Source organism: Cavia porcellus, unplaced genomic scaffold (assembly GCF_034190915.1).
Source record: "Cavia porcellus strain 051 isolate PalLab524CR breed Dunkin Hartley unplaced genomic scaffold, mCavPor4.1 scaffold_19, whole genome shotgun sequence".
In the NCBI taxonomy this organism is placed as follows: Eukaryota; Metazoa; Chordata; class Mammalia; order Rodentia; family Caviidae; genus Cavia; species Cavia porcellus.
Genome location: NW_026947502.1, coordinates 18,057,796 through 18,201,974, shown reverse-complemented (window position 1 = coordinate 18,201,974; position 144,179 = coordinate 18,057,796). Strand labels below are relative to the sequence as shown.

Below are 144,179 nucleotides of genomic sequence, written 5' to 3'. Positions count from 1 at the left end.
ATTTCTCAATCTATAATGAAATAACCAGTCTATGCAATGGCCTGTGACTTAGTTTGCTGGCACTACTATAGCAAAGTACTTCAAACTTAAACAACAAAAATTGACTCTCTCAGTTCTGGAGCAGAAAGGCTACAACCAAGGTGCCTGCATGGTTATGCTCGCACTGAGGCTCCACACGGAATCCTTCCTCGCCTCTTTCTCCGTTCTGGTGGTGGCTCCATCCATCCTTGGGGTACACTGGCTTTCAACTACATCATTCCAAAATCTGCTCCTGTCACCACACGGTTCTCTCCCTTTGTGTCTGCTTTCAAGCGACATTTTCTTACTATAAAGACACCAGTCATACTGGATTCACATCCATCCTAATGACCTCATCTGAACTTGACAACATCTGCAAAGACCTTATTTCCAAAAAAAAGTGAATTCTCATAGAACAGCATTTAGAATTGCAACCTTTTGTGGGGAGGGCAGGATCTATAGCAATCATCAATAGATAATGAAAAGATAAAAGAAAATGTTAGTGGGAAAGGGTTAGCTTATCACCACCTGAATCCTCATGGATATTAGAATCACTAGGAGCTAACAGCAGTGCTCACTTCAGTAGCACGTATGTGAAAATGAAAAGTAAACAACATTATGTAGCATGCAAAGCAGTGAAACGTAAGCTGCCTGGCACCAAGGTAACAAGTTCTTCAAAAACTGATGACTGAACTGACATGAAACCAATGTGTCCCTCACTCTGCCTTCCCCACACACAGAATGCTGGATATAGACAGACACATGCGCTTGAACCACCAGGAGCACAAGCCCGCTCCAGAATGTGGGACTCTGTGGGACCACTACCTGGTGTCTTCAGCAAAAGATGGAGGAGGGAAGGGAAAAGCAAATGTTGCAGAAGGGGAAAAAAAGGAAGCAAAAGAAAATTAAAATTTAACCAAAAATAAGCAGACCAAATTTTGAAATCAAGTCAGCAAAGAGAATACGGTTTGGATTAAACAATTTATAATCAAGCAATTGCAAAATGCATTGGCACTAAGGGTATTTTCTTAATTACATATTCTTACTTTGAAAGAATGTCCCTCTTTGAGATTCTGAAGTACTTAGTGATTTGCAGACAGAATACGTGTCTTTTCGCCCATTCCGATTGACTATTGTTTTCTTTAAAATCCTGTAATGTCTCCAGTGCTTTGGTTTTATTCTTTACTGTTTAGCTCAATTTTATTATAACTTCCAATTCTTCTTAAAATAGCAAGAGGGCAGTGTGGTAACCATTGTTGATCACCTTATATTTTGTTTTTGCATTATCTATTATGTCCATCCTTTTGATTTGACTGACTCTGTTCTGATATGTCGCATTTGGTTTTACTCTCTTCAAAAAAAATAATAAGAACTGTGGGAGTAATAAAATCCAAAATGTGTAATTGTCATTCTACAAAAAAAAAAAAGTGCTCTAAAGGTTATAACTGCATATATGTTTAAGTGTATAAGATAGATAACCATATTACTGAGTGTTTTTTTTGGATCATTGAACAAAACTGTTTGCACTCTCACTGTTTGAAAGTCCACTTTATGTGCTTCAATTTTGTAACTTGAACAACTATTTCTAAGATGAGAATATGTAATCTATTAACTAGTGATTTCTTACTGTTTATTTTTTAAATTTTATATTACTTGTACCCTTTTTCTGTTTTTTTTTTTCTTTTTCCTCCGTAAAAAAAAAAAAAAAAAAAAAAAAAAAGAATACGTGTCTTTTACTTTTAAAAACGTCACACAATTAGCGTTCTTTGTTGAATGAATGAACGAAGAAATGCCTGCACGTAGGCTGCTCTGGGCCCCACCTATAGGTTGGATCACTCCACACTGGCTGTCAGAAGACCATACCCAAGAGAGACTTAAGATTTCCTTTTACAAAAGTCAAGATTTAAGAAATAGCGTCAATTCCTGAAGCTGTTTCATACTCACATATGAAACCGGAGCGACAAGGCTCAGGGCAGTCATTTCCCGAGTACCCACTACGTGGCAGGCCCCTGTAGTGGCACAACGGGACCATGGTCTCAGAGGATCCTTAAATCACTCAGTGAGACCATTTTCAAAGTGGATAGACTGTGCCTAGGAGAGATGAAATGACCTGCCCAGGGTCACAAAGATGGAACAAGCAGAGTCATTAATTGAACAGAAATCTGCCTTGTTTCCCCAAAAGACAGAACAGAAACACAAATTGGAAGGGGGCCTGCTTACGCAAAGGCATACTTTGCTAACATAGGAATAAAAACATAACATAAAGTGTCAGAATGCTTTCAGTAAAATTCGGCTGTTAAAACACACATATTATATCTTATTATCTCCTCCTCCAAACTCTCAGTATCCCTAGCAAAGAGATCCTAAAAGAAAAGGCGTAAATCCCAAGAACAAAGAACAGAAAAGAAAAGGAAAAGGAAGCCATAGACTCTGAAAAACCAATTAAGTGGTAACTGCTCCAGCAAACCTGGGAAACCGTAATGCTAAGCTGGTAGGAAGGGGATCCAGGAAGCCAAGAATTTAGCTATTTTAGGGAAAGTCATGCAAGAATAGGACCAAAAACCCAGAAAATCAATAGAGCCTGTTTTGTAATCAGAGTGGCAGTGTCTGCTCTCCACTCTGAACTCAAGGTTAGTGGAGGAGAGTCCCAGGCAAGATTCTCTGGCAAAAACACGGAAACTGAGAGGAAGTTTACAAACAGTCCAGCTTCTCCCTCCAGCTCAGTTGGAATGTTGACATCCTCAATTACGTTTTCTTGGCAGAAAATGGCAAAAGATCCTTGAGGGAATCTGACCAGCCCAAGGAAGAATCTTAGAATACTGATACCTGGGGTAACCTAATGAGATAGCTGGTGAAGCTTCTCTGTAGGGACAATTACAGCTGACAATTCCTGCTCTCGCTCTGTTTCGTGTGTGTGTGTGTGTGTGTGTGTGTGTGTATGTGTGTGTGTGTGTGTGCACGCGTGCACGTGTATGTGCATGCACATGCACGTATGAGCTCCATTCTTAAAAGTCAACAAACTTGTAAGATTCCAACTACATAACATTCTGGGAAAGTCAAAACCATGAAGACAGTAAAAAAGATCAATGGTCACAAGGGGTTAGGAGGAAGACAGTAGTGAACTGAATAGAGAGGATTTTTCAGTCAGCGAAACCATTCTTTATGCTGTGTTAGTGGATACAAGTCATTATATGTTTGTCAAAACTCATAGAATGTACAATGCCAAGAGTGAAGCTTATGTATACCAAGGATCTAAGTGATAATAATCTATACTATGTACATTTATCAATTGTAGCAAATGCACCACTCTCTCAGTAGAAAAGGCTGCCCATGTGTGAAGATTCTATTGTGTACCAATAGCACGTCTTTTATCCATTCATCTGTTGATGGATATATAGGCCACTTCTAAGATTTAACTACCATGTTATAAATTGTGTTGTTATAAACATAGATATGTGTGCATCGCTGTCATATGATGTCTTTAATTCTTTTGGGAAGATACCTAAGAAAGGAGAATACCTGGACCAAATAGAATTTCTAGTTTTAGCCCTTAGAAGAATCATCATATAGATTCCTATATTTGTTGTATTTAGTGTACATTCCTACTGATAAAACATACATACAAGCACACAAAGACTCTCCAATGTTTGCTATTGTTTGATTTCTTGATGACAGCCATTATTTCTGGAGTAAGATAGAATGTCAGTGTTGTTTTAACTTACATTTCTCTAATAGCCAGAGATGTTGAAATTTTTTTCTGTATGGCTTACTTTTCTTCCTGCTGTTGTTGTTTGTTGTTTTCCACAATGTATATCCATGAGTTTTCCTTCTTTAAAAATTTTGACTCTTGATAAAAGAATAAATTTTTTATCTCCTAGACATGCCAGTTTCATCTGTACCCAAAACCGACTAGACATAATGTTCCATTTTAGATATGAGAGTTCTATAATTGAGCCAGTAGACTTGATTTTACTGACAGTCACACCATTTATTTACAAACTGCATAGGTGCTCCCATAAGGGGTTTGAAAAGCTTGATAAAGTGAGGCAGGTTACAAAAATCAATAATATGGATGCATATACTATGTATGTGTTATATATATATATATGGATTTGCTGGTATTTTCTCAAAGAACACAAGACAGCATAAATCCTTGACAAAAATTGTTACTTTATATACACTAAATCAGGAGTTCAGAAACATGTTTAGTTTGGTAGAAGATTAACAGAAAGTCAAGGGAAGTTTGGTTGTTAATAAACATATCTTCTGCTTCCCCTACTCAAGGAAGCATTTGGGAAGCTTCGAACTCAGCGTCCCCAGAGGAAACCCCACAGGCTTGTACCGGACCCCATACATACAGCCCCTGCTCAGGAGCCCTGTATCCCATGTTAGTCTGGAGGATCAGGTCTCAGGCTCCATCCATCCGTCAGAACTCCTGAAAGGTCTCATTTCAATTAATCATTTCCTTTCCTATCAGCTTAAAAGGCAGACCCTAGAATGTTTTTCACACATGGGACAACCTCTCTGAGAAAGATCCTACAAAATACTCTTCATAATTTATCCGGTCACTTTTTTTTTTAAACTCACAAGAATGGAACCATGCCCCTCTAAGGAAACAGATGTACAACGCTCAGAGAAACCCAGGTTTGAACTCACACTACCTAGCTTCCCTGTACCTAAAGACAGAGGTAAGAAGACATTTTTATGCAGTGTGCAAACATTCAAAATATGATAGTTGTCACTTTATTTTGATCTTAGGTTTGTCTGAGGAATGTTTATGTAAGAGTCAAAATAACTTCCGCTGATTATGAAAAAAAAGTGCAGCGCAATGAAAATATGCAAAAACCATATGGGTCTACACAAGCTAATCCAAGACATGACTGTCACTCTCTTTAAGCTTGCGTAGGTTTGAATTACAGAAAAATGATGAGAAAATTCTTTGTGGTGCTTAGAAACGTAATGGATCATGGAGATTTTTAGCCTCAGCACTAACAAAAGAACTTGGATTGGAAAGCAAAATGCTTCACTGCTCTCTTAAATGACCCAAAAGTCACTCTAAAATTTACTTCTGAAAAAATGTTGGTCTTTTATTGACCTCATGGGAGCTGGATTTCGAGTTAATTAGCAGCTCCTCTAGGAACAGACATCTGAAGGCCCAGTGAGGTATCATAACTACCTTTTGGATGGGTTTCTCTTCATCTGTTGTCTCACAGAGCAGATACTATTGGGATCTGTCACTTGCTCTTGAGATACAAAGGTCCAGCTTTTGCCCACAATACGTGCACAGTGAGCCAATGTCCCCTGAAGGGCAGACTTTTGTTGGCCTCTTTTTTTTTATTTGTTTGACCCCAAAAATACCCAATAAAAAAATTCCTCTCAATTTGAAAAGAGAAACCAGACCCCTAACACTGCCCATAACCATATAAATGCATCCTTGAAATAAAGAAAACAGAAAAACCTCAAAACCAAATAGGCACCATGACAAAGGCAAGACCACTGCAAATAAAATTATTTGCTTTAGAAAATAGTTCAGGAGTTCTCCATTCAATTTAAAAATTATTATGCAGCCAAAGATAGACACCTGCTACATGGAAGATAAGAGAGGAACCAGGAGGACCACTTGTGCCTGATCATGAAGTGTTGTATGTAGAGGACAAAGTCCTCGCGTCCTTGAAGTACCATGCATGACCTTATCCTACTTGCTTTTTTTTATTTTTATTTTTTTGTTTTTTAGCTGGAGATTTAGCTCAGAATTACAAGCACCTGCCTGGCAAGTGCAAGGTCATGAGTTTGATCCCCGATTCCAAAAAAAAAAAAAAAAAAAAATATATATATATATATATATATATATATATATATGATTTTTGTATTTTAAAGAGAATAAAACAGAATAAAGTCAATCAAAATAAAACAGTGTAAGTGACACAGGATTTCAAAACAAGATAATAGGAAATCAACAATGGCTACGCTACCATAATGCCTCTTGTTGTCTTCCAAATAGCTGCCCATTAGCTAATTTCTTGACTGGACAATTACAGAGTTTATAATATAACCACTGTGCCTTCAGCTAAGACCAGTAAGTGTTGGGGCTGGGGATTTATCTCAGAGGTATAAGCCAGGTTGTGAGTTCAATCCCCGGTACCAAAAAAAAACAATTAAAAAAGACCAGTAAGTCTAGACTGATTTAGGTAGTTCTTATCTGTATTTGTTATTACATATTCATTTTTCCTTGAATACTGCCCATGGGCTTTGTTAGAGTAAAGCCCATGGAAGACAGAATTTATGAGTCAGGCACCATAATTTCTTTAATATAGTTTGAATAAATAAATTACCTAATGAGATACAGGGCATTGAGACTGTTGCATGTGCTTTCAGCAGGCCTCTAAGCATGAAATGAAAACTTAAATGGTCTGGAGCGGGTAAATGGAGCATCTTCTCTAATCAGATCATTAACCCTTGCTTGTTAGGCAAGAGTTAGAACCATCCATTTGGTAGAAAGTAAAGAAGTTTTGTTGGAAATCATCAAAGGGTGTGCAGCCTATAATTTATGACTACTTATATAAACCATAATGTCAATATAATAGGAAATGATAAAACTACTTTTTAAAATCCTATTAGAAAATATACTTTGGGGGGGCTGGGGATTTAGCTCAGCGGCATAAGCACCTGCCTTGTAAGCAGGCAGTCGTGAGTTCGATCCCCAGTACCGATAAAAAGGAAAAAGGAAAAAAAAAAAAAAAAGAAAATACACTTTGGTGGCAAATTATAACTATATATCAGGTCAAAATTTGCAGGGAGCAAATACAGAGCATGGCTCCAATTATTTAATAGCCAGAAATTCCTCATCAATATAAACTGAGTAACCATTATCAGATAAATGCAGTCTTTGTATTTATTGCTAATTTCAAAATTGTCATTACGGGATATGTGTCAATTTCATCTTTACTAAGGAGTGCAATGGAACTCAAGAAAAAAACTTGCTGGATTCTGCAGCTCACAACTAGAGCACATAAACTACACTCATGACATCCTATACTCTTTGGAGATAGACTGGCTTAATGAAAACAATTTTCTTTTTAGAAATCAAATTTATAAGGGTTCAAAAAAATTATAAGGGTTCAATCCCCAGTTCTGCAAAAGAAAACAAACAAAAACAAATTTACCACTCAACCTAGACTATTAAGGTCCTTAAGACTTGATCAACTGCAGCATGGCTGTTCCAATCATCCACTAACCTGTGCCTTTCCTCTCTCCCTTTGGATCCCTTTTCTCTCATACTTACATTAGAGCCTGTTCTTGTAGCCAAGAGAATTTGTTCAGCGTGAATCCTTGTGTCCCTTGCAGGTACAAAAGGCTCCTGTGGGAGGTAAGATCAAGGCTCTGCTGGGACCTCATAGCTACCCAGAAACTAAAAAGCTACTGAAAAAAAATTTCTCTTTGCAGTTTATTAGTGTTGATGTGTAGAATTGCCTCAAGGAAAACCCAGTAATCTCAAAATTCAATGCCCTGAATAGGGTGGGAAAGAAGTTGGGAGAGGGTGGCCACTAAACAAACGAAATTTATCTGAGGCTCTGGTAACATGAGTTTCGAAGACCTTGCTCCTAAGATTTTACTTTAGTGGATCACTTTTGTTTTAATCTTCCCTGTGTCCATGGGTAACTGCATCACCCCCTACCTAAGGTCAAGGCAGTCACAGAACCAGTATTTTTTTCTGGCAGTCAGAACAATGGTAAACCATCATTAACATGCACAGGTAACAGCTTTCAAAGGCGGCTTTGCTACATGTGATGCACAGATCACATTCTCAGACTACTTTCAAACTTGGTGTTTTTACACAGTGGAGGCGGTGAGTTCTGAGTTTTATCCCATCTCTGACTGAACGGAAGTCATGTTTGCCGCAAGCTCGTTGTAAAAAGTCTGAACTGATAAAATAGCTTTTCTCAGCTTTGGGGATGTAAATCCCAATTTCTGTTTTCAGGAATGTGCCTGCTATCTCACCTGGGAACTTTAGGCAGTGCTGTTTTGCATTTATAGTTTATTTTGCTCAGTAATTATTCACAAAGTGTTTTTATGAGGTCTATTTGGTCTCCCCAGCTTGATTGTAAACTCCTGGGGTAACTGGAAGGCTTTTTAGAATTAAAAGAACACACAGAAGAGAGAAATCATGCTTAGCACAGCGTGGCTTACGGAAGAGCATCCAAGGTCACAGGTGCGTGTTTTCTGCTACCTTAGTGAGCTCCAAATCTGGAGAGTGACTTCCCCTAAGCTGGAGACCAGGAGCAGGAATCTGAGGTGGAGGATATTAGCTTTTGAAAGAATAAAAAGCTTATACAAATTGAGTATCCCTTATACAAAATGCTTAGGGCCAGAAGTGTTTCAGATCTGGACTGTTTCAAATTTTGGAATATTTACATATACAGAATGAGGTATCTTGGGGAATACGACTCAATTCTAAACACAAAATTCATTTATCTTTCATACACACTTTATGCACATGGCCTGAAGGTAATTTTACACAAAGTGAATGCCTTTTGACTACAGCCTCTCACATGTGGTCAAGGGTAGAATGTTCCTCCACCTGAGGTGTCCTATCAGCACTCAGAAAGCTTCAGATTCTAGAGCACTTCCGGTTTCAGACTGGGGATCTCAACCCATATTTTATAATCAAGAGAAATACTGTTTTAATGCAGTGTTTCTCAAAATGCTATAAGAATCATTATTTAGAAAGAAAGTGACCTAGCCAAATATAAAAATTCTCAGACCTCTTCTACGGCTACTGACACAAATTCTGGGGCTGAATCCAGTTGTATAGATTAATGTTTAAGAATTAGATTGGATGTGACTGTGGAATTAATATGCTGTATTATTTTGTAAACTGAATGCAAAACAAAACTTAATTGGATGACTAAAAATAGTAAAGTTATCATGGAATAAAAGTGCATGATCTACTAGCTACAAAGGAAAACACTACCTGTAAAATGTCAGGTCTTCATGAACTAGGAAAATGTTCCCCCTGTACTTTGTATAAAATTAAGAAGAAATACTGCTCAAAAACTAACAAAACATTTCTGTTGCATTTTACTGTGTTCTGTCTCATTTGTTTTCATAGAATCTTCTCATTTCCCTGAGATGAAAACTTAAGTGTTACTGTCTTTCTGATTTACAGCTAGAGACATTGTGTTCAGAGCTGATCTGGGGCAAGTCATATGGGTGCCAAAATCTGTCTACATTCTGTATCCCCTTCCACCACCAAATAACACTGTCCTTTTTTATTAAAACAAATTAGCCAAGCTTGGTGGTGCACGCCTGTAGTTCCAGCACTCAGGAAGCAGAGGCAAGAGAAATACCACTTCCTGGCCAGCCCCAGCTACACAGTAAGTTGGAGGACATCCTGAACTACATAGAGACACTGTCTCACAGCAAACAATTCCTCTCCAATCACCCTGCTTTGCAAAGACTTGGAGGTCAACATTTTCCTCCAGAGCCCTTTGCTACTTTGTTTGTTGTCTGCAGCCCTTTTTCTTCACTCACAAATTAACAGTGTATCCTCAAATTAACCAGATGGATGGTTACACTTGGTTAATTAAAGTCCTAAGAGGAATAAGTAGATGGAAGAGCAGAGGAGCCAGAGTGCTCAGTGCTGCCCAGACATAATTATGAAAGGAGGAGTCTGCAGGCCTTACAGGGAATTGCTAAGGAAAAGGTCCAGCCGACTGATGCTGATCTTCTCAACTGCTAGATAATGAGAAGCAACTGATGCCACATTGGAAGAACACTGATACCCACTACTGAGGGGGCACGTTCTGCTCTCCTCCTAAACTCCTCATCAGTTGTACCTGTACTTTTCTGAGTTTGCCCATGGGTCACCTGTCTCAGAATTATCTGTATGTTTATCAAAAAAAAAAAAAAATACAGACTTCTGAAACTCTTCTAAGACCCACTGGTGAGTTTTTTCTTGTTTAACTAGAAATCAGGAATCTGCACTATTTAATAACCTCCCTCTAAAACTGAACTGCTGGCTTTTGGTTCTTAGGCAAGAATTTCTGAAATCATCTGAAAACAACAGTACAAATCCACATTGTATGAACAGTGGGGATGGTGATATCTTTGGCTACCAAAATCTTCATCAAAATAAATCTCAAAAAAAAAATCTCTAGCCAGCTCACCCAGATAAAGCAAAGATTCAATGCCAGAAGTCAAGGAGGTTTTGTATCAGAACCCTCCTGAGATACTTGTTGGAAATGAAAATTCTCAGCTCCAACCTAGTGGGGAGCCAACTCCAGGGAAAGGTTCTCCTACAGATGAACCTGATGCATGCTGAAATTTGAAGACCACTGCCTCAGAACCGCCTTGCCCAGTATTTATTGTGAATTTAATTTGTCATGGGGTTTTGTTAAAATGTAAACTCTATTTGTAAGTTTAGGCACTAATAATGTCCCAAGTGATAATCATGCTGCTGCTGATTCACAGAACAACTTTGAGTAGCAAAACTCATTATTTTCCAACCTAATGTCATGAAAGGAAATTCCTATTTTTAAAAAAGAAAAAAGAATCAGAAACAGATTGCTAAGCCTGTGCTGAAGCGGTTGGTTAATCAACATATTGTGGGCATAAGAAGTACCTTCTAAAATACCATCAGCTGGTGTTGAGTTTTAAATAAGCGTTAAGGATGTGTTTGTACAAATTGGTTCATATTCCATCTTCTAAAACCCTGATAAGTAAAATCATAAATAGATATGTACTTGAGAAAGGAAACCAAAACTGACTTTACAGGAATCAAAATGTTACCTAATGTCCAAACGTGTCACCAGTCAGCTTATGGCCACTGGTAAGTTGTACTGAACTGTCTATCAAGGAGCACTGCACTGTGCGGAAGCTCTAGAAGTTGGGGACCCTCCTTCTACTGCCACCTCTACCCCATGAATTGTAAGACCTTGAGCACGTCTCAGTTGTGTTCTGATTTCCTCATTTCTTGAGTGATGGTCTTTGTCTACCATTAAATACTTTTTGGTTCTGACCCTGTAGTGGTTGATTGATTGTGTCATCTTGAAACATTTAGAAGCTTAACTAAATGGGTTTAGCAACCCTATGCTCTAGGGTGTAGAAGACCCACCATAGGGTGGCTCATCACCTGGACGGTATAAAAAGAAAGGAGGGAACACGAATACATTCCATTGTTGGGAGAAGCTCCAGTCTTCACCTTTGGTTTGGATCTCATCTCCTGGCTTCCAGTGTAGACTCTTCAGCTTTCTGGCATAAACTCTTCAGACTTGCATCTTAGAGCCTTCGGCCTTCTGTCACAGACCCATCAGCCTACAGGTGCTGACTTACACAGGACACTAGGATGAACGCCAGACCTTGGATTGAATCCTTCGGCCTCCAGCGTGTAGATTCCCTCTGCATGCTTCCTCATCCGACTCTGTGGCTGACCATTGTAAGCCAATCTTATCATGTGTTATAATTTGTATATCTCATGTTATATCTGTTTTGCCTATTAAACTCTAATACAGACCCATTCAGTCCTTTTTAGTCTCATACTTGCTGGATTGTTTCTGGGGCCTGAAGACTGCCAGTCCTACCTTTTACACTTAAGACTTCAGCAAAAGCACAAGGGTTTTGTTCCTTTAAGTCAAGTTCTAATGCTGAACCGGGGATCACAAGCCTGGCCAACATGTGTTTCAATTCAGGTGCTACACGTTTCCTAAGCTTGTCCTTTTCACCTTTACTTTGATATGTTTTAAATTATTCATCCTTGATGTTCCATCTCACTAAAATTACTAATTTGAAATATGGTCACATACAGGATTAGTTTGCCCGACTGTCAAGGGTTTACTAAGTAGCTATGTCGGCTGAGATGAGGTATGTATAAATTAAAGTGAGGATTTACTTATAATAGAGGCCGACCAGAATCATTTGTGCAATAAAGACTTTGAATAGCTAGTAGGTTTATAGAATTTCTCTAGTGTAATTAGGAGAGGCATTGTTGTGTAATGAAGAAAATTAATTAGAACTAAATGTTTAGGGAATGTGTGGTTAGGTAACCAAAGGCATATTTGCAGCCTAATTGTTTTTTGGCAGCTGGAGGCATTTTATACCCTTCCAGGACGTTTAGTTAATGGATATTTTAACATGCCCTACTGTTTGCTTTTCCTTAAATTTAAACTACTTCACTACAGAAAAACTGTTTATTAAAGGTTCAAACCAAGAATAGATCCCATTGGGAGAAAAATGTGTCAGTTATTTGGTTTATTTGATCATACTATCTATCAAATGTTAATTATTTTTAGACTTCCAAATTGAGGCTAATTGGCATGCCTTCCTGCATCATGTAATTATCAAGTTCTAGTGCATGCTTTTAAGACAAAAACATCACATCTTCTTGTATTTTGTCACTATTTCTCCTAATCTGTGGTCAACTCTCAAGTATTCTGCCTCAGGTCTTTTCTGGAATAAGGCAGCCTTTTTGAAAATTTGGTGAAGTCTAAAATAAGAAGAATTACTTACCCAGATGGCTGATCGTTATTAAAATATACATAAAGTTGGGCATGCCGTGATTATCATTATGGTGTTTAGCATAAACAAATGTTGAGTTTGTACTTGTACCGTGTGGCTTACATTTATTAATTAGAATTCTACCCTAAGGAAGAACTACCCTGCCTCTCTGATTTGTTTTCACTTATGTATTTTGGTCAGTATGGACTCATAGATATTTGCTCTAAGAGCTGTAATCCATCACTATCTTTTTTTTTGGCCAAAAAAAAAAAAAAAATTGTTCCAGATTTGGCCATTGAGACATTTTTCAAGTTAGTTCCTAACTAACACTCCCATGATTTTCTGAGCATATCTTCATTTTCTCACATTTTCGCTTACCTTATTCCAACCCTGGAATAGCCGTTTCTCCAAGGAGAATGTTTTTTTGTTTTGGTTTGGTTTGGTTTTGACTATGAATTTTATTTATTTTATTTCGGAAGTTTTATGTTTATATTTACTGAGAACCAGACAGCATAATAGAAACAGACATCAATCTATTGAATCTTTGTATAAACAATTTCAGTGTTTATTCATGATCTTCAAACTATCTCACATAAAACTACTTATAAATTATGCTTTAAATACACTGATACTTCAAACTGCACTGGTGCTTTAAAAAAACAAGCACAATACAAAAACAAAGCTTCTTCTGTTTCAGAAGAAATGTTTTACTGTGAAGTTATCTTCTGAACATTTTGGGGGTCAGGTGGCGGTGAGCCAGGATAGTTGCTTTTGTCTTGCTCAGTAGTCCCCTGGCCTTGATCCTGTCCAGATGGTGTCTCTCCTGCAGAACAGGAACAAGACCAAGGTCTCTAGAGGAGGATCCTTGAAAGGGCCGCTCCCTTTTTCCCTGAGTGTCCAGCGATTCTTGCTGATTCCTGCACACTTTCTCATACCAATAGCCACAAAGGTCACATTTTAATTTTAGGTGACCACACTGAGGACAAACATCTCTATTGTTCTTGACTTTAGTTTCTGAGGGTTTCTTTTCCTACGCTAGTTACTTTCAACAGTGTGTCTGTTTTCAGGGCTGCCATCTAAAAGATACTACCCAAGAAGGTGGAATTCTCTTTACTTCCACTGCTATCATTTTCTGGCTCTGTCAATGCAGCTGGGCCCTGGGCAGCTAATGCTCGTCCCCACAGAAGACGGGAGGCTTGGCCAGCTCTGCTGAGGTCTGCACTGCAGCAACTTCCAACAGTTTTGGAGCAACCCCCAGCAAAGGCCATGGCAGAATCAGCACCAAGCAGCCCTCCAAGGTGACTACGGCTAAATCAAAGGATTCAGTTGATGCCATTAAGTGTTCCAATCTTTCTCCAAAACACTTAGCTGTTTTTTTTTTTTTTTTTCAATTCATTCTCAGGCAACACAACAGCACTCAGTGACTAATGTCACTAACACTTAGCCATACAACTATCTTTCCAAGAAAAAAATCCTTTTTTGATAGTAGTTAACAGTCTCCTGTACCAGAAAGGCCAAATTAGTTGTACCTTAGGTGAGATGTCCATACCTCATCCAATCCCTTTAGCTAGAAAAACTGAAAACTCTGCCCCTTGACAGTTAGAAAGGAGAAAAATGAGGACTAAATAAAGTAAGTTTATTTGACACGATATAGGTGTACTTCTCTCACACATTACGGTCACAATGCCCTTTCTTCAACATACCATGTTAAAATGAATACCAAGCAATGATCTTCACCTTCACTTTAAAACACAAATCTGAGGGGCTGGGGACTTAGCTCAGCGGCATAAGCGCCTGCCTTGCAAGCAGGCAGTCGTGAGTTCGATCCCTGGTACCAATAAAAACGAAAAAGACAAAAAAAAAAGAAACAGGAATATAGATCCTTTGCAAATGGGCGGAGGACCAAGAAATGGACAGAGAAGGGAACTGGAAGAAAAGGAGAAATAAAAAGAATAAGATGTATTGTGTTCCTGTTCCAGCTCCTCATGACAAATTGAATCATTATGTACTGCAAACATGTATTAATAAAAATTTTAAAACTAAGTTTAAAAGAGAGTGAAAAGATGAGTATAACGTTAGAGTGTGTGTCTCTAAATCCCCATCTATAAGGACAGGTTACCTCAAATGGCTTGGGACTATTATTCTACTTAAAAGGTGCACTTGCCTGTATACATAGGGTGCAATCACGTCTAAAACATTCTGATCCACCATTTTCAAAGGTTGTAGAGGTAGTGTGGAAAGACAAAAATAACTTGGAATAAAACACATGTCAGTCCCAACTCTACTTGCTGAAAACCTTTGATAAGTGAGTTCCCCTGAGTTTGTTTCATCGGTCAAATAGAATAATTCTACTTTACATGATGTGAGGATTCAGTTATATAACGTATGTAATCATTTAGCACAACAAGTGCACTAAAATTTTCTGAATAAAAAATAAGTATCAAAAATAACATATTTCATCTTTTTCAACAATCCATGCATTTCAGAATTTGTAAAACATCATTTAAGCATCAGTTCTTATTAAATTACAATGGAAAATTATCAGTTAAGAATGGGAAATAGAGGGCTGGGGATTTAGCCCAGCGGCATAAGCACCTGCTTGGCAAGCACAAGGTCGTGAGTATGAACCCCAGTACCAGAAAAAGAATGGGAAATAGGAAGCACTCACAATAAAAAGGCAATGTAGGGAACATGAAAATATTTGAAAACCACAATACAGTTTCCAGTTAGGGTTAGTTTTCAAAATATATAAAGAATACAACTCAATAGCAAAAGAAACCTATTGGACTAATTTTAATATGAGCTAACAAGTGAGCTAGAAATTTCTCCAGAGAAAACACACAAATATACACTAGGTATATGGAAAAATTGCTCAACATTACTAAGCACCAGGGAAATCCAAATCAAAACCACAAGTTATAACCTCACCCTTCTTGTCAAGTGGGAAAAAAAAATCAAAACACAAAAATGGTACATAACAGTATTTTTTTTTTAAAAATATGCACATATGCTTAGTTTATGCACAGATGATCTCTGGAAGTATACCTAAATATCTGGTAGTTGGCAATAGCTGGTTTTCAGAAAAATATTAATATGTGTGACATTTTTACATGGTTGTTTCTGATTCCTATTCAGTTTCAAGATCCTAAGGACACCAGCAGCACATGCCTGTAATCCCAGATAACCAAGGTTGCATACAGGATTACAAATTGAAGCCCAGCCTGATCACCTTAGTGAGAGCCTGTCTCAAAGTAAAAATTAAAAGGGCCTCTGATATAGCTCAGGGGGACAGTACTCATATGGGTCAGTTTTTCTATTCCTGGGAAAAAAATGCCTGACATCTGCAACTTAAGAGTTGTATTTGGCTCACAGCTTCAGAAGCTTCAGTGCATAGTCACCAGGCTGCAAGGCAGAAACTGATGGAAGAGTGTCATGGCCCTGGCAAGCACAGCAGTGGAGAGTGTCACTGAGAAATGTCCCCTCTGCTAGGATTATTTCCAAAAAATGAAAAATATTTCCAAAAGATGAGAAGTATAAAATAAAAAGCGGCCTTTATTCTGAGAACACGGAGAGAGATGACTGGCATCCCCACGGCTGGCATCCCGCGATCTGTCTGTTGGACATGTGGCGTGGGGGCATGTAAATAGCCTCGGTTTGGGGTGGAACCTAAGGCGGGCATTAGGGATGCACAGGTAGCCCATTGGTCCTAGGTTTGGCGCCATATGTAATTTCCAGGGGCAGGAAGATGGCATCACAGGTAACTTCCTAGGGGCGGGGGAGATAGGGGCTTCCTGCTTCTGGTTGAGGCTTTCCTGGCTACAGTGTCCTGTCTGGGCCAAAACCCTTTCATATCCCATCTTATGATTATTATTATGAAAAGGGGTGAAGATTTCTCTCTTTAACTAGTTCCTGCTGGCAGAGGGCGCTGTACTGGAACCTAGGGGAGTCGACGGAATGAAGGTTGATGCCCAGGTAGACGCTGGTGCCAGGTGTTTTGGCCAGGACACCTTCACTGGTGAATGCACGCAGGTTAGACTGGAAAAACAAAGAGACAAGATGTTATGAGGAGGCATGGCACTGTCATATTTAAGGACCCAGGTGAGGTAGAAGGAAAGGTGCCTTTGATTTAGACACCCTCCAAAGCCACAACACCAGCCACTCACCTCCAGCTGGACCCCACTCTGAACACACATTGGGGTATGAACTTGCTGGGATTAAACTGCTGATGAATATGGAACCCTCATGACCTATTCACCACTGCAGGCATCTCTTAATGCAGTCAGTTGACATTAAAATTAGCTGTCATAAATGGGGTATGGGGCCCATGACTACAATCCCAGCACTCCGGGAAGGAGAATGAAGAGGACTGCAAGTCTGAGGCCAAGCAACTTGTAAGACCATGTCACAGAATTTAAAAACACAAGAAAGTACTGGATGTGTAGCTCAAGGTACAGGCCCTGGGTTCAATCCCTAGTACCACGAAAAAGAATCCTAAAGAGAAGATCATGCTACATTTTTCTTGATAATCCCACGTGCGGGAAAATACACACAGTTGACAATCAATAGAGGTGTGAATTAATAGCCTTAGATATGGTAAAGTCACATTAAAAAAGGGTGTGGAGGAAAATGATAGGATTTTTGGCACGGTTAGAAGACAGAATATAAAGTAAAGTGGCCTTTATTTTAAGAATGTGGAGAGAAACTCCATGACCACTGGGGTCTAGCTTTCTGTGCTGGACACGTGGTGTGGGGGCATACATATAGCTTTCCTCTGGGGTAGTACCTAAAGGAGTATCACTGACGCTCAAGCAGCCCATGGGAATTCATTTCGCGCCACAGGTAAATTGCCTAGGGGTGGGGAAAATGATCTCAAGGTAAATGTTCCCTGGTCCCGCCTCTCACTGCTGTAGTGTCCTTTCTAGGGCAAAATCCTTTCAGAAAAGATTTGTCTAAACTGGTGTCATAGTTTATGTCAGTGGCCCCCAGGCCTCATGTGTTTGTATTGTGTATTTGTGACCAGTTTATTGTCTAGTGCTTGGATTGATGGTGTCAGTGCTCCACCCACATAGGGGTGGAGCCAGGATGTGATGTAAAGGCAGGAAGAAGGTGTGTCTTGCTTTCTTGCCAGTTTCAGCCTTGCTGTTTGCAGCCACCATGAACTGCGGCCCGCCATGCCATCCTGCCTTGGAGCCAACTGAGTGTGGACTGAAACCTCCAAAATCTATGAGAAATAAACCTTTCCTTCCCCAACTTTGGTCATCAGGTATTTTGTCTCAGCGACCAGTAAAAAGTAATTAAGACTACTGGCCAAGAAAATAATGTGAGGGCTCACTTGAGGAAGTGGACACAACCTTTTCATACCCTTTCATACAAGCACAAATAAGTGAAATACCCATATATAGGAAGTATAACTGAAAACTGGCAATAACTTAGAATTCTAATTGCTATATGATACGCGTAACAGAAAAGACAAAACTTTCCATTTTGTCCCCAGCAAATTTGCAACTCATCATGTTTATCCTACAACCTACTCTCGCATACTGCCATCTGCAGTTATATTTGCCATTGTAAAACTAATAGATCGTGTGGTTCCCAGAACAGACACAGCTTAGAGAGGATACCTCCCACCACACACGGTGCAGGAAGAAACAGCTGGCTCCACGGTGGGGAGGGCAGGGAGACATCTGACTGGGGTGGGAGCACTTGCCACAGGCTGTTGCCCTTCCTGAAGGACAAGCCCAGCCCACCAGCTCTTCATGGTATAATACAAACAGGTGGCCGCTACCCACTTCATTTCTTCATTCAAAATGTCTTAAGATCACCTTAACAAGCACAAATAAGTGAAATATAAAAATGATCAAAAAGAATAACGGGCACTGGGGATTTAGCTCAGTGGCATAAGAGCTTGCCTGGCAAGTGTGAGGTTGTGAGTTTGATCCCCTAAGCCAGGTATAGTGACACATCCTGTATTCCCAGGAAACACTCCTTGGGAGGCTGAGTTAGAAAATCACCATGAGTTCAAAGCCAGCCTCCATAGTGGGTTCAAGGGCAGCCTGAATTGCACAGTAAGACCTTGTCTCAAAAAAACCAAAGCCCTACTCCCCAAAAGGTAACTAACTTGGTATAATTTCACCGAAGATACAGCTTTTTGGCAGACGATTTAGCTCAATAGCTTAAATGCTTGCCTGGTAAGCCAAGGTTGTGAGTTCGAACCCTAGTACCAAAAAAGAAAAAAAAGAAGAAGATATAATTTTTGCCATAGAACACTGAAAGTATATAAGCCTGAAAAGTCATACCTCTTGAAAAGTCAACTTAAAAATGATTTGGTTGGGTTGGGGAATTAGCTCAGCTGCATAAGTGCCTGCCTTGCAAGCAGGTAGTCATGAGTTCAATCCCTGGTACCGATAAAAACGAAAAAGACCAAAAAAAAAAAAAAAAAAAAAAAAATGATTTGGTCTTTTGGCGCAAGAGATAAAGAAAGGAGAAAACAGGCCGTGATAAAGGGCTGCCTAAAAGATGCAAGCGCCCCTTTTAGGTCTGGTTAGGGGAAGAATCTGCAGCTGGATGGGGAAGTCTTATTAACATGGAGTTGGGCATTACTTTGGTGGGCATGTGTGCATGCATGGGACCAGGGTCAGGGAATCATTTTGGGATGTGGGAAGAAGGAAGAAGACAGTCAAGGCACTGTTGTCAGCTTCTTCGCCATTTTGGACCAGCACCATGGGAAAAACCCATCATAAAAGAGGTGACATAGCCACCTTCTTCACCAACATAGGAAAATCGGTGGATTTCTTTGAGGATTAAGTAACTGAACAGAGAACATTGAAGTGGAGTGAGAGTCAGCTAATATCTTAAACTTATGAAGCACTTCATACTATGGCTATGACTCTTAACAAAATACTTATGAAGTCAAGAATAATAAAGGAAGTGTGCTTTGGCTCATGATTTCAGGGTTTTAGGCCAAGTCGTTTGGCTGTGTTGCCTTGGGGCTGTGGTGGCACAGTACATCATGGCGGGAGAACATGGCAGAAGGGTCTGTTTACCTCCCTGTGGCCAGGAAGCAAAGAAAGACACACCCAGTGATCTTACTTCCTTCCACAAGGCCTCATCTCCTAACGGTTCTAGCAAAGTCAGTTAGGATCATTAACCGGAAATATCCCTTTAACAGATGGCTTTTGGAGGACATGTCCTATTCAGACCACAGAAACTTTTACTGGGGTTATTTCCGTTTCCCTCAAACAAACACGGCTCTTTCCTATGATGCTTCAGGTTCCCCCACTTGTAATATGATCACAATTAACAGTAACTACAGAGTAGGGTTATATTAAGCAAAAACACGTTTGTATGAGGGCTTAGAAAACTTAATAAACACTAGCATTTGTGTCAAATGATGACTCTGGAAAGATTCAGGAAAAACATACTTTGCTAAGAGACAGGAATATGATCAAGATGTAAACATGATGTTACAGGCAGCTGAGCTAGAAATATTATAGGCAGTCAGACAGGGCAGGGCCCTTAAAGGACCCAGAGCAGAAGTTCAAATACTTTGCAGCCTAGGAAGAGACAGTCACCTGCTGTGGGCCAGATCTCAAGACAAAGGCAAAGCAAATACAACCACACCCTAAGAACCTACAGTCCAAATAGTTCTCTATTATCCCGAGGAAGTCAGGTGTCAGCATCCCACTGGCCTCAGGAACAGTCACTGCTGTTAAGCATGCCTGCTTACTGTGTGACTCCCCCATTTGCTCCCAATTTAATCAGTTTTATCTGAGCAATTAATCTTATTGGTTGACCACAGTTCTGTCCTGCCTTATGCCCACCTTGCAAATTCCAATTTTCCCCACCTTTGACCCATCTAACTTCATGATTTTACTCTAGAAAAAATCTCTAGAAAAGACAGTCTTTGGCAACCCGCTCAGGGCCCCTTCTGTCTCTCTCAGACAGAAGCTTTCTTTCTCTCAATAAATACATTCTGTTCTTAACTTCCATTGTTCCTAAAATTCATCCTTCGATTTTAGAGAACATGAACTCGTACCAGACATACTAGGTTGGGAGTTTCATTCCCCTATATCAATAAGACTTGGGTAAAGAAGTCATGGGGACGTTTCAGTGTATACATCCATGCAGACAGGAGTAGCGAAAAGTTCCCATAACGTAGACCAATGACAGTGGAACACAGCAGTTATGAAGATAAACTTAGAGATCAGTCATCCTGTAAGTTAGAATACCCTGGTTTGTTTCCTTATTGGCTTTGTTGTTGCTGTTTCCTAATCATTAGACAAAAAAGACATGTGGAATCATCTCAAAAAGAATTGTGTATAAAACAAAGGCTATACAATTTGAATCCTGTGAGGAACATATTCTATTTGCTCAGCTCAAGCAAAAGCTTCAGGAAACAAAGCAACAACTTTGATTCCTAAATGAGCACCAGTCCCTGTGGTTCAGTTACTCAGAGCTTCCAGCAGCACTGAGCCTAATAGTTCATGCTGCACAGCTGGGTTCTGAGCCTGGGGCGCCCAACGACTTTTCAGAGAGCTTCATGATTGGTTTGCTTCCATGGGATTTTGGATCAAGATGAAAAATGAACCCAAGGTTATTTGGAAACAGTTCATATTTAAGAGACTTTCAAACAATTCACAAATAAAAAGTAGTCTATAAATATTGTATATTAACCCTACAATAACTCCCCACTTGTTAATGTTTATCACAGGGGGACAAATTAGCAACAGACACACCCATACTTCAAAACTTAGGAAATAGGGAATAAAATCCAAATTTGGAAGAGTTGAAATCATTTTACTCAGACGCAAGATACCAGTTCATAAGGCAAGGAAACTACATTTGAATTTCCCAATGTTGTGAAAAAGGTACTCTACCTAGGTGACACCTCTTTCTGAAAAATCATCCCCGGCCTCCAACACCCAAACCACCAACTGCTACCCCATCAACTCCTTGATCTATGGGCCTGCGCTATTCCACAGTTAAAAGGTTAGTGTTATTTTTAATGCATAAAGCAAAAAAAAAAAAAAAAAAAAAAAAAATTTGAGGACCCCCAAAGAACTGAAACATCTCTCCTATTGCCATCCATCACCACCACTTTGCAGTGACCCCCTCATCCTGGCACAGAGCTCCCCTTTCGGACAGGATCTGCACTAAGTGAGCCAAATCGGCCATTTTTCACTGCAGACTTGTTGGCTGGAAAATCAGCATTTACAAAGCAGCTTGTGATGCAGGGAGCAGCCCAGACAAAAATGTAATAAACAATGTTTTGAATTACATTTTGGACATTTTAAAATGCTCTGGGCTCAATTTCCTAAGACATTTGCATTTGTAATGAAAGGAAAAAAATCCATCATTGAGCTTCCAATCTCAGGTTAACAGGCCCTTTTATGTTGTAAATTTTTCGCAGGAGCAATTACAAATTGTACACAGATTCATTATTTCTCAAGTACTTTATCAGGACATTTCCCCATACATCTAATTTGTCCTGTCTGAAATGTAACTTGACATAAGGGATTTTCTTAATTGCTTTTGAAGCCCTTCCAAGATAATCAACTGCTTTTTGGAGCATGATAAAAGACAGTAGACAATATTGCCAGTCTGTCTTAGGATCATACACTGAAGTTTTTGGGTAAGAGCAAAGAAAAGCGCTATTTGCCTCTTGAACAATTGCAGCATCTCTATTTTTAATTGGCTTCCCATTTAAATGACTTTGTCAGTGCCCACAAATAGCAAAAGGAAATTGCTCCATTTTTATCTGCCCTATTGCAATGGCTGTCGTTTGGGGGATAAGTACAGTCAATATTTACAAAAGGATAAAAGTATAATCTTTCCTATTCTAAACAATCTTAGCGAAAGATTAAAAAAGAATACGGCAAAATGAAATAACCAACTTTTGAGATGAGAATACCATTAAAAGCTGTTTACGATGTACTGGAATGTCACAGTATGTCTCGTAAATATTTATAATTACTATACAACGTACCAATTAAATATATACAATTTAAAAGGTAGTCATGTATCTATCCTCCTGTAGCACATTTAACTGAATGATCACACGATAGTATATTTGTTCATTTTAGGAGAACGTTTTTACCTTAGATTTTGAATTTGGAAGTTCTAAATAACTAGTTTTTAGAGAACAAACTGCATTTATAGTACATGTTAGACACGCACAGTCCCCCATACCCTACATCAGACTCTAATTCCCAGAACTTGAAAAGGCAAAATGATTAAGTTTATCAACTCTGGGATGGAGAGATTTTCCGGGATTACCAGGGAATCCTCAATTTAATCTTATGCAACTTTAATGGTGGCAAATCTTCCCTATGGCAATCAGAGAGAATTGAGACAAACAACTCAACCTGCTGGTAGTGGTCTTTAGAATGCAGGAAGTGGGTCACAAACCAAGCTGATCAGCCCTCAATTTATAACAGAAAGAAAACAGGGATTTTAGTCCCAAAGTCATGGAACTGAATTCCACTATCAACCCAAGTAAGCTGGAAACTTAGTCTCACCTAGAGCCTCCAGAAGGAAAGATACATAGTGTGTAAATACTTTGATTTTGGCCAAATCAGACCTGGTTCAGATTTGACTTATTTAAGCCATAGGTTTTTGGTACTTTGTGATAGCCACATAGAAAAATCATATGTTAACCGGAGTGGTGGTGCACAGTTATAATTCCAGCACTTGGGAGACTGGGGCAGGAGGATCATGAGTTCAAGGCACCTGGGCCTAGATAGTGAGAACTTGCCAAGGGAGGGAGTACAGAAAATTAATATGCTGTCGACGGTCTGAGGGGTACTTGTATATTCTGATCATCCCTGAAGTGCTGCAAGATATGTAACTTTTATTACATTTAGTATTTAGTTAGCAGCACCCTATATAGTTGATATTTCAAATCCTGCTTGCTAAAATCAAATTAATTATGCAGCACACAAACAGAAAATAGATTTGAGTCTCCTCTTTGAAAGCTGCCATTATTAAGAACACCAATTGGGCCACTGAGTAAAGGATGAATGCAATAGCTTTGTTTTAGATCAACAATGTTAATGTGCATGCTGACCCTTAATCATCTTTCAAGAATTGCTCTTGGCAGGAACCAGAGAATTGAATGTTCTGTAGTTCAAAGTTTCGCCTTGAGAGCCAGTAATAAGAAGTCCACAGGAGTTCAAGGAATGTGCAGATCTTTTCAACTAAGGATAGCCCAAAAACAATAGGAATCATGGCTGGCTAACAACAGTATGGCTTTTTCCAGGTGAAGGCAGGCAGTATTAATAGCTGAAAGTACAATGGCCAGTTTAGTGCTACATTTGTACAAAATGATGACCTTAGCTAAGATACTTAATGTTTCAGTTGCAGTTAATTAACTTTACCAAGGACATAATGGCAAACAATGGTAGTTCAAGTGAACCAAATGCTCACAAACTGCCGTGTAAGGTATGAAACCAAACACAACCGAGCCTCAGCTCATAAAGCAGGTCAGCAAGAGGTTCAGAATCCAAGATCATAAAGTCAGTAATGGTGTCACGTTTCACATTGTGACAATGGGTTAAGTACACGTATCAAACTTTGTTTCCTCCCAAAACGTCAATGGAAAATAAAAACACTATTTAAAAAAAATTTTTAGTACATGTTTGTAATACATAATGATTACATTCATCGTGGGAGTTGGCATATGTAAATAACATATCTTTTGGGGGGTTGTCAGCATCAGATTTAAGTTTTTATCAAGTTAATTATCATAAACACAGATTAAGAGCCAGACTAAGAAACCAAATACATTATATATATATATATATATATATATATATATATATATATTGCTAAATCAAAGTACACTTTTAGATACACTGGCCATGCTGGTTTATAATAACATTTTTTTTCTTTTTTCCCAATTGTCTTTTATTTTGCACTTTAATTTACTGGTTTTCTCACGTAAGAGAATTTTTGATATTTAAGCTTGTATGTCTGATTTACTCCACTTAATATTATGGTTGGGGACTGGGGATTTAACTCAGTGGCATAAGTACCTTCCTGGCAAGTGCTAGGTCATGAGTCTGATCCCTGGTACCAAAAATCAAAAAATATTATGGTCTCAGAGTGAACTTACTCTCCTACAAATGAGTCCTTTATCCTTCTGTATCACACAGTAGTACTCCATTGTGTATAAATGCCACATTTCCTTTATCCATTTATCTGCTGATGGACATACAAGCTACTTCCAAGATTTATGAATTGTAAATTGTGCTGCTATAAACATGGGTATGGATGTACTACTGTAATATGGTATCTTTAACTCTTTTATGAAGGTACCTAGAGTGTGAATAACTAAATCAAGTGAGATTTTTAGTTTTAGTTATTTAAAAAAAAAAGTCTCCAGACTGATTTCCATAGTGGTTGTACAAGTTTATATGTCTACCAATACTGAAAGGTTCCTTCTTTCCTGCAGCCTCTCCAGCATTTGCTGTTATTTGCTTTCTTGAAGAGAGTCATTCTTTACAGAGTGAAATGGAATCACACAGTTGTTTTAATTCACATTTCTTGAATGGTGTGTGATGTTGAGTACTTTCTCAAATATTTACTGGGCATTTATATCTCATCTGAGAAGTATTTACTCATTTCAGATACCCATTTTTATTAAGACTTTAAATTTGGGGAAGCCTAATTTTCTTGAGGTTTTTTTTTCCTAGTTATCAGTCCTTTGAGGAATAGCTGGCAAATTTTTTTTCTCATTCTGTGGGATGTCTTTTCACTATGTTGATTGTATCCTTTGTTGGACAGAAGATTTTAAATTTGCTATAATCCCATTTGTTGACTCTTTATGTGTCTTGTACAACCAGGATTCTGTTCAGAAAATCTTTGCTTACACATGTGTCTTCAAGAGTTTTACCTATTTCGTCTTCCAGTAGATTGTTTCTGTTTTAACATTTAGCTCTTTGATCCATTTTTATTTTAGTTTAGTGCATGGTAAGGGATATGGGTCAAGATTCAGTCTTGGGAGTGGAAAGTCAATTATCCCAGCACAAATTCTTAAATAGTCTGTCTTCCTTCCAATAAAAGGATCTGGCCCCTTTGTCAAAAATAAAGTGGCTATATGTGCTGGAGCTGTTTCTGAATCCTCTATTCTAGTCCATTTACCCATAAATCTTTTGTTATTGTCGTTGATTTGTTTGTTTTGTTTTGGTGGGGTTTTTTCCAATACTATGCTATTTTTTCGCTGTAGTTTTGTAAAATAACTTGAAGTCTAGATTTATGATGTCCCCTACCTTGGCCTTATTGCCCAGAATTGCTTTTGTTTTTCAAGGTCTCTTCTAGTTCCATATGAATTTTAGGATTGTTTTCTCTAGTTCAGTGAGGAATGTTATAAGTATTTTGATTTCCATTGTGTTTAATCTGTGTAATAGTTTTGGAAGTACAGCTCTTTTGACTATTTGGGTTCTGTCTATCCAGGAATAGGGAATATCTTTCCATTTTCTGATGTCCTTGTCTATCTCTTTTTCCAGAATACTGTAGTTTTCATTGTAGAGGTCTTTCATCTCCTTGGTTAGGGTAATTACAAAGTCATTTCATTTCTATTGATACTACTGTAAAAGGTATTGTTTCCCTAATTCCTCTCTCAAGTGGGTTTACTGTTGATATATATACTAGCGGTAGCAAAACTATGGCATGTGTCTTTAAGGCAAAAGATATTAATGTTCTGTTTTTCTAAACTAAAATCTCAGTATTCCATGTTCAGTGTTGGCATTTGCAATAAATAGGTGGGTTTGGGTTTGCAGTTTGGCACTCAGTCTCTAAAAGGTTTGCCATTACCAGGATATGTGTTACATACACTTGAGCTTAGCCAAAGGGCCGAGAAACGATACCAGTTTATATGAATGCTATTAATTTTTAAAGAAAAACATCATCTTTAAAAAGATATAACAAGAAAGAGAAACCAGGACAAGAAACAAAAGCAGAAGTATTTGGAATTTGGTAAGCAAGGTAAAGGATTTAGCTGACCCAAAAAAGTTGAATTTTGGGTAGCAACACAAAGAGCTAAAAACCAAAACTAACTTACTTTAAGCTTCAGTGAGCATACCTCCGAGTCTTGGGTGAAGAGGAAGAAACGAAGTAAAGAGAAAAGGATAAAATTAGATTCCAAGGCCTTGCCAATGGCTCCAGATTAACTGGACTTCTATTCTCTAGAAAAACCAACAAAGATGAGTTCTAGACTAGGGTGAAAGGATGGGGTAGGGGAATATAGGTTGAAGATTAATATACTACATTGAAAACTGGAGGGTTAGGGGAACATGTGACATGAATACTGGTTGCATCAACTCTAAACTGCACAGAACCCTTAACACAATCTAGCAAGAAGTTCAAAACTATTTACTTGTATAACGGAACTAAACCTCCACTGAATAAATTATGTACCTTTAAAGAAAAAGGCTATTACAGAAAAGGTTAGTTTAGTTCTGAAAAGGACCCTACATTCCTAACTATGGAATCTCTAAAGTATGAACCAGGAAGAAGACAGCTGGAAAGAAGATTCCAGGCTGATTACCCTCCTGGCCCTGGGATCTCCTGCCTCTCCAGGTAGTTCAAAGGCATGAGAGTGAGGGGTTGATCAGCTCATCTCTATCCTCTGGCTATCATCACATTTTTGTAATCAAATTTTACCTTCATGCACCCTCATGAAAAAAGCTTAGGAGTGCAGATCCAGACTTCTAACTGGTAATGAAATGAGCATGGGCAGTCAGACCTGTGCCCTCCTTGGAGGGGTCAGGGGGAAGTCTGAGAAATGTGATGCCCCCTAAAAGGCAAACACTAAAGATGAGGACACTGGGTGTTTTCCACTAATAATGAACACTTACATTTTCCTGACTGAGAATCAGCCATATTGACTTTCTTCCCAGGGACACTGTCTGGAAATGTTTTGGCTTGTCAGGCCTGTGGAGGGATGCTATCTAGTGAGTAGAGGCCAAGGATACTGCTAGCCATCACACAACGCACAAGACAGCCCCTTACACAAACATTCCCAGCAGCACCCATGTACTCAGCAATTCCAATTAGTCTTTTGTGTCTCACTCACATCAACCATCATGAACAGCTTTTCAAAGCCCCTAACCAAAATGGAAACAGACTGAAACTAGGCAAAAGCAATCTGAAGGAAATAGATATCTCACAGAACAAACACACACACACAAAATTAAATTATCATTATTTCAGAGAGATAACAGAATCTTTATGCCCATGATACTGATGCTATTTCTTTCTAAAAGGTACCATTCATTAAGAAAGTAAAGAAAAGGCCTTGGAATTAATAAGATGATAACAATAAAGGATTTAGTAGCAGAACTGAGAGGAAAATTAAAAAGCAAAGCCAGGGCTGGGGATTTAGCTCAGCGGCATAAGCACCTGCCTTGCAAGCAAGCAGTTGTGGGTTCGATCCCCGGTACCGATAAAAAGGGAAAAGACAAAAAAAAAAAAAAAAAAGCAAAGCCAATCTTTCAGGATATAAAAAGAGCTGAAAAAGAGAAGGAAAAGAATGAAAATCATGAGAATCAGTGGCTTCTACTGATACCATACCATACCATATTACCCTAAACTTCATGGCTTAAATAATATAAATCATCTGATCATTCTGGAGGTCATTATTGTGAAATGGGTTTCACTGCCATCAAAACCAAGGTCTTCTTTTTTTTTTTTTTTTAACATCCCTAAACTTTTTATTTATTTATTTATTTATTTTATTTTGAAGACAATAAAACCATATGAGAGAAAACAAAATGGGGTCAGTCAAAACAAAAGGATGGTCACAGTACATGACTTAAAACCAAAATACAAGGTGATCTACAATGGTTCCCATAATGCCTCTTCAATAGAATTGCCCATATCATCAGGCATAATAAAACTGAACATAGCAGTATGAAACAAAATCAATAAAAATGAAACATTTTTATTGGCTAGGTTGTACTCCAGGAAAAATCTGTTGCCTTGTTTTTTCTTGTTTCTGGAGGAAGCCTGAATTCCTCGACTTGTGACCTCTTTCCTGCATTACTACAACACCTTGCTTAATAAATAAACCAAAAGGAACCAGAAAAATAAGAACAAAATAAATCCAAAGTTAGCAGAAGATAACAGACATGATTGTGTACACCTGCAACACCAGCACTAGGGAAGTTAAACCAGGAAGATCACTGTGAGTTCAAGGCCACTTTGGGTTACAAAGTAAGTTCAGCCAAAAGTGCATAGTGAAACTTTCTCTCAAAATGACCAAAAAGTTTTTAAAAGTTATCAGAAAAAAGAAAATACTAGAGGGGCTGGGGATTTAGCTCAGCAGCATAAGTGCCTGCTGTGCAAGCAGATGGTCGTGAGTTCGATCCCCGGTACTGATAAAAAGGAAAAAGACAAAAAAATAAAAGAAAATAAAGTAAAAAGAAAATTCTAGAATACTAAAGATCAGAGCAGAAACATATACAGTAGGAAAAAAGAAAAGATCAACAAAACCAAAGATTTGTTTTTTGAAAAATAAGCAAAACCAACAAAGTTTTATCTAGATTTTATCACATTTCCTAATTCCTCACCGATGTTCAGCCTCCCTTTTATGAACTCTTTTAATTACCTGGGGCATATCAGGATAATTCAAATTAACCTTATCTCAAATTTTCTGATATGGGGGCTGGGGATTTAGCTCAGTGGCATGAGTGCCTGCCTTGCAAGCAGGCAGTCATGAGTTCCATCCCCGGTACCAATAAAAAAGACAAAAAAATTTTTTTTCTGATATATTGGCATCTGTTAAGGTCTCTTTGATTTAAAGTTTGACATCATGAAATGAAAAACACTATTCAGATTACCATAATCAGAATACGAAACAAAATATAAAAGCCATAAGGTAGACAAAAAAGAGAATCAGGAACTGGGATGTAGCTCTGTGGTAAGACTTCTGTCTATCATGCACAAGGCCCTGCATTTGGTCCCTTAGTTCAGTTACAGGCAGCTGAGCTAGTTAGAAATATTATAGGCAATCAGACAGGGCTAGGCCCTCTAAGAAGCTGGCACCAGGACCAGATATCTGGTGACCTTGGAAGAGAAACACACCTCTTGCTGTGGGCCAGATCTCAAAAAAGAAGGCAAAACAAATTCAACCACACCCTTAAGTATAATCCTTAAGGATTAAGTATGGATCACCCTGAGAAGCCAGGAGTCACCATCCCAACCCCCTACAGGAAGAGTCAAGGATCTGGAAGAATGCTCCCTTGCTATGTGACAGGCTTCCCTATTTGTCCGTGATTTGACTAAAATTCTACCTTAACAATTAATTTGATTGGTTCGGTATAGTTTTGTTGCAACTCACGCCCGTCTATGTTTCCCATTTTTGCCTCGCCTCATGATTTTATTCTAATAAAGTCCCTAGAAAAAGACAGAATCTTTGGCAAGCCACTCAGGACCCCTTTTCTCTTTCAGACAGAAGCTTTCTTTCTCTCAATAAATACTTCTGCTCCTAACCTCCATTGTTCCTAAAATTAATTCTTCGATTTTAAAGAACATGAACTCGTACCAGACATATAGTAGGTTGGGAATTTCATTTCCCTGTCTCAGAGGTACAACACAACTCCACATTGGAGCAAAATCACCAAAAAGAATGAGTCAAGGCCTTTTGAAATCATATTTTTGTTGTTGTTGTTTTAAACTGAAGCATGCCAAATGAGCCAGGCCCACCTCCTTACCTGGCTCTGTTTTCTATACTGAGATGTCTAGAATAGATGGGGAGACTTACTCTGCCCAAGAGACAGAGATACATCGCAATTAGCTTAAAAGCAGAAAATACAGAATACAGCTCCCCTTACAACATTTTGACCACACAGTCCCTTCACAAAATACTATGCAAAAGACCCAGTTATTGTAATCACAAATAACCCAAAAGGTTATATTTACAATCCCATTGAGACATTACTGGAATCCCAGTAAGTTAATTTTAATCTACCACCTCCAATGGCAGCCCCACGGATAGAGTAAAGACACCAAGGTATATTCCAAATTAAGGGCAACCAAGGGGTCTTAAATCTAATCCCTGTGAGGATGGGCAGACAAAGGCCCTGGGGACAAAGGCCCTGTTCCTAGGCCTCTCCCAGAATTTATTATCTTGTGAAGAAGGAAGTGGCTCCAGGATGAGTGACTGTGAGGATGGCGGGGAATTATGGGAATTATGTGAGTAAAGAGCTGGATGGCCTGGTAGGGAGAAAGGCATCTCTACAATGCAGAGATAAGAATATGTAGAAGGATCAATTTACATAATTCAGTTAAGGTAGCAACTGAATTGTTTTAGGAGGCTGTTGTTTCAGTTTCTGATATGTAAATTTTTGTGTCCTGGGGAGTCACAGCCTCTTTACCTGGAGGCTCATACCCAGTGGACATTCCTAGAGCTTATGGCTCTAACTTCCCACTGTGCTTATATATTTTAGAAGGAGCACTATTCAGGAAACAGGAGACTGCCTGATGGTTTTAGAGGTTACATACCAGTACCTCTGCTAGCATTATTTATAATATTTAGAGCCAATTTAAAAAAAAATAAGATAACCAGCTCTGTACATATCAGTATAAGGAGATAAGTCTCCATATAATCAAAATTGTAGCAATTCTACATTCAAGAGGAGTCAAATTGTCTCCCACAGTTTTCCTGACTCACTCAGGCTCTTGCTCATTGAATCCCAAGGAACTCTAAAGTTTTAGGAGAGCAGAAGCCAAAGATACTGTCTTTTAAGCCCTGTCTCTTAGTTCTCTCTCTGGCCAGGTGTGTATTTGTACCTATTTTTCAAATCTAAATAATAAATAGTTGGACATATATATATATATATATATATATGGATTGTAAATGACTGCGAAGACACAAATTCAAAACTCAGGATGCCACCCATTATAACAGCTACCATCATAAAACCAGAAAATATCCAAGCATTTATGAGAATAAAAAGAAAACAGAAGTTACGTGATCTCTTGATGAGGAAGTTAAATAGAAGTAAATGGAGGAATTGGCTTTCTCTTGATGAAGAAGCCACTATGGAATATGGCAATTGCACAGAAAATCAGAAACAGAGCTACTGTAACACGCAAAAACTGTATTTCAGGTATTTAAGAACTGGAAGCCTCAAAGAATTATTTGCTAACCATGATTATTGCAGCATTATTCACAACAGCCACGTGGGGGAGGCAACCCCAATGTTCATTAACAGATTAACAAGCAAATGTGACACACGGAATGGAGCATTATTCCATATTAAAAAGTTAAAACTGGATGCAAGGGCCACACATGTAATCCCAGCAACTCCGGAGACTAATGCACAAGGATCGCAAAGCCAGGCAGGGTGACTTAGCCTGACCCTGTCTCTGAATGAATGAATGAGGGCTGGGAATGTACCTCAGCACCCAAGCTTCAGGAAAGCAACACAAAGAATAAAATAAAATAAAGAGATTACAACAAGGGACCAGGGATACAGCCCAGTGACACAGAAGCTGAGTTGGATTCCCAGTAATGGGGGGGGGGGGGAGATTGTGACGTGCTGACAACATAGAAAAGCCTTAAGGACCTTATGCTAAGTGAAATAAACAAGTTATAAAAAGTTAAATACTAAAGTTAATCCACTTAGATGAGGTATCTAGAGCAAATCCTTTGAGATAAAAGAAGTCAGGTTGTCAGGGAGACTTCATATGGAATTTCAGGTTTTTTTGTTTGTTTTTGGGGTGTTTTTTTGGTGCAGGAGATTGAACCCATGACCTTGCACTTGCCAGGCAGGCTTACGCCTCTGAGCTAAATCCCTGACCCCTGAACTTCAGTTTTGCTAGATGAAGAGTTCTGGCGCTTGATTGTACAATGGCACAAATGCAGTTACCCCTACTGAAATGTCTATTTCAAAATGGTTAAGATGCAGAATCACACCTTCCCATGAAGCAGGCTCAGCCATGCAGATTGGGAAGAGATTCAGCAAGAAGACAAACTACGCCTTCCCCTGAGCCAGCTAGTGTGTGGGCTGGGAAACCCCAAGAGCCACCCACTACCCCACTCCCTGGAGGTAAGCAACTGACTGATTGGGAGGACTCTGGGTGAGATGACAGTAACTGAGGCAAAAGGTATAGCTTGATGCCTGTATTGTGTGGTTGACCTTGCAGACCTGGGGCTGGCAGTCAGGGCATCCACTTGGAGGATGGCAGTGTGCACTGTGGTAACTATGGGGATTTCCTCCAGTCTTGTTTTTGAAATCCAATGTTTTGTTCTGTTTTAGTTTTGTTTTATTCCTGTATCTGATAACTGAGAACCTTTGAAGATAGCAATGTGCAGTACCACAACCATTGCTAAATTCCTATCATCTTGTTTTAAAAACCTATATAAAGTTATTTTTTGCTGTTGTTTTACTTTTGTTGTTTTTTAGATTTGTTTGCTTCTCAATTTATCTTTTTCTCTTTAAAATAAAAAACTATTTTCCAAAGAGGCAGCAATATACTCCTAAAGCAATGTATATGATAGATAACTAATTATATGCACTTCAGCTCAGATTTTTTGGCTAAAAATTAATTTGGCTATTTTTTCCATTGTCATATACTCTGTGTTTAGGTCCTTATAAGACACCACGGGCTGGGGATTTAGCTCAGCAGCATAAGCGCCTGCCTTGCAAGTGTGTAGTCGTGAGTTCGATTCCCGGTACCAAAAAAAAAAAAAGACAAGACACTACTGGAGAGCTAATTTATTCTGTTTTTTTTTAGGCTGTCTATTTCTACAACGTTAGGACACAGTGAAAAGACAGATGTGTGCAAAACAGAAAGGAGCCAGCATCTCCAGACCTTAATCCCGGAATTTTTCAGTTGTCAGAACTATAAGAAAATAAATTTTTCTCAAATTTTTGAGCAAAAAAAAAAAGTTAAGATGGTAAAGGCTACATTATGTATATTTCACCAATTTTTTTTAAAAGTAAAAAAGGAGGCTGGAGATGCAGCTCAGCGGTACAGCACCTGCCCAGCAAGCATGAGTTAGATCCCCAATACCAAAAAAAAAAAGTAAAAAGTGAGAGGTAAAAGCGATTACCTCTGGAAAGAAACTTGATACAGAAATAGTTAACATGTTTTATCTGACCACTTGGTTTGGCTCAAATATTTGGTCAAACTTATTCTGGGTGGTTCTGTGAGGGTGTTTTGAATACTAACTTTAATAGCAGTGGGTTTTGAGTAAAGCAGTTTGCTCTCCGAAATGTGGGCCTCATGTAATCAGAGGAAAGTTTGAGTAAAGACTGGCCCACCCCAAGCAAGTGAAAGCTCTCCAGCAGGCTGCCTTCAGACTTGACCTGCAGCATCAGGCCGCACCTGGGGATCTCTATGCAGCCTGCTGGTCCCCCATACGGACTGGAGGCCTGCCAGCTTCCCTAACTGCCTGAGCCAGTCAGTTCTTTATAAGATTCTATACACACACAACCCTTTGTGTTTCTCTAGGAAACCCTAACACATACACAATAGGAGTAAAGTACAGTGTTGCTATTTATTGACCTGGTGATAGGTGGATGAGTATTCCTTGATTTATATCTATGTTTTATGCTTTCTTGTATGACTTTTTGCCCAACTAAAATGAGTTTAAAAATCTAAGACCAGGATGAGATCAGTCTATTCACAATTTATACCTTATGAAAACTCTTCAAGATTTTAAATAAAATAAATAACCTGGACCTGATAAGCCCATCTGCAGCCAGAGACTGCGTTAAAGTTTGGCAGGCTTATGTGCATTGTGGATGATTCTTCTGGAATGAGTCATCAGGAGAAATTAGGAGCTTTTGCGTTGACATTATGAATGATAACAATCCCTTCATGCTGATCTGACAGGCTACCCAACTAGATAAATCCTGGTGTCGTCTCACAAAGCATGTTTTTCCCCCTCATTTATCCTAATCCTCTAATTTCAGGGTAAATTCTAAATACTGAAGCACATTTCTAAAGGCCAGAATCATCACCCCCATTTTTCTACCCGCAGAAAACCCACACTGGAGTAAGCACATAGTCAGGGGGTGGAGGGTGGGGAGATACTACAGAAGAAAAATTACACCAGCCCTTCAGCACCCCACAGTGCTTAACTTAGCCTGGTTGCTTTAGCATCTCACATTAAAACATTCTGAAGCCTTTATAATCAAACTTGTATTTCAACAGCAACTTTTTTTTTTTTTTCATTTTCTGTCTTTTTCGTTTTTATCGGTACCAGGGATTGAACTCACGACTGCCTGCTTGCAGCAGGCACTTATGCCACTGAGCTAAATCCCCAGCCCCAGCAACTTTTTTTATAACTAGGAAAAAATTGTAATTGTCCAATAATATGGTAGTATGCATAACTGCTACAAATTAGAATCAAAATGGAGGCTATAGAAAACAAAACAACTTTTGGTAAGGCTGATTAAATTTCATGGACATCTTTTGATATAAATCATTCATAAGTATATAGTTGAATTTGAATGTGTCCAACTTCCAGAGATATAATTATATGCACATAAATTCAAGTTTTTCTTTGGCTAGTTTTTTTGAGACACGGTCTTACTATGTAAGGATATGTGGCCCAAGTTGGCCTCAAACTCACAATCCTCCTGCCTCAGCTTCCCAAGTGAAGTAGATTACAGGTATACCACACCTGGCTACAAAATTCAAGTAGTTGGCCATAGGTGTGTGACAAACTATGGAGAAGAACATTCAGAAGTTTTTAGACAAAATGTGTCAAAAATAATTTATCTTCTACGAAAGCTTTAAAAAAAATTTTTTTTCACCATACTTTATTATTATTATTATTATTTTTTGTCTTTTTCACTTTTATCGGTACCGGGGATCAAACTCACAACCACCTGCTTGCAAGGCAGCTGCTTATGCCGCTGAGCTAAATCCCCAGCCCCTTAAAATTTATTTTTAAAATACTAAAAGTATGTTCATTACAGAAAATCTGCACATTGTTTTTCAAGTCAGGAAAACTACTTAGCAATCATGAAATCCCTACTACGTTTTATGACTAAGAGCAAATGTCATATTGATAGTAACAAGTATAGCGCTCTACAAGCTGAGGCATTTGCTAAGTTCAGAGCTAACTTTGCAAATACCTTTGTTCTAGTCATTCCCATGACAGACCTGTGAAACGGGATAGTCCTTTCATTGGACCACAAAACAGACTTGAAGCTCAGAAAAGTAACTTACTGCTACAGTTTGGTTACTGAATGTCCCCTACAGGTAAGTATACTGACAGCCTTCCTGGGAAGGTAGTGCTATTTAGTTGACAGGAAAGATTCTTAGTGAGACTATGCTCTTAAAAGGGATCCCGAAAACCCATCTCCTGTTGTCTCCTGATCTCCTGCCCTCACCAGAAGCTCAAAGCATAGAGCCACTCGTACAAGTACAGCAACCTCCAGAGCTTTAAACCAAAATAAACTTTTTCTCTTCCACAGTAAACCACATCGGGCATTTTGTTATAGTAACACAAAGGTAATCAACTTGCTACTAGTACCTAGGGAAATCATTATCAAAACCACAATTGGTTTCTTTTCACTACACAAAAGTCTGCCATCAAGTAACAAAAAAAAAAAAAAACCTAGGTAAAAAAATTCTTGACTAGATTACATTTGAATTAAAACCCACTCCATATTGGTTTTTGTTTATTTTTGGCTTTTTGAGATGGGATCTCACTATGCAGTCCAGGCTGGCCTTGAATTTACAGTGATCATCCTGCCTCAGTTCCCCAGTGCTGGGAAATTACAGGTATGTACCACTATACTTGATCATATTGTTAATAAGATGATTTAGTTTTCAAAGAGATATTATTTAATTTAGACCCCAATAGTTATTGCATCCAAAGGTTTGGGTACTGAAGAGCTGGAGGTATTTTTATTCTTAAAGTGGTTGAAATTACTATTCTGTATTAAAACCTATGTAAACAAATATCACTAATGTAGGACAGCATTTCAAGTATACAAAGGCTGATAGAGAAATAAATGTCTTATCATATTCTGTCACTATCTCAAGCTGTGTCTCTATTTCGGTAATGATCTTTACCAATTTTTACATCTGGAGCCTGTAGTACATGGCTGTTAGCTTCTTTTTTTTTTTTTTTTTTGGTCTTTTTCGTTTTTATCGGTACCAGGGATCGAACTCACGACTGCCTGCTTGCAAGGCAGGCGCTTATGCCGCTGAGCTAAATCCCCAGCCCCTCGAACTCACGACTGCCTGCTTGCAAGGCAGGCGCTTATGCCGCTGAGCTAAATCCCCAGCCCCGGCTGTTAGCTTCTATGTGGATTTTTTAACGTTTTGCTAAAGATGCTGTAGAGATCTACATAACAGAAAGCATACCAGTAATACACTGTTTTAAATGAATTGTGATTCACTGACTGATACAATGTCTAATAAATGTTGAAGGGGCTGGAGATATAGCTCAGCAGCACAAATGCTTGACAAGCACGAGGTCCTGAGTTCGATCCCCAATACCCACACAAAAAAATAAACCAACCAAAAAAATGTATAATAAATGTTTGGCTGGAGGCCCCTTGACAAAGTTGTGGCCCACATAGTCATTCGCACAAGGGACAGGAACAGTGGTCTGGAAATGCTGTGCTGGTTTGTGGAAGCCAGTATGACAAGGTACTCAGGAGGATGTAGTTGTGATCAGAGTATGAGAAAAATACGAGCAGGTTTCTGTTAGCGGGTACAAACATGGAAAGGAGGAGTTTGAACTACCCATGTGAACTTTTTGGCTTATACACAAATAGAAATATCAAAAGATGGGCTGGCTTTAGCCTAGCAGTTACTTCGAGTCTGGCTTTCCAACCGCCGGGGCCGATTGGTCCAGTGGTTCGACACCTACCGGTGCTCTCCAGTCCTTAAAAAAAAAAAAAGAAAGAAAAGAAAGAAAAAGAAATATCAAAAGATGTCAAGATTAAAGACAGAAAGGTTGGAGAGGGTGGGCCCCATCTGCAATCCCAGCACCCTGAGGCTGATGCAGGGGGATGACAAGTTTGAACCCAGCTCAGGCAACACAGCAAGACTATCTCAACAAAAAATTCTAAAGAAAGCGATTAGGCGTGTAGCTCAATATGAAGGACCTAGTCTCAACCTCCAGTACCACACATACAAAGAAGACTAAATACCAAAGAATGTCTTCCAGATTTAATCTAAAACATCACGGCAACAAATTTCAAGAATTCTAGGATGGACAGCTATAAACGGACATTCATGGCGCAACCAATGAAATCTGAATGAGGTCTATAAATTCACATTAAATGAGAGTTGTATCTTGATTTTGATAGCTGTATGGGTTCTCTAGGAGTAACACTACTATGTTTACAAGTGTTACGTGTCTATGCTAAGTGTTATGGTTTTGGTGTAGATGCCCCCCCCCAACCTTGTACAAAGGGGCAAGGGTTTTAGAAGACTGTGCCGTAGGGATGCAGATTTATAGCTGACTGCTCACTAGGATCTGGTGAGGTCTGAGGATCTGAGGTCTGGGATCTGGTCTGAGGTCTTTCAGCAGGGACCTGATTCAACAGGAAGCACTGTGCCTCTCCCCTCATCTCTTTCTCATCTTAGCATATCTGCTATCAGGCACTTACAGCAACTTTATAAAATAGAACAAACTCCAAGTGGGGAAAAAAAGAGTATATAACAATGTGTGCTGTGGAGCTGAACCTGGTGACACATGCCTGTAATCCCAGCACTTGGGAGGCTGAGACAGGAGGACTGCTATGAATTTGAGGACCATTTGGACTCTACAGCGAGTTCAAGGCCATCCTGAAACACAGTGAAATCCTGTCTCACAAAAAGACACATTATGCTACTCTGTAAACAAAAAAAGACTGCAAAGCAATAAATATATACTCATAAGCTATAGCAACATTTTCTTTTTTAGTGTTTTGCTATGTAGTTAAGGCTGACCTTGAACTCACTCCCTGCTTCCAGAGTGCTGGGATTACAGATGCAAGCCACAGACCTGGCAGGAGCACATTCTAATATATGTAAAGTAAAATGATTACCTTCAGTTAATGAACTTAATTCTTCCCATGATTCTGGTCGCTAACCAAATTGGATGAGACCCAAGTCAAATTCAATGGATAGCTTCAATACTGACCATATAGGGACATTTGATTTGGTTCTTATCTAATTTAGTTTGTGTCCACAATCATGGAAAGAAACCATCTTGATCAGTTCCTGAAATGTGTTTCTAGAGGTACAGTGGTTTCTTACAAACACAGAAAAGAGGCAACTAGAAAAGACTGAGAAAGCAGGGTTTTACATTCCGAGACTTTTAAAAATATTTCTATATGAATTGTAGAAGGTAAAATCCAGAATCCCTGAATTCAGTGGCTATTAAACCCAGCTGCTATGCTGTCTACCTTAGCAGCAGCCAGGAAATATTTTTTTTAAAAAGATTAGCATGTCTCAGTTTTCAAAATTCTATTTCATGGGTCCAGCGTAATTCAATAAAAATAAATTTTCTCTAGTTAATTCCAAAATTGCTAGTTCAATCAAATTACACAAATCTGATCCACTATAATAATCCTCAGTAAATTCGCAAGTTTAGAAACAAATACTGAGTACAGTGAGAGAGTAACAGCATACGGTAGGAAAAAACAGTACAAAAGTGAAATCACAGTATCTGCACTAGCCTCAATAAAGGGTGCTAAACCGTACAAGTCATTCTACCTGTCTGCCTTATTAAGGACCTAAATGTATCAAGATCAAGGTCACTCAGAGTGTAGCAGGCCCAAGATGTAGGGGTTGGGCCCCACAGTTATGACTTCTGCTTCAAAACTCCGGGCTGCTAATGGGGCCAGCCTGGCAGCTGGTGGGGCCACCCAGGTCACTGGGACCAGGAAGGCCTATCTATGGGGCCAGCTGTCATTTGCCGAACCCCTCAGCCTGAGTGGCAGGTGCAGTCCCAGGCCAGCACAGTAGCAGTGTCCCTCTGTGGGCTTCCATAGGCCCCTGCAGAGAAGCAGGTGAGGTGCCAGCGCAAGCCCAAGGAGGCACAGACCACAGTGGAGCCACAGGTAGCGGCCACACCTGGACAGATCATCCTGCCCGGGACAGTGGGCAGCACGGTGGGCATCACAAACGCAGGACCTTCAAGGTGGAGCATGCCTGAGCTGACAGCCAGGGCCTGGTCAAGTTCACTATCGCCTACATGCCACCCTTAGGTCTTCATTCCCCCTGAGTAGCACCCAGTCGTTAAAGGCATCTCTGCCCTCCTAAGTCTAAGGTCACCTGAAAATTATATCCTAGATCCTGTAGGTTCTTCAGAAGGAACTGTGTAAATAAATGTACAGCAAGTTGTATCATTATTTTTAAATGATCAACTGATACAAGCAGGTACAGAATTACAATTCTAGATTTCAAGTGGTGGTTCATCTGTCTTCATTTTATTGTACTTTTACCTCAATATATTAATCATTTTTTACTAGGCTTAAACTGTTACAAGATTTTTTAATTAATGAAACAAGCCAAGTGTGGTGGCACATAACCCAGCTACTGGAGAGGCGAAGGTGTCAGGATTGCAAACTCCGGGTCCAAGCTGTTCAATTTACTGAGATCTTGTTTTGAAATTAAAAAAAAAAAGGCTGGGCACATAGCAGAAAAAATAATCTAATGCACACAAAAAAAAAAAAAAAAAGAAAAAAAAAACCTACTGGACAGCTGATCCTTCCATTTTAAAGGATAACTCAATACAAGGAAACCAAGCATTACATGCCAACGTTACGTATTTATTATTCATGAGTGGTCAAGACTTACAAGGGTCGTTATTAGTACAACCACATATGAAATATCACTTAGCAACATGGAGTGAAAAGGACAGTTATATATTTATATTAAAAAAATACACATACACACTCTTGAGTGCTTACCGTACACTGCTACAAAAGCAGGGGTATCAGGCTGCAGGAGTTCCGCTATACATAACATGTTGAAGTATCTCAAGCATAAAAATTGTACTTAAGTTGCAAAAATAAAGGTTCTTTCTTCAAACATTTGATCTGAGCTCAAGCAAATAATGAACACCAATGATTTTTATACAATTTAACACACTTGAAAACTATCAACATACAATAGTCAACAGCGGCATAAACAAGTAAACCCTGAAAATAGGAAAGTTATAGTAGTGAACAAGGCATTTCATCCAAAATAAGGTTACAGCAGATCTGTTTCATCCTGGCTCTCAGATATTTAAGAATCTTAATTTTATTCCAACTTCAAAGTAAACCAAAACAAAATGATAAAGAGAAAAATCATTAATGCAAATGAGGCATCAATGCCCTTTAAACTTCTTTACACATCTTCACCAGTGCAAGAGCATCATTTACCTGAAAAACCGTGAGTCACAAACTGAAGAGTACTCATACAAAACTATTTCCTTTTTTCTTTAAAAAGTGCCACGTATCATACTTTTCATTAAAACAAAAAAATCACAAATGTACATAAACTAATGAAAAACAGTTTGCCTCCATCTCTTGTCAATGAGGAAAGGCCAGAGTGATTCTTTAATTCCAATTCGAAATGGCGTTCGCTGACCAATGCCCAGGGTCTCCAATTTGGAACAGTCAAGCTGAGCATTTCTTGGACGTTGTGCTCCTAAGACAGGGCTGTCAGTAATCTTTAAAATAAAAACAAAAAAAAATAAAAACAAAAAATGAGAAGCGGATGGAATCAGATCTTGAGGCTTTATATTATTTCAGTTTGCCCTTAGTGCAAGAAATCTAATTTGAACAACCGTGGAAAATAAATGTCTGCCATCGTCATTTTCTGTAACCTCCTATACTTACAGACTTCACAGGCCAACAGTTTAGAAAGTTTACAAGCAAAGTTCACACTGATTAGTCCTGAGAAAGGCTGTTACCCAATGTACCCCAAACATCCCAAAGAATATTATCAGTAATATACAATGCAGATGAATCTGGACTTTCAAGAAGCCAGGGGATTTCAATGCCAGGAACTCACTGGTCTTAAGTGACTGCTGGGGAGGTTGAAAGCGTCTGCAATCGCACAGGCCATTTCATACTTTGTCATCTGCTCGTTGCCAGACCAATGGAATGTTCCCTTAATCGATGGATCCTAAGAACGAGGACAAAAAAGATCCAGTACAGTTTCAAATAAATTTTTGAGTTGAGTAGGATGACAGGTTTGACAATAAAGCTAACATAAAATGTCAAAGAACTAACTATGAAGCAACTGTCCTATTCTGGAAGGTTCTCCACAAAATAAATACAATTCCTAAAGATATTCCTAGCCAGGGTGTGGTGCTGCCTGCCTGTAATACCAGCTCTCCCAAGGCTCAAGCAAGAGGACAGCTCCTAGTTCAAGGCCAGCCTGGGCTACAAAGTGAGTTCAAGGCCAGCTGAACTGCACAGCAAAACTGACTCAAAAAACAAAATAAACAAATAAACATAAAAAGCTGTATTTAGAATGTTTAAAATTTAGCTTACAAAATGTTTAAAGCAAGAAAATAAAAGGCTCCAGTTTTACTTAATTAGTGCAACTCCAAAATTTTAAAGAGATTTTTATGAAAACATTCTAAAATATTTCAAATTATCCTAAACTAAAACCAACATTAATAAAACCATTTTTCAAAATAAGCTAAAGATATAATGAACAATTTTTATGTAAACCAGTCCCTGCTCTTACAGATATTCTACTTAATGCCTACTTTCTGGAATGTTTAAAATCAACTTCTTATTGAAATACCTTTATGGGGGCTGGAGATTTAGCTCAGCGGCATAAAGCACCTGCCTTGCAATCCTGGGTACAGATAAAAAAGAAAAAGACAAAAAAAAACCTTTTTTTTTTTTTTTTAATCAGTACCGGGGATGGAACTCACAACAGCATGCTTGCAAGGCAGGCACTTATGCTGCTGAGCTAAATCCCAGCCCTGAAATATCTTTTTAAAGCCAGGTGTGGTGGCTCACACGTGTAACCCCAGCACTGGAGGAGGCTAATGCAGGAGGATTGTTGTGAGTTCCGGACCAGCCTGGGCTACAAAGTGAGCCCAAGGCCAGCTTGAACTGTATAATGAGACCCTGTCTCAAAAAGATTTTTAAAAAGTTTATCTTTTTCAAAAAAAAATCCAAGAGGTGACCAAAACATACAGTGAGTTTTTTTAAAAAATTACTGTAAAAGACACACTGCCATTAATCCCTCTCAAAATAGATCCCCCCTTACTTTGAATCCACTTATCCCATCACTCTTGCCACTTTTGGAAGCATTTCTGGAAACCCTCTTTCCTAGGTGTCTTTTTTACAAGATCTGATCACAGATTCAGTGGCAGCTTGCCTGCAAATGCCATGCAACAGAAAGATGGGCTTGTAAAAACCAGAGTGTGTCCTCAACGCATGTTTTTTACAACTCATGGATCGGGCACAGTGGACTTCTTCCCAAAACTCAAAATAATCACCAAACATACAAGTTCTGAATCAATTCAGGACATCAAGGCAGCCATAACAGTTGAACTAAACACATATTCAAAAGACTTGGCTTCAGAATGTCACAGTGACAATGAGGTAAATGTTCAAAGCAAGGAATATTTTATAGGGGGACCCATGGTGATATCTTTTAATGAAAGAAACCTGATTTAAACATTCACATTTATCATGCTTTTTTTTAAGACAGGGTCTCACCCTTGAACTTGCTTAAATAAAATAGCCCAAGCTACTCAAATTCCCAAGAGCTGAGAGCCACACTTCATATTCTTAATTATAGATAAACTGACAAATCCCTTACTTAGATTCCTGTTTGACACTATGTATAACTTAAAAACAAAAGATACTAGCTGAGGAATTTGTCACCTAGCACACACATACAAGGTTTTTCTCATCTTGCAATAAAACAAACTTTGGAGTCTGTAGGATGCAGGAAACAATTATCTTCACTCCTCATGAATACAGTTTAGTATCTGCAAAATATTTCTGGTCTCTTAGTTTCATAAAAAAAACTTTTTAAGAAAGTTTTGTAAGTACCTTCAAGTTTCCCCTCTGAAACCCTCCCAAATTTAGAGAAGACCATTCAGGAATAGAAAAGACAATGGGCCTGCACCACAATGAGAAGACAGACCCTTCCTTCCCTTCCCTTCCCAGGTCTTTCTTACCAGCATTCTCTTCTCTGCCAGTTGCCGACACACAGTGGCTACGTCCTTGACGTGGGTGGGAAACCTCTGCTGCCAGTGGTCCATGTTTGCTGACTTGTTGCTGAACTGCACTTTATCAAACATAACAGTGACTGCACTTTCTTCAAGCTTTTCAACCTCCCCATACAGAACAGGAATTCTCAAAACAGCAGCTCCTAGAGACAAACACACACGGAGGGTTTTTGTTTTTGTTTTTGTCTTTTTCATTTTTATCGGTACCAAGGATCGAACTCACGGCCACCTGCTTGCAAGGCAGGCGCTTATGCCGCTGAGCTAAATAAATCCCCAGCCCCTGCTGTGTGAGTCTTCACACATCCATGTCGAAAATGTAACCCCAGTACAACAGTTCTGGGAGGGGGGGTCCTCTTGAAAGACGTTTTGGTCATGGGGTAACCTGATCTTAGATGGATTAACGCCATTTTATTGAAGGGTTTGGTGGAGGAAGCGCTTTGCTTTCCTCTCCTTTCACTGTCGTGTGAAGACCAGCAGCAAGCAGGCCCCCTACACACACCTCATCCTGACCTCAGACTTCCCACAACTCAAACCAGGAGGAAATGAGCCACTCCATGTCTTCTACTACATCAGCATAAAGCAGACAATGCCAAAAATGTTTTCTTGGGTGAGTTCTGCCAGATAATTTATAATACAAAAGATCAATCTGAAAAACTAAATGTTCATCACTAGGGTACCCTAAATCAGGAGCTGTTCCCAGGGATACCACCCAGTCCTGCCTTGCTTCCAGAGGAGACAGAATCAAGTACTGGGCTCCTGCCGGTGGGAATAAGATCTCTCAGAGCCAACTTCACACCTACCAAAACGAAAAGACGCGGAGCAAAGCAGGTTTTGTGGGACAAAATGCATGCCTCTCCTAAGGCAGGAAAAAGTATTTCTATGCAAAACTGTACTTTATGCTTATCTCCGTGAAACAGCATTTTAGGACTTCCATTCTTTTTTTTTTAAATATATTTCAAAAATTGTTATAATTTTTTTGAGAGAGTTTTCATTCTTTTTTTTTTGCTTTTTGAGACAGGGTCTCGCTGTGCAGTTCAGGCTGGCCTTGAGTTCACTTTGTAGTCTAGGCTGGTCTCGAACTTGCAAAGATGCCTCAGCCTCCCGAGTGCTGGGATTACAGGCATGAGCCACCACGCCTGGCTGAGTTTTCATTCTTAAGAGTTAAATTTCTTTTAATTTTTTTTTGGGGGGGATATACTTATACACAAATAAATATAGGGGAAAAAAACAAACAGAAAAAAAGAAAAAGCAAATATAAGAGAACACTTTAAGTAAGCAGACTACTTCATTATATTGCACTATATTTTGAAAGTAGATTACAAAAATTAGCACTTCAGGATTTGTTTTCTATTTACAAAGATGTGTATGTATATACTCAGAATGGAAAAAGTTAAGCATTCACAAAGTAGCTATGCTTTAAGACCTTAAAATTCTTTTTATTAACTATGCTTTATCATTTCTATTTATATTCCTTGTCTTTTTCAATTAAAACACATAACCCAACCCAGTCCTAAAAACAATCACAAAGTCAGGCGCGGTGGTGCATGCCTGTAATTCCAGCACTAGGAGGCTGAGGCAGGAGGAACGACATGAGTTTTTAGGTCAGTCTGGGCTACACAGTGAGTTCAAGACTAGCCTGACTATACAGCAAGACAAGATCCTGTCTAAAAAAACAAAGAGGTGGGGGATGCAAAAAGACAAAAGGCTACGTCTTACCTAAATTATTCTCCAGGACGGCTTTTTCTCCTTCCAATTTTGTTTTGCCATACAGATTTAGGGGAGCTGGTATGTCTTCCTCTCTATAAGGTGGATTTGTTCCGTCAAACACATAATCTGAGCTAATGTAGATGAGAAATGCCCCAACTGCAGCTAACAACAAAAAAAGGGTAAGTCTATTAAATTTTTAAAAACATTACTCTTTAGTGGAATTTAGAAAAGTTTGTCCAATATGTGCAAGTCCCTTATAAGTCATCCACAAAACTTTAGCCATTGAAAACTCAGTGATCATTAATAATTTATAAAGATTTTATGAAGTTGTCATTACCTGCTTCCTTTGCTAAATTCCCAGAAGCATCCACATTAAGCTGAGAGGCAGCATCTGGCTGGTTCTCCACGACATCTGGTCTTCTCTCTGCTGCACAATGTACTATGACATGAGGCTGGAAGGTAAACATTGATGCATGCTTAAGCCCAAACAGAATAAAACAGAGGAACTATAGCTTTCCTAAATTAAGTTAGAGGAAGAATTCCTTAAATCAATATTGCATCAACTAAGAACACCCCATATCTAGGACTGAATCCAGGGCCTTGTGTGTAGCACCTTTCATTTGTGAGCAGGTGTTGCAAAGTGTCTGCCTTGAACTTGCAATCCTGCCTCAGCATCCTGAGCAGCTGGGAGTGCAGGCATGCACAATTGTGCGCAGCTGTAACTTTTAGTATAGTTTTGTCAGGCTTTCTTCCCCCATCAAGGTTCAAAGTTCTTGACAATACATATGTAAGTTCTAAAAATGAAAGAGCAATTTAGTGATTCCAAGACAAAATTATAGGGAAAGAAAAAATAATTGTTTCTGTTCAAAAGATGTTTCATTTCCCAATCTGCAGAATTGTCATTTATGTAATTAGTATCCCAAGTAGCCAAGTGTGGTGGCACACATCTGTAATCCTAGCACTCTAAGAGGCTGAGGCAGGAGGACTGTAAATTCAAACCCAATTCAGGCAATTTAGCAAAAGTTGCATAGAAAATATTACTTAGAAAACAGAGCATAACTGAAGCATTTTTGTGGTTTGGTTTTTTGAGAGAGTCTTGCTATGTAGTTCAGACTGGCCTGTTAACTTGTAGTGATCCTCCTGCCGCAGCCTCCTGAGTGCTGGGGTCATTATAGACATGTGCCACCACACCCCATCCATAAACCAGTTTTTTTTAAACAAAATGCTTCCTATCACTGTCTTTGTCAACCAATATCACAAACTAACTTTTTAAAGGAGTAACTTATACTTTGTCAATCTAAAAGAAGTGTAAACTGGGCATGGTGGTACACACCTGTAATTTCAGCACTAGGAGGCTGAGGCAGGAGACCACTGCAAATTCAAGGCCAGCCTAGACTACAAAGTGAGATAAAGGCAATCTGAAATTCATAGCTGACCCTATCTCAAAAAGACTAACTGTATTACATACTGTTTCTCCTGAATATGTTAGAAGTTTAAAAGTACAGTGATGTCTTTGGGAACAAGTATATTTTTTATGTCATGCAATTTTTAAGATAATTCATGCATACGTTAAAATACATAGATAAAAGCGTACCTGAAAATCATGAATGATGTGATGAACTGCTTCTGAATCCAACAGATTAACCTGTTCAAATTTTGGCCTTGCTCTTCTAAAACCACAACCAACTGCATGCCAGTTGTTCTGCTGAAATTCTTTGTACACAGCTCTACCAAGAAGCCCAGTGGCACCAGTAACCAGAACTCGCCTGCTGGGAACATTCACTTCCTCCTAAAGGTAAAGAGGTAAAACTTGCTTTACTTTGAGAGCACTTTTCTTAAAGAAATGAGACACCACCACTGTTCAGTAAGTACCTCAAATCTAAGTTCTCTGATTCATGCCATGTATCTTCAAGGCAATTCTAAAGGCAGAATTGCAGCATAAACTATACTTAAATTTCAATAATCCCAAGAAAAATAATGTAAGCTGATACTTCTGATAATTACCTAACTAGATTTCAGTCAATAACGAAAGGCTTTATTTTTATAATGATGTCCAAATGAACAATAAACAAATAAATGTTCCTCCATTTATAAAAATGTTCAAATTTCAATCAGGCATGTTGGCACATGCCTATAATCCCATCACTTGGGAGGCGGAGGCAGGAGATTACTTCAGTTTGGAGGTTAACCTGGGCTATGTAGTGAGTTCAAGGCCAGCCTGAATTATACAGTGTGACTCCATCTCAAAAAACAAACAAGTTTTAAGCTTATCTTATAGTATGATTAAGCATTTCGGTTATATCCCCCAAAAAAGGACTAGAGAATAAATTAACATTTTTAGTTTCCAGTTTTTACTTCCAAGTTTTCTTTCAAATGTCAAATATACATATATTTATATTTTTTTTAATTTAGGGGCAGTACCAAGAATTGAACGTGGGATCTTGAGCTTACCAGCCTTAATTTATTATATTTTGATGGGTCTGAGAATTAGTCAAAATTTCAGAGGAGCTTATCTTGTTCCTTACAACACAGGACAGAATGTTAAGTTTGAATGGTTAACATACTTAAATAAACTCTAAAATTATAGTAGATATATAGGTAAAAACAATAAACACAATGGGTAAGGAAAACTAATTTAAAAATAATGTTGTTACTGAGACAAAAATTCTTTATATAAAGTAGTTAAAAAGAACCATGATAAAAAAAATTGTGATTTAAGGAACAACTGAAATCTCTATATTCGAGGCATGGGTGCAAAACATCTCCCTCTTCGTAAGATAAGTAACCTCCGAGACTTTTTAAAATGTCAATTTTTACTATTTTAAAAGTTTTTTATTACATTTTGACATATTTGGGCTTATTTCAAGGCATTCACAGTATAGAATTCTAAATTTGAATGATTAACATACCTACATAAACTCTAAATTTACAGTAGATATTTACAGTTAAAAGCAATAAACACAAAGGGTAAGGAAAAATAATTTTAAATAATTATAATTCTAGGCTGTCAAAAGCTTTTATGTATACAAAAACACAAAACTTTTTTTCCTAGGCTTTACTTAGTAGTCATATATGCTTATTTAAAGGACATCAAAATTTGCATTTGTGGCACACAAAAAGCAAGTGAAAGGGTTCACAGAGAATTTCGGTGTAAAAATAAATTTTTAAATATTACTTCTTGGCTCAAAAATTTCAACACACTTAAAAAGTTTAAAAGGAATTTTCTGTGGGCTCTCTTGTAACATCTGGCTCTAACCCAGCTGATTAATCAAAACAAGAACTGCAGCCAGCAAATATTTTCTTTGAATTTTGGCAAGAAGACAGTTCTACAATAACTTGAATGAAAAGAAGAAAAAACATGCCAAGTCTAGAAGAGAGTGAGGAAAAGAATTTACACAATATAAACACTATAAAGATTCCATGACAGATCTCAGCACTACCCAGGTAGAATTAACGCCTACCCGCCTGTAGGCTACAGAGCATATATAAAGCAGTTCTCCTTCTCATGAGGTAATTTAAACTGTTCGGGTTTTGAGACAGCAACAAATCAGTGCCAAGCCCTGAACTGTATCATCTTGAACAACGAAAAACATGCAAAGATATTTTCATTTCTTTACTGACTTCCTACTGTGAAAGTAGATTATGCTTCAGGCGCAGACTCACAGACACACCTATGTATATATATAAAGAAACGCACAATGGCATATCTATTCTAACTTTACCAAATTCAAAGTAACTTGAAAACTCTAAACACATTATATTTGGGAAACATGTAATTTTTGCCATTAGTAAAAACAGCCATCTCCTATGTTTCTATGTGTGTGAGACATATTGATCTGGGCGCTAGCAGTCTTCTCAGTGCTGGAACCAAAGAACGCTGGGGGCTTGGATGAAGGCGGGGTGGGGGGCATTAGGGACGGAGCTTCGCGTGCAAACTACGGGGCTTGTTCAAAGACCTGGGCAGCTACACAGATCTGTATTCGAAACCCTGCTTCAACCTCACTGAACAAACTCAGGCCACTGTCCTATCCTCCGAGCTTCAGTTTTCTTACCCCCAGATGCGAGGAGCAACGGCATCTCAGGGCTACTAAGATCAAAGCAAGGCATTACGGGCATAACAAAATGTGCCTTGCATGAATTAGAGTTGCGAAAACTGTCATCTCCGAGCTGTTTTAGAAAAACTCTACCTTCGCCTTCCTTCTCAAAACTACGAACTCCTAAGATCGAGAAACACGAACAAAAGACGCAGAAGGAAGAATCAAAAGTGAAATGACTTAAAAACTTCCTTCTTCAGTACCCAAAAGAGAGAACAAAACTCAAAGCAATCACCCCGGACAGTGCGAGCGGCCTCCCCCCGGCGGCGCCGCCGCAGGGAACGAGCTCCCAGCTCCGCAGCGGGGAAGGCGGCGCTGGCGATCCCGGCAAAGGCTCGCGCTGCACCCGGCGGGAGACCTCTGCAGAACCACCCGGGCCCTGACCCCTCGGCGCCCCAGGTTTCCCTGGGACCCTGGCCGACGCCCTCACCTCTACCAGTCGGCAACACCCGGGGACGAAGTGGATGGACAGTTCTTTCTCCCGCCCAACCATGCCTGCCGTCTTGCAGCCGTCGCCGCCGCCACCACCGCGGCCTTGGATGCACTTCCGTGGACGAGGATGGCTGCGAACCGCAGCACCGTCGCCTTCTGCCCGTCTCTCCTAAGCCCAAGGCGACCCCCGCTCGCCGCTTCCGGCTTCCGCCGCTAGCGCCGCGCCTGCTCATTGGTTACGCTTCGCCGACGCCCTAGAAAGGGGCGGGTGTACGCGGGACGCTCCCAGCCCACGCGCCAAGTCTTAAAGTGGTACACACAACAAAGGCCCTCAAAGCAAGCAATGAATGCGGCTTTAATCCGCAAGGTTGTGTTTTTTTTTTTTTTTTTTCTAAACTGCGCTCAACACGCAAAAAGCAACTGAGCATGTAATATATAAAGCAGAATATAACATTTTTGAAGTGATGGGCGGCGAGAGGAAAAGAAGGGAAAGAGATGGACATTATCTAAAGAATTATGTGTGGGTTTTCAAAGATTTCGAAAGGAACAAGGAATAAAAATAGAAGTGTTGATATTTGAGTCATCAGCACCTCGGGAACTATTTGTTTTTCTGGCATCCTAAAAACAGTAACTGTGAAATTCTAAGAATGGGATGTTATTTTCAGCTAATTAAAAAGGTGTGGGGAAGAGGAAGGTGAATCATGTGGGCATCTGTTGAAAACGCAGTCTCAAACTTTCACCGAAGGAGAAACCGTGGTAGAGAGTCCGAGACTTTACTTTCTAGTGGATTTCACAGGATCAGAAGTCGCGGTTCAGGGCGGCGTCCAAAGCCTTGGGAAGCACAGAAAACTAACCAGGGCGCCCGGGGAGCTCGATCGCAGGCACCCCGTAAAACCAACACCCGGAGGCGAGGGAGCCTCCAGCACGCACCGCCTTCCCCCGGCTCAGAAGTTCAAGCAGCGTCTCCGGCTGTCGCGCAGGAGACACAAAGCCGGCGCGGTCCTAGTAGGTTTCGCCCACTTTTCACCCAGCGATCTGAGTGTTCGCTTCCGGACACCCATAAAATAGGAAGCTGAAAAACTGGCCTCAGGCGAGCCCTCGGCTTGGAATTTCCTAAGGCCAATCTCCGGAGTCTTTCTCGGTTTATTTTAGAGCTAAAGAGTAAGCAACCTTTGAAAAAGCTTCGTCAGTGTCAGAGACTCCTGACTTTTCCTTCTTCCCCAACCCCCTAAAGAGCTTATTTCCTCATTTACGTAGACCTAAGAGTTTCTTTACAACAAAAGGCTGGTTGCCTGTGTTTTTTTTTTTTTTTTTTAATGCTGGCGGTTATAGGTCAAAACATTTAGCATTCCTTAGGCGATTGCTGAGAGGGCTTCCCGAGCACGAAGCAAGCAAGAAGTACAGACAACAAAATAAAACGAAGGAGCAGGGAGCAGATCCAAAACTCCTCACTCTCCTCACTTAAAATGTAGGAACTAAAAACTGCTTTCAACTGGAAGATTCCAGGACTTACATAAGCAACTAGCCTTATAATTCTCAAAGCAGCACTGAAGGAGGAACAAAAGTTTGCCTGCCATTTAAGAATCTGATTTGATACTGGTTAGATAAAAAAGTTGGATCTAGTTTTTGGGCTTGAGTACGGTTTGAATCATTTCCTTTAATGAGGAATTTCTTAATAAAGATCTCTGCTAATTAAACGCCAGCTTTTTTACAGATGTTAGCAACTTCACCAGGTAATAGCCACACTGCTATAGACAAAAATGCCGACAGACCCTTCACACACACACACACACACACACACACACACACACACACACACACACACAATTGGGTTTAACCCGGTAAATGAAACTGCTGATCGGTTTTTGCAACGTGGTCTATTGTTTGGTGTCCCAAGATTATGTTTTAAATCCATGAATGCCGCCTGGTTCTAGTATTTTTTTACATATCCATTCTGGTTTGTTTTTTTTTTTTTACCAAGCGCCTGCTGGAATGCTTTCAAAGCAACTCTTAGTCCAGAATCCGTCTTTTCTTGAATCAGTAGCTCTTACCTGTTCCATGTCTTCTGGCATTTCAGGCATGACTAGATTTCGGGAAAGAACCGGATGAGTCTCTGCGTCTACCTTCCTGGGCAGGGTCTTTGTCTTCTGTGCTTGCTTGGAACTCAAGGCAAAACGTGAGCGCCGCTCTACTTGACCTTTTAAATTAGCATTTTGATTCCAATCCCGGAATCTCGTGCACTTTTCCACAGTGCAGTAAACTGGCAGCTGATTCCCTGTGGTACTTTCGAAAATATCCAATGAGAAGTTTCATGTTTAATTTCCAATCAAGTAAGGATTCTTACAAAACCATACGGCAGAATCCACTATTAATTTTTTAAAACTACAAGAATTTTCTCTTGCAGGAAGAGCAAGACAACAATTGAACGCACAGTATCCATGCAATTGTTTCGTGTTCTGAAATATTTGTTCAATCACATCTTGTTAATAACAAAATATGTTTACTAAAATGCTTCGATCCCTTCCCCCACCCAGTGCTTTCAAATGTACTTGGCTTGATGCTGAAATCTCAATTATTCCAGAGGTATAAGGCAGGGGACTCTTAAATTGAAAAGCAATCTGGGCAATTTAGAGAGACCCTCTCTCAAAATTAAAAGAATAGGGACTTAGCTCAGTGATATCTAATTCAGTGCGAGGAAAGAAGAAAAAAAAAGCCACTGGTAGAAAAATCCAAAAATTATTTCCATTAACACATTCTTCAGCCGTTTGACAGAAAAAAGTGGTAGGTGGAGTAACCTTAAAGTTATCGTTATCGAGGCATTAAGGACTTCTAGATGCGTCACAAAGTCTAAGGAACAAAATAACTCTCTCCTAGTCAAATAGTTCTCCATTGTTAACAGTTTCAATGATGATGAATGTGCTCAGCTAAGCAGTGAATTACTGTTCTAGATTATGGCTCTGTACCAATTACAAAACAACAAAGCTTGCCATTCAAACTGATCTAAAAAAAACAATCACTTGACTTGGTATTCTACCCATTTTGAGTACACAACACATGCAACCTCTATGAGGCATTCATAGAGCCTATAAATCATGAAGAACACTTTTTGTGTTTGCATTTAAATATGTCTTTAAAATTAACATTATCGGGGCTGGGGATTTATCTCAGTGGCATAAGCGCCTTCCTTGCAAGCAGACAGTCATGAGTTCAGTCCCTGATACCGATAAAAACGAAAAAGACCAAAAAAAAAAAAAAAATTAACATTATCAGGGTTGGGCCTGTAGCTCTGTGGCAGAGAACTCACCTAGAACAAATGAATTCCTGGGTTCCATTTCCCAGCAGTGCAAAATAAACAAATAAATAAAATTAGCATGTCAAGATGTAAAAGCTAAATAATTAAGCAGGCTAGAAAGAAAACATATGGGAATATCTTCTTTCTGAGACAGGATCTTGCTATGCAGTTCAGGCTGGCCTTGAGTTCAATTTGTAGCCCAGGCTGGTCTCCCAATTTGCAGTGATTCTCCTGCCTCAGCCTCACCGAGTGCTGGGATTCCTGGTGGGGAATATCTTCTTGTGACTAAAGTACTTCTTACATACAACAGAGAAATCAGAACAACAGTTTCTAAAAATTAATATTCATTAAAGTGAAAAACTGCTTAATAAAATGTGATGAGAGAAAAATAACTCTACCTGTTAGATGTTAGAGCTCATGTCCCCTGCATATAGAAGAATGAATATTATGGACAAGGAGGTAAGAATAGGAAAGGCTTACTATCAGAAAGCTCATGAGAGACAGTAGTATCTCCAAAGGGATGGCTGTTCAGGCAATAATTGTTTTTCTCTCTTCTTTTTCTCTTTTTTTTTTTTTTTTTTGAGACAGAGTGTCTTTCTATGTAGTCCAAGATGTCCCTGAACTCTCTGTGTAGGCTAGACTACAACTCACAGCAATCCTCCTGCTTCAGCCTCCTGAGCTCCAACAATACTTTATATAGCAATTTGTTACAGGCAGCTGGGCTAGTTAGAAATACGATAGGCAGTCAGATAGGGCTAGGCCCTCAAAGAAGGCAGTGCAGAGGATCAGATGTCTGATGACCTTGGAGGAGACACACACATTTGCTGTGGGCTAGGTCTCCAGACTGAAGGCAAAACAAATGCAACCACACCCTTAAATATAATCCTTAGGGATTAAGTCCTTGAGAAATCTGGAGTCACTATTCCAATCCCTAAGGGAAGATTAAATTGTTCCCAATTTAATCAATTTTACCTGAACTATTAATCTTATTGGCTAAACATAGTTCTATGCCATCTCATGCCAGTCTACCTCTGCAGTTCCCAGTTTTCCCCAACTTTAGACCCACCTCACCTCATGATGTTATTCTATAAAAATCGGGAGAAAATACAGAATCTTTGGCAACCCACTTGAGACCCCTTTTGTTTGTCTCTCAGACAGAAGCTTTCTTTCTCTCAATAAATATTTCTGCTCTTAACCTCCTTTGTTCCTAAAATTTATTCTTCGAATTTAGAGAACATGAACTCGAACGTATAGTAGTAGATCAGTAGTTTCATTTCCCTATATCAGTATAGGCATAATGTGGGTCAAACTACAATCAACCAAATAGGATTATAATTATAGTTACTTAGGTACATTTATCCAATAGAGACACAAGACACGTGGCAAGGGTTTATGGCTAACATCATTAATTTTGGTTTATCTATAATTTTTAAATAGAAAGAACAAAGGCATTTTTATGGAAGGGATGAGTCGACAGGTTTTGGTTCTCCATCTGTGTGTGTGATGCCTGTCTGGGCCCACCAGCCCAGAGGGTGTTAATCACAATATAAAGTTGCTGTTATCTTTAGGGAGGCTTGCAGGCTGGCTATTAAGTCACTCTCTCGGGTCCTGGCTCTTTTAAATTTGCCATCAGCCACAATTTTGATGTGTTTTCATCTTCTGCAGTGACTCCCTCAAAGGCCCCATTCCTGTCTGCGTGCCTCCTAATTTGTCTAACTTAGCTGTCTGTAACAGAAAAATATCATTATGGACATGAAAAAGCAAACTGCAGACTGGGAAAAATAATTTCAATACACTGATCTGAAAATAACTTGCATTCTGAATATTTAAACAACCCCTTCCATTTATTAAGTGAGAAAACAATTTTTAAAATAGACCCCCCCACACACACATCTTCTTTTGGTTTTTTTGGAGACAGAGTCTTGCTATTTCAGGTTGGCCTTGAACTCACAGCAACCCTCCAGTCAGCCTCCAGTGCTGGGATTATAAGCACAACCACCATAACCCGGTTTGGACCTTTTTTTTTTTGGTACCAGAGATCAAGCTCAAGACCTTGCACTTGCCAGACAGGCTCTTATGCCACTGAGCTAAATCTCTGGTCCCTACACAAATTTTTTAACAATCACAAAGGAAGATATAAGAATGGTCAGGGTCTTGGTTACTTTTCCTGTTACTGAGAGAAAATATCTGACACCCAAAGTGAAAGGAGAAAAAGTTTGTAAAGGTCTCAGTCCGTAGCTGGCTGGCTCTGCGGCAGGGTAGCATGGTACAAGGTCCTCACAGAGAACAGACAGTCCATGGTATGGCAGAGCAAGTTTAGGCAGCAAGCAGGAAGTAGGAAATTGGCAGCAGTAATGAATAGCAGCTGCAAAGCTCCCTTTCTATGCCCCCCAGGCTACATCACACCCCAGGTGGAGCTTCCCATTATCCATACCCAAAACTATTCAAACCAATTAGTGCACTAATTCACTGGGCTTTAGTCCTAGCACCACAACACTTCACCCCAGCATCTCACCTTTACTCCCTGTATCACACACCCTAGATCCAGTCACTTCCCCAAAACCCCACCAATGACCTTGAGGCTTTGTGAGGACATCTCAGTGCAAGCCATAAGTCAGTAAGCACATAAAAAAGAGGCTCCACATCAGGGAGATGCAAATTAAATTAGATACACAATAGAACGTCAGTTTCATATCTAACAGAACAACTAAAAATAACAGACTGACAATATCAAATGCTAGTAGCAGAGAGAAAAATTTTTACTTCTACCTTTTAAGGTTTTTAGCTGGATTTGAGAACTAACATGACTTAAGACAGGAAAAGAACTTATAAAAGTACTTAATGAACAGGTGCCTTAATAGAGACCTGAAGATCCAAAGACACAGCGCTCAACATTTATAACACCGAATTACACAAGAATAGTAAATTGTGAAAAAGAACTTAATTATGGGACAAAGCTAAGATATGAGTTATTTTAATAAGATTTACATAGAATTTTCTTGGCTTCAACTTCCCACCCATGATAATAAGATAACACTATGATTCTAACATAGAGAGCATCTGTTGCACAGAAATTTCATTTCCAACTTTTAAGAAACAAAAGGAAGGTCAAACGATCTTGCATCGGCTGTTTTGTAAGTTCCTTTATCTCAAAATAATCAATATTGCCAGGGGGGCATATTTTTAACTCCTTCATTAATAAGCAATTTGAACAACTAGAATATTCTTTCATAGTGTGAGCATAAGGTGAGGATATAGCTTAAAGGCACAGCAGCTGCCTGGCAAGCTCAAGATTGTGCGTTTGATTTCCACTACCAAAAAAAAAACCATAAATAAAAACAAAATCAACAACAAAAAAAGACAGCGTGAGCATAAAATAAAGATTCCACTTTAAAAAACTGTTTGAAGTTTTAAAATAAAGTTAAACATGCCTTGTCCCCATAATTCTACTTACAGGTGCATAGCAAAGAGAAATGAAAGCATAGATCTATAAAGATTTACACATGAATATTCATAGCAGCTAAATTCGAAATAGCCTAAAACTGGAAAAAAAATGTCCATCAATTGATAGTTAAACAACTTTTAATTTTTTAGCTTATCTTTAAGGCTGGATTCTTAGTTCATGTATATTAAAATACTTGACAGATTAAAAAGTTAAACTAGCCAGATGTACTGGCACGTATTTAGTGTATACTCTCAGCACTCAGGGAGTCTGAGCTAGGAAGATCCAAAGATCAAGCCCAAGACTGGGAGTGTAGCTCAGTGTTAGAGTGCTCACCTAGCATGCACAAGGCCCTGAGTAAGGGCCTATCTCAAAAAAACACAAAAGACTGAGGATGTAGGATAGCACCCTGTATTTAATCTCCCACATAGAGGTAGGAGGGGGAGGAAGGAGGTTTTAACTAAGAATAAAACAAAAGCACTGATGATCTGGGCATGGTGGTGCACACCTGTAATCCCACCTACTCAGCAGGCTGAGGCATGAGGACACCAAATTTGAGCTAACTCTGGGTAATTTAATTAAAGCTTATGTTATGGTTTGTGTTTAAATGTCCCCCCAAAGTCTCATGTGGTCATGGTGGGGCAGGCCTTTCCAAGCTGGCTGAGTTTAGTTTTTGTGATCAGTTCCTAGTCTGCTGCTGGGATTGGTGTGTGAGTGCTACACCTGCCCAGGGGCAGATGCTGGCATACAATACAAGGATGGAAAGTGAAAGGATTTTGCCCTAGATAGGACATTATAGTAGTGGGAGGCCGGACCAAGGGGCGTTTACCTTGAGGTCATTTTCCCTGCCCCTAGCTTGAAAAGAGTTCCAGTCAGCTATTTGTGCATCAGCGATGCCACCATTAGAAACTATCCCAGACAAAATCTCTATGTATGCCCCTCACACCACGTGTCCAGCCGAGAAAGCCAGACCCCCAGAGGTCATGGGGTCTCTCTCTGCGTTCTTAGAATAAAAGCCATTTTTACTTTATATTCTCTCTTCCTTACCCCACTGAAAATCCTATCAGTTGGTTCCCCGACCGGGAACAGCAGTGTGAATGACTCCTGGAGCCCTCCCAGTTTGAGCCCTCTGTGGATTCACGAACTGGACCATGTCCTGGATTAATTCCTCATTTCTCAACACATGGGAGCTGCTCAACTTGTCACCATCGGCCTGTATACAACACCAGCCTAATTCATTTACCTCAGGTGAGCCAACCTCCATCTGAGAGTTACTTCGTGACCGTGGGCCGGGCTCATGCTGGATTACCCATTCCGTTCCTGGACTGGGGTAGTGGCTCTCATGTTTCTTGGACAGTCTGAGGCAGAGCCATTACTGTGGTCCTCTGGGATTCCACCCATGCCTTTTGGTGACAGCCAATAGGCACGAGTTGGAACTGTTCCTTTAACTGTGCGTCCAAAAATAGGTGACAACCTTTTTTTCTGGTTAGCCATAGTCTGGTTTTTGGCTCATTTTTAATTCGGTCATGGGAAATGCTTTTTCCTCTCCCCAAAAAACACACCTCTGGGGTGCCTATTTCGTAACCTTGGCACCCTTGGCCTAAAGAAAACCGTAAGAATTAAACAATTACTTTTGTTACACTGGCAACAAGTTAGCAGAAATTCTGTATGTACAGGCTTTCCTTACCCTAAGAACATGCTCTTCTCTCATTAGATCATGTACATCTGTTCAAATATTTTTAGCTAGCACCACAAACTTTCCCCTCTTGCCCTCAAGATCCCTTAGATGACATGTCCCCTATTTTTAACCCTCCCCATCCCCGGGATCAAACCCTGCAGCCTTCTCAGCCAAAGGTTTCTGTAACCGCCATGTGGTCCTCTCCTCCTCCCTCCCCTAGGGTCTCTAATTCCTCTCCGATCTCTCCCCTAGCATGTCTCCCCAGGCTCCAACTTCTTACTCCCCACTGCCTGAGCTGTCTGTCCTGTCTGAGGGTTCGTTGTCTCCTTCCCCTGTGTTGCCTTTTTCTCTGCCAGCTCACTATACTCAGTCTCGGGCGTTCCAGCCTTCTCGGGGGCCACATGGTTGCTGCAGTTGGCATGAAGGACAGCTCCCATCTCATAGCCCTCTTCCACATGACAGAGGGCCACCATCTTGGGACAGTTCTCACGGTCAATGGCTGCCCCCTTGTGGCTCCTTGTGTGACCACCCATATGATGACTCACTGTGGCATAGGCAGTGGCTGGGTCCCTATGGAGCACATGGACATACCAGCAGTCTGTGTTTCCTTGTCTCATGGTGAGGAGGGGCCACTTTATAGCTAGTCATCAGGTAATTTCCCACACATGCCTGCTGGATGGTTGGCTGCTCAATGGCCATCTACTCCACAGCCTTCTCAGCATTGAGGCTCTCTGCTTCTGCTTTAGGAACAGGGTGGTCCAAAAAAATTACATTCCTTTTTTAACATTCTGAGCTATCTCAGATTAGCCATAAAGGTTCCTTTTCTGGTATTCTTATTTCAAGAGATCTCTATAAATTGATTATAGTTCAAATTGGCCAAATATATTTGAGTGTGCTCTAATTTTATAAGATGATTGTCAGTCTATATATCTGTTGTGTGTTTGTTCAGTCTGTTTATGACGTACAGATCACCTGTCCATGTCTGTCCATTTGCCTGCTCTATACACAGCTGTTCCTTTTTATTTGAGTTCAACAATCTTTTTTCTTCTTTTGTATTTTCAAACCATTTAATCAAGGATTATTTGGGTTATAGATTTAAAAAAAAAAAAAACATGCTTCCATCTAGTTTGCCAGCTGGTCAAAATGATGTTAAAATTGGTTAAACAAAATCTCTTGGGGTGAGGAAACATTGGACAGGACTTAAATTGATAAACAAGAAAGTGTCCACCTGGTAATTTTAACCAGGTCTTGTTCATTAATTGGAGGACTCAATGTCTCCATAGCCTTATGGGAGACACCTCAACTAAAGTTCATATGACTAAGACAAATTCATTGTTGCTAATCTGGTGGTATATTCATGCTTTCAAATATAAAATTTGGATTGTTTCTGCTGCCTTTTTCTTGTGTTCCAGCCAGGAGATTCAAATCAGACCAACATGGGGTCACCAGTCAAATAATAATTTTTAAACAAAAATTTATATAATGTATGATGACAGGTATTTCTTTCAGCTCTAGACATATGCTTAGAGATGCTTAAATAGTAAACAGTATAAACAATGTCAAAAATTTCTTCAGTGCTCAAATGCTAAAACACCCATGGTTAACAGCCACTTAATGTTCTATGTTAAGCTTACTGCCTGTACTGCACTGTACTGTTATCAATTTTCTGGATGTTCAACAACTAAAATTAAGAGATAATTATAAATTCCTTTTGGATTCCTTTTGCTGGGATCCACCAGATCTTTTCCAGAAAAAAAGGTTATATGATGCAGGGGCCAATGGAGCAATGAGACTGGCACAGAGGCTGGGGCAGGGGCCAGGTCTGAGCCTTTCCCAGCCTGTCTGCCAGCCCTGGCTCAGCCCTCCAACAACTAGTGGGTGCCAGGCATATTGGGGCCATAATTAACTACACTCAACTGGTGTTTTAATGACACTGCAACTGACCTCTCTTCTAAATAAAAAGGTAAAATTAATAAAACAGGCCATCCTCCAAAAATCAGATGGCATTAGACATTCTAACAGCATAAGAGATATTATACATTGTAAAACCTAAATGTGTATATGACAAATGAATGACAGGTCAGTTTCTAAAATTCCCTGGACCTTATCCTCCTATGGAAAGCCATCGCTAAAGTTATAATCATAAATACCCTGTTGATTGTATTATTTGATTCCTGCATACTTAATTGATTCTTTGCCTTTGTCTCCTTTAGACTTAAAGCTGTATACCTACCTAAGATAAAAACCAGATGTCTTGTGACTGTGGAAGAGACAGATAACTTCAACTGTGGGCCAGATCCCAAGGCAAAAGGCTAAATGTGGCCTTCAAACCCCACAGGGAGACTTTCTTAATATGGCTTTTCATGTTTTCAACAACAGAGATAATAAATAACAATCTGATCTTTTAGCAGTGACACTTGGAGCTCTGAGACAGGTAAACTGACATAAGGTAGAGCTGTGTGAGCCCCTCCTGGACCATGCTTCAAATACATTAAAGAAGGACTTCAGGCAAGATACTGCCCCAGTCCTTGTGTTCTTTGGGGCTTTGTCCCTATTGCTACCTCAAGGGCCACTGGAAGAGCAACTGTCCTAGCTGGCAGAGAGCATGTAAGCCATCCTCTAACTCCTTGTACTCACTGGAGACTCCATCACCACCAGATTCATCACTGACTGATCTTCTTGGACTTGCTGCTGAAGACTGATGGGGTTCAGGGGCCCATAGCCCTCCATTAAGGTATCCTTCTTAGAGCCCCAAGTCCCACTGGAGATCTCAGGTAAGACATTCTCTATACTTTTGGACATAGAGGCCATGTATAGTGTTCTTCCTGAGCTTTCAGGCTGCTGTATTATGTCCTCACTCTCTATAGTGGGTATTGATGGCCAACCTATGAGCCTTTGCAGACAGGGCCTATTCCATGCAGGTTCTAGACTCCCTTCTTCTCTGTTCAATCCCACAGTTTGAGATACCTCCAATCCCACCAGCGCTATCCATGCCATGCCTATTTTAATTCATCTCAGGGATCCTTCAATTTTTCCTTGTGTTCCCCACAATCCTATAGTTCCCAAACATTTATTAGTACTTATATACTTACTAAAGTCCTGTTACAGGAAATCATCCCAAGGACTACAACCAAGGTGGAGCGGCCCATACCTGGTCTTCTTGGCAGCCCCTACAGTGGTCAAAGTTGCTGGACTCCCATCCTGGTTCCAAATCACTCAAGTGGTGCCCTCCCAGCCCTAAATCGAACCATCCTATGCCCACCTATCTCTTTCACCAAGGCCTCACAGCCACAACTTTCAGGCTAAGTCATGTTTTGTTATCCAATTTGGTTCCAATTCCAATCCAATTTCTTACATTCTATTAATTATCCTTTTTACAGCAGGACTCTCAACAGTCTTTCCTAAAGACTCCTATATAATGCGTAAGATCATCTTCATATTGTTCTATGTGACAACTGTCTGAGTTCTCTCTACCCTCAGCTGTTTAGTCAAATGTGAGATTCCTAAAGGCCTTGGCTCTCACCTTCCTTATGGTGACACAGCCATGGCCATCCCCATCCCTCTTATTCTTTCCAGCTCAACTCATGGACCAGAGACAAGCCCTACCTACCTACACTCTTAACTTCTACCCTTTCGGATGGGGGAATAATCACCTCTCATAACTTTGCTCCTCCTAACCTCACACTTATTTTTCAGAATTCTACCGTGCTGTGGTAATGATTCTACCTCACTGTGGTCCTGATAAAATGACATATCTAAATCAAAGGCAACTTTGCTTCTACCTCTCCTGGGTCCTTAAATATGATAGTGGCCTGCCTCCTCATAGCACCTTGTCTTTTTGTTTTTCCAGTCTAAAGTGCAGGCATTCACAGTGATAAAGTTGTCTTGGCTGAAACACCTGGCACCAGCTTCTGCATGGGCATCAAGCTTCATCCCATCAACCTTCTAAACCCCAATATGGTGCCCCCTTTCAGCAGGAATTAGTGAGAGAGAGAGAGAGAGAGAGAGAGAGAGAGAGAGAGAGAGAGAGACTTGGCTCTTTTTCTAACAATAAAAAGATGGGAATGAAAGGATTTTGCCCTAGATAGGACATTATAATAGTGGGAGGCGGGACCAAGGAACATTTACCTTGAGGTCATTTTCCCTGCCCCTAGGCAACTTACCTGTGGTAAGTTCCAGTCAGCTCCTGGTCATTCAGCGATGCCACCTTTAGGCACCACCCCAGACAAAAGCTAGATGTATGTCCCCCACACCACATGTCCACATGAAAAGCCAGACTCCCAGTGACTATGGGCTTTCTCTCCATGTTCTTAGAATAAAGGCCATTTTTACTTTATATTCTCTCTCCTTTACTGTGCCAAAAACCCTATCAGGAAGGAGGCACTGACTTCCCTTTTGTCCTTTTCACCCTTGTTGCTACCTGCTGCCATGATGGTTGCCCTTCAGCCACACCACCCTGCCTTGGAACCAGTTGAATATGGATTGAAACCTCCTAAAACCCTAAGCTAATAAACCTTCCCTCCCTTCATGTTGGGTATTAGGTATTCTGTCCCAGCAATGAAAGAAAAGTAACCAAGATCCCTTATTTCAGCATTCCCTGAAGTACTGAAGAAAATACAAAAGCAGAGTCAGGGGTGGTGGCACACATTTGTAATCCCCAGTCCCAGTACTCAGGCGGTTCATGTGGAGGTTCACCCTGAGTTGGAGGCCAAGCCTGGGCTACATAACAAGTTCAAGGCCAACCTGAAATGCACAGTGAGGCTGTGTCTCAATCCCCCACCTCAAAAAAGTATAAAGTAATCCTGGTGTATGGAAGTGTTTGATGTATATATCATGAAATTTAGAAGCCAAAAAGAATCTATCAATAGACTATACAAATTATTTTTTTTTCTTTTCTTTTTTTGTATTTTTGTATTTTTACCAGTACCAGGGATCGAACTCATGATCACACCCTTGCAAGGCAGGCGCTTATGCCACTGAGCTAAATCCCCAGCCCCACAAATTATTTTTATAATTACATAATAACAATAATAATTAACCAAGTCAAAAGCCAAAATCGGAGGAAACATCTGAAACACATGAGAGATAAAGTGCTGATTCCCATGTTGTATAAGGAATTTAGGGTGAAAATGGGCTTACTGGGGACTGAACCCAGGGCTTCCAGGCCTAGCTATATCCCTAGTCCATTTCTTTAATTTTTTATTTTGAGATGGAAGCTCACTAAGTTGCTGAAGCTGGGCTTGAATTTGTGATGCTCTGTTTCAGCCTCCCCTTGCTGGATTACAGATATGCACCTCCATAGGCAGTTGCATAAGGAATTGTTGAATAGCAACTTAAAAAGAAAAAATTGGCTACAACATGGGTGTTTTCCATCCAGACTCATGCCTCCCTGGTTCTCAGGCCTTCAGTCTTGGGCCACTGGTTTGCACCATCAACTTTCCTGCTTCTACAGTTTATGTATGGCAGGTTGTAGGTTTTCCCAGCACTTGTAATCCTCTGAATCAGTTCTTCATAGTAAATTGCCATGTCCATATATCACCTACTGGTTCTGTTTTTTTGGTAAACTCTAATGTGGATTTTGGCATCAAGAATGTTTCTACAGGGACTTCCGGGAGAACATGGTGGACAAATAACAGCAGCCATGGAGGCTCTCTGAGATTACCAGTTTAGAATCTAGGAGTGATGCCATGTGAGGAGTTCTACATGAGGGGAGATGTACCCTGCCGACCCAGGAACGAACAAAGCTGAGAGAAACCAACTGGAAATGCAATCCTGATGCTATAATAGGAACAGATAAAATCTCAGTGCGGAAGCTGGATACCTCGCCATTGGAAGCCGCAATTTGAATTTCCTGCTGCCGATACTGCGTCCCAATCCGAACGGCAGGGAGAGAGATTCACAAAAGCTCTGAAAGCTGGAATCGACGAACCAAACGGTGTTGAGAGCGGGACTGGCAGGGAGCCCTGCATCGACCTGTGGTGAGTGAGAGAAATGGGGACCCTTTCATAGACTAGGAGGCTCCAACAGAGGACATTCTGGGAATGAGCAGACTAGCCGGAACAGGGCCCTGCAGTGACTTTAGTCATATATTCTCCTCTCAAGTGGGAGTGGTGGGTAGCGCTTGGCCTGGTGACACTGCGGAATAAGATCCAGTAGGCTAGCCCAAATCAGGTCCCTGTGCCTGGCGGCGCACCCTAGCAGTGAAGCATTCAGTAGGTTGACCTGGAGGGGCAGACCCAGCAGAGGCTGCCCAGGTCCGTGTCTCCCTAGTACACTGCAGTGGGCAGGAACACTTAACTGGTGGATTCAAACAAACTGTAACAGACAAAGAGAAAACAAACAAACAAACAAACAAACAAAAAAACAACCCTGGGGCTCCTACATACGCTTGTATGGAAGGAACAAAAAGTATGGGAAAAGGGAGCAACAAGAAAGGGTCCTCAGGGCTGGGGGTTTAGCTCAGCGGCATAAGCGCCTGCCTTGCAAGCAGGCAGTCGTGAGTTCGATCCCTGGTACCGATAAAAATGAAAATGAAAAAGACCAAAAAAAAAAAAAAAATTTAAATTTAAAAAAAAAGAAAGGGTCCTCAGTCCCCAATCCTGAGAACACTGATCCAGGAAAGGGAAATGCAAAAGAGAATGAAGACAGAAAATATGCAATATCAAACACGACACCTATAGACATAAAGTGGTATCTCCGGAGCCTCATAGATGAGTTCAAAAATGAAGTATTTAATGAAATAAAGCAAGAAATAAGTAGAATAGTTACAGAAATGCTAAGCACCGCCCCCCCCCCAAAAAAACATGGTGGAATGGAAGAACAGAAAAAAGGGGAGAACATGGCAGAGAAAATAGAGAGATGGAGAAAATAGAGAAAACATAGAATACGTGAAGCAGGTTCAAAGAGATTACCAGGAAACTAAAAACTCTATTGAAAGCTGGCATAACAGCTTGAAAGAAACTAAGGATAGATTATCAGAATTGGAGGACAGATTTGTAAGGTGGGAGCATGAAATGAAAAACTTCTTAAAAATAACAAGAAAACAAACAGCATACATAATACAAAGACTAGAAGATGATAAGAGGGTCCATAACTTAAGAATTAAGAACATAAAAAAGAAGAAGTAGGGACTCAAACAAATGAACTTCAAAAGCTATTCACAGAAATAATCCAAGAGAATTTCCCTAATTTAGCAAAAGGTAAAGATACTCAGATGTATGAGGCATACAGGACCCCAGCCACCTACAACCCAAACAGAGCTACACCCAGGCATATAATAATCAAAATTCCAGAAATCCAATATAAGAACAGAATATTAAAAGCAGTCAAAGACAAGAAACAGATCACTTACAAGGGAACACCCATCAGAATTACAGCAGACTTCTCGGCACAAACCATCAAATCACGAAGAGTGTGGGGGGAAATAATTCAAGCTTTGAAAGATAATAACCTCCAGCCAAGATTGATATATCCTGCACAACTGTCCCTAGGAATTGATGGAAAAACAAGGTGCTTCCAGGATAAAGAGGAACTAGGGGAATTTGCAATGACCAATTCAACTCTACAGAGATTACTGCAGGATATTCTAAAAATGAAAAATACCAAGATTCCAGAAACAGTGGCAGAGCGGCCAAAATGAATGGAGCAGAAAGCAAAATGAAGAGGACAAACTGACAGCTAATGACAGAAAAAGAGCTCAACAGAAATGAGGCAGAGAAGGTTGGATGGTAGGAACAGCCATTTTGGAGAAAACAAGACATCATAATAGGTAGTGCTGATTTAATATCCTCTTGTTTTGAAGTCCCATCAAGCTTTTGTTCTTCTGTCTCCATCGGTTTTAACGTGTTGTATCTTATTGGATTTTATTATATGTGATAATATAAACAAAAACTTTTATAGACAAGGAGATTATACAGAAACCATTGTTCATTTTCTGTTAGTTGATTCTAAATACCCTGTAATACTGTCATTCTCTTGAACAGTTTTACATTGTCTTGATACGTTTGATGCTACAGTATACGAAGTTATACCCAAAGATTTTAAGGGAAGAGACACTATGGTAACTACTATTATGTCGAGATTATCTTGTGGTGAAACACTATTTTGCTTAAATGGCTATGTTTTGACCTGCGCTGTTTTGTTGTTATGCCCTCTTTTTTAAAATCTCAATCTCCTTTTCATTATCTACTTTTTCATTTTTATCCTTTTAATTAAGGGAAAAATAAATAAAAATAGCAGGATATATTATAGTAACCCACTTTGATTTCCTATTAACTTGATTTGAAACTCTGTATTGCTCTCACCATCTTGTTTTGACTGATTTCCCTCTATTCTGTTATGCTTGATAGTACCAAGTTTGAAAGTATAGGCAACAACTATGAAGACAATAAGATTCATTGTGATGCCCATTCTGGTTGACTACTATCTTCTTTTTTTTTGTCTTTTTCATTTTTATCGGTACCAGGGATCGAACTCACGAGTGCCTGCTTGCAAGCCAGGCGCTTATGCCGCTGAGCTAAATCCCCAGCCCCGACTATTATCTTCTTTTGAAATCCTCTAATGTCTCCAATGTTTTGGTTTTATTGGTCTTATTCTTTACTGTTTTGTTCAATTTTATTATAATTGATGATTTAGGCAATTCTTAAGATAGCAAGAGGCAGTATGGTAACCATTGTTGATCACCTTGTATTTTGTTTTTACATTATGTATTATGTCCATCCTTTTGATTTGACTGACTCTGTCCTGGTATGTCACATTTGGTTTTACTTTCTTCAAAAAAAAAAAATAGGGCTGGGGATGTAGCTCAGCGGCATAAGTGCATGCCTTGCAAGCAGGCAGTCGTGAGTTCGATCACTGGTACCGATAAAAAGGAAAAAGACAAAAAAAAAAAAAGTAATAAGAACTGTGGGAGTAATAAAACCCAAAATGTGTAACTGTCATTGTACAAAAGAAAGTTCTCTAAAAGATATAACTGCATATATATTTAAGTGTATAAGATAGATAACCATGTTACTGAGTTTTGTTGGATCATTGAACAAGATTGTTTGCAGTCTCACTGTTTGAAAGTCCCCTCTATATGCTTTAATTTTGTAACTTCAACAAGTATTTCTAAGATGACAATATGTAATTAGCTGATGATTTCCTACTGTTTATTTTTTCTGAAAGTCTGTATAACTTGTACCCTTTTTCTGTTTTTTTTCTTTTTTCTCCTTAAATAAAATTAAAAAAAAAAAGAATGTTTCTACAGAATATACAGACTGCTTCCAAGATTTATCTATTATGAGTTGTGCTCCTACAAACACGGGTTTGAATGTAAAACTAATATGACGACTTTAGCTCTTTCAAGAAGATATGTTGAAGGCTTATAGCGAGGTCAAATGGAATTTCTATTTTTAGAGTCTGCCCCTGTGTTGAACTTCTGGTTATGATGATGTGGAGAGGTTCTCTTTTAATAGTGGCTATTTGGGGTTCTGTATGTTTCTGTATGTCTTACCTGTAATTCTTCCTCAGTATCTGTATATGTAATTTATTCCCTAAAAGCTTCCCCAGTGATTTTCTGCTATTATTTCTGCCTGTAGAGAACAGCTATTAAGAGCAACAACTGTACAACCCTGGCAAACAAGTAAATCAACAGTAATTCCATCCAAGACAAAATGGATACTGACATACTGTAAGAACAAATAATATACCACCTTTAATCTTAGGACAGATGAATGAGTAAAGAAAATATGGTATTTGCATGCAGTGGAGTACTACTCTGCCATGACGGATAAACCTGAGTCATTTGTAGAAAATGAATGCACCTTGAGACTCTGGTCTGAAAAAGCCAGACACACAAGCTTACATATTGCATCATTTCTCTTATATGAGAATCCCAAAATAGGGCTTGGGATATAGCTCAATGGCACAAGTGACTGTCTGGCAAGCACAAAGTCATGAGTTCAACCCATGGTACAAAAAAATAAATTCCCAAAATATAAACAAGGACGAAAATAAAAGCCAATAAGAGAAAAAGACAAGGGGTAGATGGGGTGGGAGGGTAGGGAACATGTAGCATGAATGGAAAGGGGGAGAAGGGGATGTAAAAAGGACTAAGATGCTTTGTACATATGTCAACTCCTTGTGGAAAATGCAATTATTATGAGCTACAAATGCACTAAAAAAAATTTTTTTTTGGCTTTTTCCTTTTTATCTGTACCGGGGATTGAACTCATGACAGACGCTTATGCCGCTGAGCTAAATCCCCAGCCCAAGTACACTGTTAAGCTATCAGTTATTTTCCTTCCAGGCTGTGCGGATGTCCAAGAGCTGTGGTTGATCACAGCTGGCTAGCATGTAAGAGTTTTGTAACCCATGTTACTAACCTGGAAAAGTACTTGAAAAATGCAGGAGTGGTAACTCTCACCACATCCCCACTCAACTGACCCATGAAACCTATACAGAAAATAGGTGGATCTTGGTTAATGACTATGTGCCAACTCCAATTACAGATGTGCTTTCACTGGTTAAGTAAATGAACACAGCCCCTGATAGCTGGTTTGCAAATATCCATCTGAAAAAATGCATTTTCTCCATGTTTATAAGGAATTGCCCAACAGGAGTTTGCAAGGCCAGCAATACAACTTTAGTGCCCTATCTCAGAGGGTATACCAACTTTCATAGATTTGTCTGTCATAATTTAGCACTCAGTGACCTTGATTGCCTTTTCCTTCTGCAAGACATCAATGTCCATGACATCAGTGACATGCTGACTGGACTCACTGAGAAGTGGCATATACTCTAGACATACTGGTAAGACATTTGCAATGCCAGAAGATCAGAAATAAATCTGACCAAAGTTCAAGGGCCTCTGACTTCAGTAAAATTTCTAAGGGTTGGATGATAAAGGGCATGCTGATACAACTTCTAAGGTAAAGGGTAGGTGGTTATATCTTTCCCCTCCTACAACCAAGATGCAGTGCGTAGTAGTCCCCTTTGGATTCTGGAGGCCATGCATTCATTGATTTTGTCATTCTCATTTGCACTGAGTGACCCAAAAAGTTGCTAATTTTGAGTGGTGTCCAGAATAGAAGAAAGCTCTGCCGTGAAGTCTCCTGTTCTGCCTTTTGGATCTGTTCCCAGACCCCCTAAGGGAATCACAGGATAGACCCTTAGGAGTTTGATGCAAAACCTGCCACCCTTTGCAGATAATCTTTTCTGAGTCGCAGTTTTCAGCTTACTATGTCTTCGTAAACACTTTATACTTCACCTAGGACCACCTTGTTATCATGTGGCCTGAGCTGCCACTCATGAGCTGGGTGCTGTCTGATGGACCAAGCTACAAAGCTGGATGTGCACAATAGCACTCCATCATTAAACGGAAGTGGCATGTATGTGACTGAGCCCAAGCAGGCCATGAAGACATGAGTGAGCTACACGCAGTAGCCTAAATGCTCATAGTTCCAATTCTAGCTATCTGGCCCCTCTCTGCCGGTCTGACCCTCTTGTCTTACATGGAGCTTCCTATCATTGGTTGCTAGAAGCATGAGCTTAGAGTAGAAGCTTCTACATGGTATACAGCCACCACCCTGAAGTGCGCAGCTGTAGTACTATGGTATCCTTCGGGGGTATCCCTGCAAGACAGTGGTGAAAGGAAATCCCCTCAGCTGGCAGAGATTGAGCAGTGTACCTTGCCTATCTACTCTGCAGTTACTTCTGCTTGGCTAAAAGCAGTTTTGATCCATTTAATTTTGCTGGAAAATATCACTAGTTTCTACATTTCTTCTGAAGTTAATTCAAATATTCACTGTAAAACTCAAGCAAGTATTAAGATTTAATGAAATTATTTATTTCAGAAAGCTATTTTGACTGCAACAGTCTAACTACATATTGCATTAGTCACTTTGTTATCACTGGGATGTGGGGAGATGCTGGTTAAAGAAGTGTGGGACCTGAGTGCACTGAGGAAGGGGAATGATGGTTCCCATGTTCCTGCAATGCATGCTTAGAGTTCAGAGCAAAATCTGCAGGTCAGCTGGGGAATTAAGAGCAAGTTACTGTCAGAGCTGTTTGCTTTGGCCACTGTGTTCCCTCTGCTCTGATAAGATTGCCTAAATTAGGTTGATTTGTTTCATGTAACGAACCGTCCCATTCTGGCCCTGGCCCCTACAAAACCTATACAGTATGCTTCAGAATGCTTTTCTTCTGAATCTCTGTTCTCACGGCCTTGAGATATGAATAAATAACTACAGTGGGCTCAGCTGCTTGCGATTTCTCTGAGGTTTTCTCCCATCCAAGTACTAACCAGGCCCGACCCTGCCTAGCTTCCAAGATCAGATGAGATCGGGCGCATTCAGGGTGGTATGGCCCTAGACTCTCTGAGGTTTTCTTATGCTCAAGAAGCAGTCCCTGTTTCCTTAAAAAGAATTGTCTATCTCATTAGATATTATAAAGTTGGACAAAACAGTAGAGAACAAGACCAATAAAACTTAGGCATTGTAAACATTACAGGACTTATTTACTCTGTTCTACATCATGTGCTATGTCTATCCTTGGTTTTTGACTGACAGCTTTGTTTTGCCATATTTGACTATACTCTCTCCCCCCCAAAAAAGTAATAAGAACTAAGGAGTAACAAAATCCAAAATGTGTAAATTTTGTTGTAAAAAAGAGAGGGGAAAAAAAGATCTCTAACGGATATAATAGCAAGTGTGTTTAGGGGTGTTAAATAGCTGATTATATTAATGTTTTTGGATCATTGAACACAGCTGTTTGCAGTCTCTCTGTTTGAATGTCCACTTTGTATTCTTTGATACTATGATTTGAGCAACTATTTTCAAGATGATAATATGTAATCTATTAACAGGTGATTTCTTACTGTTATGTTTTTTTTTTTTTCTTGTAGTTCTGTATTACGTGTACCCTTTCACCGCTTTGTTTTGTTTTGTGTTTTTCTCTTTTTCCTCTTAAATAAAATTAAAAAAAAAAAAAAAAAAAAAAAGAAGCAGCCCCTGAGTCTCTGAGTAATCTTCATCCTCTATGCAGCCATGGCTGCATACTGTGACACTGGGACAAGATACCTGACATGTGTGACCTAAAGGAGGAGAAATGTATTTGGCTCACAGTTTCCAAGAGTTCATTCAGGTCATGGCTGTCATCTCCAAGGCAGAATCAGCAAGGTGGAAGGATGCAGTAGCGAAAAGCTGCTCACATCACAGGGGACAGAAGCAGAGAGAGTAGGAGCCAGCAATACAAGTTTCTAGGTTACACCTGCCATGACACACATCCTCCAACCAGGCCTCACGGCCTAACAACACATCAGCTACAAACTCACAGTGGATTAACCTACCAGTAAGTGTAACACCCCATGATCCAATCACCTTCCAAAACCCCTCCTGCTAAACACAGGAGACTTTGAGGGGCCATCTTAGATCTGAGTCACGCTATATATCAGCTGTGCAAATCAGATACAGTACACTAGAGAGAGAATTACTATTGTCTAAACTAGACTGTGTGTGATTGTGCAAAAAAAAATGAGTGTGAAGAGGTTAGAGACAATAAATGCTTTTTAAATAAAAGCTTTAATGTAAGTTCATAGAATAATTTAAAAATTGCATAAATGACTTACTATAATTGTTTACTATATTAACTGTAGTAAACAAGCAGATAACAAATTCTATAAAGTTACATGAAGACTTTCTCAGATTTTTAGTGTATCTAAGAATAAGACAGGTTACTAAAAATGCAGGTTTATAGGCCAAACTACATATTTTAATTTAGAACTAGAATACAGCCTAGAAATGTAAAGATTATTTAAAAAACTCAATGACTTTGATAAAAGATAATGAGGTTATTATGGAGTTAAGCCTGTCCTTATTTCTTATTTGAACTGGACAATTAGAGGGATGATGGGTAGCACAGAAACAACATGATTTTAAATCAAAATAGAGGTAAGAACAAGAAAAGGTACTGTATCCTTTTTAATCTTTTTCAGAGTAGAGAAGTCCTCCATAAAACTGGGATCATCTCATGGTAACTTTTATAGAAATGTCGATATGATGGTATGTACTGGCAATGTGAAAATCAGTTAAAATGTTCAGGAGAGGAAAAAGGTACTAAGCAGGTTATTATAATTTTTTTTTTTTACTAAGCAGATTCTTAACAACTGAAAATAAAATATCAAAAGATATTTTGGTAAAAAAAGTTGAACTTTATTTGATATACCTAAGGATAGGTAGTTAAATATGTTATAAAGTATCCTTATAAACATCAGCAATATTGGCTCTTTTAGATTTGAAAATGTCTTTATTTTTTAGAAAGTGGATTTCAAGAAGTTAAAAGGGAATACCAGAGGGCACACGTGCAGAAGTAGATATAACTCACCATTCCAAGCATTCATAAGAATATGGCAATATAAATACAATAAGGTGTTCCAAACAAAACATCAGTCATTCATTGTTTGAACTTTTTAGCATTTCCTACATGAGGAGAAAGTTAGCATTTGAAAGTCCTAAAAGTTTTCCTTGATTAAATAAATGTTATGCCTTTGATCAAAACCAACTTCTTTTAAACATGAGCCAAAATATCATATAGGTCTACTGTTACAACAGACAGCATGTTGTAAGTTAATTCTTTTTTAAAAATTTTATTTATTTTGTCTTTTTCATTTTTATCGGAACCGGGGATTGAACTCACTACCGCCTGCTTACAAGGCAGGTGCTTATGCCGCTGAGCTAAATCCCCAGCCCCCTGTAAGTTACTTCTGGTACAATGCCTTCTAATGGAGCTTAGAAAACAAAGACGTTGAGGTGGCTTGGACTAAGTTTAACAGCCCTCTGCTTTGCTGACAACTTCTTTACAGATTGGACACAGCAGAATGGTATGTTCGAACTGAGCTGTGTAGGATCCTTTAATGTCACTGTGTGGTGGACATCGATCTACAACACCTACGTCACAGATTCCACAGCACCATCAATTATTTACTTTTTCCCAGGCAACCTGACCATTGCGGCAGAAGGCAGGAGCGCCAAAGTTTCCACTGATGATACTTAAGAAGTGTTTCATTCCTAGAACACTAACTGGCACATGTCACCATCGGAATTTTTCAGTAACGTGAACACTGCATGTGATCCTGAACAATGCCTTCTCCTGGGCATCATGAACACGTTCTGTACTACCAAACGTTTCAGTGACATATGTTTCTCCTTCCCCCATTCTCACTGCCTCTCCACCCTTCATGATTTGCATATTCTTCCCCATGTGTTCATTCAGAGTATGGATTGGCTTCACCTGATAAGTCTTCTCATTTATTTCTACTTAGGATTTCACAACTTCCTGGATGGCCTCACCAACATCACATAGTGAAATAATGCCAATGAGTTATTCCAATATAAGTGGCATTTTTCATGGCTTTCAATAACGTATCATATTTGGGATTAAAAGTGACAGTAAAAGAACAGGCAATAATGCTACCACTTCTACGTGTGAAAGCATCTTAAAGATGTCATTGCACCGTAACACTGCTGTGTAAGCTGCACTGGGAGGACAGTGGGCAGCACAGTTCCGAGGGAATACCCAGTGGGAACGGCCAGGCCTATGCTTCGGCAGGAAGTCTTTCAGCTTCTCACGGATTTCTGTCATCGTTGTCATCATCATCATCATCATCCCAGGCTTGATCTAGCTCAGGATGCATTTTCTAACTTGTTGACGTGCCTTCTCAGATTCTCGAAAATCATTTTAGATTTTAGATTTTAGATCTCTTCACTAGCCTGATCTAATGCTTTATTTCCTTCACCTGTAGTTCTCTGAGAAGCTGTTCGAAGGTCTTGTGAGGGTGGATGCTCACATTCCTGTTCTTTGGGGAATACACCATTAGGATACAGGTTACACAGCAGAACCCCAGGAGGCTCAGTTTGAACTTAAGACTCTCTCTGTTTCTTCTGTCCAGCACCATCACCATCATTATCTCTTTCTTTCTCTTCCAGTGCTTGCATTTTCAACTGTTTTGCTAAGTCACCACCAAGGCCCGAGTCTTTATGAGGTTCTTGCTTCCCTGTAACACCTCCTTTACCCTTCTTCTGTCCTCTTCTTGGCTGCTTTCTTGACTGTTAGAGGCAGCACCCTCTTTCGTGTCATCTGGGTACATTTAGGTGGCTCCCTGAAGTTGTCATCTCCTCCGTGTGTACTGTGATGTCCACGAAAGCTCAATGAAGGAGGGAGAGCTGTGAAGGCCCGGGTCTCCATCACCGCCTTCAGGGCAGTGCAGATGAGGCAGTGCTTACATTCTGCAACATTATTGTATATTTTCCCTTTATTTACTAGTTTAGTCAATTTGGATTTACTGTGAGATACAGAAATTCAGTCAAAAAAGAAAATTTACTTCTCTAAAACTTCAAATAAGAAAATATTTCAAATAAGAAAATTCTTCATTGGAGCACTCAGTCTTTAGTTAAAAAAAAAAAAAGAAAATTTTTCAAATTAAGAATCTGTTGTAGTCAGGGGTTGTACACAGAGAACAATTAAGATTAGACATGGAGTTTATAATATTTTTATAATGGTCCAAAAGTTAACACAGGAAAACGCAGGAAATCTATCTGCAACACCAAAGACATAGATTATTTAGTCAAGAGTCCAAACCCCACAGCAATGTCCCACATGAGTCTAGATAAAAACCCAGAGCTCAGGACAAGGCCACCCACGAGTCCAACTGGAGGTCCAGAGCCCACAAGAAGGACTCACACCAGTCTCTTTTACGGATCTGTGCCAGGAAGACCCAAGGGTCAGCAGTGGAAGCCAGAAAATCTATGCCAGCAGGATGAAGGAGCTGTGCCAGTGGGATGAGGGTTCTGTGCTGGAGCCGAGAAGTCACACTCACAACAAATAGCAGGGCTATCTTGAAAGGCATCACAGCTGTCTTCAGCGACACAGAGGCCCCGAGCTCCTCTGACAAGCACAGGTACGTGCCAGGAAGCAGTGTGACGAGTTCATCCTGGAGACCAGGCAGCACATATTTTCCCCTCCAGAGCCAGGAAGTAATGCTCAATGTGAGGACCAAAGCTTCTCCAGGAGAACCAACAGCTCAGACAGCAACTCGTAGGAGAACCCACAATGCCTCCTTAACGCCTCAACCCTCAGCACCTCCCTTCTTCTCCACTTATTCATCCTGGCAGTTTTCCTCAAGTGGAGCATCTTCACTTAATGCCATGCTGATGTAATCCAGCTGGCGTTAAGTTGACCACCAGTTCTTAAATCACAACAGAATCTAAGAGACATTTAGGTTTATAATATAAAAGTTTATATAGGGAATAATTTATGGTACAGGGTGAAGGGAGGAGCAAAAGAGTCACACAAGGTAAAACGAGGATGTAATCTGAAGGAGGCTTGACGGACAGGAGGAATTTGGATCTATAGCAGAATATGAAAGCTGGAAACAGCACTGTTAGGTCAATTTCAGCATTAATTTCAGGAAGAATTTCTTTCATATCAGAAGGTTTTGACAAATTTTTACAGATCATCAGCAGGCAAGCCGCCTTTGTGAAAGCAAATCCAAAGGAAGATGACAGTTCTACACATGGATTGCCTTTTTACCTTCTCTCAGTGGGGTCTGGAGGTCAACATTTTCTTTACATTCATGTTGAAAAGCCTTCGAAGGGTCAAAGCGTTTGACACCCAGAACTTTATTCAGCTCCTCCTGAAGTTTTGTCTCATTTTGTTTCTTTTTAGCAAGCTGAGATCGGAGTTTTGACACTTCCTAGTGGAGAAAAATATGGATAATAAACAATTATTAAAGACCATGTTGGTGAAATATGTTACCAGTGTTGCAGATAAGTTCTAAAGCTGTTTTATGTCTCATAACTAATGGCAAAAACTACTAATTACAATCATATTTTAAGACTAAATTACTGAATAAGTGAAAGGAGATAATCTTTTAAATCTTGTCACCTCTCTACAGCTATTTTTCTGATAAAATTTCAATTTAAAATTAATTGTTGAGCTGGGCATGGTGGCTCACACCTATAATCCCAAAGTTTAAGAGCCTTATGCAGGAGGATCACTGAGTCTGAGGCCAGCCTAGGCTACATAGTGAGTTCAAGTCCAGCCTAAACTACATAGTGAGACTCTGTCTTAAAAAACAAACAAAACAAAACAAAAAATCAAAATCAACAAAAACAAAACAAAAAAAATTGCTAAAATCAGCTTTTGGTATAGTAGCATGAAACTCCCTGACCTGTTTCCTGATTAAACTAAAAATAATAAAGTGGAAACCAGTCCAAGAGACAAAAGAACAAATAAAGAAGCATTTTTAAAGAAAAGCATTACAAATTTTTTTTTTCATTTGGGAATGACAATGTAAAGCAATACAAATTTTATAGGAAAGATAAAAGTCTGTGGCATTTGAACCCAAACTCACTTCCTCCCTACTTTTAGGAGAGACTCATGCCCAGCTTCTGCAGTCAAGAGCACAGGACTTCAGCACCCCTCAGCTTCCCAGGAGGAGAGGGACATCAGAGTTACTCAGTTATATCCTGGGCAAATGCAGTGGAGAGAGGTGGACCCCTCGGTCCACTCAGTCCACTTGTGGAAGAGGAGCTCTGCCTTGGGCAGTGTGCTGGACGTGCTGGGGCCCTTGTCACCCTGGCTCTGGCTCATGAGGTTGTAAGTCTATGCCAGGAGAGGCCAGCCGAGAGAACCCTAGCCTTTCCTCACAGGTCCACCGAGAACTCAGCTCCAGGGCCACAGAAAGAAGTTGCCTCTGTCCTGCCTTAATTGCAGCTCCAGAATCTTAGCCTGGAGACTCTGTCTGAGGGAAAAGTAGGCCATAAAATGGGAAGCCTGAATTTCTTCCCAAGTAACTGCCCTCATTTCCCACAGAACTTGTAGAAGGTGAAGCAGAAGGGTGCACTGAAGCCTGGTTCAGTGGTGGGTGTGGCAAGAGGAATGTAGATGACTCAAAAGTGTGTTAAAATATAGGCTGGCTGTTGGGGATTTAGCTCAGTGGCATAAGTGCCTGCCTGGCAAGTGCGAGGTCATGAGTTCGATCCCCTGTACAGCCAAAAAAAAAAAAAAAAAAAAAAAAAAAGAAATATAGGCTGGCTAGTTCACAGGAGAGAACTGGGGAATAATAGACAGCTGGAAGGAGGATTCTTGGAATCCAAACAAACACCAAGCACTTGATCTCAGATACAACTACTACATATGAGCAAGAATTTGACTGAATTAATTTGTAGAGCAATGTATGCCCCTTGGGCAGTATTGACATAGAGCAGAGCCAGCAACCAGTGAAATTAGAAAGGAAGGCAGATGAGCTGGTTAATCCTGATTGTCAACATTAATGGACTAAGAGCCTCCTCTCTGTTGTGAAGGCAGTCACTTCAGCGATGGATTAATCATTGAGTCTGGGGTTCAACAGGTGTTCAGGAGATGGGCCCTATGTGGAGGTAGTGGCTTACGGGGCACGACTTTGGGGGACTATATCTGCTGCTTGACGCCTTCTCTGGCTCTTCCTCTGTGCTGTGCTTTCTGGCTTGTGATGAGTTGAGCAGTTTTCCTTTCATGAAGCTTCCAGCAACTGCAAGCTAACCAAGACTAAAACTTCTGAAATACATACCAAAATAAATCTCTCCTCATTAGGTTGCAGAGGTTGGGTATTTTGTGTTAGAAATAGAAAGGTAACTACTAAAATAGCCTTACCAAGCACGACTCTACCTCCCTAAGTAGCAACATCAGAGGTGCAAACTATCCAGAAGTAGAGGTTGTGCTCATACGGGTTTCTGTCGCTGTAACAATATACCTGAGAAAATCAGGTTAAAGGAAGAAAGGTTTATTTTGGCTCGAAGTTTCAGTCCATGGTTAGTTTGCTCTTTTTTTTTAGGTTTGCAGTAAGGCAGAATATCACAGCAGGAGGAATATGGTGGAATGACGGTGTTCACCTCATAGTAGCCAAGAAGGAGACAGAGAAGGGGCTGGGGCCTGAGTCTCCCCTTCAGGGGTAATCCCAGGTGACCTCACTTCCTCATATAGGTCCCTCTTTTTTTTTTTTTTTTTTTTTTTTTAGTTCCTTCTTTTTAAAGGTTCTATTACCCAGGAGTATGACTGGTTAGGGACCAAGCCTTCAAGTCATGAACCTTAGGGGCACATTTAAGATTCAAGCCTAATAGCAGTGATGGCAGAACAGACTATGCTAAGATAATCAAGCTAATACTCATCAAATAGACAAAAAAACAACCAGCCCAGAAATGTATGAAAGCACCCAGAGTTATTACAACATACAGTGGTACCTCAGTTCATAAACTCTTTTGTTTGTGAACAATTTAGTTTGCAAACAAGTGTTTGGTAAATTAAAAAAAAAAAAAACAAAAACAAACAAAAAAAACAACTGTATTGGATGGTGCGGCCATCTTTCCTGAAAATGAATGTCACCATCTTTTCCAGAATTGTGGAATGAATTAAATTTGTAGAAGAAGGTACCATTTTATTATCTAAATCACAACATATACCAGGAAAAAAAGCAGGCACAAAGATGGCCTGTGAAGTGTAATCAAATGTTTGAGAAATTCACTTTACTAGAATCATAATGAAAGAGGTGATATTATTATTGAACTTACAAAGTTAAAGGATTATAAAAATTTTCTCTCAGTTAATACCAACAAATTAGACAACTTAGATAAAATTGGCAATTTTTGCAAAGATATAAGCTATCAAAAGTGACTCAACAAAACAAACAATCTGAACAAGACTGTCTTAGGTGAAGATATTGAATTAGTAATCAAATAATTCCCACAAAGAAAAGACCACGTCTGAGTTGGGGGGCGGGGCAGCATGCATGCTAGAGAATAGCTCTACCTAGAATCCAGGCTTCACCCATGAATTCTACCATACAGTCAATGACAACTATTCACAAGTCATTCCAAATAATAAAAAAGAGGAATCATTTCTCAACTCACTTAAAAAATTTTTTTTCAGATGTAGACTTGTTACCCACACCCACACCCCCCTTCTACCCTCTCCAGGGTGACCCTGAACTTTATGATAATCTCACCTTAACTTCTTGTCTAGCTGAGATTACAGATCCTCTACTCCTTTTTTTTTGGCTTTTTGAGACAGGGTCTCACTATGCAGCTCAGGGTGGCCTTGAGCTCACTTTGTGTAGGGAGCCGCGTGACAGCCCCATTGCTGCCTCCCCACCTCTCACTCCTATAGGCACATAATGTGCCTGCCTACATTAACCATAATCCTCTCCTGCTTATATCACTTACCCGGAGGTGATGATGACCCATCAGAAACCACCCCATAGCCTCTTCTTGTCCCACCAGCCCGCCCTTGGCCTATAAAGGAAGCAACCACTTCCTGAATAAACGAGACTTGATTGGATTCAACTTGTCTCAATCTCTCTTTATCTCCCGCCCTGTTTTATTCATCCCTGTTCCCCCTCCAGGTATATACCCCACGGATTGATCTGCGGGCTGGATCAAGTGGCGCCCAGCGTGGGGGCTACCTGGCACGGGGCAGTCAATGAGGGAGCCATTCAAGAACACTGGCTCAAAGTGAGAGCAAATTGAATCAAGGACCGAGGCCTGTGCATATGACCGCCCGACATGCCGCCTGAGTCACGGTGAGTGAACAGTAACCACATCCCCTTTTCCCGACATGGGTCAAGCATTGAGCGAACATGAATTATTCGTGGGAGGCCTTAGCAAGGCATTAATGACAAGAGGGGTAAGGGTTAGAACAAAAGAATTGTTGGCAGTATTTTCAGTTTATCCATAAAGTTTGCCCTTGGTTCCCCCTAGAGGGCTCTATAGATACCAAGAGGTGGAAAAGAGTAGGAGATGCTCTAAAAGATTATTATAGGGTCTTTGGCCCTGAAAAGGTCCCAGTTACAGCCTTTGCATACTGGAACCTAATCTCGGAGCTACTTACACAGTGCTGCCGAGACCCTCAAATTGATAAAACAATCACCCAAGGTGAAATAGCTTTACGCGCTTCCACTTCGTCAATATTGCTCCCTTCAGGAGAGAAATCTAAACCTTCTTGCCCCTCCAGTGAGTCAAATATGTTAAAAAAGCCCCAAGATGGCGGCCCGCCACCATCTGAGCCCCTACCACCCGAGGCCCGCCACAACTGTCTATCTAAAATGGCGCTTGCCTCACTTCTGCCACAACAGGGTGGGCCCCTCCCCAAAATGGCGTTTCCGGTGATGGAAACAAATGTATCTCCTCAAGATGGTGCTGCACAGCTGCAAGATGGTGCGGGCGCCGCGCCGCTAGCTCCACAAGTCATTAGGACCCATATGCCATTCATAGTGGCAGCTTTAAAAGAATTAAAGATAGCGGTTGCCCAATGTGGCCTTACAGCTGCTTTTACTCTTGCTGTTTTAAATTCTCTGGCTGTTGGCTGGCTTACACCTACAGATTGACAAAGATTGGCCCGAGTGACTTTATTGGGTGGGGATAATCTTTTGTAAAAATCAGAATACACAAAAAATTGCAAAGGGACCGCCAGGCACAATACACAAGCCGGCAATGGGTGGGACCTTAATATGTTAATAGTGGAAGATGCCTATGCATGCAGAGAAGCTCAAAAGGAGTTTAACCCAGCATTTTGCTCAAATTCAAACAGCAGCTACTTGAGCATGGAAAAAGCTGCCTGCAAAAGATAATATGAGCTACTCTCTCTCTAGCATTAAGCAAGGCCCAGATAAACCCTTTCCAGAATTTGTCGATTGTTTGATTACTGCTGCTAACAGAATCTTTGGCCACGCTGATGCAGGCACTGATTTTATTAAAAGCTAGCTCTTAAAAACACCAACACCGGGGCTGGGGATTTAGCTCAGCGGCATAAGCGCCTGCCTTGCAAGCAGGCAGTCGTGAGTTCGATCCCTGGTACTGATAAAAACGAAAAAGACAAAACAAAACAAAACAAAACAAAAAAACCCACCAACACCGCCTGCCAGGCTGCTATCAGACCTCATAAATATAAAACAGACCTAACAGGATATATACACCTTTTCTGTGACATTGGAACTGCTTGTCAGCAAGGCCTTGCTATGGCTGCTGCCTTACAAGGGTTTACAGTTAAACAGTTCTTATCTCAAAAGCATAAACAAAACTGTTTTATCTGTAGAGAGACTGGTCATTTTACAAAAAGACTCCAGAGATAGAGATTCCAATGTCAATTACTTTGACCATTTAAGTGATCAGAGTGATATTGGTCTGGTCTCCTGAGTTTAATTTCAGCATATATAAGGATGGGGACAACTGCTGAGGAAAAAAATGAGAGATACCACGTTGGTTGTTATTGTCTTCCCCAATGTCAGATCTTAAAAACCTGAGGAGCCTTCATCATCCTGTGGTGGTTTGATTAGTTCTATAATATGCAGTGTGTATTTAATGTACATAAAGAGGGGGCCACCCAAAAATATTCTATCTCATGCCTTATTCATCCTTAATTTTTTAAATTTAGATGCTTCTGGACAGTCAACAGCCATGCGTTTTTGGCATACTGAAACACAAAAGCAATTTGCTCCTGTACTATGGAGAGACCCCCTGACTAACTCATGGCATGGCCCTGACCCCGTTCTCATATGGGGACGCGGTTCAGTGTGTGTATACTCCCGCCAAGACAAAGAGGCTAGATGGCTCCCTAAACGCCTCGTTAGGCAAATTAATGAGCCAAATAATAATAATCCCAAAAAGGCCCAGGAGTAAACACATACCCTGAGGCGACTTCTTGTGCTTCCTTACAGAAAATGCCAAACTGATGGATTACGTGGTGCCTTCTCGAGAACCTCCTTGGACCACCCTTGACCAATGGTGGATTTAGAACTCCTGTCACAAATGGCCTCTAATCCCTTCTCCATGCTCTGGGGAGCATTCTTCCCCTACCTAGCGCCCCTTTTGGGTCCCCTAGCTGCCCTGTTGCTTCTCCTTTCTGTGGGCCCTTGTATTTTTCAGAAGATTATGATGCTCATTAATAACCGGATAGACACGTTTATGGCAAAGCCCATTCAGGTACACTATCACCAGCTGGAGATGGGAGATAACAAACCTACTGGGAAGGAATTCCCACGAGTGGCCCATATGACAATGCGGCCTAACTGCCCTGGGGCAATGGACAGGCAGCCAGAGACGGGCAAATAGGACATACATGTTACACCATTGGCCACCTAAGACAGGCACAGGACCAACTGCTGCCTGCAAGCCCACGATGGGTAAGGTCCAGTTAGGTTCATGTAATGAGGTCCTTGACCTAAGACAGGCGCTGTCCTCACAGGGCCTGCCATACTCCTGATTATAATATAAAAAGGGAGAAGATGTAGGGAGCGGCGCAACAGCCCCAGTGCTGCCTCCCCGCCTCTCACTCCTATGGGCACATAATGCGCCTGCCTACATTAACAATAATAATCTCCTGCTTATGTCACATACCCGGAGGTGACGATGACCCATCAGAAACCATCCTGTAGCCTCTTCCTGGCCCACCAGCCTGTCCTTGGCCTATAAAGGATGCAACCACTTCCTGAATAAATTACACTTGATTGGACTCCTCAACTTGTCTCAATCCCTCTTTGTCTCCCACCCTGTTTTATTCATCCCCGTTCCCCCTCCAGGTATATACCCCATGGATTGATCCGCAAGCCGGATCAACTTTGTAGCCCAGGCTGGTCTCGAACTCGCAATGATCCTCTTGCCTCAGCCTCCCGAGTGCTGGGATTAGAGGTGTGAGCCACCACGCCCAACTTTCTACTCCTTTTTTGAGTAAAGATATTATAAGGAAAAAAACAAGAACAAAAAAACCCTACAACAAACTACAGACAAAGATCTCCTAGAAATATGAAAAAGAGGAACTTCCACAAAGAATGCAGAGTGGCAAGAAGCAGAGTAAAAGCCTCTCCAAGAGTTGCTGTCCAGGCACCGGAGTATAGCAACATGAAGAAGACAAGGCAGGAAGCGGGTCTCCTGGGCCCAGGAAGGATCTGAAGTGAGATTTGAAGCCCACGGAAAGAGGTAATCCAGGAATCCCACAAAAAGAAAAAACAGCCATGCCCTTGGTGAGCACCACCCAGAACAAGTCCAGGAGACATAGACACAAAATAAATTGGAAAATCTCTGAAATGACAGCAACTGAAGTAAAGAAACAACTTAGTACTTATATTATTTGATTAAATTTGTATGCCTATATCTCACCCAGAACAAATCCAGGAGACACAGATATAGAAGAAATCAAAAGCCACACATCCAAAACTTCTGAAATGATAGCAGCTGAAATAAAGAAGCAACTTAGGGCTTATATTGTTTTGCATCCTTGAGTCTAGTAGTATTGGCAACTATTTGGAGGATAACAATGTGCTGTATAGGAACTATTGATTTCCTACTGTCTGGTTTTTGAAATCAAAGACTGTTTTCATCATTTTTTGTTTTGTTTGTTTCATTCTCTTTAAAAAAAGAAAAAGAAAAAGATCATCACATACTAGCACAGTGTATCCAGCTACATATAAAAAGAATTATAGCACCATAATCAAGTAAAATTTATCTCAGGAATACAAAGTTGGATAAACAACTATAAATCAAATTATAAAATGTCAATGAAATGTAAAATAAATCACATGATTATCCTGATACAAAAATGTAAAAGAAAAATCTGAGGCATACTAGACTTTTTAAGTATTTATATTAGAGGCAACTGAAGAAATGGAGATCAGACAGAGGTTTAATACTCCAGTGACAAAATATCAGAAGCAAGAAAATGCAGAGGACAAAACAAAGACATATGACTGCAGCAACATGTATTTTTAGGGACAGCTTACAACATTAGTCACATTTATATGCTAGTTCACTGTTATGACTCAGAGTTGAAGTTATGTTTTTTTCCTTAACAAAAATATTTCTCAGAAATGACCCAAGTTAAATTTTAGTTACATGTGCAGTTTTAGAAAAGTTAAGTTTTACAACTTAAAATGAAATTAATTAATATATCTAAGGCCTAGTTGGTTTTGTTTATTTAGGACTTTCTTAGGCCTGGACTCCATTTTAATTGTGTTTCAATAAAACAGAAGCACCTGAAAAAATTCAGTACTTATTATGGTAAAAACACCCTGCAAAGTAAAAGAGAAGGGCATTTGCTTAATTTGATGAAGATCATCTATTCATACCTAACCCATACCCAACAACAGACTATGTATATGTCATGATGATGAACATCATATATTTTAGTTAAAGACTAAATACTTTCTCACCATAGTTAAGGATAAAGTGTCCGTTCTTGTCATTTCTATTTAACATGGCACTGTAGGTTCAAGTCAGTTACAAGGAAGTGAATAATTGATAAATTATTAATGAATTATTAATAAATAATTAAAAATATTAGTGAATTATTAATAAATAATTCAAATATCTCCATTTGCACATGATGTGATTTTCTATGGAATTTTTATGGAACCCACTGAAATACCTACTTAGAAATAATAGCAAGATTGTAAGATGCAATATCAGTATATAACCTATACATGATATTTTCACAGATTTATAATAAATAATCCAAAATCAAACTTTAAAAAATTCATTTTCAAGAACAAGAATAAAATAAGAGTAAATTTAACAAAAGAAGTGCAAAACCAGACAGCCAACCCTCTGTATCCTGAGGTTCAATGTGTGTGGGCCTCACTTCCACAGATTTAGCTAACCAGGAACTAAAAACATTTAGGAAAAAAAAAAATCACATCTCTTCTAAACATGTGAAATCATTTTTCTTGTTATGATTCCCTAAACAAGACATTATAAAAAACATGTACATTGTACTAGGTATTGTTACTGTAAGTAATCTATATCTCGTAGGTATTGTTATTGCAAGTAATCTATAGATGATATAAACTACATGGGAGCATACACATTGGTTATATGCAAACATTACACTTCTATATCAGACACTTGAGCATCCATGGATTTAGGTATCCTAGGTGGAACCAATTCCCTGCAGACACTGAAAGATGACTATACTCTGAAAACTACAAAATATTGCTGAAAGAATATAAAGTGACATAAATAACTGGACAGTAGCCTATGCTCCTAGATTAGCAGATTTAACACAGTTAAAATGGCAACTTGCCTACACTGATTTACAGATTCTATGCAGTTCCCAACATAATCCAAACTAGTTTTTCTTCTTCTTTTTTTTTTTTGGTACTGGGATTCGAACTCAGATCTTGTGCTTGCCAGGTCCAAACTAATTTCTTTAAATTAGTAGAAACTGAAAAGCTGATTCTAAAACACATACAGAATTGCAAGGGATCGAGTATAAACAAAATAATTTCTGAAGAAAAATTAACTAGAACTTACACTGCCTGATTGCAAAACACTCTATAAAACAATAATAATAAGATAGTGTGGAACCAGGACAGATGTGTAGAGGAAAGGAAAACAATGGAATGTCTAGAAATTGAGTCATATATATATATATAGGCAACTGACTTTCAGAAAGGGTGCCAGTGTCATTTACTAAGGAAAAGAATGGTCTGTTCAAAACATAGGTTGAAGGCAAGTCACACTTTATAAAGAAATTACTGTTACTTTACACTAACTGTAAACGTTAACTGAAAATGAATCAATGACCTAAAACTATAAATCTTATAGAAGAAAATACAGCAATAAATGTTCATAATTTTGGATTTGGCACATAATTCTTAGATATCAGAGAATAAGTAATGAGGCATCAACAAAATTTTGTGCTTTACATCATCAAAAAATGAAAAGCAATCCCCAGACTGGTAGAAAATAATTGCAAATAATACATCATAAGAGAGTTGTGTACAAAATTCATATTCTCACAATTTAAGAACCAATAATCCAGTTAAAAGTTTGACAAAGGATCTATATAACCTTTCTCACAGGGAGATATGCAAAAGGCCAATAACTGTATAAATACATGATCAACATGATTAACTAGTCAAAATCAAAATAAAATCTCCTTTTACACCTACTAAAATGGTGACATTAGAAAATAAGGGGATGCAAAGTATTGGTGAGGATAAGGGAAAACTGAAACTGTCATATGCTTTGGATGAAACATAGAATGGCATAGTCATCTTTTTTTTTTTTTGTCTTTCTCCTTTTTATCGGTACCTGGGATTGAACTCACAACTGCCTGCTTGCAAGGCAGGTGCTTATGCCACTGAGCTAAATCCCCAGCCCGGCATAGTCATCTTGAAAATAGTTCCTAAAAAGAATAACCATGATTCATCAATTGCACTATTATATATGTATATCAGAAAAATTAACATATATGACTACGTAAAACTCATACACAAAGGTTTCGAGGAACATTTTTTTCCTCGAAAAAATGTTCATAGCCATAACATAGAAACAACACAAATGTTTGTTAACTGTTGAGTACATAAGTATAGCACTAATGAATCATAGATAATAAAAAGGATAAAATAAAAAAAGGAACAAAGTACTCATACTCATACAACCAGGATGAACCTGGAAGACATTATTCGAATTGAAAGACAAAGTACTATGAATTATTTGATTACCCTAACATGAAATATTTAAAAGAGAAACATCTCTGAAGGTAGAAAGCAGATTTGTGGTTGTTTAGAAGACTGGGTAGAACAAGGTAGCAGGAATAAGATAATGAACGTATGATTTCATTGTGAGATAATGAAAATATTCTAAACTGCACTGTGGTAGCCTGGTGTGGTGGTGCACACTTGTAATAGCAGCACTTGAGAAGATGAGGCAGGCGGATCGTAGCAAGTTCAAAGTCAGATTAGATAAGGATTAGATAAGGAATTCAAGGCTAGCCTAAGCTACACAGTGAGACTCTGTCTCAAAAACAAAACAAAATAAAGTTCACTGTAGTAATAATTACACACACCCATGAACATACTAGAAAAAAATCCCTCAATTGTATACTTTAAATGGGTGAATTGTACGGGATGTGAATAACATTTCAAACTTTTTAAAAGATTTAAATACTATTTTGAACACTCTCTGTTTTCATGTTATCAAGGAATTTGCTATTTAACAAAGGGAAACTAATGCATAAAGTTTTATAAAGTCTTCCAAGGCCGGGGATTTAACTCAGTAGCTTAAGTTTGCCTGGCAAACACAAGATAGAGTTTGATCTCGTCTTCCAATTACAAAAGTATTTATTTAGAGACAAGGCCTCACTATGCAGTCCAGGCTGGACTCAAACTCACAGTGATCCTCCTGCCTCAGCCTTCTGAGTGCTGGAATTATAGTATCTGTCTCCATGACCATTACAACGGTAATTTTATACAAATTCAATTGTAGCTGGAAACCCTGAGAACACTGAATATCCATCTAGTCAGCACTCAAATAAATCCTTTAAGTCTCAGATGAATTTTCCTTTATAGACTGTTTTTTTAATAGCTAAAGACTTAGTACACTTAACTATTATATGTACATAGAATGAGCCCTTTATCTCAGTACCTTAACAAATGTTATTTTACTGACCGATTTGAGTTGGCTATTTTCATCTTTCAATTTCACAACATGCTTGATTTTTTGCTTCAGATTCTGATGACCCAATAATTCAGCATATGAATCTCTTATTTTATTTAGCTGTTCCTGAGTTGCACCATGTTCATTCAACAAGGCCAGTTTCTCTGCTGCAAAGGCATCCAGTTGTTGCTGGAAAAGATGTTTGTTTTTATAAGGTTAAGACTTAAACAGAATATGCTTCCTTGTTCTCAAGGCTCTACATTGATTCTCTAAATAAATCTTTCAAACTTTGCATTTTTCATTTTACAGATCACTAAAATAGGAAAAGACAGAAAGCCAGTGAGCCAGCTTTATCTATACCAGCAGATCATCATATTTTGGTGACTATATGCATGTACTCAATTTAAGGGCCCAGATTAGCATTTACCCTTTTTCCTTTTGAAAAGATCATTGTATTAATTTGAGAAAACTGCTAATAAAGGATATATGCCCTCTTGTAAGAAATCAATTGTCAAAAGTTTCTGTTGGGAGAGTTTTCTAAAATGTCAACTTTAACTTCTTTATTAGAAAGCTCTTTTAATTTACAAAGGCTATATTAAAAATTTATGCATATGTGTTAAGTATATTTCAATAGGGCCAAAAAAATTTATGCATAATAAAATTCATAGGCCTTTCACAGGAAGTTAAACTGGAATTATAAATACAAAACAAAGTAACCCTGCCAAAAATAAATAAACAAACAAACAAACAAACAAAACAAACCACAGGACACTATCATGATTTGTTACAGGGAACAAAGTGAATTCTTTTTTTTTCTTTTTTTGTCTTTTTCCTTTTTTATCGGTACCGGAGATCGAACTCACGACTGCCTGCTTCCAAGGCAAAGTGAATTCTTAAAAGAAATTAAATTTTAAGTGACAAACCTGAAAAGGTTCTGTTTTATTATATAGTTCTTCATAAAGGACACGCCATTTATTAACTTCTCCAGTTAATTCTGCCACTATATTTTCTTTCTCAGCTTTTCTGTATAGGAAAATTAAATTTAAAAACATCAGAAAATAATTTTTTCTGTTTATTAGAAAACTAAAGTTCCAAATCTAGAATACCTTGCCTCCTCCTCTTCTTTTTGCCTCCTAAAGTCTTCATCTTGTTGTTTGAGTTTGTTTTGCAAATCAGTTATGTTTTTAAGAGAAGAAACTGTGATTTCTTTAATTTCTGCTTCTTTCATAGCTGACTTGTTCTGCAGATCTCGAAGCATCCTTAGGTTTGAGATAGAAAATCAATTGAATATTTTATAGCTATTTTAATTCTTTTCTATTAAAAATAAATCACCTGAAGGACTTATTTAAGAACAATAATTTTTATTTATTTTTTTTTATTTTTATTTTTATTTTTTTTGTCTTTTTCCTTTTTATCGGTACCAGGGATCGAACTCACGACTGCCTGCTTGCAAGGCAGGCGCTTATGCCGCTGAGCTAAATCCCCAGCCCCAATAATTTTTAAAATGCATACGTTCACAAATTTGTAATTTAAGATGATCAAAAGCAAGAGGAAGCCATAGCTGGCTTTCAAAAACATCAAAAGCTGGCTTTCAAAAACATTAAGCTGTCTTAATGTTGCTAAAGCTACAGACATGGGCAGGTATTGTAATCCCCAAAATTGAGTTCAGTCATCCAAGTATTGTAATCCTCTTTTTACTTTTCCTCACAATCCAAAGTTATATTTGTAATCCCATTGAGACATTATTGGAATCCCAGCAAGTTAATTTTAATCTACCACCACCAATGCATTGGCAAAGGTACAGACACCAAGGCATGTTCCAAGTCAAGGGCAGCCAAGGGGTCCTAAGTCTAATCCTCATGAGGACAAATGGACAAAGGCCTTGATTCTAGGCTTCTTCCAGAATTTATTATCTTGTGAAGAAGGGGGTGGCTCAGGGATGAGTGACAGTGAGGATGTTGGGAATTACTTGAGTAACTAGAGCTGGCTGGCCAGGTGGAAGATGGCTTTATCTGTAAATTGCAGAGATAAAGATATGTAGAAGGATCAATTTATACAATCTAATTAAGGTAGTGACTGAATTGTTTTGGGAGGCTGTGGTTTTGGTTTTTGATGTGCAAACTCTTGTGCCCTGTGGAGTCATAGCCTCTTTACCTTGAGGCTCATATCCAGTTGACATTCCGGAGCTACTGGCTCTAACATCCTGCTATGTTCATATCCTGTATGGAGAACACTACATGAGGAAACAGGACTGTCTGTTGGCTTTAGAGATTACATAGCATACCTCAGCTAGCCTTATTTATAATACTTAGAGCCAAATGAAGGGAGAAGGAAATACCATAGCCAGCTCTCTACATATCAGTATAAGGAAATAAGTCTGCACACAATCAAAGTCACAGTAACTGTTTTGCATTTAATGGTAGTCACTGGAGTTGTGAGTTGCGTCCCACATCTCTCCCTTTCTTGTTCTGTAGCAGGGCTAGTCATGGTTGTATGGCCTCTAGTCTTTGGTTAGTGAATCCTCTATGACAGGCTTTAATGAGAAAATTTATAAAGAATAGAATGAGCACACCAATTCTGATATAAAATGAAGTGAACCTTGAGGTATACAGATGGATTTAATTGTTTTATGGCATCAGCCAATTTATCCCAGTCCCTAATTTGGGTATCAAAGGTAGCTATCTGTTGTGACATAGACAGCACTAGTCTCTGAAGAGTGTCTGAATCCACAGTAATATTCTGATGAATTGCTCTTTGTATATGCCTTTTGATCATCTCCCAAAGATGTAAGCTTTTGCTATATGGCAATGGGGTGATACAAAAACATGTCACGTTATAGTGACACTTTAAACCTTGTTGTAACTGTAAGGTTTTAATATGATTTCCCATCCACAGGACTGAAGTCTCTAGAACGCTCACCTGGGTTTGTAACTTTTTATCAATCTCTCTCTGAATTTTTCAGCTCTCATCAGCAGTTTCTGTCCAATTATCTACAAAATGAGCAGTTTGTATTGAACGTGCTAATACTGTTGAGTCAATAGCTGTACTGGCTGTCAAAAGAACTAGGGAAGTAATTTCTGCCATAGGCAACCCAAGAATCCTCTTGGTTTGATTTTAAATCTTTTGATCAAGGTTTCCACCAAGAGGGCAGTAGGTGGGTGATACCAAGACTCTGTTAGATTGACTGGAAGCCAAACTCTAGACATCCTGCTCATGATTATTATCGTGGAGTCCTTAGAAGGAAACTCAGGAATGATACAATGGGTTAGATAACAATTAGCATATGAGGATGTATTTTGATTCCACTCCATCTTTCCTATCAACAGTACATAAGGATCATAAACACATATGTTTACTCCCGTATGCCTACCACTCTGTAACACTATTTTTACTTTTCCTCCGCTCACTGATTGCAGATGTCCAGTCTGCAGCTGTCCTGCATGAAAAGGCAAGGCCAGCTCTGTTAGTTCCACATACCTCTCATATTCTTGATTTGTGCTCTCAGTTTTCAATATTTGGTGTTGAACATCCTCTGTGTTTTTTTCAGCCTTGGCTACTTTTTCTTGCAGTGATGCATTCTCCAGCTTAAGATCATTTATCTCATTAATTATTAATGTTTTATAGCTTATCAAAAAGAAAAAAGGCATTTTTATAATTACTATATAAATGACAAAAATTGATGACAATAATTCATCAGTTTACATTTATACAGTTTTTGATAAAATAAACATTCACACACACATATAGGTAAGCATTCAGTGTTCTGAAATAACAACTAATGAATTTATGTGCTATTTTTGTACATTTAAAGAAAAAAATCAAGTGACTCTGATGTGAAAATATGTATACAGAGATGAAAAAATCAACTACCATGTTATTATTACTTCACAACAAAACAAATATACAATCTATAATCTCTGAATCTTCTGTCACAGAATTTATAGTTTGAAGGGAAGATGGGAAATTCTTTTGTCACTTCATAAAAATTGGATGAATAAACATAAAATTAAATTTGTACTAAGTGTTATAACAAGTACAAAGAATTTTAAGCTAAAACAGCAGTGATGGCAAACCTATGGCATCAGTGTTATTTTTTCTTTTCAGACAAAAGATGTATGGTTGTTTTTTAAATGAAAATCTCAGTATTCAGTGATGGCACTTTGTGATAAATAAGTAGGTTTTGGGTTGCAGTTTGGCATTCATCTCTAAAAGGTTTGCCATCAATGGAAGAGAGGAATCTGCATGTTGGTTTGTGATTTGAAAAAGGATTTTTGGAGAAAATGATCCCTACCTTGTGTGGTGATGTGCAAAGAGTTATCCAGGCAGTTAACAGAAAGTAGTTCAGAGGATAAAGATGACAGGAGCTCAGAGGCAGTTAAAAAGAAGCCCACGAAGAGGTGAGACCACAGTCTAATGAGAAAGAAGGGCAGGCGAAGCTGGAGGGAGAAGAAGGATTATCACAGCAGCGGAGGGAGGACAGGCACTGAACAAAGGAGTCACTAAAACTCTTAGGTAACTCTGTAGATTACACCAGAGATAGAGGGACAGAGTGTAGAAGAGGCTGGAATAGAAAATTAGAAGATCAACAGGAAGATAATACCAGCCCAGTAGGCAATAAAAAAGGCTTCAACTAAAGAGCTGGCAATAGAAACAAAGATGTGAGAGCTCTTTTGTAGGCAGAACAGGAAAACGTTGCAGGTGGGAAAGAGAAAATGATGAAGGGTGTGTCTAAATTTATAGGATGAGAAGGTAGGAGGATAAAGCCGTCACTGACTTTGATAGAAAATGACAATAAAATACTGAGTTATTTTGGACAGGTTAATGTTAGGTTACGATGAGATAGCTACTTGAAGATACTGAGAAAGCAGCTAGTTATAAGAGACTATAGCTAAAAGAAAGGTCTGCTTTGGAGAATTTTAATGCTATTAGCACAAAAGGTGATGGATGTATACATCTACATATACGTACAAGATATGTAAGATACATGTATGTGTAATTTACATTTATGTTGGTAATGAAATTACACAATGGGAAAAATATCTGGAAGCACCATTTTTCAAACCACTGAAAAAAGAAATTCTTTTAGAGGACTTAGACTAGCACTAAGTATATATGTATCTCTATAATTTATGTTTATGTTGAGACAATAAGTGAAATAAAAGCAAATATACATTATCTTTCTGCAAAAAATGTGTTATATATAAGTACAGAGCAACACAGAAAGAAGGTGCTATTCAGTGAACAGGTGGTAGGAATTGGTTCACAGAGAAAAACAGAAACAGACTTAATCACTATGTATAATGAATTAGTTTTAGATGGAAATCACGAACAGTGAAATTTTCAGAAGAAAAATAGGTGAACATCTTTATGCTTTAAGGATAGAAACTAGTTCTTGTAGGATAGAAAGATGTACTAGATAAATTTAACCACATTAAAATAAAGAATTCCCACTCATCAGAAGCAACTATAAAGAAAATAAAAAGACAAGCCACACCATGAGAAAAAATATTCGTAATCTATAAACTGATCAATTAATCACAACATAAAATTATTTTGGACTAAAACTGTCAAAATTAAAAAGTTTCATGCTCCAGTAAGGGGTGAACTAGTGAGAAAAAGAACCCCAAAATCCAAAGAAAAAACTGGTACATACATTGTGCTATAGGCTGAGGTGTTACCTCAGCGGCACTAGCACCTGTCTGGCAAGTGCAAAGTCGTGAGTTTGATCCTCAGTATCAAAAAAAAAATTTTTTTTTTAAATTTCTGTATATTAAAACGCAAACTGCATGGTCAACCCTTCAAAAGAAATCAACAGAGTGAAAAGAAAACCCACAGAATGGGAAAGAATTTTAGCCAGGCAAAGGACTTATATCCAGAACATGTAAAGAATTGAAAAACATCAAGCCCCCCAAATTCAAAGATCCTCTCCAAAAATGGGCATCTGAGATAAACACACAGCTGTCAGATGAAGATATACAAATGGCAAATAAATACATGAAGAAATGTTCACCATCACTGGTCATTTGAGAAATGCAAATTAAAATAGCACTGAGATTTCATCTCACTCCGGAAAGAATGGATGTCATTAAGAAATCAACTGATAACAAATGTTGGTGAGGTTGCGGGTGCAGGTGGTGGTGGTGGTGGTAGCGGACACTGCTCCACTGTTGGTGGGAGTGTAGACTGGTGTAACCACTGTGGAAGTCAGTATGGAGAATTCTCAGAAGACTAGGATTGGAAGTTCCATTCAACCCAGCTATCCCTCTTCTGGGTATTTTCCCAGAAAAACTGAAAAGGTCATATCACAGTGATATATGTGCACCCATGTTCATAGCGGGCACAATTTGGAAACAACCAAGATGCCCGTCAACCATGGAGTGGATAAAAAAGATGTGGTATTTTTATACTATGGAATGTGACTCAGCTATAAAAAAGGATGATCTTGAGGCCTTCTAGTCAAATAGAGACAACTTGAGACTATCCTTATAAGTGAAATAAATTAATAATCATATTTATAAATATCACATTGTTTCTCTAGTGTAAAAAGTAATAAGAACTGTAGGAGTAATAACACTCAAAATGTGTAATTGCTATTGTAGAAAAGAAGAAAAGCAAGTGCTCTAAAAGATGTAACTGCATGTATGTTTAAGTGTGTAGGATTGATAACCATATAACTAAGTTTTTATAAGATCGTTGAACAGAACTATTTGCAGTCTCACGGTTCGAATGTCCACTTTGTATGCTTTACTTTTGTAACTTGAACAACTATTTCTAAGAGGACAATATGTAATTTATCAACTAGTGATTTCTTACTGTTTTTTTTTTAAATTATGTATTATTTCTACCCTTTTTGTTTTGTTTTCTCTTTAAATAAAATTTTAAAATTTCTGTATATTCATACAAGGAAGTAAGTCATAGTAGTAACCACAAGCAAACAATAGCCTTGGGCAATGACATAATTCAATCCTACAAAAAATATCATACGAGAATGAAAAGGCAAGACCCAAGAAATGGTATGATGACATTCTCTGGTGATAGAAAGAAGCAAAATTAAATAATGTGGTATTTACATAGGAAAAATGTGAGGAAACAATAAAGGAAGGCTTCAAAATAGTGCTGCCTGTTCAAGGATAGTTTTGAGCTAGAACTCAGACACAGTTATCAAATTGCTGAACTTTCTGACTAAACGTCTTCTGTAAGTTCATGTTTTATATTTATGCTTTTAATTTTTGTACAGAATTATACATACTTTTGTATTTACTGAATATACTAAGAACCTTCGTCCTTTAATGATTTGAAGTAAATTTAAAAAGGGAGAAATGTAGTGAAGGAAAAAGATTTGTTTTATTTATACATTTTACAAATGAGTACATAGAAACATGCTCTCATACTACCTGGAGAAAGTCAATTAGAAAACTGGAAAACCAAAAAGATAAGGAATAAATGACAGAAAGAATTCACTGAAAATTAAAAGACAAAAGAAACTAATTGGTAGAAAAAATATAAATGTGGGGGTTTATAAGTTTGGTAATGAGATAAAAGCCTTTCAATTCTTTAATCAAAATGATGATATCAGGAAAAGAACTGTCAAAAGTCTGTGAATGTGTACAGTTTGGATTGGGGGCAGGAAACGGAAATGGCTACCGAAGTACGGTAAGATTACCGGGTTCCACTAAGCGCCCATTTACAGCTGGTCATCACGGATGTGAACCAATCCCAGCAGTCCTCTGGGTAGCTGCCGAGCTCGCACATTTCTATAGGAAAAGTACTTTTCTGCCTTCACATTAGATTTGATGGTGGATGCGTCTGAGATAAATACCTTTCAAATTCAGCAGTAACATCTCCAAGGTTTTGCATTGCACTATCACACTTTTCTTGCAAAATCAGGGTAGCTTGAATGTGGGCAGTATGACTCTTCTCCAGCTCAGCTTCTTTCCTTAAAAAGAAAACAAGAGCCCCCAAATTAGAAGCTAAACAACAAATTATTCCACTAAGAAGACCAAAGATAGACTTGTTCATCTCTGCATTGATTGCTGCATCATTTAGAACCAAATTATAACCTAACTCTCAGAGAGCATGTTTACTTTTTAATGCAATAATTATCTGTTAGCTTTATTGTTCTGCTTATTGTCCTTTTGTTTTCATAAAAGTTTACTTAGTACTAAATTTACTTTTATATTGTACACAGTTATGTAAGTTGTTTTAAAATTTGGAAGAAAAATGGGCATGGCATTACACACTTGTACTCCCAGAACTCTCGGAAGCTGAGGCAGGACAATCCCAAATTCCAGCCACACTCAAGCAATTTACCAGCCTTATGAGACACTGTCTCAAATTTAAAAATTAAATTTAACAAACAAACAAAAGGGAGGGGGCTATTTTTTTTAAGAACCAAAGTACACTTACTTAAATATGTGTAGTGCAGTAGGATGTATAATGTTAAGGAATATGAAAATGGAGTAAAAAAAACAAGATGAGATCTGTTTTCTACTTTGAACAATAATTTGTCTTTGGTACCAGAAACTGAACCCAGGGAACTCATGCTTGCCAGGCAGGCACTGTGCTGCTAAGCTACATTCCTGGCCCAAATTTCTGATTTTTTGAATGTTTGTCAGTTGTTTTTTTTCTCATTTGCTTTTTGATTGGTATTTCCTTTTTTCCTCTTCTGTTTTTCCTTGTGTTTTTTTTTTTTTTAGACAGTCTTTATGTGTAATAGAGGCTGGCCTCCCATTCACAGCAATCCTGCACCTCAGCCTCCTGAGCACTGGGATTTCAGGGGTGCGGGATTACAAGACTGTTCTTAGATTACAGGACTGCTGGGATTATAGGTGTGCGCCACCATGAGCAGCTTGATGGCTAGTTCTGAAGTGTTTATGCTTCTTCAAAAAAGTATTAAAGGTATAATTGAGATTATACATCTTGTTTTATTAAAGGGTGGAGTTTTCAGTCTTTTCTGAAATTTACTATTATACTGCTGATTCCAATAATTTTTAGAAAATATAAGCGTAGTAAAAGAGAATCAAAGAATAAAACAGTCATAACATTTTGGCCATTTGTTTTTAAAACTCCTTCAATTAATCCTGTGGCCTTATGATTGATGTGGAAACTCTAAGAAAATACACCAGAAAATACTTTTGAACATCTGTATCCTATATAAGTATTGGGTCCTACTAATACGAACTCTTTCAGCTGTCGTTCTAGGAGTTTGAGCGCTTCAGAGGTAGTTTTTGTTTCCTCTTCCAACTGCTTGACAAGGTTTTCGGACTGCTCCTCCTTTTGCTGTACTGTATTTAGTTCTTTCAGTGCCAGTTTTAGTTCCTCTGCACAGAGATTCCTTTCTTTAATCATTTCCTCTTGAAAAGAACACAGCTTCTGCTGAAGACTAGAAGATAATTCCTACATCCAAACAGATAACCACAAAAATAATTGGAAATGGCATTGTGAGGTCTTACTAAAAGAATAAAAAAACAGAAGCATAGACAGTGAAGTCTCAAAGACTACATTCATGAGTTTCAAAGAAACATTACAAAACATACACTCATTCTCTCATTATGGTTTACATCTTAACTTTGTGGCAAATACCCTTTTAGGCTTTTTTCTAAGCAGTACACACCCTCAAACTGCTTTTAGACCTAAAATTTGGAAGGCTGAGGCAGGATTGCCAGCCAGAGACTAATTTGTGCACTTTGGAGAAATTTTGCCCCAAAATAAAAATAAATAAATAAAAGGGTGGAGGCTACGGCCCTGTGAGAAGACCCTTAATTTAATCCCCAAGACCAGGAAAAAAACCCTTAAATTTATATTAATGTCTGTTTTATAATTGCTTTGTATACACAGTTTATATCTCATGATATAAAAGTTTACTATAACTTCAATATTACGTAAAAAATTTAAAGTTATCTGCTACATAAAGCTTAAAGTTATATAAATTATATAAACACATCATAATTCTGAAACATTTTTAACACTCAAATTAAGTAAATATTATCTTTATTGCTCACCCTAATCTCAAGTTCTCCTTTGCAGAAATAACCATTAGTTTGAACTATGGATGCCTTCTGGCCTTGGTCCATATATACTTACTTATAAATCTAAACAATGTTTCACATCACCAAATGTTTTAACTTTTGCCAGTTTGGTAAATAAACAACAAATGTGTCTATTTCTTTGACTCCTGCTCAGTAGAGCACTATTCCATGCTTACAAACTCTTTTCTTCTATGCATCATCTCCCTCCATCCCATGGCCATACTACTTAGTGGGCTGTTTATCCTCACTGATACCTAAAATGTTCTTTATATAGTCGGCATTTTAAAACTGTCTTGTTTTTCTTTTACTTAAGACATTCTTTTGTAAAACAACTATAAGTATCTATTTAGCTCTTATCTATGTGACAAGAAATTTGCTGCAGCTGCTGTTTTAATTTTTCTCTTGTCTCTCTCTCTCTCTTCCTTTTTGGTATGCTATTGAAGATTGAACTCAGGGCCTTTGTACTGACTTGTATCCCAGCCTGGGCTTGAACTGTTAGTCCTCCCTGTCTCAGTCTCCCAGTGTATCCAAGCCCACACAGGTGTGCACCACATCTGGCACAACTGTTTCCACATTGCTAATCCCATGGTAAACTTATTGCAAAGATGTCTGGTTAAATCTTTAGCATACTTTTTTTTTTTCTTTTTACACAGTAATGAACTACCTTCTCTTGATGGAGAAGTAACTCAGTTTGCAATTCTTTTTGTTGTAGCCTTTCGTGTTCTTTTCTTTCAAGAATAAGCTCTTCTTTTAAGTTTTGCACCTCGGCATTGAGATATTCATCTCTTTCTCTATTCCTGTTGACAAGGTCTTCTATAAAAGGAAAATGTTAAAAATATGGTAATGACACTAATGCTAATTTAAAAAACCCAGATTCCCATAATATTTCATTAGTACTGCTTTTAGCATGTTATATAGATTGTTTCTAAAGGGAAAAAAATGGAAGTTTGTATCACTGCCAAATATAACACACATTACATGATTATAAGAAAACTCTCAAAGCTAATTCCATTCATTTAAAAGTCATAAGTGACTATTCGGTGGGAAAGTCATAAACTATCAATTGTTTACTTTCAATCAAGAAAAGCAGTACATTCGGCTGGGAAACAGCATGATGATAGGACACTTGCCTACCACGCAAGAGGTCCTGGATCGATTTCCAGCACCCCCCACCCCCACACGTAAATAAAAATTTAAAGAGAAGTATGTTATAAAAATTAAAATTTCTCAGATACAGAATAAGCTTTTTAGTTATTTATGTAACTATGAAAAAGTTGTTTTAATATAGCAGAACTTTTCTTAAATATAACATGCAGCATTTATGTAAAGAAAGTAATTACAAGCACCTTAATACCTTTTTCTGTTCCAAGCAGCTGACACTTAGCATTCAGTTCTTCTACTTGTTTAGATAACATAAAAATATTTTCCTCAAGAGATTGTTTAAGGCTTAAAATTTCTTGATTCTTCTCTTTCAAATTTTCTTCTAAGTGGGCAATATCTAGCTTATATTTTTCCACTTGATCTGATGCACAACTGCATTAAAACAGTATTTGAGGAGCACAGTTCTTTAGGTACAGGGAAAATTAAGAGCAAAGTGATGAAAATGATATATTCATTAGAGCTGAACAAAATAAGGCTCATTTAAGGCCACAATTCATATTACCTAATTTCTTCAATGTATTCTAAGAGTTTTTCTGTTTCAGACTTTTCATCAATTTTTTCTTTCTCTATTGAAACACTAAAAGAAATAATAAAAAAATATAAGTTAACATGTACCAGTTTATTTACTAAACAATCATACATAATGCTTACAGTGAGTGTACCAGAAAGTGTGTGTTAGGCAGGCTGACTCCAGAGTTCAAATGCTTTGTCATGTCATCCTACTTCTCAGATTATAACTTATATGCAAATAGGAAACTAATGATTTTATTTAAGTGAAAAAGCTTCCCAAACATACTTGGAGAGAAAGAAAAAGCTATGATGACAACTAGCATCTACAACAGGCCAAATGTTAGAAATAAGTTTTCCTGGTTGCTTCACCCACCCAAATACCATTTTGTGTGCCACAGCTGAGATGGAATTACTTAAGTGTTTACCTCTTTCAAATAACCTAATTTAAGAAATAAACAAGAGACTTAAGTAGATAATTCATAGTAGAAGATATACAAATGGTCAGTAAACAAACACATTACACACCCATTAACAAGGCCAAAACAAGCTGACAACAGCAAACGAGGATAAGGAAGTGGAGACACAGACTGTCATACTTTGCCAGCTGAAACAGAAAAATGGTTCAACTTTTGAGTTTTAAAAAATGCTATACATGCGTTGCCCTATGTCTATTATCAGACATTTACCCAACACAAGTAAAAACATATATATACAAAGACAATGCTTAATTCTATGAGACATTTGAAGAAGACCGATGCTAATTCTTTTTGTACTCAGGACTTTGTGCTTACCAAGCAGGTGCTGTGCTGCTGAGTTATATCCCCAGCCCTTGATACTAATTCTTAAATTATTTCTGCAAACTGAAGAAAAATGAATTCTCTCAAACCTCCTATGCCTGAAGCTAACAGAAGCAAAAACAATTCTTCGGGAGTTATGAAACAAGGATTGAGAAATTACAGAGACCCCAGACTACTTCAGCGCCCCACAAAACAGGTCTCAATTCTTTTGTGAAGAGGACAGTCTGATCCCCTTCATCAGAGTGCCGCCTCGAGCTACTCAAACTGGGGTCCTCTCTTATTTTTTCTTATTCTCCTTTGTTAATTCTCTCACTTCCCAATGAGAGCTTTCTCTCACAAATTCATGCTCTAATTTTAATTTGTATTATCACAAGGGCAAGGACCCACACTAGCTAGTGGCAATACATCACATCCACAAAATGAAAGACAAAAACCATAGGATCATTTCAATAGATACATAAAAGGCACCTGATAAAATTCAACACTCCTTCATGATAAAAATGCTGAACAAATTAAGTACAGTACCAAGACTGCTCAGCCTAATAAAAAACATTTAAAAGGTATAATAACAAAAATACCATGCATGTTTATTACAGTAAAAGATATGGAACTATTAATCCCCTCCAAAATACTCCTCCTGGTTCTGGATGTACACCATTCCTGCCACTTCTGGAAATCTTCTCTCATGTCTCTAGAGGCACCATCAATGCCGCCTCGATGCCCTGCATCAACTCAAACATTTACCTGTCATGGTCATTTTGACTTTGGATAAACATCAAAAGTTGTGTGGTGCCAAACCTTGTGAATAAAGTACATGAGGACACCCGTGATGTTTTATGAAGGTGTCTTCTCTCAGCAGCATTTGCATGATATGAATATTCACTGTGGTTTTTGATCGTGCTTCATATAATAAGCCAATAGTTAATATTTTTCTAAATGGTGAAAAGCTAAAAAGTTTTCTGAGATCTGGAACACAACAGGGATGCACACTTGCACCATTTTTTTTTAATTCACTGAAATGGTGCAAATTTTAGCCAGAATAATCAGGCATTACAAAGAAATAAAGAGCATTTAAACCATTCTAAAACAGGAAATCAAATTGTCAGTGTCTGTAGATGACATGAACTCATACAGAGAAAAGCATGCTTCATCAAAGCATGCTTCATCAAAAAAAACTATTAAAAGTAATTAATGAACTTAGCAAAAATAAAAAATAGAAAATCAATATATATTAACACTGCTATCTTTCAATAGTGAACTACACGAAAGAAGTCAAGAAAGCAACCTCATTTATAGTAGCTACATAATAAAAACCTAGGAATAAGTTTATTAAAAGAGATAAAATATGTCTTAGGTAAAAATTATAAAACATTGATGAACAGGACATAAAAATTGGAAAGATATCTTATATTCATGGATTGGAAAAATACTGTCAAATGTATGTACTATTCAAAGAGAAATAAAGATTTGACGATCTTCCCCAAACTAGATAAAATATTCCTAAAATGTGTTTGGAACCCCCACATAAAATCTTCTATGGTTACAGTAATTTTTTATCTTTTTTTTTGGCACTAGGGATAGAACTAATGACCTCACACTTCCCAAATAAGCACTTGTGCTGCTGAGCTATATCCCTAGCCCATGAAAGTAATCTTGAGCAGAAAGACCAAAACAGAAGGCATTATACTAACCAATTTTGAAATATACTACAAAGTTGTAACATTTAGAAGGGCGTGGTACTAGTGCAAAAACAGGCAGACCAATGGAACACAGTGGAGAGCCTAGAAGTAAATCCATGCAATCTATAGACAACTGATTTTTGTCACAAAATTCTGAGAACAAGCATTGTAGAAATAACAGCTTTCCCAATTGTGCTTCAAAATTGGGTGCTCCATGCAAAAGAATGAAAACAGATCCCTATCTTTTATCACCTATCAAAATCAATTCAAAATAAATTGAGACTTGAAGATAAGATCAGAGACAATGATATTATTAAAAGAAAAAAAAAACAGGAAAAATACTTCAGCAACCTAGAATAGGAAAGATTTTTTTGGGTACTATTCTAAAAGCATGAGAAATGGAAGTAAACGGACTAATGGGTTTATATCAAGTTACAAACGGCAAAGGTGAAGAACAACGTATACAAAAAGAGAAAACATTCTCAAATAATACAGATGACAGGTGGTTTTTTTTGATATGCATGGAACTAGAGCTTGAAGCCAGGAATGCTCTAGCATGAGCCATGTGCACAAATCCTTTTATTTTTTATTAGAAGCAGGGTCTTGGCCATGCTAGCCTCACACTTGCCTTCCTCCTGAGTGGCTGGTTTCTGATGTTGTTCATAAACTGTCTGGTAAGCTTTTGATATCCAGTATTCATAAGGAACTCCCCAAATTCTAAAAAAGCCTGACTAAAAATGAGTCAGTGGATACAAAGTCAGTGTGATCAACACCACTATCAGAAATGCAAATCAAAGCCAAAATGAAATATTACCTCAACCCACTCTCAGTGGAATCAGTGGACATTATCAAAAGGACTAAAAACAATAAGTATTGGTAAAGATTAAACAAAGGGTTCTCTCATTACCCTTGTGGTAGGTATATAAATCAGTAGTCATTTTGAAGAGTACAAAGGTTTCCCTCTCTGATTTGGTTTTTTAGAGACAGGGTCTTGATGTACAGTTTAGGCTGCCCTTGAACTTACTATCTTGCCTAAACTGGCCTGGAACTGCTATCTCATTCTCCAGTTTTAGGATTACAGATGTGAGCCATCACCCCCAAGAAGAAAAAAGAAAGAAGAAACTACCATATGATCCAATAATCTCATTATTCTATATACCCCCCAAAATAAAATCAGTGTTCTGGAGAGGTATCTGCCATCTCTCGTGCACTGCAGCACTATTCACAAAAATCAAGAAACAGACACAACCTAAGTGCTTATCAACTAATAGGTTTTATTTTCTTTATTTATTTTTTGAGACAAAGTCTCACTATGTAGCCCAGATTGGCCTTGAATTCATGCCAATCCTCCTGTCTCAGCCTCCAGAGTCCTGGGATTAGAGGTGTGCACCACCACCACTAGCAACTGATGGATTTTAAAAAATGGTGTGTATATATATATATATATACACACAATAGAATGTGATTTAACCATAGGAAAGAATAAAATTTCTGTCATTTACAAGGTGGATAAAAGTGGTGATCATTATGCTTAATGAAATGAGCCATGTACAGAAATACAAATACTGCATGATTTCACTCACACTGGAATTAAAAAAATTAATTTCTTAGAGTGAGCATGGAATGGTGGTTACCAGAGGTTGGGAAGAGTACAGGTGAGGCAGATGGGCAAACATTGGTCAATTAGTACTGTTACAATTAGGAGTAAGAAATTCTGTTGCACGATGGGGCACTAAGTTGACTATGGATAACAATTATGTATTGCATTACTTAAAAAGTTAGAAGAATTCTGAAGGTTTTCTTCATAAAGAATTGATAAATGTTTGAAGAAATGTGTATGTTTAACCTGACTTAAAACATTATACAGTGGATACATGTACTAAAAAATTTTCATGGCACTTCAAGAATGTGTATACATTTTATATTTTTAGGTAGGAGGTAAATGAAGGAAAAAAGAAAATTCAGTTACACTTAATTTCTCCTTCTTTTTGGTCACTTACAGTTTCCCCTCCAGTTCTGCTATCTTCCCCTGAGACTCCTGGAAATTCCTCTGCGTGACCTGCAGCTTCATCTGCATGCTTTCCTGTTTAGCCATCATGCTCTGCAGAGGAGAGGGGCCATTTTAGGACATGGGACACTGTTTGTATCCCCAGGTCCAGACACGTGTACTCAGCAAAAGCTGTATTCACCTTCATCTTGGTTTCTCTTTGGTTTCTAAGTTTCATCAACTCCAGGCTTAGAAGCCTCATATTCTTCTGGTTACCATCTTCAGAAAACTAAGTACAACAAACACAAAAAGATTTAGAATTTTTTTTTTTTTTGCTAAGTCAAACATAAAATTACTTAAATGTTGATTAATTGCTTGTCATTGTGACTATTTATTGCCTAAAGTATGCTCTGGCAGAGAAAACAGCTTTTGATGAACAATTCCTAACTGGGTAATGGTACTGCTTTTGTCCTTTCTCCTCCTTAATGTGACCTTCTGGTTTATTTCTGAAACAGTTGTGTGGCCACTTACCTTTATATATTAGAAAGTCCATTACAATGAGCCTGTTTGATAGGACTTATTGAATGTATTTGGTAGTTAACAAAAATTAATCTTGGGAGAGCAAAGTCAGCCCCTCCTGAGAATCAGCCAACAAGAAGCCAGCTAGCCAAAGTTTCTGGTAAGCCGGGCAAGCTGCGTGGGCTCCAGGAAGAGAAAAGTCAGATAGCACCTCCCATTGTGTGGGCTGACAATCAAAGCCCACCTTCACCCGTAGGTGACCTTAGGGTTCTGAGGACAAGCTGAATTGATAGCAACTAAGGTACATAAAGCAACTAAATGCTTTAATTATTGTTTGGTTGATTATGCAGGCTTGGAGCCAGTGGTCCAAGCATCTCTTGAGAGGATGACCATATGCAATGTAACAAACATGGGGGATTTCCTTCTATTCTGCCTTTGAAATCCAATATTGTTCGCACTGTTTTGCTTTATTCTGACTGTTTCGCTTTATTCAATATTCTGTTTCAATTGGTTTTATTCTGTATTGTTCTTGGTTTGATTTTGCTATACCTGATAGAATGGACAACTATTATGAAGACAACAAGATGTACTACATTAGCTATTGTTGTTTTCCTAGTATCCTGCTTTTAAATTCTATACCAATTTTGCTGTTTTGTTTTGATTGGCTTTGTTCTGTTTTTTTCCCCCCACTGGATTTTACTATCTTTAAACTAAAAAAAGAAATATATAAAAATAATTAACCTTAATCACCTAGTATATATGAATTATGTGGACCAGAGTCTCTCCAAGCCTATTAAATCAGAATTTCCCTGGGTGGGACTCAGGAATGTGCTCTTTTTCCCCTATTTGATCTAATGCATTTTTACTGTTTTTCTAAGCAAAAACTACATACACCATAGGCCCTAAATAAATGCTCTTATAAAATGTAGGGTGATTTACATCCTTCCTCTACTCCTATAACAGGCAAAAGAGGATCACATTAAGCCCTTGATCTATTAGTACATTGATAAATGTATATTAATAAATGCTATTTATCATACAAAGTTACTCCATTGATTTATTTCCTGCTTCATTAAAAAAAAAAAAAATTTGAGGTAGAAGCCTGATGTGACGTTCCTGCTGTGATGTTATTATGTATTTCAGTGAAAGATCTTTAAAGTGAATTTAAAATGTAAATTCAGTGATTTTTTTTGATGATTATATTTACTGGGAATAATTTTGAGGGGCGAGACAATGTCAGAAATTAAAACAAAAAGTAACCTATTTGCTTATAACCTCTTATGTGCCAGTAACCCTATGAAAAAAATACTAATTAGTATTTGAAGCAGATTAATACTTAAAAGTACATGTAGTGAAAGAAAGGGCTAAAGTGGAGCCAACACTATACAAACAACTGCAGAGAGAAAAAAAAACAAAAGGCCTTTACTCAATTTTAGGTATTATCCTGAGGTTCAGATACCTTAGATTTTAGTAGTTCATTAGTCCTGGATAATTCAATAAGCTGTTTTTCCAGGGAAGCATTATTTGCAGAGAGGGATGTTTTTTCCCTGACTGCAGCATTTAACTTTGCTTCCATCTTCTCCAACTCCACTTCCATATTCTGGATTCGTTTATCCTGAACACCACGTTCCTGCACGAGGACTCGAATCTGCAAGAAAACATTCCATGGTTCGTGGATATAGTGCAAAAATAGATATCACTGGTAATAAAAGCATTACGGATTCTAGAAAAACCGTATTATTTTGACTTTTCCTCATGAATATTCTTATTCTTGGTCACAAGCCCACAATTGCCTGTAATCAAATGTGATGTTATACTACATCATCAAAAGAAAAATGTTCATCACAAGAAGCGCGGGTCAGTGTGGTCCTTAGGGAGATTTCAATTCTGCCCCAGGAACTAGTGGAGCACACTGTGGGGTCTGGCTGGGTGAGTCGTGGAGGGGTGGTCACTCTCTGGTCACTCTCTCATCTGCTATGGCACTCTTCCCTTGCTCTGCTTCCTGGCAACCATGAACTGAACAGCTTTCAGCTATGGTGTTCCTGCCTTGAAGCCAACCACTTACAGATAGAAATATGAGTAAATTAAACCTTTCCTCCTTTAAGTTATGGGTGTTGGGTATTGTGTCTTGCACACAAGAAAGCTGACTAATACTGTCAGTAATGGAAGGGTGGATAATACTGTCAGAGACTCAAAGTGGGCAGTGGAAAGCTCAGTGTTGTTTCGGTCAACTTCTCAACAGAAATTTTTCATGGCAGAAATGTACTGTTCAGTATAGTAGCTGATTACCACATGTGGCTACTGCGCAGTTAAAATGGGATTAATGCAACTAAGAAACTGAGTTCTTAATTTTCTTTAATATTATTCAAGAGTAGGCACATGTGTTGAGTAGCAAACATACTGGATGCATAGCTCTAGGTTATTCCATCCACCAAGAAGGTATATGCCCATAGGCAAAACAATAGATTTGGTTAGCATAACTTACCAACCTGCCAAGATTACTTGCTCAACAAGCATATTCTCCAGATTCACTGTCTTTATAAGGAGTGTTTGCTCTGAGTAAAAGTAAATATTTGCTCTAAGTATACAGTTTTAATAACTGGATGTACAGATTTTTATTTATCAGTTTTTCACAAAATGGGTTATCCTCAATCTGATCTTGGCATGCAAACAATCTTGACTTTACCTGTGTACCACACTGACAGCGGGGATGGCTGTAAAATAGAGACTAGGACATAGAAGCACTCTTCTGAAGGCTCTGTACGGAGGGCATATTTACTTCACTGTAGGATTACTCAAACTGCAACTGAATTTTAGTTTTTCAGCTCTCCATAACTCTTTTCCCATTATTCAGCACATTTGTATTTCAGTAAATTGAATACCACTTACTTCTTTTTCTAATCTCTTCAAATCTTTACCATTCTTCTGAGACTCCTTCTGTTTAAAGAGCAAATATAAACAAACTTGAGTGCCAAAAATATCACAGTCAAGTTTTAAAGGTAACTGAAAAGACTAACATGTTTCAAAGACTTAACTTTGGTTTTAAACATTGTACTAAGTCTATGAAATATTCTGTAGGTCAACTATCTGATGAATAAAGTAATTTTTTTTTTTTTTTTTGAGTCAGGATCTCACTATGTAGGGCAGGCTGCCCTGAACTTGCTTATGTATCCCAGACTGGCTTGGAACTTGAAGCGATCCTCCTGTCTCAGCCTCCTGAGTGCTGTTTTATAGGCATGCACCACCATGCCCGGCAGGAAAAGGTTCTTAAAACCGCAAACATTACAATTTTAAAAGGTTTCAACCCAATAATCAGTAGCTTTCCCGAAAACCCTAGAGAAAAGAAGAAAGGTTTGTGTATAAAGCTTCTACTTCCTTTCTAATGTTACATAGAATATTTACATATTTTGAATATTTAATTCTGCCATCTCTAAAAGCATAACTTTTAAAAGAGAAACAAACAAATTTTAATACTCAAAGAGAAAAATATACAAATTCCAAAGAAATAAAAGCTGAAACAGTACAAACTTCGATTGGAATTTTCTTATTGCCTTTATTCTAAGACACAATTTTCACATTGTATCTTTTTATATCTAACAGCTTTTCTGACAGACATAAAGGCCAGAAGCAGAATATCAATCTTTACCATCTAAATGTGGAATAAAATGCATAAACATCCTGAATGAAATCTGTTTTACATGTTTCTAAGCTGAGGACAAGAAATACTGGTCTTATGTTTATTATTAAAACTGATGGCATTTTTCGTTAGGGAAAGTATATTATTTGGGGACTGTATACATATTTGTATGTAACTGAGTTTACTGTGGGAGTTTATGAATTCTATAATTAACCCAAATTCCAGAATTTTTTCCCCAGGAAATTCAAAGTAACCCATTTCTCTCCTTTTCTAAGCATGGCTATTTCAGTCCTCTCCAATAATAATTCAGCGCCAGCCATGGAATGTTCTAATAGCCATATTTAAAAAAGAAAATGTTTTATATTTTTATTTTTACTTAAAACAGTATTTCGACATGCCATTGGTATAAAATTATAATGTTTTATATTTACACAAAATTTTCACACACTGAATTTAATAGTTATAACACATCTTAATTCAGAAGAAAATTTTTCATCTGAAATATCCAGCCATATTTATATACATAAAGCATACAGAAGAGATTTACACATACAAGTCTAAAAAACACATACAATGTCCTAAAAAATATTTAAAAGTTTGCCACTGACAGAATTATGCTTTAAAGTTTGTATTAATAAAAAAAAAATAATACTAAACATTTAGTCATCAGTAGCACTAGCCACATTTCATATGTTCAGTGTCACTTGTGGCTACTCATTTCTATCCTGGACAACACAGCTCTCTATTAAGCATTTAGGTAATTGTCATGAGAATGAACAATCAGAGCTGAACTTGTAGCCTTGGATTCTCAACTTGGTCTTTGTCACATGAAAATATCAATTTGTGCAACTCCTTAAGAAAGTAGTTTCCAAACCGACTGTGTTGGTGCATGCCTGTACTCCCAGCACTCAGGAGGCTGAAGCAGGAGGATCACTGCAAATTCAAGGCCAGCCTGGGCTCAAGGGCAGCCTGAACTGCATAGCAAGACCCTATCTCGAAAAGACAAAAAAGAAAAGAAAAAAAAAGTAATTTCCTGCTTATGAGCTAATGAAAACATTAGTAAGAGTTGGCTATAACCTCACACTATTAACTTTCTATGACTCCTTAACCATTTCTGCATAGCAACTTTATTTTAAGCATTAATTTTTTTCTTTTTCCTTTTTCTTCACCAGTACTTAGCCTTCCCCATAAACAAAATAAAAATAAAATAAGTCAGATGGTGGCAAATCAAAGCATCATGTAATCTGCAAAGGCCTACCAGGTAATGCAAAATTTATTGAGACTAAGAAGTGGAAACCATTGTATAATTGTGAACCAAGGGCACACTTAAACACAATAAATGTAGTAATGATCTAGGTAGAATGTAAAACTTGCTATCAGCCTAACAATACTTCCTCCCATTCATTTACAGATTTACTTATACATTTGCTTTATATATTTAACCCATTCTAATAGAATACAGAGCTGTTTTCAATGATATAGCTGATAAATTAGCTGACAGGTAAAACCTCCTCACCTTTAACTCCAAAGCCTTAGCTTTCTTAGCTGAAACAGGCAAGGTAGTATCTTTGTCAACATTAAGACTTTGCTGAGATTCTGCAGGAAAATAAGTTGCACCAATGATGACTGATTGTTTTAATCACACACGAAACACAATCTCTAAATTTCTTATTTCAGCTATTAATGAAACGAAGTTATTTTCTTGATTGTACATTTACAAATAATTGCACAATATTTTAATATATTTAATATTTTTCTGATTTTCTCAGTAGTCCCTGACAAAAGTTAAGGTAATTACCAAAAGGGACACTACATACTTATGACAGTGTTTTGCTTAATTTTCTTGGTTATACTAGGTATAATGATGAAAGCATTATTCCGTAACTGATTCATAAATCCATCAAAGAAAGTTTACATACACTTCTAACTTTACATCTTTAGAAATGCTATTATAAAATTTAAGTACTGTTATTTATAACCCTAAAAGTTACAAGATCACATAGCCATTGTTTTATTATGAGATCCATTACCTTTTTGTTTTTTAATCCTTTGTGATTTCTGAAAGGATACTGGTCCTTTAGATACCTCTGATGTGCTAACATCATAAGCACCTGGAGATGGAGCACAACCTAGAGAAAACATAAAACTTCATATATCCTCCAGTGTCAATTAGAACTTTAAATGTACACCATGATAAAGCAAACATAAATGCAAAGATGCCATTAATGATCTGCTTGTTTCTTCAAGCTATAAAAACAGCATCCATTTGACAATATAAAGAAAATATCTTTATGAAGAACCAAATTCTTGTCTTGCCATTTGTATCAGCCTTGTCAAAGGAACATAGGCAACTGAGCAAAACCGTAAAAACAGTTTGAGGGAGAAAGTTATGTATAATACAGTAACATGGGACTGAATATAAGGTATAAATATTGCTATCAATTCTACTTAACAAAAGTCACTGAGGCAACAGTCTAGCCTTTTACAGTGACAATCCATCTCTGGCTACCATTAGTGTACCTACTGATGAAGCCAACTGCAATCTGAATGCAAAGAAGAAAAACAATATCCATACATTGTATGGATATTTTATTTAATCTTCACCCACATACACACACACACCCCCCTATTTAATAAAGAGCTTGAGGTTCAGGAAAGTTACAAAGCCATATCATGCAAAGTACAAACTACATCAGATTTTATTTCTAAATTTCAAAAGTTTGTGTGTGTTACCTAACTGGAACCTCAAATTTGAAAGCATTTAAATGTTTACACATAGCAGACTTGACCTACACACACATACATATATATCTATCTGAGGGTTGAACCCAGGGGCCTCACACTCAGCTATATCCCTAGCCTTCTTTAAAAAATAATTTTTATTTTGAGACCAAGTCTGGGTAAATCACTAAGCTGTCAAGGCTGTACTCAATTTTTGACCCTCTTGCTAAGCCTCCCAGAGATAGGAGTAGGGACATGTACTGACATGTCCAGCTTTCACTAGATCTTAACTAGCATTTAAAATAAAGGGAAATACAATGGATAGTTCCAGTGTGACTCACATGTAGTAAGGTTAGAGAACATTTTTTTTTTTGTACTGGGGATCGAACTCATGACCTCACACTTGCCAGGCAAGCACTTATGCCACTGAGCTAAATCCCTACCCTTAGAGAACATTTTAAACAACTTGGGTTTCAGTTGCATGTGTAGAAATATAAAAAATACATCACAGATAGACATGTAATATTCAAACGTCACTCTGGGATGTAGCTTTAAAAGTATTTAAGCCATTGCTTTCACCAACTAGAAACTGATCTTAAGTAAGTTTCACTCCTCTGCATGGAACAATGATAATTCATAGGTACTGACACAAAGATTCCAGTCTTTGAGTGCTTTTCAAATCTAAATGCAGTTGACAGAGTAGAGGCAGTACATTTCCAATAAGAAAGCATCAAAATGAAGGGTAAAGTTCACTACTGTAAGGTAAAGGCAAGCTTTGCAAATATTATTGGTATCAGATTCGGATTTGCCACATCTTGTAAATTATTTATACTCTGGGATGAATGAGGTGACAGGGGTTCCTCAAATCAGCCTACAGTACATGTGGGACATGTTGCAGAACTTATTTTATTTCCTTGGGATACAGGGTAACAAGGAAGCCACTGTATTTTAAAGAAAACTGCTACCACTACTTGTAGGCAGGCCTTTATTGCGTAAGTGGAAATGAGGTTATTTATTATTCTTTGCTCCCTATCAGAGAAGTTTCTGTGGAAAGGTGAAAAGCACTGCACTAGACTTAGCAAACTGCCAGAAAAACAAAGATACAATTCAGAAACACCGAATTCTCGTATTCTAGCCCATTACTGAGTTCATAGTTTCAAGGAAAATAAAGAGACAATGGTCAGTGATTAAAAGCATCCTAGAAGCTGAGAACATGTAAGACTATACTTAAAATTTCTTCTAAAGACTGAAGAGACAACTTTGATGGTTACAGGGATTTGGATTCAAGATGCTCTCAGATGAGTTGAACTTCAGTCATCTACATTTACCAACTCTACAAAAGACTGTGGCACGTGAGATTTTCATGTTTATGGAATTTTTCTTATCAACATTTATATGTACATCATAGAGTGACTTGTTAGAAATCTGGAGCGATTAGACAAAAAGGAGTATCTGAGGAGGCAGCATAAGCTTTCTGAAATAATTTATATTCCTATCAACAATGAGCTAAAACTAATACAGAGTCAACACTTGCATGCAAAGAAAACATAATATGGGTTATAGTTAACAAACTTCAAAATTCCAGACTTGTTTTCTATTCTTCCATTTAGTATTGACAGCCCGTCTTTCATTTTACTCGGATCACTTTCATTTATTCTCCAGATCTCCCCAGCCCCTCAGCTGGATGTCACTTCTAATTGTCCAAATCAGGCTAGAAAATTCCCTCCCCAGGAGCTTTGTATATTGTTTCTGTCATAAACTTGCCAGTTTTGTAATCATTTATTTACTTATAAATCTTTCATATTAGAAACTACTGTTTAAAGCCAGGCTCTTTTCATAGTTCTATTCGTAATATTTAGTTCAGCACTGAGTTTAGCAGCATGGAAAAGAAAATACAGAAAGTGTTTTGGGGATATGGGAATGGAACAGGGTTTTGTAATCAGCGAGTTATGAGTTCAAATTCACCTCTGTTTGACAATCTGTAGAAAACACTGCCACATACTTTCTAGATAAGAGGAGGTCATGATGAATAAGAACATTACATATTCCTTGTTTTCTCAGTCAAATTTTAAACCACCTGGAAATTTCCATTTAAAATTCAGATCCTTCAGTTGTGGAACAGGAATAAAAAATAGCACCACTGTCACAGTGTACTTTTGAGGATTACTAGAATAATGACAAATCACTAGTGCTTCACACATACTAAGCACAAATAAACAAATGTTATTATTCTCAAAATTATGAGCATGAACTATGGTACCATTTGGTAGTCTATTGTAACACCAAAAAACAACACTCCTCAAAATCACACTGCTGACAGAACTTTGAATATCTAGGAAATAATATGATCCTTGAGTCCTTTAATGAAGGAAATAAGCTTTTTACTCACTTAACATTCCTTTGTGAGCAGGGAGATTCACATTTATATTCCTAGGTTGGCTGATAGAAAGTGCAGATGTAATTGGTTACCAGTAAATAGTGTATATTCCAATGAATAAATCATGGGTTTTGAGGTTCAGTTTTCCCACTTACTTGAGGTTCAGTAGTCACAAATGAGTAGTTTCTGACCTGACCTGATACTGCTGTTAGCAGAATAAAGTAGTCAGGAGGACCTTAGCAAATCAGCCACAGCTGGCATTCATTAAATGCTGAATGCCCACCGACCACATCTATGGTTCCTTGGTTATTGCAGGTGAGAATTGCAGTGTTTAAAAGCACAAAATGGATTCACGGAGGCCTGGGTTAATAAACTGTCAGTTTGGTCTTGTAACAATGAACAAATTTCAGTCCCAATAATTTATTTCCTTCGTTTTGAAAAAAATTAAATTTACTGTTAATAAAAATTGTACATATTAGGAAGTACCATGTGAAGTTCTGTACGTGTAACGTTTAAATCAGGGTTAAGATATTTCCTCGAGCTACGTCTTTATGGTGAAAACATTCCAAATCTTTTCTACTCGCGCTTTGGAATACATATTATAGTCACGTATAGTCAATCAACTGTACAAGAGCAAACCAAATTTTATCATTTTTCACAATAAACAACAGGCTTACTTTAGGACTGTCTGGAGATTTTTAAGAAACTCAAAATCAATGTAAAGATTTAGTAGCTTATCTGGAGGCTATAAGTGGCTGACAGATGCTACTGCTTGAATTATAGTGTTTTTAAAACGTGCAACTGCTATTTGACATTCATGTATTGTTTTTCCTAGTCCTTTTTGTGCCCGACTATTGAAAAGAATCTGCAGATTCAGCCGAAAAGCAGCACTCAAACTTTTTTTTTTGGGGGGGGGGGTTCCTGACAGTACTGGATTCCCTATTTGAAAGAATAGTTGTGATGCGGGGGCTGCTTCACTCACTGTAGCATTCTCGGCTTCTGAATACTGCTTAACTTGCATTAGATACGTAACATGTCCTTAAGAAAAATAAATCATTGGAACAGCCCGATTCCAGGTCTAAAATAGGCCTCAAGCTGACCCTCACGAAGAGAACCCCGAAAAGGGAGCGGAATCTTTGGGTCCTCCTCCCACTCCCGATCCCTTTCCCCGTACGCACCGGAAGGCTCATTGAATCTTTTCAGAGGCGCCTTAGGAAAGGACATGTTGAGAGCCACGTCCAGAAACCTAAAGCACTTAGAACTCCTCAGCAATTGCGATTTGAATTCAAATCTATGGGCACATTCCCTGCCCACCCCACATTAGCCAATTGGAAAACCAAAAACTCTGGGGGCTGACCAATCCTGCACAGTGCCCATGGAGCATGCGTACTGGGAGATGCGGCGGTGTTCCACCGCGCATCAGGTGAAAAGGCCCCTAAATTCGCGCTACCAGCCAATCAAAGATTGCGCCTCTTCCCCATTTCTGCGCCCAATTACATCTCCTGTTACTCAAAAGTAAGCAAAGCACTAGCAGCATTTGCGCACGCGCACTTTATACGTTGACGCTGTAATTTGACGTCATTTAGGTAAATATGTAGAGTTCTTGGTTACTCGTTCTAGCGCTCACCTACCGTTCTCTGAACGCCACCCTTTCTGGATTTCAATTCTTTCACTGGTTGTGCCAGTGTCTTTTTAAATGACGTCTGAAAGGGAAAAACGTACACCCTGGGAGACCCCAGGCCGGGCTCCTGCGCATGTGCTGCGCCGGGGCGGAAGAACCGGCGGGCGTGACCTGAGCGTGGGCTTCGGCGTGTGCGCCGGACGTGCTCGCTGCGGCTGCTGTGGGCTGGTGCTGCAGTATGTCTGCCCCGTTTGAGGAGCGCAGTGGAGTGGTTCCGTGCGGGACGCCGTGGGGCCAGTGGTACCAGACCCTGGAGGAGGTGTTCATTGAAGTTCAGGTGCCGCCGGGCACTCGAGCGCAGGACATCCAGTGCGGCCTGCAGAGCCGGCATGTGGCGCTGGCCGTGGGTGGCCGTGAGATCCTAAAGGTTAGAGGCAGGTCGGGACTCAGCGCCCTCCTCTCGACCTCCGCCAACCCCGAGTCTTGAAACTCGTTGTTTCCCAGAAATAACGTGGGCAGGACTCCTCCACTGAGGAGCAGAAAGAGAAAAGTAAACTCAGCCTGGTTTGGGTCTGATGGGAGCACTGTGCTTAGGGCAAATCCTGAGGTGTGGAATTTCCAGATCTCATTTTCCTGTTTTGTTTCCAAAACAAGTTAGGTTATCGTTCCTGGTTCGTCTCGGGGGGCCCTCTGCTTAATTGATTGGGAACAATATGTACAGTACATAACGGTTTCTTCGAGGCATTGAACTAGATACCAAGAGTACAGAATCCTCTGCATTGACGTTTACCTTCACTATGTGTAAGCAGGTGTAGGAAAGTGTAGAAGGGATCGAGGGATAGGATGAGAATTCAGGTATGTCAGGAGATTTACTTCTCTCATCCAAAATTACGTGTACCCTGACATGTTTGTGGAGCAGACAAGCAGAGGGCGGGAAGAAGTATGTGAGTAAAATAATTTTTACCCATTTTCTTTCTTTTCACAGTGTCCTTTACCTCTTGGACACATCTTTTACTTATGAAGTCTCTAGTAGAGTTAATAATCTGAAATTAGATTTCATTCTCAGATTAGTTTATCTTATGGTTCTGTAATGTAGTGATGGAGGAGAGACTGCTTGATAGAATACCCAGTTCTGCCCATTTTTTTTAGTTTTGCAGCCTCAAGCCTAGGTTATTCTGTGTCCCGAAGCCTTTTAATCAGAATTCTAGGTGTGGTAATAATAGTCCGTTCTCATTGGAATGTTTTGAGAGCAACGTAGTATCCAGGTGATTGAACGATGCCTGGTATGTTAAAAGCTCACTGTTTTAGCTGCTATTTTATTCTTAGATGATTTTGTCAGAGGCATTGATTTGTGTCATTTAGATCTGAATGACCTTTCTGAAAGCTGTACAATCCAAGTTTCCTGAAAAATGGTAGAAGATTCTGCATACTCGTGAATTTAGCAATATTTTGGTGGTGGTTAAGATACACAGAAGACCATCAGCAGCACACATACTAGAATTACACTGTTAGGATTTTTTTCTTCTTGTACTGACATATTTTAAAATGTGGTTTTTTGAGACGGGGTCTCCCTCTGTCATCCAAACTAGGCTCGAACTCCTGCTGATCCTCCTCCTTCAGTCTCTCAAGTGCTGGAGTTACGGTTGTGTGCCCCCAAGTCTGGCAAGGCAAAAAAAAAAAAATTTTTTTTTTTTTAAATGACCTATTAATTTTGTTTCCTATAGTTAAATTTGGCAACAAATTGAAATGTCTTTAATTTTATACCTTGTCTTAAATTTTTATTTTACTTTTTTCTTAAAACTAGCGTTAGTGAAAATTCAGGCACAGGTAACCTAACATATCTACAATGTGTGCTTTGTTTTTCTAAATACCAATTGCCCAACAAAAAGATTGACTTTTTTTTTTAGGATTAAAAGACCCATTTCTTAGTTTTAGCAGGGGATCCTGTCTTGTAATTCATTTTAATTTGATAAAGCATTCCATATGGACAATGATCAGTAGTGTTTCTTCACCTTTTAAAAATTAAGGTGCTCTGGTTTGTCTGTCGAGTGTCTTTGTCACTCAGTATTTCAAGTCTTGCTGCTTAGGTTCATTTCATTCAGTATGAGGAAACAAGGTTGAGTACTTCTAAGTGTGGTGCAGTGGTTTAAGATGTGTAATGAGCTAAGTCTCCACTGTGAAATCTTATAAAACCTACTGAAATGCATAATTTTTTGTAGTTTATGTGTTTATTTTTCAGGGCAAACTCTTTGATTCTACAATAGCTGATGAAGGAACATGGACTTTGGGTAAGCGTACTCTAGTTTAATTCATAGAATCTGTTTAAAAATTAATTTTGTGTTGGAACTTAGTCTAGTGTCTCTTCTATTAAGTCCTTTTGCTTCGTAACTTTGGAAGATAAAAAAAAGTGTGTTGAAACAATTGTCAGGATTACCTGGTGGTTTTGAAAAATGTAAAATGTAGTGATGAACTCTAATTTCTTATTTTTTTTTTCATTAGAGGATAGAAAAATGGTCCGCATTGTTCTTACTAAGACAAAGAGAGATGCAGCAAACTGCTGGACTTCTCTTCTAGAATCTGAATATGCTGCTGATCCTTGGGTGCAGGACCAAATGCAGAGAAAGCTTACTTTGGAAAGGTTCCAGAAAGAAGTAAGTCAGATGGTTGGATGAATATGTGTAAATGTTTAAAATTCATTGGATAATATTTAAAGTAAAACTCAAATGCATCATGACAAAATTCTTTACAGGAATTTTTGAAGATATGTTTAGAAAAATGGCCTTTCCATATATGGTTTGAGTTTTTTTTTTTTCCTTTAGTTTTCTTGAGGAATTTATTTGTATTCCTGGATTTTTTTTTTGGTGGTTTTTTTTGGTGGAGGGTGCTTTTTTTTATTTTATTTGTTTGAGACAGGGTCTAAGTTCAGACTGGCCTTGAACTCACTATGCAACCTAGGCTGGCCTTGAACTGCTGGTAATCCTCCTGCATCAGCCTCCTGAGTTTTGGGAATACAGGTGTGTACAGCCATGTATGGCAGTGTTGCTGTGATTTTAAATTTATGTTTATTTAATGCCTATTAGTAATTGATGAATAGCAAACTTTTTTGTGTTATAGTAAATGCTTAAAAGTATTTACTAGCATAAGAAAGTGAAAAACTCCTTCACCATTATCCCCCTCCCCACTGCATGTCTGGCTCATTCTCATCTCATATATCGGCCTTTTTGTTTGTTTTATTTGTAACATAAAATGGAGGCTCACAGTGTTGTTTATTGTTTCTCATGTTGCTCTTTCATTTAATAGTGTGCTTTGAATCTTTTTTTCCCCATCTAGTACAAACAGATAGAAAATTCATTCCTTAACCTGGCATAGTGGCATATGCTTGTAATCCCAACATTTTCGGAGGCAGAGGCGGTAGGGTTCTTGTAAGTTTGAGACCAGCCTGGGCTACAAAGTAAACTGAGGGCTAGTCTGAACTGCATAGTGAGATCCTGTCTAAAAAAAAAAATAAATAAAAAAAAAGAAAAGGAAAAAGAAAAATAAAAAGCCTCATTCCTTTTAATAACTTCAAAGTATTCTCTAGTTTGGTTGTATTATAATTATTTAGTTATTTGTGTTTAATATAATTTTGATTTCTTATTTTCGTGTATTGTAAACAAAGGTGATGCGTTCATCTTTGTGAAACTACTTACGTTCCAAGATGAATATCTAGGAGAGGAGTACTAAATAAAGCACTTTTAAAATTTTAATGGATAATTTCCATCTATATTATAATGATTTCCGTGTGATGTGTGTGTGTGTGTGTGACTTAAATTTTGGAACTGCCTATTCAGTTATCTTTTCAGTATCCACTTGGTTCTGGGGCAAATATATGGAACTTAATGTGTTCAACTGAAGCTATCTAATTTCCTTTCCAAATTTATTCTACTTTCAGCCTTCTCATCTGAGTTAACAGGCACTAATTTCTCAGGTCAAAAAGAATTTAAAAAGAAATCACAAAGACTGAGTCCTTCCTCTGTCTCACTTCCTGTCCAATTTACTAGGAAGTTGTATTAGTGCTGTTCTGAGAATTAGCGTCTCACCCTCAATTCTGCTACGATTGTGATGCAGACCATTTCAGCTCTCTTGTTTAGTTTTCTTCAGTAACTCTAACTGGTTCCTTTGCTTTTACTGTTGCCCATTTATGATCTCAAATTACAGAAGTTTTTTTAAAATTACAAGTCAGATCATGCCACTTGTCAGAACTCTGAAAGTTGTCTTTATGGGCTAATGTATTAAGCTTGCTGATTTTTAAACATGCTACTCTGTTCTTTTCTTGTTTCTTTGATGGGAATGGGTACTTTTGAGGGTATGAACCAGAGGAACACACACATACGCAGCCTCCCCCACTTTTTATTTTATTTTATTTTGAGGCAGAAACAATGTCTTGCTAAGTTGTCCAGATTGGACTTGAACTTTGAACACACTAGATCAGGTATGAGCTTACTATGGCCTGAATGCCAGACTCAGCCTACTGCCTGTGAAGTTTTGCCAGGACTTACCTGGCTCATTCATTTGTGTATTATCTTGAGTATTTGTGACAGAGACTGCGTGCTGTTCAGAAACATACTACCTTCCTGTACTTTTTTAGAAAAGTTAATAACCTCTAAGTAACTTACAGTTTATTCCTCGTCTTTTTCTACTACACTATATGCTCTGCTAGAGCAAAGATCTTTGTTTTTCCTCATTATTAAACTTTGTATTCGTTTTATGGTGTCTTAAAGACAGATGGAAGTCAATAAGTCTTCATTAGACAAGAGAGATTGCCCACTGAAAAGACTTTCTTTGAGATAAGGTCTTGCTATGTCCTGTAGTTTAGGCTGATGTTTTACTCACTGTGTAGCCCAGGCTGCTCTTGGCCCAAGATGATCCTCCAGCCTCCTGCATGCTGGTATTTCCTACCACACACAGCCTGAAAAGGCTTTGGAAAGCCAGAGACACTGTTTACTTTACAGGATTATCACAAGGCTTAAATGTGTTAATGTAGCTTATAAAAAAAACCCTGCATGGCATGTAGTAAACTCTCAAAAGATGTTAGTTTTTAAAATTTTTTTATCAATTGCCAATTCATGCTTTTTTTCATTGTACATTTTATTATTTTTTTCTTATTCTTTAGAATCCTGGTTTTGACTTCAGTGGAGCAGAAATCTCAGGAAACTATACTAAAGGTGGACCAGATTTCTCGAACCTTGAGAAATAATTGCTATTTTTTAAATGCATTCTGTGGATCCTAACAAATATTACCAATTTAATCAAAGGAACAGATTATGTAATAGAAGACGACTAAGGATGCCTACGGTTAACAAATTGTAAAATATATTTAAGTATGGTTCTAAAATTGTATTTAAATATGATTTACATAGGAAACGTACTACGAGAGCTAATCTATGGATATATGATAACTTTTTGGACTTGTTTTTGCTCAGCATGACATTTTATATGCTGCATTTTACTAATTTCATATTTAATTGTATTTTTACTACAAAAAACATCAATGTATGTGATATGAAATGAAAGTATGCCATCAGGGAAAAATTGTTTTTCTTTGCTAAGTGTGATGCAGGAATAACATTCAATAAACTCTTCTAAATAGAAGTTTGTACCTCTCTGTCTAAGAATACCAGTTCACATGATGAAGTACAGTGCTGAAAAAAATTTTAAGAAAGGAAAACTCAACAGTACTATTTTGGGGAACTTAATTTTCAGAGTTAATAAAAAATAGAAAAAATTTTAGTGTATTAGTTTGTAGGGGGTACAAACCATTCTAGGTAGTGTTTGTGACCTTGTGATGTGTTCTCATCAATATTTGAACAGTTTCTTTTCTGACCCACGTACACAGGGCTTGTTACACATTTCCTGCCTTAGCCCAGGAATCAGCTTTTTTCCAAATAACCCAGGTTCTTTTTAGTGGCTAATGGTATTTAAAATAATCCTAAAAGCTGGGGATACAGCGTAATGAGAAACCTTGCCTAGCATACTCAAGGCCCTAGATTCCATCTCCAGGACCATCAAAACCACAGCATCTGTGTGCTACTGTGTTGCACCTTGTAATCCTAGCACTCTGGGAGTAGAATCAGGAGGATCACAGGTTTGAGTCCATCCTGAGCAATTTAGAATTTTACAAAAGGGATGAGGTAGGTGATGTAGCTCAGGGTAAAGGCCCTAGGGGTGTTCAGACCCCAATACTTCAAAAACAACAATGCACACACACACACACACACACACACACACACGAGTCCTGTGTAACATTAAATAGCTTTGGAACATAATTCTCATATGTTGCATTTCTCAAATTTAAAATATATGATCCTACGTGCACAGTATATTCAAGTGTCAGCATAGTGAGTTTTAGAACCTTTTCATTATAAAATATAAACCTCTGCCTTGTAGGTATCATCTTCCCCCCACTGCCTAATTAAGTAACCTCCTATTGGATTTCCCTGTCCTAGACATTTCTGATACGTGTAATCGTACAATGTGGTCCTCAGTTACTGGACTCTGTTTGACTTAATGTTTTCTAGAAATTCATCCATATTGTAGCATATTCCAGGATTTCATTTTTATGTAATTTTCCATTCTATGACTTTCACACTTGTTAATCCAGTTGTAAATTAATGGATGTTTGGTCTGTTACCAGCATCTGGCTGTGCTGCTGTAAACGTTTGTGTACAAGTTTTCATGTGCATATGTGTTTTGTTGCCACGCAATATAATTTTTAGGCAACGTCTGTTTAGTCATTTAAAGAACTACCACTTCCAAAGCAGTATTATTCGAGGGTTCTATTGTATTTGCATCCTTGCCAACTTTTGTTACTGTGTTTGACTTTAGTCATTCTTGTGGGTATGAAATTGTATTTTCCTGAAAAATAATTGTGTCAAGCACTGTTCACTACGCTTATTGAACATTTGTCTGTCCTCCTTGGAGAAATGTTTATTCTAACCTTTTGCCCATTTTGGAACTGAATTATCTTAATAATAAGATTTCTTTATGTATTGGACACAAGTTCATTTTTAGATATATGGGTTGTAAGTAATTTCTCTTGTGGGTTATTTTTACTTCTCTGTGGCATCTTTTGAAGCACTGAAGTTTTTAACTCTGATGAAGTTTAATCCATTGTGCTGTTGGTGGATCATATTCTTGATGTATCAGATGCGACTAAAAAAATAGTGAATAATTTTAAGAATTCGTTACATTCAATGTACTTGCTATTAATCTCAACCTAAATAGTATTGCTTGGAACACACTTATCCCATCATTCTGCCACTTCTGCAGCAGTTCTGGAAATGATCTTTGTAGAGCATCATAGCTATGCTGTCATGGCTGCCTCAGTGTCCTGAATCAATTCCAAATGGTTACTTTTCATAGTCATTTTGTCTTTGGGGAGGAGCCAGAAGTCATACTATGCCAGTTCCAGTTAAGAAGGTAGATGAGAACTTACTGTGTTGACAAGCCTGCCTCACTGTTGGATGCACTCAGCGTGAACATTCACTGTAGTTCTGATCATACCTTATAGAGACACTCATGAAGGGGGACATCCACCACTGCTCCCAGAGCGGCAAGCATGATGGGCTAAGTGTGTTCCAACACGGGGATAATGTAGAGGGAAATTAATGATGTCTTTTATATAGTATGTTTAAAATTTAAACGTTCATCATATATTTTGACCACACTTCTTATGTCTATGAACTCTTTCCTTAATCTCGGGTAATAAGGATTATTTTTTTAGTGTCGTTTAAATTTCTTAACTTTTATGTTTGACTTTTAAATGTGACCCATCTTAATTTGTATGAGCTGTGAAATTTAGATGGAGTTCCTTTTTTTTTGTATGGCTGACTATTTGTTTCAAAATTATTTGCTGAACAACAGTGAGAAACAAACATGAAAAAAAAAGCAAGGTGTGGTGCATGCCTGTGGTGCACTTGGGAGGCTGAGGCAGGAGGATCACCATGATTTTGAGGCCAGCCTCAGGTATATAGTGAGCTGAAGGCCAGCCTTGAATACTGAGCCCTTGTCTCAAAAAAAGTCGTATGCTGAACATATCATCCTTGCTGCACTTAACTGTCTTTGTACCTTTGTGAAAAATTGTTTTTAAGGGGATCTATTTTTGGAGTTGCTTTTCCATTGGTGTAGTTAGTATCCATTCTTTGGCCAATACCGTAATGCTGTGATTATCATAACTTCACAGTAAGTCTTAAAATTGGGTAATGATCCAACTTTTTCAAAACTGTTTTGGGTATTTTTAATTTTTTATCTTCCCATATAAATTTTAGAATTAGTTTGTATCTATGAAAGTCCTGTGAAGGTGTTGAATGAAGTTTTGTAAATCTTACAATCCAGGAACATTTAATGCCTTTCTGATTTTAGTCATCAGCCTTTTGTGTAGTTTTTAGATTATAAATCCATTGTATTTTTATTTGATTTACTCCTAAGTGTTCATTTTTAGAGGGAGCTGTTGTAAATATTTTGTTTTTGAAATTTGGGTGTCCAATTGTACATTGCCAGTGTATACAGATATATTTGGTTTTTGTTTGTTGACCTTGTATCCTGTGAACTTGCTAAATTCAGTGATTACTAGTCCTGGTGGTTTTGTTTTTTGCTGTTGATTCCCTGGCTTTTTTATATAATTAGTTCTGGTTTTCTTTTTTTTGTTTTTACTATTGTTTCTTCAGCTTTTCTACAGTTTATTCAATCGTTTCTTTTCTGCTTTTGCTCTCTTTTTCTTTAGTGTCATGTAATTCTGATCTTATAAAATGAATGAGGGCTAGGGATTTAGCTCAGTGGCACAGGTGCTTGCCTGGCAAAAACGAGGTCATGAGTTTGATCCCTGATACAAAAAAGAATGAGTGTGTTTTATTTTCTGGAAAAAACTACTAGTCTTGTTTATTCTTTAAATGTGTTATGAATTTGCTAGTAAGGATTTAAACAGTGGATTCAGTTTTAAAAGTAAAGAATTTATTCCTGCTATCCACTTAATTTTAGTTAAGCTTGATAGTTATCTTTCAGGAATTGAGTGATTTCATCAAACTCTCGGGACAGAATTGTTTTCTTAGGGTCCTTTAGTATCTTCAAGGTTTTTAGTATTATTGGCTCTTATAACTAAGAGCACACGTAAGTATTTATGTGTGTGTGAGAGGGTTTCACTATGTATAGTATTTCTGGCTGGCCTCAAACTTGCTACTTGTAGCCTAGGCAGGCTTCGAACTTGGCATTCTTAACCTCCTGAGTACTGGGAGTGCCTCTGTTCCTGGCTTCTTTCATTCCTAGTATTGGTAATTTGTCTTTTCTTTGCTAATTTTGCTAATTCATCAGTTTTACAGCTCTTTTCAGAGAACATTATTGATTTTGTTCATTTTCTATTGTTAATTCGATTTTTTCTCTGTCTTCCTTCTGCTTGCTTTGGGTTTTATTTTGCTTTTTTCCTGCCTAATTTCATAAACTAGAAGCTTTTTGAATTAAGATCTTTTTCCTTATTTAATAAAAGCAGTTACCATACTTTACTGTTTGAATACTGGTTTGTATTTTCATTTTCACTCAGTTTATAATATTTTTTTTTTGGTCTTTTTTTGTTTGTTTGTTTGTTTCGTTTTTATCGGTACCAGGGATCGAACTCAAGACTGCCTGTTTGCAAAGCAGGCAGTTATGCCGCTGAGCTAAATCCCCAGCCCCCTATAATATTTATAATTCCTTTTGAGACTTCTTAAAGCTATATGTGTAATTTTGTTTAATTTCCAAAAGGTTAGATTTTCCTCTTACGTTACTTATTTCTGGTTTTTAATTTTTCTTTTTTTATTTTAAAGATAGTAAAAGCCAACAAAACAGGACAGAACAAAGCCAATTAAAGCAGTGCAGCAAAATTGGTACAGAACTTCAAAGCAGGATACCAGGAAAACAACAGTAGCTACCATAGTGTATCTTCACAATAGTTGTCCATTCCATCAAGCATAGAACAATCAAAGCAAAAACAACACAGAATAAACCCAATCAAAACAGAATATGGAATAGAGCAAAACAGTCAGAATAAAGCAAAATATGAGAACAATATTGGGTTTCAAAGGCAAGATAAAAGGAAATCCCCCATGTTTGCCATATTGCATACTGTCATCCTCCCAAGAGGCTCAGACTGCTGGCCCCAGGCCTGCATAACCAAACAATAGCATTTAGTCGCTTTATGTACCTTAGTTACTATCAACTCAGACTTACTTCTAGTTTTATGTTTAGAGGTATACATTATATTTCATTTCTTTCAAATTTTTAAAGTTTTAAGACCCAAGATAGTTTATTTTGATGAATGCTCCACGTGTACTTGGAAAGAATGCTTAGTCTGCTGCTTTAGGATATTGTTTTAAGTCAATTCAGTTCTGCTATTCAGTTCTTTCTTTGTATTCTCATAATTCGTATGTTACTGAGAGGAATAATGTAATTATCCAACTTTTAACTGAAGATTTGTCCATTTCTTCTGTCAGTGCTTTCAGTTTTTGCTGTGTTTCGTTTTTGGTACTAGGAATTGAACTGACCTTGCGCTTGCCAGGCAGGCGCTGTGCCACTGAGCTGTCCCCAGCCTTGCTCTCAGTATTTTTAAGCTCTGATATTTTGTGTTTCTTTTACATCTAGGATTGTCATGTCATGTTGGTTAATTGCTGAGCATTGTGTAAAGGCCTCCTCTATACTTAGTAATTCTGGTTGCTCTTCCTAACTACATTATTGAATTAGTGTAAAAACTGGCCCTACCTTCTAATTCATCCTATTAGTATGTATTTGCTACTGTGGGTTTATGGAAAGTTACATTGTACACTTGGCAATTTGTAAGCAGGGCCATGTTTTAGAAATGTTATCTACTAGTAAACAGAAAATTCTCAGAGTATTATCCTACTATGACTATAAAAGCACTAAAGTTACTGTGGTCAGAATATAGTATTGATTGGAAATTACACAATCTCACATCAATGCAGTTAATCCTGTTTTGGTGGATTATGTGCAGGATACAAAGAGAAGGGTTGTTCTCTGGCTGCCCAGATCTGGATCTTACCACCAAGCAGCACATACATAAGACCTGGGGCAAATCATTTGCCTTCTCTGTCTTTCTGCTTCATTTGTAAATTGAGATCACCTCATTCAGTTTAAGAATTACATCAGATGATTCATCCAGAACACCTGGCAGTAATGCCTGACAACACAGATGATCACTGCCAGCTATAAATGTTGTATCAGAAAATACTGCTTTTAGATAATGTCTCATAATTGGAAATACACATAATGTAGGAAGCTTTTTAAAAAGTAGCACTGTAAAAACAGGAGTTATTTAATATGCCTAACAGAGGTGAAGTACAAAACAATCCTAGTTTGGCCAGTAATTCCTTGCAATGACAACATTATAGCTTGTTGTAATTGAACAAGAATAGTTCAGAACCATACAGTTTGTGATGGGTTCTGCTTGTAGGTGCCAGTCTACATGGCACCAGTCCATCATGGTGCCAACCCCCAAAGCAACAGCAGAGCTCTCCTGCACTAACCCCCACATTCATCTTCTGGTCCCAAAACAATAAACTTTCTGTCTCCCTTTCACACATGCACCAAAGGTCCTCCCATTCCTCCTGACACCACTCACTCTGGAGTCTCCACCCTCTACATCAAAAAGTCCTCCAGTCCTCTCCCAGCATGATGACCTGTCCACTCTGGTAGTCTCCACTTATCCCAGTCCCCTAAAAGCAACTCGTAGCTTTGTCTCCTTTGAGGGTCCTTGCAGTCTCCTGCAGCCCTCCCGTGCTGGCAACAAGGGCTTGGCTTTTTTTTTAATCTGTCTTCTTCTCTCAACTGTGCCAAAAACCTGACATTTTTTTTTCCAATAATATCATTTGATCCAAGCAGACTGTCATTACCAATCACCCTGCTGAAATGCTATTTAAGAGGGTTTGCACAAAACTTCGGGTAGGCAGACTAAGGCTAAATTTTTAGGATAGCATTCATAACGGTACTCAATAACAAGTGATTAGTAATGCGTGAATACACCTTTTGAATGCACACTAAACATACTTGTATGTAATTAAAAAATCAGAAGGTAAAAGGTCAACTAGGTAATAAGATTTTATTGTTTCTGTTCTTGTGCATCTTAGTGTAAAATTTAAATGTACTGATGTAGCTTATCACTTAGTCACATTGCTAAAATCAGAAAAGAAAATTCAGCAAAGGGTTGCATTTCAATAATTTTATTGAAAGGTGTATCTCTTAGTACCAAACACAATGGTAGTTGGTTAGGTTACCTCTGCCAACTCAAAATTAATAACTGATGTTTTCAAAATACGGAAATATATCAATCTTTTGGTAATACTTAAGTTATCCATAAAACACAGTTTACAAAAAGTTAAAGGTAGAATATACTATGGTTCTTTGGTTTATTTTTCAATGCTTATTTATGTGTAACATACTGAAATTGGTTACGTCCTTTCTGGATAGACTGAGGATTCAGGCCTCACTGGGTTATTGTTTACAATGCTAGTAGTACATATATGTACTATATATGTACTATAAAAATTTGTGAAAGTATATTCTATTAAAAAAAAAACTAGAAGCAATGGCAGTTTTATAGAAAGTCCATAGTAAAATCTTCTGGAGTGCTTCATCTAGCCAGAACTTAGGGTAAAGCAAGTTTTCATAATGGTAATTGGTTTTGAGTTACTATGTAATAATAATACAACATGTACTTTTTAATGGAACTAGACTGAGGAAGTAGATTCTATATAAAATTTTTTTATCATTGATACAAACATAAGCTATTTTTTTAGAAGAAATATTAAAGATAGCCCAATGAATATGTCTACTAGGTCTGTATTTTGGCTTAATAAAAACTGTCTTTAGATTTAAATACAATTCCCATATAGCAATAACATTCTATCTCTGAATTACATTATTACTTGCATTATGGGCGCCAAGAAACCATTACATTATCTAGAATATAAACCTATTTATGCCTTAAAAAAGTACATGTATGAAATGTTGGTTTTGATGTAAACCTTGCAATTTAAAATTTTAACATTTAAATTAAGTAGGTTACCATTTTCAGTATCACCTAAATATAACATATTAATCGAATGTAGAAAGTTAGGTTAATGTTAGAAAGGAAGATTCACAGTTCACCTTTTCAGGCTTATATTAAATATTTCACATTTTTCCTTTAGCTTTACAGTTGAATTCAAATGTAAATAACCCTACAACAGCATTCTATTAGGTGGTTTTCACAAGATGAAGAAAATCATACTAATCCAGTTGTGATGTTTTGAGGCTTCATAACTTAAATCCATTACAATGTTATGGAATCCATAATGGAGAAAGGCTGTGGAGAAAGGCTTCAAACACATGTTTTTGGTTGCTTCAATAATACTACTTATGTAAAGAACAAAAGTCCCCAACTTATCAAAAGTTGGTCTAAACACTGCTAGTTATTAAAAGTAAATTTCTCATACCTAAGTTTCACAATCATATGTAGATATAGTAAATGTTAACATTTAGTTTTGAGTAGGAAAAGACAAATCATTACTGTAAGTTAATAAATTTAGATGACAAGAACAAAAAATATTTTTATGAATTTATAGTATTCTGATTGCAACACCAGTATGCTGACACACTGGCAATTTTCAGAAACTCAAAAGACATCATCTGTGTTTTTGGAATAGTACTCAAATTCATAATGGTTCTGCTTATGAGCTAACACTCTCAAAGTAGTTCACATACGGATCAAACTTTTGGTCCTGTTACGATTTTAAATAATCTAGAGCATGGGGCTAGGTATGCAAAATGTGCAGTTAAAAAACCACTGCTTCAGAGCTATTTTAGAAATTCAGATTACTAAAGAGGATGTTGTTTTCTAAACTGCTGATTTAATGAAATGGTTAATATACATAGGAGATTGGATAACTCCTTTCCTTAGGGTGTTGTACCTTATATATAGTATATTCCTTCAAATATGAGATGACTAGATTGGTGATGTTATTTTTTTTTCCCTTTTGCTATTCCAACTCCAGATGGTTTATTTTGAAGATAATGTTTCAGTACTTGAATTGTATAAAAAATTATACAATTTTCTGTATACACACAAAAACAACCAAATTTACCAATTAAGGAACCGTTTCAGGAATTGTTGGAAGGTGAGTTATTCTGTAGTAGCTATGTTTCAGTTGCCGTGCAGTACGCCCAGAAACAATCCACTTCAGCTTCTCAACATTTGGTTTGGAACACTTGTTTGATGAATATTCAGTTAAACACTTGGATACAAGTTCTTGCCAGAAGGTCAGATCTCTGCCATTTATCTGTATATACATTTATAAAAGTTAGTAAATCAACTAAAAGTTCTACTGTACTTAATTATAGTAATAAATACAATCCTATTAACATTTTTCTTTTTAAAGTTCTTAATTTAAAAATTTATTAGCACTTGTATGCAGTACATAATTCAATGTGGGGAGTTGGTACATGTAACATATTTAATGTGGTTTTTTTTTTCCTCATCAAGAAATAATTGAGGCTAGCTCCTTAAATTTCATACAAACACATAACTCATTTTTCTTCAGGAAAGAGTGCAAGTGGTTAAGTTTCTTTTGCAGTTAATAGGATTTAGGCTGACTTTGACCTACCTTGGAATGTTTCTGAAGACATTCTATTCCGTCTGTTAACTCAACACACTTCTGTGCTTGGATCTCCAGTGCAATGATAGATAAAGCCAGCACAGAAGGCTAGAAGACACAAGTATAAAGTAAACATCAAATATAAAATGGGCCTATGTAACAAGCTTTAATCTTTGTAAAATGCTTACCTTTGCTTTAGAAAACATGATCCTGCAGTGACATGCCTTAAGCTGAGCTTCTAGTCTTTCAAAATTTAGGTTGTTTTTCCTTTAAAAATAAAATGGGATTGATTTTATGTAGATTACATCTATTTGGGAGACATTTTAAGGAAATAGTTTTTAAAATAAAGCTTATGTATATTTTCTATAGAGAGAAAATTATTTGAAATAAAATCCCTTCCATCAGAGATACTAACTTCTTGAAGGCACCAAACATGAGTTTTGATAGAATTCTAAGAGAACATTGATTTTAGGAAATACCCAGACAGTATCATTCTAATTTTCATACTTAAAGGTACATACCTTTCAAATGGCAAGCTCTCTTGAATGAGGGAATAATAGAGTTGTAGAAACTGAAAGGCAGTGGTAGCTTTGACTTTCCAACACACCTTCTCCAATACAATCTTTTCCATTCTCATCAAGTCCGAAACCGTGAACCTGTACTGACTTATTCGTATCAAATCAGTTGCCAATGGGACATTTCTTTCCTCTTCTATTGATTTTACAGCCAAATAAAAGCAGCTCAGTCCAACACACCCCAGGTGCTTGGGCTGTACCTAAAAACAAGACCGAAAATAGTTAAGGCTGTATCTCTTTTTTTATTAGTAAAAGGATAACCTAGAAGTAAAACCCACCATTATAAAGATGTTATCTTTGGAATATGTTTCTTAGCTGTGATGGATTTAACATTCACCTAAACAACCGTAGCTTGTTATTACATGCCCCATTTGACCTGTTTGGTTGCAGCATAAAAATTCCCTACTGATTTTTAATTACAGTAAGACTATAAGCAAGTAATTTGGTCTAATTCAACCCAACCAGGTAAGTTAAATAAATGGTCAGTGACAACACCAAGACTAACGCTTTTGGCTTATTCAAGATTATCTTTGTAGGATGTGGTGTGTTTTTCCAGGCTGTTTTCTTTATAGGGACTCATATAAAAGAGTTTTAAGAGAATGTAACGTGTACTCTTTACTCTGCCTGTAAAGTTCTATCCTTAACCAGTTTTTCCTTTATTTTCTAAGTGACTACACTGTAAAGCACATTCACAGTTCTGTCCAGTAATTTTATGTTCCAGCTTGAATGAAACTTTAAGGTTACATCGATGTTTGTCTTCTGTTTGCTTTCCTTGTGACCTTCAGTAGTAAATTTATGCCACCACAAAGGCATATTGTAATTGTTTTTCTTATGATGATTTGAACGATATGTAGTTATCTGTGTAATCACTTTGTTCCCACATAACCCCATTATATTTGAAGGACATCTGCATATAACTCATTTGTGCAAAATTACCAGATTCAAAGGCAGTGCCTATGTATGCTAGATGGCAAAGAATTCTTTAATCTGTTGAACTAATTTTTTAACTATTCAACAAATACTTCATTCTATCCATGATGAATTGTGTTTGCTACTGAGTTTCATTCTAATTGTGACATCTCATTATTTTGCAGTACTCCAGGGCATATAGGGAAGGCAGATATGTTTTTAACACTTAAGCTTTAGGAGCTCTACAGATGTTTGTTTAGGTAGGAAAGTAACAATAGAAAAGCTCCTCTATTGCAGGTACACAGGCTGGAAACAATCAGAACTTTAAACTGGATATTGCTTACTATCCTAATTCTTAACCACAATCTAGCATTTTGCCTCTAATTGCTTTAAGTAGAGGCTGGGGATTTAGCTCAGGATCGAAAGTGCCTATGTGGCAAGCATGCGGTCCTGAGTTCGATCCCCAGTACTGGAAAAAAAAAAAAAAAAAAAGGAACTAAAACTGAATCCACAAACTTCTTTACGTATGAAAACAGCTATAAGAAAATAGATATATCCAAGCAATCAAAAAAAGTTTTTAAAAATAGCCAATTTCCCTAAAGATTCTGCAAGTAACTATTTGATATTAGACTACATTCCATCTCAGAATATAACTAATCAAAGATGCATTGCTCTTACATTATGGAAGACTACTACTGTTACAGTACACAGAATTACCATAGTGGTCTGATTACTCACTGAAAATGCAAGCTTATATAAATACCAGGCAAGAGCCAGCAATTCCATCTCTAAATACATCAAGCAAAACTCACACTACTGTAACTTAAACATACCTTCATTTTAGACAGGAATCTGTCCAGTAAATTCACAGCTAGAGAAAATGTCTCCGTATCAAAGCCAAAAAACTGAGTTAGACTAAGAAGATCTTTTACTTCAAAGTCCCTTAGTCTTGCAGTCATTCTGAGGCCATTATCATGTGCAGATTCAATTAGTTTCAAGCCGCAGACCTTTGGCTGACATCTCGCCTCCTGTTCCAACAGTGTGTTCAGCTGGTGTAGCAGTTTCTGGGAGTCAGTTGTTGTCAGTACTTCTATCATCTATATATAGAACAAATCCCAGAAAGGAGTGTAAGAGTAGCCCTTTCCGTGCTCCTTAGCCTTCTCGGTTTTATACCACGAAGCACTTTTTGAAATTCATGTCTCCTCTCCTTCAGAGGGGAGAATGAACCTAATTTAATGTAAAGTGATATTACTTTTTTCCTTTCTACAAGTTGGTCACATCTTAAATTGAGAGTTCCTAGAAGATAGGAACAATACCTTTAAAAACAAGAAATACTTGTAGTTATTCTCCTCCAATTGATAACCACTAACAGACACAGTAAGGATAACAAAACTGAAATCAGGTGGCAGTATGAATTGCTATATATTGACAAAGCGAACTGCTCCTTAATTCATCTGTAAGTGAGAAAAGTCTCATTATCTTGTTGCGTTGCATGGATTAAACGAAACCACATTAAAAGCACATTGGTAGGTTCTTCATAATCACTGGGCAATTCTGATGAGCTTATTTCTACCTATGTAAAACGGTAATACTACAGTATCTGTTGAACAGCTGTAAAGATTATACAAGATGATTTATTTGGAGCACAGCACATTACTTAGCACACAGCACTCCATGCCATTTAAGTTTCATCACCGTTAGAAAAGGAAAATTAAAGAGTGTAGAGAGCAAGTCGCGGGACCGGGGCTAACCTGGTCTGCACGATAAACCTGAAAATCCCAATAAAAGCGCGCATGCGAGTTTTGCATGTACCGAAGGTCCCCCCTCGCACCAATTTAAAGACGGGAAGGCAGGGGTCTTAGCGCTGTACAGGCAAGAACCACTAACTTCAGGGGTCCATGTCTCAATCCTTACCGCGCTGGCGAGTCGCGAAGACACCGCAGGAGGTCGGATCGGCTCCACCCCCCAGGCTCCAACTAGCCCGGGCTTGTGCCCACACCGCGGGAAAAAGGCTCGGGTCAGACACAGCCCTGACTTCGCTCCCCACCCGCACCAGGGTGCCCCCGAGTCCCAGCTCACCTTGGCAGAGATTGCGGCTCCTTGGCGTGAGCACCCTCCCCGGGCCTGCTCTCACCTCGTCCCACGATATCGGATACGACAGGCCTAGGAGGCGAGGACACTCGGGGGCAGAAGGGGAGAGGCCCGGGGAGGGAGAACTGTCCGGGGTGGAGGTCTCCGCAGCGCCCCGGAGACTGTACCGCCCTCCTCCAGCGGACCGCAGCGAAGGGGCTGCGCCTGACCTCGGGAGAAATACAGTATATTGGGGGGCGGGGCTTTCCCGCGAATGGGCATTTTCATCGCTGATTGGTGTAGTTCTTTCGACTGATGGTCTCCACGGTCCAAAGAGAGCCGGGTCCTAGAGGCAAGAAGCTCTGCCAATCAGCACACACTTCCCATTTTCTGACGCCCAATTCTCCGCCCTCTTGTGACCACGCCCTTACTGCTAAACGTCTCTTATTGGAGGATTTCCCAATGCTTGTTCATTCCAGCCGGGCGAACTGAAAACAGCGAGCCAAAGCTTGCCCTGGGCAGGTCGTTCTGACACCAGCCAGATTGTCAGGCTATCATTCCAGAATGTACTGGGAGTTTTTGTTCTGTGTAGTTTACTGGTTGCTCATTGGTCTGGCTCCCCCAGCCTTTTTTTTTTTTTCAAAAATACAATGACTTTTTAAAAAAAAAAGTCAAGCTTTGATTTTTCATTGCACAGAGAGGGGTCGTAGATTTTCTGCGGTGTGGTTTGTTAAAATTCCAGAGGGTACTCTTGTAAGATTTAAAGATGGATTGATCCTTGTCTCGTTTGTGATTTTATTAAATAGTACGGTGGAGTTGGACTATGTAATTTCTTGACCCTTTATCAATTTTGTGAATTCCTTTTTGAAACAAATCTAAATTTAAGAGTTGGCATAATATTTTAAATGACTTCAAATGAAAGGTGTATGGCAGACTGTAAAGAGCAGTACTATAGGTACATAGGTACTGAAAATGTCACATAAGCTGGCAACTTTTAGAAAACGGCTCAGATGAGGAGGGAACTTTGGTCCCACATGAAAGGAAACTTACCTAATGAATATAAATTGACAATGGAGAGTATTTAAATAGTAATTTAATTAAAAATGTTTAAATCCATTATGTGAGTTTACAAATGTACCTGCTTTTCTTTTGGCTCTTAGTTCCCATTATTCTTCATTCCTAAAATTAGGAATGTATGTAATTGACTTTAAAAAATAGTTTAGGAACCGTAAAATCTTTATGACAAGGAAGAGCATGTACAAGTTAAAATTAACATTAATCGAACTTACATACTAGTGGAAGGCAAACCAGACTGGTTCCTGAATATGAATATATAGTCTGTGAGTAACAGAAACATTGCGTTACTCAGCTTTTTGTTGCTGTAACCACATGCCTGAGAAGATCACTTGTAGGAGGAAATGCTTCCTGGGGACCCTAGAGTTATGACGGGCCTGACATACCAACAACTTGGGTTATGACTGGAATTTTACTTTTAATTTATGACCAAAGTCTTGAGTTATGACTCGAATGCTGGCTGCTCTGCTTCCGGATGGTCTCAGATACAGATTCAACCCTTAAACAGTTTTGGAAGGCACATTACAAAGTCCTTTCCTGTATGGGGCTGAGAAATCTTGGGCCAATATCTCTCTAAATACACTGAGATCTGCTTGTATCTGGGAGAGACTTTGAAAGCTATGTAGAGGAGCCTGAGTCCCCAATTGACAACCCGAGTAACAGCCAGGCCTCGGGAAACAATTGAGTTAGTAAGTCAAGTGTCCCCTTGTGTTTGGCCTCATGGTTTCGCTCCTTGGTCATCTGGGTCCATTTCTTCTAGGTCTTAGTGAGCATGAAACATCATGGCTGTGATGAAGGAAAGATACTCAGTTCCTGGCAACTAGGAAGCAGAGGGGATGGAAAAGCCAGAAAGAGAAGGGGGCTGGTCCTGACTGTGGATACCTTTCCAGAAAGATACTCAAATAGTATCTTTCAAATAGGCCTTCAAATAGGCCTTACCTTCCAGTAGCCCATTCAGCTGATGATCTCACTGATGGACAAACTGCTTGATGAAGTCACATCCCCCTTTGAACCTCAAGCTCTCAATAAATGAATCTTTGAGAGACAGTTCATATTTAAACCATAATAAACCTATAGACTTTGGAATAAAATGGACTCATTTTCATTTCCAGAAATTATGGGACTTTTAATAAGTTATTGAATCACACTTATGTTTTCTTTTCTCAAAAATAGGAAGTAAGAATATCTTACTCAAAAAGGAACTGAGTGGATTAAATAATAGAAAGTCTAAAAAGAGATAGCCACCATTCTCAGAACATAGTAAGTGACTTGATAAATGGTAGCCTATATTATAACTTCCTAACATTTGTTTGTGTTTTCTGTTGCCATAATTAGTCTTCATTCTCAGCTTACAAGAACCAAAATACTAGATTTAAATCTAGAATACTAGATTTAAATATCTAAATCAAATGTATTGATTTCTACATCTTATACTTGATTTTTTTTTATGAGAGCATTTGTAATTTATGTAAAAAGTTGTTTTGCTAGATGTGGTGGTGCAGGTCTATAATCCCAGCACTTGGGAGGCAGAGGCAGAAGGACTACCACAAATTCCAGGCCAGCCTTGGCTCCATAGTGAATTCAGCCTGAACTGCATAGTGAAACCCTGCCTCAAAACCATGCCCCCGCCCAATTTTTTCCTTTCAGATTAGGATTTGGTTTTATTAAAATCTCAAATTCTTTACATAAAAATTGCTTCACTACTCCTGAAGAAACAGTAATTAAATATATGTCAATTCCAATGGGACATTCTTTGCCTTTTGTCCTTCCGCTTCCAATGCTATTTTTATTCCATAATATTAAGTACAGGCCACCATTTGAATAATTTAAAAGGCATAATTATAAAAATGTGAAAATGTAACAATGACCTGCTCTTGCAAAAACAGAAAACGAGTTCATTAAGTACGATTTTAGTTTTTTAATTAACTTTTTTTTGAGACAAGATCTTGCTAAGCTGTTCAGATTGGACTTGAACTCACTCTGGAGCCCAGACTGGCTTCAAACTCCTCCTCCCAAGTGCTGGGAATACAGGCATGAGCCACTGCGCCGGGCTATGATTTTATTTTTAAAGAACTGTATATTTAGTTGTGAGTTCCTAACAAGAACTTTTCAAATAACTAACTTGGATTTTCTAGAGTCAACAGCATGGTAAATGCCTTTCTTCCCACTTACTTCTCCTTTAGTAGGGAAGTGTGAAAATAAGCAGTGCTCAGATTATTGGTGTCAAGGCTGAGCAAGAATCCAGAGAAGGAATCATCATAGGCTCTACAGTGTCATCTGTTTCAGTGCTTCTGAGCAACAGCTTTTTTAACCAAGCAGATACAACAATGGTGGTGTCAAATACTATCAGGACTCATAGGGAAATTCCTAATCGTTTCTGTTTTCATCATGGAGATGGAAGGCCAGGAGATGGAGGTTTTCCCTTTTCTCCTGCACAGTGTTCAAGCAAGTTATCCTCTGTTCTGGCTCCCTGACAAATGTCCAAAGTAATTACATATAGCTTGTCCTACTGTGATGAAGACCAAGGAAGTATGGAACAAGAAAAGAAGGCTCAGCTGAGTCCTGTCCTCTCTACCTCCAGATAACTGTAACTGCTCGAAGCCTCCACTGCCTCTTCAGCTATGTTGTAGTAAAGCTACTCTGCTTCTTGATTTGAAGATAAATTATTGACTGTGGCTTCTTTGATTGTTTATTCAAATCTAGCTTTCTTTTCCCCTTGCACTGTATGCAAATAGAGCACTTCATAGGTCAGGATTTTTGATTCCAGGTTGACGGTAAATTGGTGAAGACCTTTTTGCTTCAAGTCATTCCTTTGTTTATCTCTTTAGCCTTTTAACTTTTCTTCCCTCTTTTGATTTGGCCCTTGCACTTTTCTCTCCTCAACCTAAATCTCTAACAATCAGCAGTAACTAACAAAAACAGGTGACTGTTTTCCCACTGCTTCAAGGGTTGGTTGTGGGTCAAAGCCTCTCTCCAGCTGTTAGCTTCTGCTGCTGGTAGACAGCAGTGGGGAGCCCCCTTCCTCCACTGCAAGGGTTGGTGAGTGAGTGTGAAGGAAAATCATGTAAGTCAGGGTAATGTATTCTACATTATTGTTTTTCTCCAATCAATTCACACAAAAACTGTCAGGGAAACAAGTGACTGTGGACTGAAGGCTGTGCAGAGGTTTGCCCATATGCCAGAAGAATGCATGAAGGCTTACACTAAGAGAGGGTTACAGGAGGGTGTCAAGGGAGGAAATTCTTGAAGAAGATATCCAAGGTGCTTTTGAATTCTGAGATTTAGCTAAGTGAAGAGACCACCACAAGGAGCATTCCAGACAAAAGCAACAGTATGTACAAAGTCACAAAGAAGAAGAGTGTAAATTGCCTTCTGCACATGGAATACACGTTATGATGTCTAAAGTGCAGAGCGTGTTGAAACAATGTTTTAGCAAGGAGACTGGATGAAGAGGAAGGTGTTTATGCCAATGGGTCACATATACCATGTACGTCATTCTTACAATTTTGAACTTTTTTATACAGATTTGAGGAACCAACTATAGGATTAAAAGTGAATGCCACCATGAATATGTATTTAAAAGGGCAACTTGGCATCAAAGGGAAGATGCGAGGGAAAGGATTGAGACTGGATTAGACAGAGAAGTTAGCAAGACATTGATTGCCTTCACTCAGGAAGCAATTGAGAAGATTAGATGGAGGGGCTGAGAGTGGGGAAGGTGAGAAGAGGTGGAGTCAGGGCCTGCAGGAGACAGAGCTGATGAACTGTTGTCACTGATCAGGTTTAGGACATCAGAAAGGAGCACTAAGGAATAATAGCCAAGCTTCCGGTTTAAGAAAAAGGGCAAATGGCATTCTATTTATGTATATCTCAGAGAATACAAAAAAAGACCAGCTTTGTCAGGAAATGGCCTAACCTTGAGATACCAGAGGCGCATCAAGGCAGAGATGTTCAAAGAACAGTGAGAAAAACATTTGTTGCCACAGATAGGCTTGGGGCTCAGCAGAACATAGGAGAGTAATTTGACTCATGGAAATAGAAGAGTTAGGGAGAGTTGAAAGTTAGGTCTAAAAAGAGAATTTAAGAAGGTGGAGAATTTAAAAGGGGGGGGGGAAAGAGAGGGAAGAGGGAAATGGAGAGAGTATCTTACAGATATTAGGAGAAAGTATTTCAGGATGGAGAAAGTAGAGTGTCTGATACTTTTGAGAGGATGAAGTGAAGATGAACCAAGAAATATATGAATACATTTGTGAGGAACTTGACTGAGAGAGGTAGAGCCAACAGCAAGAGGACAGACATGACAAGAAAATAATTGCTTTTTCAAAAATGAGGTAGACTTTGTTTAAATAATGTCAGGAAAGTGGCAGCAGAAAAAAAGGATTATCCAACTACTGGAACAATCTGGAGCCTCATATGACAGTCAATTAAATTGACATTAGTGAGCTGACTCGCTGGTAAGCTGTACTGTGATAGAAGAAGCTTCTAGTCAAAACTCAAAGTCCACAATGGAAGCAAGTAACACAGAGGTCAGATGTTCTAGGTACTTAGCATACTAAAAATTCTCTGGCTAGACCTTAAGAAATATCACTAATGGCTTTATAAATGTTCATATTTCCTGTAGCTGTTTTATATGCAAAGTACTCAGTTTCAAAGTATTCAAAAGATTCTTCTTGATTTGAAATGTTTTCACGTGAAAAGGGAACACTTATTCAACGTTTTTTGGAACTTAAATTAGTTTAGTTATCATGGAAAACATTATGGAGTTTCTTTGAAAAATTAAAAATAGAACCGTCATATGATTCAGCAATCTTACTACTGGGTATGTATTCAAAGGAAGTGAAATTGGTGTGTTGAAGAGAAATTTATCTTCCTATGTTTGCATTATTTATATTAACCAAAAAATGGATTCCATCTTAGTGTCAGTAAACTGATGAACCGACAAAGAAAATGAAGCCTGTGTATACAGTTGGATACTATGCAGCCATAAAAGGCCGACATTCAGCCATAAAATGACAAGCCACTTGTCATTTGTAAAAACATAGATACAACTAGTGATCATTGTCTTAACAAAAGGCACATCAGGCACACAAAACCAGATACTGCGTGATCTCATTCATATTTGAAATACAAAAATTCAGTCTCACAGAAGAGGCTAGAGAGTGTAGAATAGAAAGAGTGATGGAGAAAGGTTTGCCACAGAATATTAAGTGACAAGTTTCTAGAATTCTGATGTGCTATTGCACAGCATGGCGACTATAAAAAATGATGGACAATATTTTTATTAGTATATGCATAGAACACATAATTGTTAAATTCACGATAGAGAATTGGTACATGGACATAATACTTATTGTTATTTTATCCCATTCCTTTCTCTTCTTCCCCCTAGCATCTCTTGGTCCCTTTCTCATTTGCAAGGAGTTATCTTCCTGTTTCTTGTTAACTATATGCTTTTATTTTGATATTTGATTTAGTTATACTCCGATTTCTCATATAAAAGAAGCCATATGATATTTGGGTTTGTGGGTCTTGTTTGTTTCACTTAATATTACAGTGTCAAGGTACATCCATTCTATATGAATGACTCATTCGTCCTTTTTAGCAGAGTACTTAGTTATGTAGAAATATCACATTTTTTATATAGCATGTTCATCTGTTGATAACATACGGGGACTCTTCTAAGACTTAGCTATTACCAGTGAGTTGTAGCTGCAAAGTTGGAAATGCATAAGTCAAAGTGATAAGATGTTTTTAACTGTTTCAGGAAGATACCTTCTAGTAGGGTAATATCTGGGTTGAATGAAATTTTGATTTTTTAGTTTATTGAGGAATCTCAGTACTGATTTCTATAGTGGTTGTACTACTTTACATTTTTACCAACAACACAGAAGAGTTCCTTTTTCACCACATCCCTGATAACACGTTATTATTTTATTTCCTGATGATAGCCATTCTTTCTGGAGTAAGATGAAATCACTGTGTTGTTTTAATTTGCATCTCTCTAAGGGCCAATGGTGTGCAAAATTTTTCATTTATTTATTGGCTGCATGTACTTTTTCCTCAGAAGCATCTATCCATTTCAGCTGCCCATATTTTGATTGTGCATTTTATTTCAAGGGTCTAACTTTTTGGAGTTTATTATATATTCCAGATATGAGTCCTAACTTCAGTTACAGCTGACACATTTTTTTCCCCATTCTATGGCTTGGCTCTTCACTCTTTTGGTTGTTGCCTTTGCTGTAAAGATTTTTAATTTTATATAATCCCATTTGTTAATTCTTGTTCAATTGATGTTCTGTTTAGAAAGTTCTTGCCTACATCAATGACTTCAATAGTTTTTCCTATTTTGTTCTCCAATAGGTAAAGTGTTAATATCTAGAACATTGATCTTACTTGACTTTAGTTTAGTGTGTGTGGGAGATATGGGCCTAGTTTCAATCTTCCGTGTATGGATAGACAGGGTTTCCATCGCCATTTGCTAAAGAGGCACTCTTTCTTCCAGTGTATATTTTTGGCCCCTTTATCAAAGATCAGGTGGGTGAATGTGCCCGGAAATGTTTCTGCAATCTCTGTTGTGTTCATTCACTGTATGTGTCTGTGTCTGTGCCAGTTCCATACTGTTTTTAATCACTGTAGCTTCATAATATGCCTTCAGCTGAGGATTATGACGGCTCTTGCTTTGTTCTTGTTGCCCAAGATTACATTCACTATTCTGGATCTCTTCTGGTTTCATATGAATTCTAGGATTGTTTTTGTGAAGAATGTTGTCAGAACTTCGATTAAGATTACATGAAAACTACATATATGTTTTAGAAGTACGGCCATGTTAACAGTGCTGAGTTTACCTATCCAGTAACAGGGGCATCTTTCCAATTTCTGATGTCCTCTTTGATGTATAGTTTTCATTTTAGAGGACTTTTACCTCCCAAGTTAGGTTAACTCCTATGTTGGGAACTATTGAAGCTGGAAATTGAACACATGTTCAGGGCTACATCATGGCCGGGTCATGGCCGACCCAAGAACAAAGGAACCCAACAAAGGGCAAGATAAGGCCACAGCTGAGGACCCCTGGCTCCAACCCCAATTAACAAGACAGAGATTATAGCTGCAGGAATTTCATTCTTGTATTGAAAGTCAATTTGGAGACTTTTATAAGATACGTCTCTTAAATGAAAATAAAATAGTTCTCCTAAAAAGTTAAAAGTAGAACATACTATAGTTCTTTGGTTTATTTTTCAATGCTTATTTATTTGTAACATGCCAAAATTGGTTACATCCTTTTTCGATAGGCACAGGCTTCAGGCCTCACTGGGATACAAAGCTAACGGTATATATACATCACCTTATATTCATTGGCTCACATGGATACTTTCTCCTAAGATACTTCTCCTAAATTAACATAATATAGTTCTCCTAAATTAACATAATCTGTTACTTGGAAAAGTCCTTGAACCATTCCCAAGGTCCTACTCAGTTGTTTTCCACTCTAATCCCTTACTTGTTTGAAAAACTAAATAAATACAGGCTGCCCAAAGATATTCTTTGTCTTAGCCCCTAAAGTCTTGAACTCTGCTACAGGGTCTGATCTTCTTGGAGCCCTAAAATCATACCACTTGTCTCATTTATTTAAGCTTTTACAACATTCTTTTGGGAGACTGGGGATCTTGGCCAGGCCTCTGATACTTCTATGATTTTAATTTTTCTTGATGGTATTATAGATGGTATTGTTTTTCTAATTCCTCAGTGGGTACATTATTGGTATACAGGAATACCATTGAGATTTTGTGTTGATTTTATATTCTGGTACATTGTTGAATTTGGATACTAATTCTTAGAATCTTTTAGTGGAACTTTTTGTCTTTTATTTAAAGGATCATATCATCTGCAAATAATGATAACTTGACTTCTTTGATTTTTAGTTTAGCTCCTGAATTGATGCTTGTAAATTGCCTATGGTGGGTAGCTTTATTGCTAATATTTACAACTATTAGGAAATGACTACTTTCCAGAGATATCATCCAAGTGTAGCTGGCTTCTGGCACCCAAGTCTGTTGTAAGATCCTACCTCTTCAATTTATTGGGGTTGAGAAGTTGCTGTATACTTGGACCTGCCCTTGGTTCTTTGGCACTGGCCTATCATAATTTTTATTGCAATTAGGCAATCTCAGTTTTGGAATACTTGGAAGAACAACTGGTTAGGACAATTATGCCACTTTGACAAATGTAGTACAATCAGCAATAACAATAGCATCAGACAATGACAAATTGAGGTAGCTATTAATTTGCTATGTTTAAACATATGAACTAGATTTGTGGTTTATAACAAAATCTAAAATGAACCAGAAAGTTGTATGCAGTACAAAAGCCTTCAGTAGAACAATTTTACTCTCAGTAGAGAAAATTTCAAAAGGGTTAGGGGAAAAATAGAAGATAGAAGAATACAAAGAGATTAGAAGCAAGACTGGAGGATAAATGATGATCATGCAAACTTAGGAAAACTGGTGAACAAGACAGGAGGAAAATAGGGAAGGAAGAAATAAAAAAGAACAGAACAGAAAAACAACTACAAATAACTAGAAACTATGTTTACATTCATAGAAAAACAAGAACAGCAATGAAGAAAAATTTTTAAAAAGCCCCAAAATCAAAACAAACAAACTAAAAAGAAAAGAAAAAAAAAAAGAAGAGAAAGAAAATAAGAGAAAAAAAATGTCTACTTCAGGATGTATATCTGCTGTGACTGGTAGACAATATGGGAAGACAGAGTCCAGATCCATGTGATTTATCCCAGTAAGCCAACAGTTCTTTACAGTGAGGTACTGGATAATCCTAGCAAGCCTGCATCCTTACTTCCCCTGAAGTTTGGGCTGGTTTCTGGTCATGAGGCTTGAACCAGACTTGTTCATCCTGCAGAAGTGCATGTACCTCCTTTGGGTTTGAACTCAGAAGGGAGCCACTAAATGGAACCAGAAGTTGCTCTGAGTTGTGAGCTAAGCCCCTATCCAATATGGCTCCTGGCAAATCACTGTCTCCTGTGGGGCATCTGAACCCAAATAACCCACCAGTCACTGAAGTACACTGTGTCCGCTGCTCCTTCCTATTGGTGCATTTTTCTGTGGAGGCATCTGGGTAGCCAGGAGTCACTGTGCATGCAAAGGTTCCCTCCCATGAAGTGAGTCCAGGTTCAGGGAGGAAGTGCCACCACTTCTTTGCGGTTTCTCTCTTTGCTTTCTCCATCGGCATCAATGCTTGCTTCAGATCCTTCCTGTGTCCTGGGGAACCACTTTTCTCCTCCTTTTCCTCATGTTGCTTTATTGAAGTGTTTGGACACCAGATCTTGGAGAGTTTTTTTCTTTGCTTCTCACCACTCTGCCCTCTTCCTGGTAGTCCTGACTTCTTTCTTTCTGTATTATCTCTTTTATTTTTTTTCTCTTGCCTGTTATGCTTTGGTCACTATACTGAACAGGAGTAGTGATCATGGACATCCTTGTCTTGTTCTTGACTTTAGAAGGAAAATTTCAACTTTTTCCCATCTGATATGATGTTGGCTGTTGGTTTTTTATAGGTATCTTTTAAGATATGGTTTTGACTTCCAGTTTCTGTTATTATTCAGAGATGATTTTGATTCTTTTGTGTTTGTTTAGGTAGGTTATGGGCTAGTATATGGTCTATTTTGGAGAAAGTTCTGTGTGCTCCTGAGAAGAATGTGCGGCTGTATTAGTGAAGTAGAACATTCTATAAATATTTATAAAGCCTATTGTTCAAAGGTATCGTTCAGCTCTGATATTGCTTTAAGTTTTGTTTAGTTAATCTACTTGTGAAAGCGAGTTATTCCTTTCATTCAGTATGATTGCTTGCATGTTTATTTCATCTTTTATATCCAGTAGTGTTTGTTTTATGAATTTAGATGCACTGATATTTGATGCATATGTATTAATAATTGTATCTCTTCCTATTAGATTCTTCCCTTAACTAATGTGTAGTCACCTTCTAACCATTCTGATCAGTTTTTGCTTGAAGTTTACTTTGTCTGTCCTGGTGCTTGGAATGTGGTTTTTCCATTTTTTAGTTTTTAATCTATGAATTTTGGAGGAGTCTATGGAATGCAACA

General features: G+C 38.3%; 4 protein-coding genes and 2 pseudogenes across 8 annotated transcripts; 1 reads left to right on the top strand and 5 right to left on the bottom strand.

Annotated features, from left to right (window-relative positions):
* Positions 1–13,120: 13,120 nt before the first annotated feature.
* On the bottom strand, positions 13,121–13,764 carry LOC111757800 (large ribosomal subunit protein bL32m-like; annotated as a pseudogene).
* Positions 13,765–40,226: 26,462 nt separating this feature from the next.
* On the bottom strand, positions 40,227–52,158 carry Mat2b (methionine adenosyltransferase 2 non-catalytic beta subunit). Of its 3 annotated transcripts, none has more exons than XM_003473177.5 (7): positions 51,954–52,158; positions 46,971–47,165; positions 45,714–45,828; positions 45,386–45,538; positions 43,619–43,812; positions 41,479–41,592; positions 40,227–41,134 (listed from the first exon to the last, which is right to left on the bottom strand). In XM_003473177.5, the coding sequence occupies exons 1-7, from the start codon at positions 51,981–51,983 to the stop codon at positions 40,964–40,966; spliced, it is 972 nt and encodes a 323-aa protein (XP_003473225.1). In that variant the 5' UTR covers positions 51,984–52,158; the 3' UTR covers positions 40,227–40,963. The 3 variants fall into 3 exon arrangements, with proteins under 3 accessions (XP_003473225.1, XP_003473224.1, XP_013011674.1); XM_003473176.5 differs by lacking the exon at positions 51,954–52,158 and adding an exon at positions 49,901–50,105; XM_013156220.3 differs by lacking the exons at positions 46,971–47,165; positions 51,954–52,158 and adding an exon at positions 49,901–50,106.
* Positions 52,159–72,481: 20,323 nt separating this feature from the next.
* On the bottom strand, positions 72,482–74,585 carry LOC111757799 (methionine aminopeptidase 2-like; annotated as a pseudogene).
* Hmmr (hyaluronan mediated motility receptor) lies at positions 72,482–114,575 on the bottom strand. Its single transcript, XM_003473323.5, has 17 exons — positions 114,347–114,575; positions 110,101–110,199; positions 109,587–109,666; positions 107,323–107,370; positions 105,893–106,081; positions 104,117–104,203; positions 103,928–104,028; positions 99,444–99,518; positions 99,135–99,313; positions 98,445–98,593; positions 96,934–97,148; positions 95,572–95,688; positions 91,230–91,376; positions 88,859–89,011; positions 88,676–88,775; positions 87,765–87,941; positions 72,482–76,042 (listed from the first exon to the last, which is right to left on the bottom strand). The coding sequence occupies exons 1-17, from the start codon at positions 114,390–114,392 to the stop codon at positions 75,857–75,859; spliced, it is 2,148 nt and encodes a 715-aa protein (XP_003473371.1). The 5' UTR covers positions 114,393–114,575; the 3' UTR covers positions 72,482–75,856.
* A 231-nt stretch (positions 114,576–114,806) lies between these two features.
* Positions 114,807–120,420, top strand: Nudcd2 (NudC domain containing 2). 3 transcript variants are annotated; one of them, XM_003473167.5, is made up of 4 exons: positions 114,807–115,216; positions 117,029–117,077; positions 117,289–117,440; positions 119,942–120,420. In XM_003473167.5, exons 1-4 carry the CDS (start codon positions 115,028–115,030, stop codon positions 120,023–120,025), a joined length of 474 nt encoding a protein of 157 aa, XP_003473215.1. In that variant the 5' UTR covers positions 114,807–115,027; the 3' UTR covers positions 120,026–120,420. The 3 variants fall into 3 exon arrangements, with proteins under 3 accessions (XP_003473215.1, XP_063086811.1, XP_063086812.1); XM_063230741.1 differs by lacking the exon at positions 114,807–115,216 and adding an exon at positions 115,223–115,733; XM_063230742.1 differs by lacking the exon at positions 114,807–115,216 and adding an exon at positions 115,223–115,733 and having other exon boundaries at positions 117,009–117,077.
* A 6,592-nt stretch (positions 120,421–127,012) lies between these two features.
* Ccng1 (cyclin G1) lies at positions 127,013–133,194 on the bottom strand. The gene is made up of 6 exons (XM_003473163.5): positions 133,004–133,194; positions 131,758–132,021; positions 129,962–130,215; positions 129,629–129,707; positions 129,450–129,548; positions 127,013–129,125 (listed from the first exon to the last, which is right to left on the bottom strand). Exons 2-6 carry the CDS (start codon positions 132,019–132,021, stop codon positions 128,934–128,936), a joined length of 888 nt encoding a protein of 295 aa, XP_003473211.1. The 5' UTR covers positions 133,004–133,194; the 3' UTR covers positions 127,013–128,933.
* Positions 133,195–144,179: the final 10,985 nt, after the last annotated feature.

Bases quoted from the DNA above. Each gene is read 5' to 3' on its own strand.
- Ccng1 (XM_003473163.5), bottom strand. From the start codon at position 132,021: ATGATAGAAGTACTGACAACAACTGACTCCCAGAAACTGCTACACCAG. The intron at 130,216-131,757 runs GTATGTTTAAGT...TCTTGTTTTTAG, and splicing joins GATTCCTGTCTAAAATGAAG to GTACAGCCCAAGCACCTGGG. The intron at 129,549-129,628 runs GTAAGCATTTTA...TGTGTCTTCTAG, and splicing joins TCATGTTTTCTAAAGCAAAG to CCTTCTGTGCTGGCTTTATC.
- Nudcd2 (XM_003473167.5), top strand. From the start codon at position 115,028: ATGTCTGCCCCGTTTGAGGAGCGCAGTGGAGTGGTTCCGTGCGGGACG. The intron at 115,217-117,028 runs GTTAGAGGCAGG...TTTATTTTTCAG, and splicing joins GTGGCCGTGAGATCCTAAAG to GGCAAACTCTTTGATTCTAC. The intron at 117,441-119,941 runs GTAAGTCAGATG...CTTATTCTTTAG, and splicing joins TGGAAAGGTTCCAGAAAGAA to AATCCTGGTTTTGACTTCAG.
- Hmmr (XM_003473323.5), bottom strand. From the start codon at position 114,392: ATGTCCTTTCCTAAGGCGCCTCTGAAAAGATTCAATGAGCCTTCCG. The intron at 110,200-114,346 runs GTGCGTACGGGG...TGTTTTCTCTAG, and splicing joins AAGATTCAATGAGCCTTCCG to GTTGTGCTCCATCTCCAGGT. The intron at 91,377-95,571 runs GTATTTATCTCA...CTTTTTGATAAG, and splicing joins GTTACTGCTGAATTTGAAAG to CTATAAAACATTAATAATTA.
- Mat2b (XM_003473176.5), bottom strand. From the start codon at position 49,963: ATGGTTGGGCGGGAGAAAGAACTGTCCATCCACTTCGTCCCCGGGTGT. The intron at 41,593-43,618 runs GTAAGAAAGACC...CCTCGTTCTTAG, and splicing joins TGGCAGAGAAGAGAATGCTG to GATCCATCGATTAAGGGAAC. The intron at 41,135-41,478 runs GTGAGTTCCTGG...TTTATTTTAAAG, and splicing joins CCAGCAGTCACTTAAGACCA to ATTACTGACAGCCCTGTCTT.